The following is a 144,179-nucleotide window of genomic DNA, read 5'->3' as shown; positions in this document are numbered from 1 at the left end:
ACTCGTGGGCTGTGTCCAGGGTGTTTTTCCCCCGTAAGGAGACAGATTGCTGCATTCTGTACAATTTAGAATTCTTGTATTGCTACCTTCTCCTTCATCCCAAGCTACATTGAGAGATAGGAATTCTCTCTGGAGCTGACAAGTACGTGGATCTCTGTTATTAGCATCTCCTCTGGCAGTAAGGGGCTGAGTCTCCAGGCAAGCTGGAAGCAGAATAAGGCATTTTAAACCACATTTATTACCTGGGTATCCACCATCAGCTATGAGTGAGAACTTCACACCATGCTAATGAATAATGGGCAGATGCCCTCAATGGAGGAACAGGTCAGCATCTTGGCTAGCTCTGTGGTGTTTTCCCTTCCCTCTGGCATTGCCTCAGTCTCACTTGGGTTCAGTTTGAACCAGTGCTGATCTGTTGCAGGCGTTGTGCTATCTTTGACAAAGCTGATGGCGTCTTTTGAGCAGGAGATGCAAAGCTGGGTTTGGTCAGCCTGTTTTTGGGATAAGTTGTCCAGTGTGCCTCCCAGACTTTCCACATGGTCTCATGTAGGGATTGGAGAGAAGGAGGGAACAATACTGATCCCTGTGGAATTCAACAAGGGAGGGCTTTCAGGCAGTGCTAGCTACTGAGGCCATCATGCCTAACTCCAAGTCCTATCTAAGAGGAATGCTTGAAGTCACGGTAATACTTTGCCATCCATTTCAGATAAGTCTTGTTAACAGTAATTGATCAACTCTGTTGAAGGCTGCTCTCACCCAAGCCCCTATCTCCTCCACATGCTGGAGATCAAAGATAGCATTCCACCCGGATTTGATAAAAGAGAGCAATACCTGAACAGCTTACTTACCTTAGAGCTGCCAAAGCTGAGCTGAAGGAATAGAATCCTGTGGAACCATATCTGCCCCTCGGGAAAAATGAGCAATTACTGCCTACCACTCTCTGGGCTCTTTCTGGAACAGAACAGAAACACGCAAAGGCAATCCTGTCCACTAATTGAGAGTCCACAGCCAATTCAACAAAATCTGGTAGTCAGTGGTATCAAAGCCTGTTTATAGATTTAAAGAAATCAGTATGGGCATCTGTCCTTCACGAAATAAACAAGGCTAAATTTCATTTTCACTCTTAGTGTATCTATCTAAATTAGCAGCATGAGTTAATATCCAAGTTACATAGTGATATATCACAGCTTATTCTGAGGACCAATCACACAGTAACACCACTGTAATTCGGTATATTCAGACAATCCTTGGAGACAAGTCTGAGCCATAGAACACAGATCTCAACACCAATCCAGATTCAAACTTCTGTGAAGTTCCAGGATTTTTGGCGTGCTCTGTCTCTGTATGACGTGGTCGTGTTGCTTATGTAGTTAAGGTTCATACACTAGATAATTATATCCATTGGCTTTCACACTGATCTTTGTTTCAGAAGATTTATAACAGTTGTGATGCTTTTTGTCTCACGACATAAGGAGGCTGCTTATGTGTTAGAATAAGCAAGATGTTCTATGCAAATAGTAGTTCCCTTCTGTCAAGAACAGCCGTCACTTGTGACAGACAAAGCAAAGAAATGGAAAGTGCTGCACACAACCTTTATTCATAAAAACTTTGACGCTGCACTAACATGTAAGCCTCCAGTTCAGTATGTACTGAGCACAGGGATAGATGCTGAATTGTTGCCTCAGTGAGGGGCAAAAATGGTTTGTTTACATTCAGAGTATCTATGGCTTTCACTGTGGTTGAAGGCACTAACTCATTTTAACTGCTACTTTCCAGAATTATCTTCTGCTTCTTGAATATGATGAAGTTTCCAGGGGTCTGTGTTGGTTTTTTCAACAGTGGCTATATTTTGATTAAACAGGTACGTGTTTAGGGCTCTGCTTGTCAGGGAAAATGTTACATGTGGGGAGGGGCCCATAACAACCCATTCAATCAAAAAATATGCAAAATCCTAAACTTCTCCCATGGTTGAGAAAGGCCCTTAACATGTCAGAACTGCTGTGGTACTGGAGAGTGTGCACAGAATTCTGTACCGAGTGTGCCAAATTGACTTTATAGAAATGTGGAGGGGGATTTGAGGTCTGAATTGAGCAAGGAAGTAGTGAAAACATGCTATTGTAACTGCAACCACATGGATCCACAGGCCCATGCACCCACGCATGCACACAGCAAAAGGGGAATGCAGGGGATACAGATACCACTTCAGCCCCAAGGCTGAAGCAGCAGCCATGAAATGTCTCCCAAAAGTATCATGGCCCAGGGAAGGATTCGGTGCCCCCCCATTCCCAGGCTATGGATGAGCCTGCTTACTTATGTGTTGTATGGCATTTAAGGATTTGGCCCACAAAGAGAGAACAGGGCAGCCTTCCACATAGTTCTGCTGAACACCATTTAGCTTAAATCATTTTAGAGAGGGCTCAGTCCTTGGAGAAAAACAAAGCCTGAGGGGAAGGGCTGTGCTGGAACAAAACTATAACCTAATTCAGAAGAGATGGAGCATGCAATCCTGAATATGGCAGAAAGGTGAAGCCTGGCCTGCTGCTGGCTACTGCTGGAGTGGAAGTAGTGGACTCTGCCAACCCCGTGCTCTTCTGGTTTATGCAAACATGTGCTGTGAACAGACCCCTCCTGGCTATGTCACTATTTATGTGTGGCACATCCCCTTCCTTCCTTCTGCATTCCTTTGTAGGAACCCACTTCAGAGGTCCCATCCATGGAGACATTGAGGGTGTAGTTCCCTGGCACAGGTTCTTTACCTGTGTCTAGATCCAAAGTTTAAAGGGTTCTGATTCAATATTTGATTCAGATCTGCTTGGGAAAGATGGTTCCAAGCTGCCCTGAAGTTTAGATAAAAACTCCTTGAGCATTCAGTGGGCATATGGAAATTGGATCCTGTCTTCCCAGTCAGGGCCTTCTGTCTCCACAATCTTATTTTATTAACGTACAAGTGTATTGTTAGTGCTTAATGAAAGATTTGTCTGGATACCATCCACAATCTAAAGAAGAATGAACAAACAAATAGTAGCAGTAGTAAAATGATCTACAGATTTCATGCTGTAATAGCAATCACATGTTTTCAAATCATACAGTTCCTTAGCCACCGTTGACCTTTGATCACTTTCCCCAAAACGACACATTGGTATCAAATTCATTGAAACTAGGTCAGGATGAAGAGTTTATATTTTTTGTGCTGTCCTTCTTTCAGAAAGAATGAGAAAACAATGATAACTCGTATATGTAAAAAAGTCTTTAACAATGGTTGTTTATTTTTTCTCATCACATGTTTTCTCCCAGGACGTTAATACAATAGCGAGGATATTTTTTAATGCTCCTCTGTTATACACAAAAGAAACATTGTCACAAGCACAGAGGCTTTCTGGAGGAAGGTCTTACTTGTCTTTATCTGTACTTTCTATCAAGTAACTAAAAATGAAACAAAGATTTCAGACAGAGGTACATCTTTAAGAGAATTTGCTCACTCTTAACTTTGTTTGAATGAGTAAACCTTCTCACTGTTTGCCCAGAAAGCTATTCTAACAGAGAGCTGTTTTATCAACACTGGCTGCTTAGTAAAGGGAGGCATTTCCTCCACCTTCAGCATAGTTTTCTATGACACTGCTGGGGGGTGGGAAGTTGACCTTACGTGGACCCTTAAGACAAAACCAGAGTCCTTAGGCAGCGAAGAATAGGCAAACACTAACCAGCAGTTGCCATATACAGAGTACACTGTTCAAAAATCCTAAAAATTTCACTGATAGAACATTACATAGTAACTGGATAGAGGTCCTCCTCTTGTAACTTATACACATGTCAATAGTAGGTTACAGCTATAAGTACAGACTCTCAGCTAACTCACTCATAATGTTTATTGTGGAGAAAAGTAACATAAGTACTGTGGGTATAATCCTCCATGTCGCTGTGTTCTGAATCGACCCTGAAGGAATTCAAACCAATTAAACTGCTTCTTTAGTAAAAAAAAAAACAACAAAAAACCAAAACCCCATACGATTGGTCAAAAAACCTCTAGTGTTCTTAAAAATACCTTTTGACAGGATAGTTGTACTGAGAATATTAATATTATGAAAATTAGAGATGGGCTTGCTACAGATCTGTACTTTGAAGCTCTTTTGTTTATCACTGGGTGGTTCAAAATCCCCACATCTGAATACCTTTGAATTTCACAGAAGATCAGATCCAGATCTGAACTTTTCAGCTCAGGTCCATGTCTCAGGGCTATTCCACGTGAGAAAGGTGCACCAGTACAACTGAAGATGTGAATTCAAACTGTAGACTTAAGCTGACACCAAAGACCACATGGGCACTCTTATTTAGGAACAGATTTCAGCTAACCTGAAATATACCACTCGTGAACTGAAATAAGAGAGTCCACACAGTTTTTTGCAATGGTTTAACGGCATCAGCTTAAAAAACAATTTAAGTTAACCTGGTGCAACCTCCCTGTACAGACAAGGTGTAATTAAAATATTTATCTGTCTTCCAAAGGATGGTCTTTTGCCTAATGGGACTCAGAAGATCTGGCTTTGCCACAGACATTCTCTATGACCTTTGGTAGGTCACTTAACCACTCTGTGCCCTTGTTCCCCATCTGTAAAATGAGAATAATACTCCCCTGCCTTATAGGAATGTTGCAAGGATAAAACTTTTCATATATGTGCAGTACTCAGATACCACAAGTGCCATGGAAAAGTCTGTAGAAACAGCCGACTGAAGTGTTTCTGAAGACTAGTTGATTTAATTCAGAAAGCACAAAGATACAGTCATTGCACTCTGTCCTGTTGGCAACTACAGAGCTTGGAATCAATTTTACCCTGCTAAAGGGAGGAACCTGCATAGAATATTCTCACCATCCAAATGTTATAGATGGTGACAGAGAGACCATGAAAGTCACAGTGTTTGGATTCTGTTCTGGGGGGCACAGATGTTTATCCCACGTTGATATAAACTATCCAAACCTCCCTAGTTTTCAGAAATTGTCTGGAAATCTTGTGAACACATGATTTCTCCAGCAAATCCACATCCCAAACATCACAGCATAGCACTAGGGCATGAGAACTAGAAAGTGAAACTCACTTCAATCAGCCTGGACAATGTGAAGAGCTGATCAGCTTCACTGCTACATTACAACACATTATTAATGGTGAAAAGCAAATGTGTTATAAAGGAGTCACCCGGAATAACACAAGGTGCTATCGGTAACAAAGACTTAACATTTTAAAATGATTTTTAAAAATATATGATCTTTAACCTGTTAGGAAAAATTGGGTTCTCAGTGGGTTCAGATGACAGTGGTTGTTATTTTATATGATCTGGTTCACTTGCTGCTGATTACAGCTTTGTAAGTGTGTTTCTAAAGGGAAAAGTAGGAAGAGCAGCATTTAAATGTGAAGTATCCTGAATCAGTCATGTTTCCTATGCATATAAATATTGTATTATTGAGGTACCTTGTAGAGAAACAATGAACAAAATACTTTAAAATCTGTTAAAAATTCCATACTATTAAGGATAGCCATACAACAGTCTCATAAACTAAGGGCCTGATCCAAGATGATTCAAAGTGAATAGAAGTCTTTTCATTGACTTTAATGGAGTTTGGATCACACCCTAAGCCAGTCATGGTTTGGCCTATACCTGCATGGAAGACTTCCAAGGAAAACCAAGATGTTGAAGGTGATACTTTGGGTAATTCAGGAGGCAGCCAAAGCAGGGACCTCTGGACACTTAGAGAACTTTTTCCAGTTTTGACTGGCCTTTCTGTGCCTGTACTGATTGGCTGCTTGCACCAACCCTCTCCCTCCCCATCCTTCACAATCTCTTCATCTCAGATTCATGCCACACCTGTCCTCCTACCCTCTTCTCCCCTGCCCTGTCCCCCTCACCCTCTTCCCATCCTTTTCTTTCCATTCAGCTGATCACCTCCTAAGTAAACCCACCCCCAACCAAATAAATAAACAAACAAATCTTGACACTAACATGCCATTTGCTGCCATCACATTGTTCACTCTGCTCGTGTGTTCTATCCTTTCCCACACGCTGTGTATGTCTTGTCTCTTTAGATTATAAGCTCTTTGGGGCAGAGGCCCTCTACAGTACCTAGCATGATGGGTCCCATTCGAGATTGATCTTTAGGCACTATTGTAATAAACATGGTTAATAATAAGAAGGAAGCAGCTTGTTATGAGTCAGTAGTGAACCAATATGTCATTGTTTTTGATGGTTAATACCACCAAGATGCTGATGAACTGTGCTCTGAAAGATGCCGTTCTGTAATAGCGTGTTGGAGGAATTCTCATCTGTAAAATTATATTCCACACATCTAAAATGCTCTTTGCATTTTCAGCTAGAGAACCTATTCTGCACGTCGCCTCTGTGGATGGGTGCTGGTTCAGATGGTTGCTGTGTGCTACCCAGAAGTGAGTGACGTGATCCCTGTAAACAGGGTCGAGGCCTGCTTCCACTGCAGTCATTGGGAGGTTCTGACACTGACTCCAGTGGGAACCGGTCCATAGTATGTAGAGTAATATGAATCCTTTTACATTTTCGTAGCCCCTTTCATTCTGAAAAATCCAAAAGTGTCTTACAAATAATATACATGAAAAGCCATTGAAGTGCAGCCAATGGCATGAAATACACACTATAACTTAGTTTGTGATGGGAATTTTTCTGCCTTGGTCACTGGGAAAAACTTCTGCTCTTACAAAAAGTGCCATGGGATCATCACTGACCATACAGAGCAAACAGGACCTCAGTTCTTAAGGAGTCATCAGAAAGACCCCACCACATACACACACAAACACAGAGTGAATTACATAATTTGACAAGAGCTTCTGGATTCTTCTCTACCAACGTAAAACCTTAGTAATGGGATGCCGTCAATTTAAAAAGCATATCTTGTAAACTTATTACTAGTGCCTCTCTTGATTATTAAACGTGAAATAATTCAAAATAGCTAATGTTCATGCCACTACTTATGTGTGCTGTTTACTTTTCTCATTTTGTTCAGCCTGGGAAATGAAATCAGCTACTTTTTTGTTTACAGTCAATTTTGCTTTTGGGTTCCTAGAGCGACAGGAGTGGATTTCAAATATATATATGTGTGTGTGTGTGTGTGTGTATATAAAACCTGTCATGTCTATTGGTTTTATATAAATGTTGGGCCAAAATTAAGTTGACAGCGTCTTTAATATTGGACTACAGAAAATTCTGTTGGTTTTGAATGTAACTCCATTGAACAAAATGTCCTTTGAAGAACAAAGGGTGCTAATGATTACAATAGTGTATGTTTATAAATGGGTAATAACCTTTACATCAGCAGAGTCCTTCACAAATGACATCATGTAAATGGCAGCGATATTTACAATACTTCTTTTTGAAGAGCTGACACCTTAAGCGGAGTGGGACTCCTTTAGAATAGGCAATCTAAAATGGCAATTTGTGACCTTCTAATCTGGACAATGAAGGATTTTCATTTTCCAGTGATTTTTTTTTTGGCCACCCGTCTGTCATCAGTTTTGCCATGTTGCTCAGTGACCTTCAGCCACTTGACAATTTTTAGAATGAAGGAAAATGTTAATCGAGAACAATATAAATTCTTAATGCCAGCTTTCCTCAATACCCTTCTTTTGTATCTGTACAATTCAAAACCTGTAGGAGTTTGATATATAATATTGCAACAAGTAGGCCTTCAAACCAGCCATTGAAAATTCAAATATTTTGATGAGATAGCACATAAAACAGTGAATGGCATGAGGCCACAATCAGATTGTGAGTGTTCATGTTTGTTGGCAAAAACTAGTCTTCTGTGACCCCCAAAAGTCACCTCTCCAGATTTCTCTCTCTGCCTCATCAGTAGCATTTTTGTTACAAAGTGTGCAAGCTCACAGCTATGAGCTTTTCTCTTTCCCCTCTGCTGGCTGAGTGCCTCTTCTGAGCAACAAAGTTTCCGGAATTGCCACTGAATATTGCCTGTGACACTTGCCCTGCTTCTGCTTGCATTGCTTACAGAGAGATTGCAAGAGAGTGAGCAAAAACTCACCCACTTGCAACATTATAAAGTCAGCCAGTTGTTGGAATGTCATGCAGTCTACAAAAATGCTATGAATTCATGGCATATAAGGCCTACAAATTCAGCTCTGATAGAATTAGCTAAGCTAGTTGCCTTTAAATGACGAACAGAGAATTCTGATACCCAAAGCAGAGGGGTGCCATAATGACTGGGTTTGTGGGAGATGGCTGTGAGCATCTATTCCCATGCTAATGGTATGGGACTTTTGCTTAAAAGATAGGCTGTGATTATGGGGCAAATTCAGCTCAGCACTTTAGCCTTAGTAGCTGACTGGGCTTTGGGTGGGTGGGTTGCTATGTAGCCGCTGCTGTTCCCTCTCCTTTCACCATAGGGTGAGGATAGGAACATCCACACAGTGGAAATTACCCTGGCTCCTAACCTACACATGCCCAGCCTCTCATGTGTGATGCCCTGTTAGGGTCTCCCACAGAGCTGAGCTCTGCAATGCATAGGGTTTGTGCCGCAGGGAGTTCAGTCTCCACATTCATTCCATCCTTGGCCTCCCATAAAACTGCCCACAGAGGTGCCAGTTAGTGTCCACTGTAGTGGTTGTTTTCTGAAGTTAACAAAATGGCACAGAGATCACTTAATCCACCTACAGCACCTGGATCAGAACACCTCAGACTTTGAAGGAAGTTCACACTGCACCCAAACTCATCCATTCAGCTTTTTATAGAGGCATTTAGCAATGCGCTATTGGTGTTCCTGACCTGAACTTTGCTATCGGAGTCTATTTCTAATGGACCAAATCAAAATCTTGGATCTCCCCCTTCCCCTGGACACGGGAACATTTCAGTTCTGGCTGCTCTCTAATTTTACAGTTTTTTTAAAAAAGTGTTTTATATTCTAATTGCCTGTTCACCTGGGGTATGTTATTATATTTGACAGGCCAGTGAAATTTCCATCCTGGTAAAGGGACAGCATAGAGAACTAGTGCCTTGGATGGTAAATTTTCACAAGCATTTTGCAAGACTGGTGTAATTCTAGTCAGAATGTGAACTCCTTCCTCCCTACTACGTCTCTAATAAGAATGACTCTTCCAGCAAAATGAACTAACCCTCCAACCCACAGGTCCCCTGGTGATAGCTTACACTCCTGTGCAGAGTTTCAGTTTAATGACTTGGAATGAGTAGCAGATATTAATGGTCTGCACATCTGTCACACTACAGCTGTAGGGTGTGAATGGTGGGCTGTGGACTAGTTTCATTCAGTGGGGGAAAGAAGGACAGAAATAGGTTAGAGGTTCATTATGTGTCCAACACCAGGGTAACCTTTTTATTTAGTTAGATTGCTATTATCCCTTCCAAAACCCCACCTTTATTAATGAGCAGAGCTCCCATCTCTACTGAGGGCTAGTCTGAACTGGTCTCCATTGACACTGGAGACCTGTGTCTTTGTTCCTTGGCTTTACCTCCATTCAGCTTCAATCAGTAACTCCAACCACTTTTAATGCTCTCTTCCACCTCCCCTTTTATTTTGTTTTAACCATTAAAAAACGCCACCTTGGCTTTTGCAGTCCAGGAGGCAGTAAGGGACCACCAAAATCAACCTTGAATGACAATGATGACAAACCAACAGACTACTGTAACTAATCACTTGCACTTTTCCCAGTCACCTCAATGGAAACCTGCCATGCTACATTTCTGCCACCTTAGGGTGCTGTTCCAGGTCCTAAACCAGCAGCACTTAGCTGGTCTAAGATGGTGTCCTCCAGCAAGTACTGCTGGTTTCTACTGCATCTAGAGAGAAACCAGAATGGTAAAAAAATGCTCCCTTGAGAAAAAAGCCCCTGGGCTCTTTGTAGTATAAAGTCAGCGGGAACGAAGAAACCAGTTCTGCGGTATACATCCTGCGGCTGATTCTTCCTTCTCTATCCTTTTTAGGGCGTTAAGATTTCAGTGAAGAGTTTTGATATTTATAACATTTGGATGACCCTCTCTTATTAACTTTTTAATAGCTGTCTGCCTGGGAATGTGACCTCCTCAGTGGTAGATTGTTCCATAGCAGCTTCTGTCGTAACAGTATTGTCAAAATGTAGACAGAAGTTGAAAATGCAAAACTGGGATCTTGATTTCTGGCACTCCAAAGTCTAGGAGTGTTTGTGCCTGTTTCTATCAAGATGGGACTTCTAAAAGACTGGCATCATCCCCTGTATTTTGTATTTGTTTGTTTTTTTATAACCCTCGCAGTTCTTGAATGTTGTTCACTCTTTTTCTCATAGGGCATACTGACTTCAGAGTGGTTCCATTAAACATACAGCCTGTGGATGTCTTGCTAAAGGAATACATTAGAGGACAACATTCTGCCTAATTGCCCCTTCTGACCTGTCTCTTGCAGTGGTAAGATTACCCATTAGTTTGTGAATCAGATACAAAACCAAGCAATAAAGCATTAAAGTTATTGCTAACCTACCCAATTCACAGTTGTCCTTACTTTCTGTGTTTTTCTTAGAGATGGAAAGATCAGTCTGGATAAAATTATGAACCAACATGAGCCTCTGGCTAAAACTGTAACTAAGGTTTTGTTTCTTTTAGAGAATCAAAATGATTTTCTCTCTTTGCACATTTAACACTTTCTGGTTTTTAGCTGAGAGTGGAATTGCTGAACACCTGAACAGGATCATCTCTAAGAATTTTTGATTTGGATAGTGTTGTAATGTTGCATAAGCAAAGAGCAAACACATATATTAAATCAGAAAGGCTTTTATTTTAAATATTGAGAACAAGGAAAAACAAAAGTAAAATCTCCATGAGAGGGCGGGGGTGTTTGCTCTATGACAATTTTCACTGAAATGGAAAAAAATTGCTCCCAAGGAAGTCAATGAATACCAATTAAGGTCAATGGGAGTCAAAGATTGACTAGAGGTGGGGTCTGAGCAGCTATCTGGGTCTGAACCTGAACTCAAAGTTCCAGGGTGTTCTGTCCTAAGGTTCTGGTGTGGACCCTTCCATGGGAGGGCAACAACATTTTCTTTCTTCTTTGTTAAAAATGGCACCTGTTGCTTTACTTTTCAGAAAGGACAAAAATAGGCTTTGTGCAAAAATTCAGAAATTGGAAGAAAGGAACTTGCAAATGAAAGTATTTTGCTGGAGAAAAAATCATAATACTGATCTCCTTTGTTAAGAATTTTGAAATCTACTGATGAAAAGGGCTATATAAGAACTAGCTAGTATTAGTAGCAGTGTACATTAAATGGCTTTAAACTGAACACCCAATTTATGAATTGTTTCGCTACTGCCAATGGATTGACATAAGTTGTTTCTTTAGAACATTTTGTCTTTCTCTATTTTGTCTGCTCTTTCCCTTAGTGCAAATTTGTAATTAACAGTGCTATGTTGAATTAGTTTGTAGAGACTGTTTGATAACGACAGGCCATGCTGAATTTTGTGTGTGGTTTTTTTCTTCTAGCTATGAGTCCTGAAATCTAATCAAGATGGGACAGAGATCACCCTTCTATATCAAACTAGGCATTTGACAGTCATTCACAATTTCAGAATTGAAAGGCTAGTGAATTAAGGCTGATCCTGCTACCACTCATGACAATAGGAGTTCTACCATTGATTTTTTCAGTGGAAGCAGGATCAGACCATTATTTAGTAAGTTACTGACACAAGTATCACAGTTGATAATATTGGCCAAACAGCAGATGGAGTGCTTCAATTATCTAGGGTCCATGATGAATGAGCTCTATTGACAGCTGTGGCAAAATCCACAGCAGACTGCATATTGCACAGACTATTATGATATCACTGGTAAACATATGGCAGGATTGGGTCTTATAAAAAAAAAAACAAGCTTAGGCTCTCTGTTGGTCTTAGGTTTGGTCCATAGCCAAGTTCAAGGTTGAAATTCAGCCACACATAATTTCAAAAATTAAGTGCAAAAGTAGTTGTATTCTCTTTGCATAGTAAACGGGTTTGTTAGGACATCTGCATTTGGAGATCATTCCACTTTTCTTGAATACTATAATTGAAATTCAGAGGATATTACTTGGTGTTATGAAAAAATATTCATTTTCCCACAAAAGCTCTCAAAAAACCATTTGCACGTTCATGCCAAGCAATTTTACTTTACCGAATGTTGGACCTATGGCCCCATCATGCTGGTGTTCCAGTGCCTTTCACCAACTGGTTTGTGAAATGGTCCAGTTTGCACTAGAAGAAACAAACATTTGAATTTTTATACATTTGAGTGCTTTGTCTTTCATATTTTTGATCTTCATCTGACTAAAATCTCAGAATTCTAACCATTGACTGTTTTGCTCAAAAATAACATTTCAAAATGGCCCAAGTTTTTGCAGGAAAAGTGGCCACATTTCAGCTTTTCTTTCTCTCTCTCTGTCTCTCTTATTTTTTTACGAATGCAGACAGCTTTTGTAAGCTTGAAATGAACTGGGAAAATGAACCCCCTGGTTTTGCGGTTTGTGCCGTTTGCCCATTTCGTTACTGAAAAGAAGTGTGATGTTGTGAGTGGTCATGGGCAGGAGGCCTAAGCCCTTCCATTCACCAGGCAGAGGGAAAGGCACGTGGACCCTCTCCCTCCATAGTGGCTGTGCAAGAACAGACTGTCCCCCAGCAGAGTTAGCGTGGTTCCCCTGAAGGGAAGTAGTCACTCCAATAGGACGAAGGGAGAATCAGACATTTCCTTTCCTTCTGTATTGGCTAAGTTCAGGGGCAAAGAATATCCCTAAGTCTTAGGGAGTTACCAGGACTTAGCATTGCAGCCAGTGCTGTGGAAGTAGAGTTTTTACTTTACCTGCTGCCCTCTGGCAGTAGGGAAAGGTCAGGTTGCTTCTTGCTCACCTGTGTCACGAAGATCCGAAGGATCTGGGGGAGAGCAGTGTCCCGGCCTGGTGATGTCCCCAGAAAAGGAGATGGAGGGGACCATTTAGCACCCATGAAGACCTAGAGAGTGAGCCATTTGAGGGGGCAGGAGGTCATCCACCCCATCCATCTGAATGGGTAAGGAGTGATCCTCAGGACCTGTTCTGGTAGGGTGACCAGATGCCCTGATACTAGGGACTTTGTCTTACATAGACACCTATACCCTCCCGACCCCTGAAAAAAAAGTGTCCCAATTTTTCATATTTGCTATCTGGTCACCCTATGTTCTGGTGGAAGGAGGAAAGCAGGTGAGGCAGAGAGGTGTGACAGCTTCCCAGTGTATGCAAAAATATGGGTATCTTCCTATGCCATTTATCCCTAAATGCATGTTTTGAGCCAAATTCTGCCCTCAGTTACATCTGTGCAAATCTACTCCAATGCTCACCGTAGCCTTCTGGGATTACAGCTCCCGTTGACTTCAGTGGGAGCTCTGGCTGCTCAGCATCTCTAGACATCAGGACCCTGGTGGGGATGCATGTGCATGCAGGCACCTCCACCTGGACCCACTTCAACCCCAGAACTGATTCCGGGTGTGCATGTGAAGATGTAGCTGAGGGCAAAATATGCTCTAGTGAGTCTGACCCCGCCCCTCCCAATATGAGCTTTTTAAAACCCAAACCCCAAAATTAATATGTAAAACCAATTTTTTTTTCTTCAAGAAAACGGTCTTTCAGCTGCTTTGCTATATTTGTTGGCTATGTCCTCATTTGGCAGCATTAGCTACATTACGTAATCAACAAACAGATGCAGCAAGATGTGTGTGGGACATAGCATAATAAATGTCACATCAGCCTAGGAAATTCAAAAAGCTTGAATAAATGTTTTTTTCTTTTATTTGCTAAGTGAACATTTTAAAAATGATCTCACTACAGAGAGCCAAATTCTGAACTCCAGTTTTACGCCAGCGCAATTGAGAGCAGAATTTAACCCCAACATATAGCTTATACCTCTAATCATGTCATCATTGAATTTGTCTCTGTGAAACTTACTGAGTTTTGTTCTTGCTTGTATTGTGCTTAATGCTCATTATCTCTTCACCAGCTGCCAAAAATGTGGGATCAAAGATTCTTGCATGTGTGAAATCCACGACTCTGAAGTACCAGAAAATATAGTGAGAACTACATTATCCAGTAGGCTACTGTTTGGGGCCTTCTAGATAGACCTTTGCTTTTTGAGATGCATCTCAGTACAGTCTGGAATATTTTTTGCTTAGAGCTGTGCAAATAACTGATTTTTCAGTTTGGAGGCTGGACTGGAAAAGTAAAACAAAAAACATTGTTTTGGGTTGAACAGCTTGTTTTATGCTTTTGGGTTTTTTTGCTACCTTTTTAATTGAACTAAAATTTTAAATGAAATTTAAAAAGTGTTACAGCACAGATTCCTGCAGATAGATTTTTTTTTTAATTGAATCATCATTAGTAGAGAACCAGCTTGAAATGACAGAAAATAAATTACTTGTAAATACAATTCTGGTAACTGCAAAATAACAGGTTAATGAAATTTCAATCCATTTGGTTCGCACTCAGCCCTCAAAACCCCCAAAACCATCACCCGTCCCGCTTGGGGCAACCTTTGAAGCAGTGGTTCTCAACCAGGGGTACACGTACCCCTGGGGGTATGCAGTGATCTTCCAGGGGATACATCAACTCATCCAGATATTTGTCTAGTTTTACAACAGGCTACATAAAAAGCACTAACAAAGACAGTACAAACTGAAATTTCATATAGACAATGACTTGTTTATACTGCTCTATATGCTATAGCGTAAGTACAATATTTATATTCCAATCAATTTATTTTATAATTATATGGTAAAACTGAGAAAGTCAGCAATTGTACAGTAATAGTGTGCTGTGACACTTTTGTATTTTTATGTCTGATTTTGTAAGCAAGTAGTTTTTAAGTGAGTTGAAACTTGGGGGTACACAAGACAAATCAGACTCCTGAAAGGGGTACAATAGTCTGGAAAGGTTGAGAGCCACAGCTCTGAAGTACATAATCTTCTCCCAGTGACATCTCATATGTCCCATCACATGTGAATTCATTTGTTATTGGCCTGTTTGATTTAGCTTCCCCAGCTCACGTCTCTCAAGTGGTGGTGAGCCCTGAACCACTCCCACCAAACATAAGAGTTGTGAGAGCTCCCCCTAATCCAGGGTATTGTAGAAAGAGAGAGAGAGAGAAGGAAGTCAGCCTGATTGTTAGGCCTAAATTCTGTGCTTGTATGGTGCACATTAAAGCAGAATTTAGGCTACCCTAGGGTTTTTTTTCTAAAAGAATTATTAAAAGCAATGGATAAATCTGAAAAATAAAGAAAAATTTTAAAACTTGTGAATTAATTACTAATAATTCACCTGACCCCCAAAATAAGATAGATGAACCCAACTGAAAACTAACAGCGTGAATGCAGACATCAATTGAAATAGAAGTACTGAGAAAGCCAATCCACTGTCATTTTACAATACGGCACTAGTGTTAGCAAAGTCCTAATTACCTCTTATTCTTTGCATTGTGCAACATTTTAAATGTTGCTAGTGGGGTGCATTATTTTTATGATGCATGTGTTTTGTTTTCAAAATAAGAGTTTGGACTTTTAGGTACTTGCTAAAGTACATTGCAATCTGGTGTAAAATGCGTTCTGTTCCATCTGGGGTCAGATTGCATTTTTTATTATTTAAATTAAAGTGAGCCTAGAGAAGATATAAAACCCAGATATTCTAGGAACTGACACAGCCCCAGGTCTGACTTTGAACAATTTATCGCAGAGACTAGAGTTGTCAGGGGATAAGTCATAGCCTGTAGCTGAAAAGTCAGTAGTTTATGAGAAGAAGCAATCCAAATATATGGGGAAAAAGGAAAAAAATCTGCTGAGATATTTTCCACTTTTCTGTAAACATAAAATTCCGGTACTTATAAAAGTTTTTACATTTGATGAGAATGAGCCAGAAAAATATCTACGAGATACCTTAAAATAACAGGTAAGAAGGAGTAGTGTATTTTGCTGCAAAAGGACAAGCTGGATCTTGTCCTGGTTTTGTGGACTTTTGTGCATGGACACTCACAGTCCTGACTAATGCTGTATCCACTTGACACTTAAAATGCATTTTAATGATGGAGGCTGTTTTTGCTACCTGTTTAAATAGTATTTTTCACTTAAATGGTCATAAATGGGCTCTATGGATAATATTCCCCACTAAGATACATGAAAGAAGTTCAGACCTCTGCTGGATTAATTTTTTTAGCTTTCTGGCTGTAGATTCAACAAGGCTCCAGTGCATTGATTTGCAGAGAAAAAGCTATCTGGGTAACCAGAAAAAATAGGCACTTCATGACATGTCCTCCTCTGCATATCCATCCACAATTCCCATTAACTTTAGTAGAAGCTTAGTGCTAACATCTTAAGAAGGATAATAGACAAGTTAACTTTAATTTATTTTTTAAATAGTTGTAGAAAAGGCTAATGAGATACCTTATATCTTTGAACCCAAGATTTCCCCATGCCAGCTGATTTGGATTGGTTGCTGCAGTAGGAAAACAGTCTATGAACAGCTGTTTAAGATCCAAACTGTGTCTTACTCAGCACAGGTATGCTGGGGAAGGAGAAAGCAGAGGCTGAGAGCTCTTGCTCCCTATCACACCCACACTGGAGAGGACAAGAGTGCTGAAGCTCATGCCCCCAGTGTAGGTCGCAAGGGGACTGGTTCTCAGAGTCTACAGCGTTATAGACCCAAAAGGTTGTGTGTCTTGGAGTTGAGAATGTGACCTGACTCAACCCTTCCTGCACATTTGTCAATAAAAGATGCAGGCTGGTGATGGTAGGTGCACATGCTACACCTGTTAAATAATATAGTGACTCCGTTTCTGAGTGTGCTCCCACTGTGACATTCTGCATTCCCTGTCCCACGACCCCAATCCAGCAAAGCACTTAGACATATGCTCATTTTTAAGCACATGAGGGGGCCCATTGAAGTCAAGGAGGTCGCTCATGTGTTTAAAATTAAGATCATGCTTACGTGTTTTGTTGGATTGTGTCTGAGTGGCCAGGACTCATTGTTACAGCTGCTTGGGTGTTGTCACTGTGTGCTTTCCTTAGACCTCTGACTGTAAAACCTATAACTTAGCCCGAGACATCCATTATATTAATGAGCTTCAGTGTCATAATAAAAGTGCTGTGGGAGGTGGCCAGCTAGAAACCTCTCCTGCACCATGATCAGAGAATTCTGTCTGCTGTGAGCACAAATGATTTAGGGCCAGTTTCTGATACCCTGACTCATGTTGAAGGCAATGGATCACTCATGGAGTAAGATGCTATTCAACACGAGTGTGTCAGAATCTGGCCCTGGCTGTTATGTCTCCTGAAGAACAAATATGCTTTTGTAATTCACTACAGTGACTTTAACTGGATCAGATTAATGTCATAGTGTTAATTTCTGTGGACTCTTCTAGCAGCATTTAATGTACATTTTAAACATCATCAGTGCCACTCTGTGACTTGTTGATTGATTCCTGCATGCTGGGGGGAAAATAACCACAAAAAACATAAAGATCCCAAAATGAATCAAACTGGGGCTCCTCATTTACCCACTCAGTGTGCTATGGGCTTCTCTTTCTCATATCTAAACACAAATGCAATCACGGGAAAAAAAGTTAGATGGGAGAGTGAACAAGAGATAGTGGTTGTATCTTTGTCTTTAAGTGTATGTAGAATTACAGGTCAAGCACTGGAGAAGCATAATATTAATAAAGGAGGAATCATAGAAGAGTAGGACAGGAAGGGACCTCAAGAGGTCTTCTAGTCCAGTCCCCTGCACTCAATGCAGGACTAACTAGTATCTAGACCAGTGGTTCTCAACTGTGGTCCACCATTTGTTCCGGGAAAGCCCCTGGCCCGCCGGGCCAGTTTGTTTACCTGCCGCGTTTGCAGGTTCAGCCAATCGTGGCTCCCACTGGCCACGGTTTGCCGCTCCAGGCCAATGGGGGCTGCAGGAAGGGCAGCCAGCACACCCCTCAGCCCGCGTCGCTTTCTGCAGCCCCCATTGGCCTGGAGCGGCGAATCGCGGTCAGTGGGAGCCGTGATTGACCGAACCTGCGGACGCGGCAGGTAAACAAACCGGCCCGGCGCGCCAGGGGCTTTCCCTGAACAAATGGTGGACCACAGTTGAGAACCACTGATCTAGATGATTCCCTGGTACCTGTTTGTCTAATCTGCTCTTAAAAATCTCTAATGATGGAGATTCCACAACCTCTCTAGGTAATTTTATATTCCAGTGCTTAACTACCTTGCCAGTTAGGAACTTTTTCCTATTGTCCAACATAAACCTCCCTTGGTGCAATTTAAGCCCATTGCTTCTTGTTCTATCCTCAGAGGTTAAGGAGAACATTTTTTCTCCCTCCTCCTTGTAACAACAACCTCTTATGTACTTGAAAACGGTTATGTCCCCCGTTCAGTCTTCTCTTCTCCAGATTAAACAGTTTTTTCAGTCTTCCCTCATAGGTCATGTTTGCTAGACCTTTAATCATTTTTGTTGCTCTCCTCTGGACTTTCTCCAGTTTGTCAACCTCTTCCCTGAAATGTGCTGCCCAGAACTGGACACAATACTCCTGCTCTGCTCTACGCTGAAAAGGCCTCACTGAAGAATTACTTCTTGTGTCTTGCTTACAACACTCCTTATACATCCCAGAATTATGTTTGCTTTTTTTGCAACAGTATTACACTGTTGACTCATATGTACCTTGTAATCCACTATAACCCCCAGACTTCTTTCTGCAGTCCTCCTTCCTAAGCAGTCATTTCCCATTTTGTATATGTGCAATTGATTGTTTCTTCCTAAGTGGAGTACTTTGCATTTGTCCGTATTGAATTTCATTCTATTTACTTCAGACCATTTCTCCAGTGTTTCAAGACAATTTGAATTTTAATCCTCTCCTCCTTGCAATCCCTCCCAGTTTGGTATTGTCTGCAAATTTTTTAAGTGTACTTTCTATGCCATTATCTAAATCAGTGGTGGGCAACCTGTGGCCCATGGGCTGCATGTGGCCCGTCAGGGTAATCTGCTGGCAGGCCGTGAGACAGTTTGTTTACATTGACTGTCTGCAGGAATGGCTGCCCAGAGCTCCCAATGGCCGCGGTTTGCTGTTCCCATTGCCAGGAATGGTGAACCGGGGCCATTGGGAGCTGCGGGCCGCTGTGCCTGTGGACGGTCAATGTAAACAAACTGTCTCACGGCCCACCAGAGGATTACCCTGATGGGCCGCATGCAGCCCATGGGCTGCAGGTTTCCCACCACTGATCTGAATCATTGATGAAGATATTGAACAGAACTAGACCCAGAATTGATCCCTGCAGGAACTCACTTGATAAGTCTTTCTAGCTTGACTGTGAACCACTGATAACTACTCACCGGGAGCCATGTTCCGACCAGTTTTGCACCCACCTTATAGTAGCTCCATCTAGGTTGCATTTCCCTAGTTTGTTTTTGAGAAAATCATGCAAGACAGTATCAAAAGCCTTACTAAAATCAAAATATACCACATCTACCGCTTCCCCCATATCCATAAGGCTTGTTACCCTGTCAAAGAAAGCTATTAGATTGGTTTTACACAATTTGTTCATGACAAATCCATGCTGTTATTTATCACCTTATTATCTTCTAGGTGTTTGCAAATTAATTGCTTGATTATTTACACCATTATCTTTCCAGGTACTGAAGTTAAGATGACTGGTCTGTAATTCCCTGGGTTGTCTTTATTTCCCTTTTTATAGATGGGTACTATATTTGCCCTTTTCCAATCCTCTGGAATTTCTTCTGTCTTCCATAAGTTTTCAAAGATAATCACTAATGGCTCAGATATCTCCTCTGTCAGCTCCTTGAGTATTCTAGGATGTATTTCATCAGGCCCTGGTTACTTAAAGATATCTAACTTGTCTAAGTAATTTTGAACTTGTTCTTTCCTTATTTTAGCCTCAGATCCTACCTCATTTCCACTGGTATTCAGTGTCTTAGTCGTCCAATCACAGCTAACTTTTTTGGTGAAAACTAAAACAAAAAACTTGTTTAGCACTTGTGCCATTTCCACATTTTCTGTTATTGTTTTTTCCCCCTCATTGGGTAATGGGCCTACCCTATCCTTGGTCTTACTCCTGTGTCTAATGTATGTAGAATGTTTTCTTATTACCTTTTATGTCTCTAGCTAGTTTAAGCTCATTATGTATGTGCCTTGCCCTTTTTAATTTTGTCCCTACATGCTTGTATTGTTTGTTTATATTCATCCTTTGTAATTTGGTCTAGTTTCCACTTTTTGACTCTTTTTTGAGTTTCAAATAATTGAAGATCTCCTGGTTAAGCCAGGGTGGTCTCTTGCCATTCTGCCTGTCTTTCCTAAGATGTAGGATAGTTTGCTCTTGTGCCCTTAATAATGTCTCTTTGAAAAACTGCCCACTCTGTTGAACAGTTTTTCCCCTTCAACTTGCTTCTGATGGGATCTTACCTACCAATTCCCTGAGTGTGCTAAAGTCTGCCTTCTTGAAATCCATTGTCTTTATTTTGCTGTTCTCCCTCCTACCATTCCTTGGGTGATCACTTGCACCCAAGCTGCCTTCCACTTTCAAATTCTCAACCAGTTCCTGTCTATTTGGCAAAATCAAATCTAGAACAGCCTCTCCCCTAGTAGCTTTCTCCAACGTCTGGATAAAATATTGTCTCCAATACCTTCCAAGAACTTGTTGGATAATCTGTGTCCTGCTGTGTTATTTTCCCAACAAACATCTTGGCAGCTGAAGTCCCACATCACCATAAAGCCCTGTGCTTTGGGTGATTTTGCTAGTTGTTTAAAAAAAGCATCATCCACCTCCTCTTCCTGGTTAGATGGTCTGTAGTAGACCCTACCATGACATCACCCTGGTTTTTACCCCTTTTATCCTTACCCAGACACTTTCAACAAGTCTGGCTTTCAATCTCAACCTCAGTCCAAGTGTATACATCTTTGATATATAAGGCAACACCTTCTCCCTTTTATCCCCTGCCTGTCCTTCCTGAGCAAGCTGTACCCTTCCATATCAATATTTCAGTCATGTATATTATCCCACCAAGTGTGTGTGATGCCAAGTTTGTCATATTTGTGTTTATTCACTAGCATTTCTAGTTCTTCCTGCTTATTCCCCGTACTTCTCACATTAGTATAGAGATATCTAATATACTGATTTTATTTCCCCTCTATGTTCCCTCTTGCCTCTCCCTGGTCCCTGCTATAATGGCCCATGCTTCCCCCAGATTCTGACCTTTCTCCCAGGTCTCCATGTTTTTGATTTAAGGAAGCTCTGGGTTAAGGTGGAAATATGCCTTTGGTTCCTCAAAAGTTTATTTTTCTTTCCAGTCCAAACCCATTTAAAATTTTCTGTAACAACAAAGACACTGAGTTTGTTTTTGCCTATTATGGAAGATAATAATCTCCACTTTGAAACGTTTTGGGTACCAATACATTTTTCAATGTATTGCCTCTTTATTTTTTTAAGGACTGTGTTTAATTTGTATCTTTGCTATGGCCTAAATAAACATCTTGGTTCTGGAAGGCACCATTATTATTATTTTTTTGAATTTTAAACCCATATTTTTACAACGTTTTCAGAACCCATTCTAGATTTCTCAAGTGTCCTCTAAAAAGGAGACAATAAAATAGAAATCTGGGCAAAACAGATGCATTAGTCTTTGGGATATGGCAGGGGCACTAGCTACACTGAATGGGTGCCTTTCATACCTATCAAGCTTTATATATATGTTTAATCTTAGATTTTATTTGATTTTTTACGAATCTGGCTATCTGGCCACTTGTAAATGCTAGGAACAGATCAGGTTCCATAAACTTCACCCCCCTGCCTGTTAGGAAATAAATTATGTGGTTTTGGAATTGGATGGATAGTGATCCATTTAGATTCTTGTACTGTGCCTATCACTTTGGTATCCGAACACTTCCGACCAAGGTTAAGGTGACTATATATAAAGTTCCCCCAAATCCTCACACTACCATTGGGTTTAGTAACACACAAAATTAAACTAAAGTCTACAGGTCATTATTATCCCCTGTTTCTGCAATCTTCTAATTTGCCTTTTTTTGTGTTCTAGCAAAGCATAAGGCACAGGAGGAGCATTAAGAAATGTAGGAATGGCATTTTTAACTGCATACATATTTGTTGTTATGCCTTTCACTAAGCCATATATCGAAAAAGCGTTTGTTTTAACTTCACTAGCTATCTAATGCATGGTTCCTAGAATTGCAATGCAAGTCAGCCTTGTTCAGATGTTTTGTGAAGGACAATCTCTTTATGTAACAGTCAGTGCTAACAGCAAACAGATACCTTTTTACTTTACGCTCACCTGCAGCCATCATAACTTTTATCTCCTAATGACTCTTATTCAATACTGTACTTGTTTCTCTTAATTTGACTCATGTACAGTTTTTCAGGAATTACAGATATTGCAACACCTGTATCGATTTTCATTTGTGGAGTTCCTTTATTGGTACTTATATAACCTTATATGTAGCATTTGAATCCTGCTTATTTTGTGCGATAAGCGGTTCTAAGAAGTGATATAAATGACCAGCCATCTCATTATGATGAGGAGCAGATTATGTAATTAGCTCCTAGATACTCACATAACTAGGTGATTTTCCATATCTTTAATGAGAACAGCTTCCTTTTATTTAATTCCTTTCTCCAGTGATGTACATGACTAACGAGACCCGAATACCCTCCCTTGGCACAGTTCCCATACTACTGCGTAATTGCTCTGACTGATGTGATGTTTCCAAGCAATGAAAATGTGGATCCTTCCAACTTGCTGGTCTCCTCCAGGGTGTAGCAACTCATGTCCACTTCCTTGTCTCAGGTCTGGTCTTTCCTTCTTCAATATGAAATGCAAGCAGAGGTGTTCTCTCAAAGTGTAGTATGTTTCTTTTGGTGGATTCCAACACCAGCATGATAACCATTGCTCCTTTCAGGTTTACTTGTTTCTGTGAACAATTCTTGGCAGCCCCTCTCCCTTTTGGATCTCTGGTGTCTGAGGGCTTCTCAGAGATGATTACTAAAAAGAAGGTCAGGGACTGATTTTTAAGAGTTGCTAGAACATCAGATGTGCTTTCCCCTTCTCTGTGGTTTTCTAAATGAAATTTGTATCTCTGTCTTCTGTGAAGTTTGTTTGGGATTCATAGAACTTTTTAAGCACTTCAATCAAACCCTTATAGTCTATCTTGCCATGTTCTTGAGGAAATCCTAAGCCTTCCAGAGCTGCACATTCCTGTTCCCTAACTAGGAATAGGAAAATGGATCTCTTCCTGAGCCTCACTTCATTGTTGTTGTTGTCATAAAAATACGGCGGCACCCTCTCTGCTTACACTTCAAAATCCTTTTCACATTTTTTGTCAAAATTGAAACCATCAGTTTTTACCATACACGGCCATTTTTACCTTTCCTTTTTCCCAATTAATCAGAGACCTCTTCATCACTGCTGGATCACCCGTTTCAAACGGATATTATCCTCATTGCCAATGACTTTTCTTATGTCATCCAAGAGCTAATAAGTGAAAAAAGCCTTTTAAAATTAACTTCAGTTATTTTGATTGGATTAGAATAAATACCACAAGAAAAATAAAGCAACAACAAAAATGAACCCAGTTAGCATAGTGACGGGGTTTTTTATCTACAAACTACAACCAGGCTACTTCATACTTAGGTTCAATCTCCAGTCTGAATTCCAGATGCATCTGACTGGAAATGAACAAGTTGTTCTGAATTCTGCCAGATAAAATATTCCAGACTTCAATGGTACAATAACCACATAGTCACAACAGTTCTCAAAACTCCATATGACTTACTGGGATGCTGGAAAAAAGTTTGGCTAAAAATATAATTTCTGTGGTTCTGGGTTTTGCCTCCTCTTCATTGGTTCACAGGCAGGCCAATCAACATCAAGATTCTCTGCTCATTTTCCTGCCTTGTTTCAGCTTGCAGTACAGGTAGTCAGCTCCAGTGACTTTGCAGCAGCCAGCATCTTGATCTGGCATCTAAAAGTGCATGTTTGCAGATCCCTCATGACACTGCATTTTACACTGGACAGTGCCTTTCCAATGTTGCTTTCTGTTCTTTGGCCTTGCATCTGCTCCATGGACTTTCACCAAAATAATGGCAGTAACAGTTGTCAGGTAACAGGGAATCTGTGTCTAGCTCTCCTGCACCATTCCAAAGAAGAATCTTAAAGAGCAGTCTTCCAGAATCTAGGGCTTGTAGTTAGAGAGGAGCAACTGGTGATCTCAGTCATTAAGATGACTGAGGAGGATCTGGAGAGGAAAGGTCAGCTTTACAAAATTCACTCTCTGCTGTCGTGCTGTAGGATTTTCCTGACAGGCTATAGGAATGAGGTGCCTAGACCATGGTCTTGAAAAGAGGAATCTTCATATAAATATTTTTGAATGAAAAGCAGCACAACTAGCTCTTGTTGCTCTAAGGGCCACAGCATAGGACACCATGGATCATGATAGACAACACAGCTATGAGTGCATATGTAAAATACACGCTCTAGGTCAGATGCACTCTTCATCCTCTTCGGAGGTTCCAGGAAATTGCTAAAGGCCAGCATTGAAAATCTGAGGCATTGTCCCATTTGGTCAATGGCTCAACATCAGAGAAGATGGTGGGTGCCCAAGTGGTAAAAATTATGTACATCAGCTTTTGGAGTATCTAATCCTGCTTTTGAAATTTGGATTCCATGTATAGAAACCAGCCTCTTTTTTGGCTTTAACTCTAAAATCAACTTGATGTCATATGTGTTGAGCACCTACAGTTTCTAACAAATGGTCCTCTGAAGCATCTTTCTTAGGCCCACTCACAGGAGTCATATCTCCTACCTCTGCTAGGTCTTCATTGTGTCACTGGTCATGTCACAAGTCTGAATCACCTCTTTAACTTCCCACCAGGCTGTCAGCAGCATGGACACTTATGTGGCACTTACCAGCCAGATGAGGAGACCACCTCAGATACACTGCACTCATGGTGGTGCAGGCTGGGTCTGTCAGCTAGGCCCTCATGCAAGGGAATGTGTGTGTTCAGTAGACAGGCCACTGCTGGGAGAATGAGAGAGGTGGGAGGGCAGAGAGGTAGAAGCTCCATGTAGAGGCCCCTCCCAAGGCAGCTAAAGACCTGAAGTGAATAGTGGGTCCCTGAAATGTTGTCCCTGAAATGAAGAGGATGCTAGGAAGGTGACCCCTGTCTTTCTAGCAGAGTGTTCTGGTGGCCCTGTCTCCCTCTGAGAGCTGCCACTATCATTGTCAGGCTGCATGATTTACCCAACAGCCACCTGGGTCAGAAAATTTTGGATGGTTGTAATGATCCCTTCTGGATTTGGAGTCTGTGATTCTATGGCTACATCTACACTATGAGCGAGGAGTGTGATTCACTTGCTTGTGTACATCTACTAGTGCTAGCTCTCATCAAGCTAGCGCGAGTGTTAATAGCACTCTAGCCGCGGTATCATTGGTGGCAGAAGTGGAGGCTTAGCTCAGCTGTGCCGAGTATGTGCCCGCTAGATTCAGGTGGGTTTGTACTTGGCACAACTAAACCGTGCTTCAGCTGCCACTGCTTGTGGTACCCCAGTTACACTGCTTTCATAGAATCCTAGACTATCAGGATTGGAAGGGACCTCAGGAGATCATCTAGTCCAACCCCCTGCTCAAAGCAGGACCAATCCCCAATTTTTGCCCCAGATCCCTAAATGGCCCTCTCAAGGACTGAACTCACAACCCTGGGTTTAGCAGGCTAATATTAAAACCACTGAGCTATCCATCCCCCTTCATAGATTCCAAGGCCAGAATAGACTGTTGTAATAATCTAGTTTTACCTTCAGTATAATAGACCATGCAACTTTCCCCAAGATAATTACTGGAGCAGATCTTTTAGAAGAAACATCCAATCTTGATTTAAAAATGGTCTGTGATGGAGAATCCACTATGACCCTAGGTAAATTGTTCCAGTGGTTAATTATTCTCACAAATAAAAATGTACGCCTTATTTCTGGTTTGAATTTGTCTAGCTTCAACTTCCAGCCATTGAATTGTGTTATACTTTTCTCTGCTAAATTGAAGACCCCATTATTAAATATTTGTTCTCTATGTAGATATTTTCAGACTGTAATCAATTCATCCCTTAATCTTCTCTTTGTTAAACTAAATGGATTAAGCTCCTTGACTCTTTCACTGTATGCATGTTTTATGATCCTCCAATCATTCTTGTGGCTCTTTTCTGAATCATCTCCAATTTATCAACATCCTTCTTGAATTGTTGGCACCAGAACTGGAACAATAGTCCAGCAGTGGTCACACCAGTGCCAAATACAGAGGTAAAATAACGTATCTACGCCTACTTGAGATTTCCCTGTTTTCATCTCAGGATTGCATTAGCTCTTTTGGCCATAATGTCACACTGGGAGTACATGTTCACCTGGTTATCAGTCACAACTCCCAAACCTTTTTCAGAGTCTCAGCTTCCTAGCATAGAGTCCCCCATCCTGTAAGCTTTGTTCCTACATTTATACATTTTCATTTAGCCATATTAAAATGCATATTGTTTGCTTGCACCCAGTTTACCAAGTGATCCAGGTCACTCTGAATCAGTGACCTGTTCATTTCATTATTTATCACTCCCCCAATTTTTGTGTCATCTGCAAACTTTATCAGTGATGATTTTATGTTTTCTTCCAGGTCACTGATAAAAATGTTAAATAGCAAAGGGCCAAGAACTGATCACTGTGGGACCTCACTGCAACACAGCCACTTGATTCTCAGTTTACATTTACATTTTGAGACCTGTCAGTTAGCCAGTTTTTATTCCATTTAATGTGTGTCAAGTAAATTTTGTATCTTTTTTGAAAAATGGTACATTAGCTTTCTTCCAATCTTCTGGAACTTCCTCAGTGCTCCTAGACTTATTGAAAACCAACATTAACAGTTCAGTGAGCTCCTCAGTCAGATCTTTTAAAAATCTAATATGCAAATTATCTGGATCTGCTGATTTAAAAATATTGGACTTTAATAGCTTCTGTTTAACATCCTACAGAGATACTAGTGGAATGGAAAGAGTATTATCATCACCACATGATGAGACTACATCATCTGTTTTTCCCCAAATCCAGAAGAGAAATATTTATTGAACGCTTCTGGCTTTTCTGCATTGTTATTGATAGTTCAACCATTTCCATCTAGTAATGGACCACTACATTGTCAGGATTCTTTTTGTTACTAATGTATTTGAAAAGCTTGTTATTATCCTTACCTCTGCTGGCCACAGATTTCTCCTTGTGTCCCTTGTCTTCCCTTATCAATTTTCTACAATTCCTAACTTCTGATTTATATTCATTACTATCAACTTCCACTTTCTTCCATTTGTTATATGTTTTGGGTTTGTTTGTTTTTTTAATTTTTCACATCTGCCTTCACTTCCCCTGTAAACCAAGTCAGTTTTTTAACCAGTATGGCCTTCTTCAGCTCTGGAATTGTGGCTTTTGGGGCATCTAGTAAAGTTTTCGTAAATGATTTCCAATTAACATTCATATTTTTCTAATTATATTCTTTCTCCCAGCTGATTTGGCTCATAATGATTCTCAGCTTTGTGAAATTGGCCCTATTAAAGCACCAAGTGTATCTATTATTGCTCTGGACAAGTCCCTGCCTGGGCCCTTACCCTTAACTGAGAGGATGGACAGGAACACAGTCTGTGCCCCTGACTCCTTTATGCTTGCTGCCAGATCTCTGTAATCACTGCTGATTTGCTCAGGGTCATACCTAGCAGTAAAATGAGCGCCCACATGGATGAGCATTTATTGGAGTAATGAGGTGAAAATTAATGGCCTGTGACATAGGAGGTCAGATTAGCAAGTCTAATGGTCCCTTCTGGCCCTAAACTCTATGAAACTATGAAATAAGAACTTAGAACATTTGGCTCATATTAAGTGGAAGACAAGGGTTGTTGCTGTGGTTCAGCGGAAGACCGGATGAAGATGGATATAGTAGGCCTTTGAGAACTTTAGGATTTACAGTTGAAACAGACCATAAAATAATAATGTGTAAGCAGAGTTAGGCTTCAGCTGCAAAGCGTGGAGAGTATTTCGATCAAAGTTTATGGTTTGTGCCCATTTCAAGATACAAGACCAAATTCTCTGCTGGTTATAAATTGGAGCAGCTCCATTAAAGTCAATGAAGCTGTAACAATTTAGAACCAGCAGAGAATTTGGCCCTTAATCTACAAATCTGTAAAGGTGCAACAAAGGTGCTAAACATGTAAGAACATAAGAACATAAAAATGGCCATACTGGGTCAGACCAAAGGTCCATCCAGCCCAGTATCCTGTCTACCAACAGTGGCCAATGCCAGGTTCCCCAGAGGGCGTGAACCTAACAGGTAATGATCAAGTGATCTCTCTCCTGCCATCCATCTGCTCCCTCTGACAAACAGAGGCTTGGGACACCATTCCTTATCCATCCTGGCTAATAGCCATTAATGGACTTAACTTCCATGAATGTATCCAGTTCTCTTTTAAACCCTGTTATAGTCCTAGCCTTCACAACCTCCTCAGGCAAGGAGTTCCACAGGTTGATGGTGTGCTGAGTGAAGAAGAACTTCCTTTTATTTGTTTTAAACCTGCTACCCATTAATTTCATTTGGTAGCCCCTAGTTCTTATATTATGGGAACAAGTAAATAACTTTTCCTTATTCACTTTCTCCACACCACTCATGATTTTATATACCTCTATCATATCCCCCCTTAGTTTCCTCTTTTCCAAGCTGAAAAGTCCTAGCCTCTTTAATCTCTCCTCATATGGGCCCCTTCCAAACCCCTAATCATTTTAGTTGCCCTTTTCTGAACCTTTTCTAATGCCAGTATATCTTTTTTGAGATGAGGGGACCACATCTGTATGCAGTATTCAAAATGTGGGCGTACCATGGATTTATATAAGGGCAATAAGATATCCTCCGCCTTATTCTCTATCCCCTTTTTTAATGATTCCTAACATCCCGTTTGCTTTTTTGACTGCCACTGCATACTGCATGGACGTCTTCAGAGAACTATCCACGATGACTCCAAGATCTTTCTCCTGATTAGTTGTAGCTAAATTAGCCCCCATCATATTGTATGTATAGTTGGGGTTATTTTTTCCATTGTGCATTACTTTACATTTATCCACATTAAATTTCATTTGCCATTTTGTTGCCCAATCACTTAGTTTTGTGAGATCTTTTTGAAGTTCTTCACAGTCTGCTTTGGTCTTAACTATCTTGAGAAGTTTAGTATCATCTTCAAACTTTGCCATCTCACTGTTTACCCCTTTCTCCAGATCATTTATAAATAAGTTGAATAGGATTGGTCCTAGGACTGACACTTGGGGAACACCACTAGTTACCCCTGTCCATTCTGAAAATTTACCATTTATTCCTACCCTTTGTTCCCTGTCTTTTAACCAGTTCTCAGTCCATGAAAGGGTCTTCCCTCTTATCCCATGACAACTTAATTTACATAAGAGCCTTTGGTGAGGGACCTTGTCAAAGGCTTTCTTGAAATCTAAGGACACTATGTCCACTGGATCCCTCTTGTCCATGTTTGTTCACCCCCTCAAAGAACTCTAATAGATTAGTAAGGCATGATCTCCCTTTACAGAAACCATGTTGACTTTTGCACAACAATTTATGTTCTTCTATGTGTCTGACAATTTTATTCTTTTCTATTGTTTCAACTTATTTGCCCGGTACTGACGTTAGATGTACCAGTCTGTAATGGCCAGGATCACCTCTAGAGCCCTTCTTAAATATTGGCATTACATTAACTATTTTCCAGTCATTGGGTACTGTAGCTGATTTAAAGGAGAGGTTACAAACCATAGTTAATAGTTCCGCAATTTCACATTTGAGTTCTTTCAGAACTCTTGGGTGAATGCCATCTGGTCCCGGTGACTTGTTACTGTTAAGTTTCTCAATTAATTCCAAAACTTCCTCTAGTGACACTTCAATCTGTGACAATTCCTCAGATTTGTCACCTACAAAAGACGGCTCAGTTTTGGGAATCTCCCTAGGATCCTCAGCCATGAAGACTGAAGCAAAGAATTCATTTAGTTTCTCTGTGATGACTTTATCGTCTTTAAGTGCTCCTTTTGTATCTCGATCAGCCCCACTGGTTGTTTAGCAGGCTTCCTGCTTCTGATGTACTTAAAAAACATTTTGTTATTACCTTTTGAGTTTTTGGCTAGCTGTTCTTCAAACTCCTTTTTGGCTTTTCTTATTACATTTTTACATTTAATTTGGCAGTGTTTATACTCCTTTCTATTTACCTCACTAGGATTTGACTGCCACTTTTTAAAAGATGCCTTTTTATCTCTCACTGCTTCTTTCACATGGTTGTTAAACCACAGTGGCTCTTTTTTAGTTCTTTTACTGTGTTTTTTAATTTGGGATATACATTTAAGTTGAGCCTCTGTTATGGTGTCTTTGAAAAGTGTCCATGCAGCTTGCAGGGATTTCACTCTAGTCACTGTACCTTTTAATTTCTGTTTAATTAACCTCCTCATTTTTGCATAGTTCTCCTTTCTGAAATTAAATGCCACAGTGTGGGACTGTTGAGGTGTTCTTCCCACCACAGGAATGTTAAATGTTATTACATTATGGGCACTATTTCCAAGTGGTCCTGTTATATAGTTACCTCTTGGACCAGATCCTGCACTCCACTCAGGACTAGATCGAGAGTTGCCTCTCCCCTTGTGGGTTCCTGTACCAGCTGCTCCAAGAAGCAGTCATTTAAAGTATCGAGAAATTTTGTCTCTGCAAATATCCCAAAGGGTCATAATAGGGGAAAATACGTAAAGGTGCTAAGTTCAACAAGCCTCTACGAGGTGTTAATAGAAAAGGGAGAAGATGGTGTGCAGAGCACATTGACAAATGGAAGGAAATTAAAAAACAAAACACAAAACAAATCCTACTGGCATGGCGGTTAATTGGCTTGTTTCTGACCTTCTATTTGACATTAGTAGCTCAAAGTCCATGTGTTGCACAGGTATGCAAGTTGGGCCAAGTAATCCACCATCTGTGCATTCTCCCTCATACAACCAATGAAATTTCTGCATGCAGATTACCTGTAGAGTAAGTGTGGTGATTGGTTGAGTTACCTCTGATATCAGAATGGTCTGGACTCGCTTGTCAAAGTCTATGATATGACAGATGACTAAGGCTACGATTTAGTCATGGGTATTTTTAGGAAAAGTCATGGACAGGTCAAGGGAAATAAACAAAACATCACAGCCAGTGACTTGTCCATGACTTTTACTAAAAATACCCATAAATAAATCTTAGGGGCTGGGTGAGGGGGGGCCGCTGCAGTGGATGCTGCTGCTCTGGGGGTGGTGCTCCAGCGGTTGCTGCTGCTCCTGAAGGGGGGGCAGCTCGGGAGCCCTGCTGCTGCTCTGGTCAGGGGGTGGCCCAGGGCCCCGTTACCTCCTCTGCTGCTCCTGGCGGGGTATGGACTGGAGCCACGCCACTGCTGCTGCTGGGAGGAGCGGCCCTGTATCCCACTGCCGCTATTCCTCTGGGCAGGGGGTGGCCCGGAGCCCTGCGGCTGCCTTGACATCCATGAAAGACTTGCAGCCTTATGCTTGACTACCACATAGTGCAGCTCATCTGAGCTCTTCTGGAGAACAGACATTTTGCGTACATAGGTGTGCAAGAAATGGAGCTGCTGGAGACGACAACAAAATGGCCTCCCCCAGGGCAGTGTGTTAGCACTAATCCTCTTCAACATATATACCAATGATCATCCCATACAGAGCAATACGAGGAACTTTTTGTATTCTGATGATCTATGCATCACGTCACAGGAGAAGGACTTTGCCACTGTCGAGAATAGACTGACGTGCACTGAGCAACCTCTCAATTTATTACAATAAGAACCAACTTCATGCCAACCTGACCCAGACACAGGTGACAGCCTTTCACCTATGCCATAGAGAAGCCAAGCAGAAATTAATCATCACCAGGGATGGAATCCTACTGGCTAATCACCCAAACCCTGTCTACCTGGGGGTGACATTAGATCGGACACTTTCCTTCAAAGCACATGTAGAGAAGATGAAAGGGAAAGTTAGCACCTGTTACAACATCCTCTGAGAGTTGATTAACTCAAAGCGGGGAGCCAATCCAGTTATTTGCGAACCACTGCTATTGCCTTGTGCTACCTCAAAACAAAGTATACATGTCCAGTGTGGGAATGATCCATCCAGGCTAAGAAATTAGACCCTCTTCTAAACAACAGTTGTCATGGAATAACAGGATGACTCAAGCCAACACCAAAGGATAGCCTGTACTTACTGGCTGGCATTGCACACCTGATGTCAGGAGGAAGGTAGCAAGCCAAATGGAAAGATCACGGCAGATGGAAGATCCAAGCATTCATTATATGGTCACACAGAAGTAACCAAATGCCTTAAATAGTGAACATTTTATAATCAGTGTTGTGCCTTTGGGTATGACAGCTGGCGAGGCATGACTGAGGTTATGGGATGAAAGCTGTGTGCAGTCAGAAGCACTGAAATAGATCTGGAACCCCAGGAGAACCTTCCTGGAGGGGCTGACACAGACTGGCCAACATGGTGAAGTCTGAACCGCCTGTGCACGTAAACTGACAGATCACAGACTAATATGATCAAATGGGGCTATTCTAATGGCATGAATATATATGAGTGTGGTGAGTTGCAGACCCTGGAGCACCTGCTCACTTGCTGACTCTTTGGGGAGACCTGTATGAAGGAGGACCTCACTGCATTGACAGAAAGAGCCATTGTTTATGCACGGTTCTGCAAAAACATCTAGTTTGTGACAAGGACATGAGAAGGAGAAGAAGACTGGACTGTTGGCATAACATAGGTACATACCTTCTGTCTCCTGAGTGTAATTTGATTTGTAACACCAAAATGGCTGACAACTTAAAAATTGGAGGGTAGCAGACCACGTATCCCAGTAATGATTGAACCTGGTAATATTCTCAACAAAAAGATTTCTCAACCATGCTAGTAGCTGTTTCCATCACTTCGTATTGACTCAACAGACATTCTAGGCTTCAGAGTGACAAACAGAGTGACAATTCTGGAATCTTTTATATAGATAATAAGAATTCAGTCCCAAGTCACTCTTATAAAAATGGCTACTAAAATATTCAACTCCTGTGCAGGATTTAACACAATCAGGAGCATCCCTCCACATTAAACATGATACTTTGTTTAAAGTATATTCCACCACTCTCTGGGAAGGATAAATCTAAGCTAATGGTGGAGATGAGAAGGCAGCAGGTTTATGATCCAAATACATTGCATTGTCTAGGAATATAATCTTTTTTTGTCAGTTACATTGGAAAGAAATAAATTACTCATCAGTCAACCCATTATTATTATAATAAGAGCAAGGCACTGCTTAATTGCATCAGTTAAGTGGATATGACTTTGCCAATGCTCATAAATACCATTACATCAATCCTCAGAAATGGACCTGTTGATTTATTAAATGATGATGGACAAAGAAGATGTTGCAATCTCTTTTATAATTTAACCTGTGCTTGAAATGTGTAGGTGTTTAAGGCCAACTCTACACAGTTATTTATGTAAATTACCACAAAGAAGAAAGTGAAGAAGCAACTGCAAACCGTAATTTAGTGTATCAAGTAAGTCTCTCTTTTGGTACATGTACTAATTTTGAACATGCATATTGTTTATTTAACACACTTGATGGTACTTTTTAGGCTACTCTGCTCTATCATGTATTTTAAATCCATATTTAATCAAAGGAGCTGTTGTATACTCTTGGCTAATGAAAATTCCTCTATAAAGGATGTCACTCAAAATTGTGACTGGTGAGTAGTAAAGGTGCTAGAGGATTGAAGAACCTCTGATGACCTTGCAGTGGTAAAATCCTATCGAATAATCACATTTTCAGGATCATCACTGGTGGGTCATTGACTCAGTGTCTCTTTCTATTTTTTTTAACAACAAAATACTGTTCTCCAATAACAGGCCAAACCTCTACAGTTCACAACAGTGGTACCACAGGGCTTGAGGTCGTCACTATAGACGACTGTAGTAATTGTTTTAACACCTGCAATAGCATTTTTACAGTATTATGTTCTCCATTAATTTGATGTTACAAAATGTATAATAGACTCTATGCATGCAGAATAAAATAACAAAAACTAAGATAAGAAATAACACAAAGAACAATCTTTCCACCCAGTATTTTAGCAAGCTGCTTATATTTGAGCACATTCATCCCTCTATTGTATGGTTTGTGACAGAGTGCTGGGTAATGCCCGCCTGCATCTGAAGGTGCCTGCCGCAGTCTAAGGGGAAGATCCACTGAACCCAGGGATCAAGTAAATCCAGTGGACAGCAAATGAGAAAACAGGGACAGGAGTGAGGGTCAAAGGGTCAAAAGCAGGAAATCAGAGGGAAACACCAAGCAGAGAACCCTGGAGAGTGCCCACTGCTCCTCGAAGACGTCCAGGGAACCAGTGGATGCAGCCCAGAAGAACTCTACCCGGATATGTGACCTAAGTGAGGATCAGACATAGGCCCCACAGTTGTGCAGAAACTCTCCAGCCAGCATCCTCCCCTTGGTATAGTGGATCGCCACCTTGGTCAATGCCGTGAGGAGGTTGACGTGGAGGTCCTGTGACTTTGTGGGGCCACAGGTGGGGTGTGCAAATATCAGGAGGTCTGGGGAAAAGTGCAGCCAGAACTTAAAGAGAAGGTTCTGGAGGGGCCAGAAAAAGGGCTGCAACCTGGTGCACTCGAGGTAAATGTGCGGCAAGGTCTCCTCATGCCATTTCAGGGAGGGGGGTGAACCACACTAAGTACACGCCCATGCTCACAGCTCTATGAAGGAGCCACCAACTAATATCCCTAGCAGGCTGGAAGAGTAGGGTGAATTACAGACTGGCCCACCAGGGCTCCTCACCGGCCACAGGTGGTCAAAGGTCCTGCCACTTGGTGTCGGAGCAGGACACGAGGGTGAGGAAATAAAGGGTATGGAGCATGAGCACATACAGATGTTTCCTAGGCACGGTTTGGAAATGAACCAGCTGCAGGTCCCACAACTGATTCGGATGATGCAGGGGAGTAGCCAGAGGTACACGCAGGGCAAGGGCCTGATGGCACAGGCTAGAGGGCCAGAGGTGAGGGGTGGGCTGGGAGCACCCGACAACAGGAACTGCTTGAGGGAAGCCCAACAAGGCTGCCCTCACCGCATGGAATATGCACCGGAGGACATGAGGGGTGGAGAGCCCCATGCACCAGCTAGCGCCAGAGGATCCATCCAGTCCCCTTGGTCATAGTCCAGGAGGTCTCTGATCTTCATGTATCTGCCAGGACCAATCTCCAGTGCACCGAGGAAGACTCTGCCATCTGCACACTGAGCTGTTTAGCAAGGGCTCTGTGAGGAGATCTTCCCCCTCGGCAGTCACTGAGACCAGCTTCCAGGTACAGAGGAGGTTCTGTTAGAAGACTGGCACGTCAGACAAGTCTGGCAGAAGATCCCCTCAGATGGAGGGGAAAAAGCGGTCGGGTGTATCAGAGCCCTTGGAGGCGGTGAAGGGAGGTATGTGCCAGCATACTCCACACCGGACTGCCTGCACCATGAAGGAGTCTCTGCAGGCCCTGGAGGTGGAAGACATGGACCTGACTGCTAAGGCAGAGCAGGCCCCGTCCACCCCTCCTCCAGGGGAAGACTCAAAACCCCTGCAGAGACCCAGTGCAGCCCTGGCCAGAAGTAACCCAGAATTAGGAGGTGGGCCAGAGTACTTGGGGTCAGGCTCAGGTTATTGCACCGGTGCCAGAGCACGTACAGGACCAGCTGGTTAAGCACCAGTGCCCTCCCCTGCAGGGAAATGCACCAGAGCAGTCCTGTCCACCTCTGCAGATGCTCAGCCACCCTGCCTTCCAAATTGTGTCAGTTCTCCAGCAGGGAGGTATGGGCGGTGGAATGGAAGTCATCCAGATAGAGCAGCGGACCTGCACTCCACTGAATGGCCTGGAGCATGGGTGGGCGGAAGCTCACTTGACACCTGTCCCCGATCATCAGTCCAGAGCTCTTGACCCAGTTGACCCAGGCAGAGGAGGCCATTGAGTAGATGGCTTGGCAGGCCTCCACCTACACCAAGTCACCTGGGTCCTGGACCATGAGGAGAATGTCATGGGCATACGCTGACAGGCACCACCCAGGAATCTGACTCGCGGAGCACCAATCCTGTGAACCTCCTGCAGAGGAGACAGAGGAAGGGTTTGATGGCCAGAGTGTACAGTTGGTTGGACAGGGGCAGCCTTGATGCACCCCTCGCCCGAAGCTGATGGGTTCTTTCAGGGTTCATTTGAGCTTGACCGAACACAGCACCTGGAGAAAGCCTATGAAGTGGGACCTGAAACCGAATGTCCACAGAGTGCCCAAGAGATACCTGTGGTTCACCCTGTCAAATGCCTTCTCCTGGTACAGGGACAGAGAGTCAATGACAGACCATCTGTAACCCTTCTGCCAGTCAGAGTTGGCAGAAACAGGGGCCGGATTCAGTATCTAGGGGATCCTTTTCAACAATACAATGGAAAACCGGCTCAAGCCCCCACCCAGTGACCTACACCACCCCCTGGGTGCCTCTAAGAGGCAATACTTCCCCTCTTGCAAGCACAGAGTCTAAGTGTAGCAAAAAACTTTTATTAAAAGGAGGGAAATAATGTGGCATTAATTTGGGGAAACGCTGCAAACACGGTGTGACAGGGTCAGGCCAGATGGCTACAGGAGAGTGATAAAAGGCAGATATATTAGCCCCAGGTTAAGTAGGTCCCTTTTCCCTGGGTAAGGTAACAGGGAAGGTTCCAGAACAATCAGGAACCTTCTGGAAACAAGACAGGCAGGCTGATTAGAACACCTGCAGCCAATCAAGAAGCTGCTAGAATCAATTAAGGCAGGCTAATCAGGGCACCTGGATTTAAAAAGGAGCTTACTTCAGTTTGTGGTGCATGTGTGAGGAGCTGGGAGCAAGAGGAGCTAGGAGCTGAGAGTGAGAAGGAGAAAGAGAACGAGCACGCGTACTGTTGGAGGACTGAGGAGTACAAGCATTATCAGACACCAGGAGGAAGGTGTTGGGAGGATGCCATGGGGAAGTAGCCCAGGGAGTTGTAGCTGTCGCACAGCTGTTCCAGGAGGCACTCTAGACAGCTGCATTCCACAGGGCCCTGGGCTGGAACCCGCAGTAGAGGGCGGGCCCGGGTTCCCCCCAAACCTCCCAACTCCTGGTCAGACACAGGAGGAGTTGACCTGGACTGTGGGTTCATGAAAACGGGCAAACTGAGGGCTGCCATGAATCTCCGAGGTGAGCAAATCCGCCAATAAGCACAAGACCCACCAAGGTAGAGGAGGAACTTTGTCACAACAGTTTATAAACAAAAACCATGAGCAAAAGACCCACCACCAAGTAAGTTGGGCAGTGTCCTTTTCCCCTCAGGTTCTTACTCAAAAGTCCCTTTAACGTGCCCATCCCTTCTCTCCACCCCACTCACAGTTGCTGTCCTTGGACAATGCAGACCCAGAGTTCAGAGGTGCATCTGCAGAGTTCACCTCCCACCCCGGGTGAAGGGTGGGGGGTAAGGAGGCACCTTACTCGCTCTGCTGCTCAGGCACTCACTCGCCACCCGTCTCTGCGGGGCTCTGCTCTAGCACCCTCTGCCAGCTGCCTTGCTGCCCGCTTGCTGCGCCTCTTCGCCAGCCACGCCTCTCCACCAGACACCCGGCTGGCCGCTTGCAACGACGTCTTCAGGGTCCCGCACTTAACACAGCTCTCAGTGATTTCAGCTGTTAGCGGGGGAGCCTCACTGCTGGTGCTCACTGGGCAGTCTTTTGTATCAGAGACACTGTCTTAAAGCTGGTCTAATACTTAGACCTAGGTATCAGTGATTTCAGCTCTGGGGTTTGTAACAAGACTCTCAATTGAGTCTAAATTAGCTGTGTTCTTTCACAGTGCAGAGAAAAAGGGTCAAATGGTGGCTGGAGCCCTTAGGCAAGGCCCACACCACTAGATATAAATACCTGTCCCCACTCTCTTTCAACTCACTGGGCTTTGGAACCCATGTCCAGGACCATCCTTACCCATATGCAAACTACACAGCTGCATAGAGCACCAGGAAATTTGCCCCAAATTGTCCCAAATTTCCTGGTGCCCTATGCAGCTGCGTGCTGCTCCAGCAGCCAGCCCGATCCCCCAGCTGGCTAAGCTGGCCAGGAAAGCTGCCCCCACCCCAGCTCTGCCCCAGCCCCACCCCCACTCCACCCCTTCCCCCGAGCTACATCCCAGGGGACTGCAGCAGGGGTTGGGCGCACCCTGCACTCACTGGGCGGCAGGAAGTGGAGCGACCAGGCCCCAGCCTGCTCCGCTCTGCTGGCTTCCAGCCATGCTGCCAGTGAGTGCTGGGGGGCGGTTCCCCCTTGCCCCCCAAGTCCCAAGGCTGGGAGCCAGGGGAGCAGAGCGGAGCGGGCTGGGGCTGGGTCACTCCACTTCCCGCCGCCCTGTGAGTGCGGGGTTGGGCCTGCCCTGCAATCACTGGGCGGCAGGAATTGGAGCAACCCGGCCCCAACCTGCTCCACTCCGTTGGCTCGTGCTGGGGGACGGGTTTCCCCCTGCCCCCCAAGCCTGCTCCTGCCCCCTGCAGAGGCCTGGGGATGCTCCCCCCCACGGGGGGGCTGCATAGGGCACCAAAATGTCTAGGGACGGCCCTGCCCATGTCCCTTGCCTAGTGAATGCCATTTAGTTGAGAGTGAGTCCCTCAATCTGGAAATGCCAAGTACAGTTCTGCTGGGGAGACTGGGGATCCCACACCAGCCCATTGGGGATGGGCAAGCATGGGGTGGAGCCCGCCATGCAGCCTGCCTCGATCCCCAGCACAAGGGGCGGTGGTGGAGGGAGAGCAGCAGCCTTGACTGGGCCGGGAGAGGGAAATACAAAAAATGCCTCCTGGGGGTTGTTAGCAGGGAAGGGAAAGAAGACAACCCCAGGGGCAGCAGTAGCATGGGAAATGGAGTGGAAAAGGGAAGAAGTGGGAGGAACAAGAACGGGATCAAGACTAGGGGCAGAACTGGGATCAGGGCCCCCGGCGGCTAGGTCACCAGGGTGCGGCACCACTCAACTGGGCACGGAGATCAAGGGAACGGGTGTGGAAAGAGAGCCCTCAATGATGCTGGGACTGAGCGCCACAATGGGCTTGGCACCCACAGCCACAGCAACAGATTGCCTAAGACCGGCCCCCCCAGATTGTTGAGGGGATAGCCACCCTGCCTTGGAGAGGGGTGCACACAAAGGCTCAGGGTCTGGCCACTGGGCACTGACCTTTGCCACAGTGGGCTCGCCTGGCAGAGGAAGCACCAAGCCTCCCCCAAGGAATAGTGCACCTGGTACTGGGCCCCCTTATAGGGCACAAGGAAGGATCCCTCTAGGACCTCCCCATCACAGGCCACCAGCGGTAGCTGGAGCTCTACCTGCTGGTGGAATGAGAGGATGTGGAGGAAGGTGGGGTCCTTGCATCCCAACAGGAGAGGTCTTGAAGTAAAAGGAGAATTTTATTAACAGCCTGATCAGAAAAATCCAATATGGATCATTTTCAGTGTTTTAGCAATAATCATAGGTGCTGGAACTAGGGCTGCTGGGGGGTTCTGCAACACCCCCTGGCTTGAAGTGGTTTCCATTATATACAGGGTTTACAGTTTGGTTCAATGGTTCTCAGCACCCGTACTATGCAAATTGTTCCAGCACCCTGGCGATGACATTAAATGTCTGCCGTGCCATGGGTGTATATTTCCCTTCCTGTCTTTTGTACATGCTTTGGGGCAGGCACTGTGTCTTCCTTTGTGTTTGGACAGCACCCTGCTTGCTATGGGCACTACCATAATCTACATAATATGGGCAGATTTTCAGAATGCCCCATATCAACAGTTGAGCCCAGGTTTTCAAAAATGCTCCCATTGAGAACACCATTGAGAACAACAGAAACTGCTGGTTGCTAAGGTCTTAGGAAAATCTGGCCATAAATGTTTGTCATCTTTCTTTCTCAATTCCTTACTTTCTGCAACTCAGTGGGAAACTCTATGTATATTTTAAAGCACATAAGAAACTTCAAGTAGTGAAAAGAAATGAAAAATAGATTAAAATATAATTCATTTCAATTTATTAAATATTGAGATTTTATATTATTTTAGGTTTCTCAATAAGTCTCCTAATTCTAATGAATCATACAAAGTCTAGAAGGTAACTATCTTATTAAAAATAAAAATAGAAACTTCTGAATAATACTGAACCCAACAGCGTCAGAGTAGCTGTCATGTCTTCGTTATAAGGAGGCAGATTCCGATGCACTTGGTTCAGATGGAATAGCACCTTTCTTCATGACTAGTCTCCTTGAAATCATAGGGAGTGCTTGTGTAGTAAGTGGGCATGGCAGGTATCAGAATCTGGCCCCAAATAAGGAAAGAAGTTTAGACTGTATTTGCAATGCAGCTAAAAGAAGAATGCTTACATTTTGGAATTTAGAATTTTTTATATCTATAATTCTGAACTAAAAATTAACCACTTTGTATTTTTGAACTAATCATTGTAACATTTATACCCTTTCTCCACTCTGCATAATATGGCCTTCAGTAGACAACTGTGTGAAACAGTCTTATTAAACGCATGAAAACATTAAGTCAAACTGGCATTGATTCTTTGACCTGAGATTCAATATTGCTATAAAACATTCCCCTCCCATTTTGTTTTTTAACCAAATTTAGTAATTTTAAAAATAATTTGACTTGAAGTAAAAGTATAATTTTATTCACAGCCTGATCTGCAAATCCAGTATGCATCATTTTCAATGTCTTAACGACAATGATATTAAATGTATATAGCACCTTTCACCCCAAACACTGACTCTACAAACTATGGCCCTGATCCTGCAAAAAGTGAAGCACATGCATAAGTGTATTCATGTGGGTGGCCCCATTGAAATCAATATGCAGTTATGCATGTTTGCAAGATCGGGGTTATATGTATAGTATTTGCAGATTACATTGCCTGCCCACTATTAGGGTGAAGACAATTTTGTAGAAAAATGCCACTGTTGTTTAACAGTGCACAGCAGCCTCACACAGCAGTTTAGGGCAGGAAGTGAAGAATGCCATTTCCAATAGTACACATAGGGAGAAAAGAATGGGGCATGTCAAGGCCATATGGTATGTGGCAGTCTCTTATTACCATGGAAGTGGGCTGTGCAATCCTGAGCAGGTCAGGTCTAGTGTGGAAGGATGGTAGAAACTCCCAGCCTTGCTCTGTGCTTTGACATGCAAGAGCTGCTTGCAGGAGCTTGGAGCTCATGCAGACAAGCTCTGTTCCTACACCTGAGAAGCCTGTCAGATTATGCGCCTCTCTTTTGCACAGCCCTTGAGCCATATAGCTCCAGCAGGGTGGAAACATAAAGTGCCCCAAGCAGCAAAAATATACATAAAATTGAAGAGAGTGGCGTGTGGGGCTCACTGAGTCATGTATAGAAGAAGCAGAACGGTTGGGTCATATTCCGGACCATTTTGGAGCTCCCTGTTCTGGCCACACAACCAGTTCGGCCTTTCCAACACTGACTGCCAAGCAGGGGAGAGAGATCCACTCCTTCCAAGAGGCACTGCCTCTCTGACAGCTTCCCTCAGCAGCTGACTGCCATACATGACAGCCATGGGGCAGGGAAGAACCAGACTCATGATCTGTAGCCCTGGGGAGAAAAGGCTTGGCAGTCACCTAGGATCTAACACAGTCATCTCAGGGAGTTGTGGGGCTTCAGTTTTCTTGTTAGTCTCGATGACTTTTGTGGTGCTTATTGTGGAACACTGAGGCCCCAAGGATCTCCATGTCATGCAAGGATTTGGCACTAAGTGAACTATCCCAGGTGAAGTTTGCCCAGGCTACTGGTTAACGTGCAGGAGTTTGTTTTGTTAATGTTTCAAGGATGGTTTTGAGGGGTCTTGTAAAAGGATTTCAGAGAACACAAACCAAGTGGTGCAAACCTGTTCATGATTAAGAGGTGCTTAGTTCCAATGTAGGTTAAAAGTTGCTGTAGCATACCATCCAACTAGTACATCGACTTCAGTGGTGTAACTTAGCAAAGGATTTGGCCCATTATTTCTTGGGAAAATTAATGAGTTGGAAGAAAAATATCTGACCATCATTTGACTTATCAAAGGCATTGTGAGTCCTTCCCTAAATAGTATTGAGATGAATCATGTATTTTTTGAGAATTGAGAGTCACGGTAGTGAATCGAAGCCAAGTTAGGAATGGAGCACGCCATTACCAGCTCGACAGGATTGAACAGGAATTGGAATCTGGGGTTTTGCCTTGACAATACCACACTGTTTGGAATCTTATTTGTTTTATATTTTATTTTATCTTATTTTTTACAAACCTACCAACTCAAACTAATATCACGTGCAAAAAAATTACTGTAATAGGTGTCCTATATATGTGGAATTTATAGCCAGTGGGCCACAGGCTGATGTCATTTACACCAGGGTAAATAGAGAGTGGTTGTACTGAAGTCAGAGTAGAAAATTCTTATTTTTCTTTGCAAATACAGCCATTTGAATCTTATTTTAATGAGATTGCACATGCAGGTAGATCTTGGCATTAACAAGGGGAATGTATTTTGTAGAACTTTGTTACTTCACACATTTTGTTTTCTTAAGGGACTTTCCCCCTCCTCTTCATTCTCTTCAGTTCTGTTGCACTAATGAAAAAATATGGTAACCCTCTGGTGTCCAAAATAATACCTGCAAATCCCATTCAACATTAACCACCTCCACTGTGTAATTTAGTGACAAATTCAAGTCCTGTTAGGAAGCACTTTATTAATGCACTTCATAACTGGCCCCCCATGCCAAATGAATCATTTAGGTTCAATTACAACCATTCCCAAACACCCTGCATTTAATGAAACTGTATAAACAACACTACTTTTGTTGTTGTTGTTGATCTGTTTGTTTAATTGCCTGTGAGGCTTCCAGACTCTGTTGCAATGGGTGCATTCAACACAAATAATGAAAGAAGCTGAACACATTATATAAGGTAAGTACTGATTGTCATGTTGTTTCCTCTGCAGGCTGATCTTGGTAGGAACATACTTTGTTTGAACTGTACAGCCTTTATCTTCAAAACATTACTAACTCTTAGTCATTCTCAAAAATATTTCTTTTGAATTAATAGGAAAAATGTGAGCCCTCTGGTGGCTAGAATAATACTTTTAAAGTGCCATGGATAAGGACTATGGGCCTTGTTCTGCTTTTACTTATGACGGTTGTACACTTATGGGACTCGACTGACTTCCATGCAGTCACTTCTCATTTACACCCGTGTCAGTGACAAAAGGCCTTCTGTTGTTACGAGATAAAGGGTCTGAACCTCCACTGCCTTGTGCTGTCATTCACATATGTTCTAAAAGTGCAAAGCTAGTGTGTCTCACCATCCCTCTAATGTCACCATCTGTCTATTTTACAGTTGCTTTGCACAGGTGTAAATGATTACACAAGGGCCAAGGGTCTGGAGAATTCAGCTCCACATATTGCTTTGTCAGAAAGGTATTGAGACAAATTCTACACTCATTTGCTGGTGTAAATACACGTTTACTGGTCGCTTATGGCAGTAAATTTGGCCCGCTGAATTCAAATCTGGTCACAGGTGTATATGAAGATCTCTATTAATAATTAATTTCTCCTCACCAATGTGGTAATTATAGATTAGCTAATGATTAGCACTTCCCAAAAGCAAAAATAAATACATTGAATATCATACAGCCATTTAATATTTAGTATAAAAATGTTAGGAAAAGTACAGTGCAATCAGATAAACGTGTGATAGCTATAAAAACAATCAGAGGAGAAAAGGAACAGCTCTTAGATTGTAAGCTTTTGGGGCAAGGACATCTCTTTTGACATGTGTTTGTACAGCGCATAGCACAATGAGATTCTAGTGCATGACTGGGGCCTGTAGGCACTACCATAGTACAAATAATAATTAAGGGCCTGATTTTGCATCCATTTTGTTTGCAGAACTTCTAATGATGTCAATGGAAGTTTCATGCACAGAGCAGTGGCAAATTCAGGATGAATATTGAGTTATTCAGGACACAATTAGAGTTAACTGGGTTCCTTCTTCTGAGCTCTCATGGGTTGGTTTGAACTATAGGAAGGGTAATCAACTTGGCCTTGTGTTGATTGACCTGTCTGTTTAAATAGCTAACCCCTTAACTTGGACCCTGTCCCAACGACCTTACTATCTAAGCCCCGGTCTATGCCTAAAATGTAGGTCGGCCTAGCTACATTACTCAGGGCTGTGAAAAATTTCATGACCTGTGTGATGTAGTTAGGCCAGCCTGCCCCCAGTGTAGATGCAAGCTAGATCAATGGAAGAAGTCTTCTGTTGAAATAGCTACCGCCCCTTAAGTGGGTGGATTTGCTACAGTGATGGAAAAATCCCCTCTGTTGCTTTCATAAGTGTTCATAGAATCATAGAATAGAAGGGTGGAAGAGACCTCAGGAGGTCATCTAGTCTATTTGGCTCAAAGCAGGACCAACACTAACTACAGCGGTGTTGCTGGAGTGCTGCACTTGTAGGGTAGACATACCTGGAAAAACATGCTTACTTAGGGTATCAGATCTTTCTAGGAATGCAGTGTTCTTTTTCTGATTTTTGTTTTGTAAAATGTCTGGGCTTAGGTCTAGTACATGATAATTGTAAGGCTCTGGTCTTCTAAAGATTTACACACCTGCTTACCTTTATGCATGCGACTAGTCCCACTGCACTCAGTGGGAGTACTGTTAAGTTTAATGTTAAGCATGTGCATTGATCTTTGCAGCATTGAACCCCAAATGGTCTGCTGTGGCTTTAAAAGCAATTATTTATGCTGTGCCTCTTATTTGATGATAACCTGAGAATTATGACTGTATTTTTTCTAGGCAAACACCAGGAGCTAAACCAAATAATAGCAGTATTATACATGGTGTAGATAAATCAAATCAACAGATGCTTACTGCCATGTGGACATGACACTGTTACTGTGTCAGGTAAGGTCAAATGAAGTCAACTTCTTCAAAGTGAGCTCAAGAAAGCTTTAGCTATTAGATTCCAAAGGAACTGTGGAAAGCTAGACCAGTAGACCAGTTAATCCATTGCTGGCAGATGAGGGTAGAAAAAAATCAGCTAGAGATGACTAGGGAACAAAATCCTTCTCTTTACTAAAGGAAAGGAATACTTTGTTAGTAAAGATAAATGCATTTTATTGCTGTATATCTATCTAAAGGGCTGTTCTAGTCTGAAAAGTGAGTGTCCAAATCATACCTTCTCACACAGATACGCACGTGGGTTTACTCAGTTACAGCTAATCGCTTTATAAACCAAAATATTGTTTACTGTGATTTATTCCTATTCATCCCGGAAAGCCAACACAGCTAGGAGAGCATGAGCTGGATTCTCTTCCTCCTCATGCATCAACAGAATTTTTCACTCAGGTCCAATCAGTTACACTTAGTCAAACCCACTGAAGACAGTAGGGTTGGGCAAGTATTCCTGATGGCATACTTCGAATACAGTGGGGTTGAAGGCAGAATGTGGTTTGCAGACTCCTCATTACTGTTGGTGATACACCATAAGGAAATAACCCAGCTCTACTTTCAGATCCCAGGTTGAGTTAAAAGAGTTAGAAAAACACCTTTACATGCAAACTGAGCACACTTAATCTGGAGTCTTTTAAATAAAATAAATACGAACCCCGTGAAGCCATCTTTAGTAATCTCTAGGAGCTGAATTGTGCTTAAAATTATCTTTCAAGCAGCTAAGAGAAATACAATGTTGTGGGGAAACCCATCTCCTCCCCAAAGCAGTCAAAAGGGGAAATAGTTCCTCCATTTCCCTAGAGCCTGTAGCAGCTTCATGGAGTTATGATTTCGTGGCTTGTGGGAGGCAAAGTGCAGGTGCTGGAGGGAATAAGGGTAGGAAACAGCACTCTGGTCAGCATGTGTCTCCGCTTTTTATTTAAGCAGATGTTAATGCTGCTAGAAGGTGATTAATTCCTGATCTATGATGTCCTCCTCTTGTAAGAAGAGAGTAGGTTGGAGATGTGATGGGTCATGTTCACAGCAGTCCCGCTCCTCAGGGAACTGTGCTGCCAGTGATAACGCAGGCTGTCTCTATAAGTGAAGGTTCCTGGATCTATTGGGCAGGCATTTCCCAGATCTGTGAGGTTCAGAGGTCACATATTTTGTCTTCTTCACAACTGCCTAGTCCTCAGGAATTACCCTGTAAGCCTTGTCTCAAGGTTCCCTCTGTCCCTCTCTGTAGGTTTTACTGCTGGAGGATCATAACATGGCTCTCAACTAGCAGGACTCAAATGCTGTGGTTGAACAGTTGAAGAGCCACTGAAACTGTAGCAACTGAAATTTTATTTCAGTTTACCTGTGAAATGTCATAATAAAGGTCTGAGCTAGTCTTATCTGCTTAATAGGTTGGTAGAAAGTGTTCAGTTTGTTACACAAATAAATATTTGCTTCAAATGTGGTTTCCCAAAGTCAGGTTACCTTGCATGCATCTGCTTCCAAAAATGCATCTGCTTTACAACAAAGTAATAATTATCCCCTCCTCGGGGGTTTTTCAGTTCGAACCTCCTGTATATAGACTGCTGGAGAAGTTTTTAATTTTGGTTTATGGTGTTTTGTAGTTTTTTGAGGCACAGGATCAAACATTTGAAAAACAGTGTTCATCTGATACTATATACTAACCCCAAACAGAGATATAGTTTGTTTGGTGATTTTTTTCTTCCTAGTGTTGAAGAAAAATGTATTTTCATGTATATTTTATCCTGAGAATATAAGTCAGTTGAGTGGATAGATATAGAAAGTAACTTCATTTTGTTGGTAAAATACCTGAGTAACACAATAGCATTATCATCCTCTTTACTGGTTCTTCTTTTAATTTGTATGTCATAATAATGTCATTAAAGGGTGACTTCATCTTTTTAGCAGGCTCTTTTTGCGGTGCTTAATGTCTGTTTGATCTTTCGTTCAGATATCTATTACCATACGTATCTATTTTAAGTGGAAAGGTTTTTAGTCTGACAGCAGAACATTGGAGGGGAAGAAATGTCAGCTTCATTAAACTTTGCAGTTGGGAGATAAGTCACTTAATCAGCACATTTTTGAAGACATACACGAAGAAGATCCTATCCTCTGAAAATGTGTGATTTGTTTTTATTCATTTATTCTGCCCCTCCCCCCACTACTTCTTTGAACCCACTTGTGAAGCAGTTTGTTTTGTGGGTGCTCGGTCTTGGGATTCTCTCAAAAGAGTGCAATGAAAGAAGCAGCTTCGCAAATTAAAAAAGAAGAAAATACATCAGGCAAGATTCTGTCATGAATAGAAGAAGTAGGGCGGTAGAATCTGGGTTGAGCGCCTAGACCCATTGAAGTCAATGGTAAACTCCTCTTGATTTCAGTGGAGACAGGATTTAATCCATAATAGAGTTAAATTACTGCAGGTAAATTTAGGCACTGATTCAGCATGACGATGCATGACTTTAAGCATGTGAGTAGTCAGTAGGACTACCTTTGTGCTTAAAGCTATAGACATGCTTGCTGAAGTACCTTGCTGAATCAGGACCACGAGGAAAATATGTAGATAGATAATAGAGATCTCCTTTGTCCCATGCTGCGTATGTATTAAAATCAACCTGGGAAATCCTAGCAACAGAAGTGAGAAAGACAGTTTGGGCTTGATACAGCAGAAGCTATGAGAGTTCTGCTGGAGCAAGGACACCCTGCTGTGCACACTGCAGAAAGCAATATCCTCCTCCCACATGTGGAAGCATTGCTGGGTAGACTGGGGAGGAGGGCTCACAATGGTGTACAGGGTTAGTAATCACTGACTTCAATGGCTGTTATTAAAATATGAGGCCACAATTCGGTGCTTGCCCCTCTGAGACACATGATGGACAGGGATAGGGGTGTAATGAGGTTGATTTAGAGTCCAGTGACTATGCAGTCATTATGTAGACAGGAATGACAACATGTCTGTGGAGGCCCTGCTTCTTCAGTTCCCTGCGTAACACTAACATCGGTCCGTCCTTCAGTTGGCTTGCAGAGACATGCGCAGTTGTGTCTGAGGTGCCTTGACTGAAAGGATGTACTGTATGTTTTAGCAGAATCTCTTTTGCTTCAAATCTATCAGAGATGCCACTGATGATTTTGTTATTGTTGCCATTTGTAGACTTTGCAGAACTAACAACTGTGGTATGTAACCTAGCTCTTAAATCAGTCTCTGTACCAAATGACTGGTGGATAGCTAATTTGATGCCGATTTTTGAAAAAGACTCCGGAAGTGATCCTGTCAATTAGAGGCCAATAAGCCTAACTTTGGTACCATGCAAATTGGTTGCAACTATAGTAAAGAAAAGAATTATCACTCAGACACACAGATGAATATAGTAGGTTGCGGATGAATCAACACACCTTTTGTGAAGGGAAATCATGCCTTACCAATCTGTTAGAATTGAGGGGATCAACAAACATGTGGACAAGGGTGATACAGTGGCTATAGTGTACTCAGACTTTTAGAAAGCCTTTGATAAGGTCCCACACCAAAGGCTCTTAAGCAAAGTAAGCAGTCATGGGATAAGAGGGAAGGTTCCCTCATGGATCACTAGCTGGTTAAAAGATAGGAAACAGAGGGTAGGAATAAATGGCCAGTTTCCACAATGGAGAGAGGTAGATAGCGGGGTCCCCCAAGGATTTGTACTATGGCTGTGCTGATCAACATATTCATGACTGAGATGGAAAAGCCGGTAAATGCTGAGGTGGCAAAATTTGCAGATGATAGAAAATTACTCATGAAAGTTAAGCCCAAAACTAACTTCAAAGAATTACTAAGGGATCTCGCTAAACTGGATGACTGGGTACCAAAATGGCAGATGAAATTCAAGGTTGATAAGTACAAAGTAACACATTGAAAAACATTTTCTCAATTATACATATAAAATGTTGGGGTCCAAATTAGCTATTACCACTTAAGAAAGAGATCTTGGAGTTATTGCAGATAGTTCTTTGAAAACATCCACTCAATGTGCAGCAGATGTCAAAAAAGCTAACAGAATGTTAGGAACCATTAGGAAAGGGATAGATAATAAGACAGAAAATACCATAATGCCACTATATAAATCCATGGTACGCCCACACCTTGAACACTGCACACAATTCCAGTTGCTCGATCTCAAAAAAGATATATTAGAATTGGAAAAAGTACAGAGGACAACAAAAATGATTACGGGAACAGCTTCTATATGAGGAGAGATTAAAAAGACTAGGACTGATCAGCTTGGAAAAGAGATGACTAAATGGGGATATGGTAGAGGTCTATAAAATCAGAAGTAGGGCTCACCCAATGAAATTAATAGGCAGCAGGTTTAAAACAAACAAAAGGAAGTGCTTCTTCACACAGTGCAGAGTCAATCTGTGGAACACGTTGCCAGGGGATGAAGGCCAAAACTATAACTGGGTTCAACAAAGAATTAGACAAGTTCATGGAGGACAGGTTCATCAATGGCCATCAGTCAAGATGGTTAGGGACACAACACCATGCTTTGGGTGTCCCCCAACCTCTTTGTGCCAGCACTTGGGACTGGATGACTTGATGGATCACTTAATATTTGACCTGTTTTGTCCATTCTCTTTTATGCATCTGGCACATACTGGGATATATGCACCATTTGTCTGATACATTATGGCCATTTTTATGTTCTGCAACAGCAGTTCACATTCTTGAAGCTGAAAGCTTTTTTTTCTTGACCACAGAGAAACACTACACCCTTTTGGAGTTTGCTTGAATTCCAAGATAGCACCAGTAACAGAGGACATTCAGGGATCTACAGCTCCCAGATCAGCAGTACAATGTCAATGCAGTGCAGCAATAGATGCATTATCAGTTTAAGAAATACTCCCTAGAAGAGCTTTTCTTTTGTTGATGAGTATGGCAGCCATTTTCTTACTGGGTCCTGGCGTCCAGTGGGTTATGTGACAGACCCAGACCAGTGGGGTACAGGAGTTTGGAAGAAGGCAAATATACTGGCCACTGGATGAATAGTTTTCTGTTCTCTGAGTGACCAGAGCAGAGGCTGCACTAGAGCAACCAGGAACCTGCTAGAACCAATTAAGACAGGCAAGCTAATTAAGATTCCTGCAGCCAATTACGAACATACTAGCATCAATTATGGCAGGAGAGACTAATCAGGACACCTGGTTTAAGAAGGACCTCCCATCGGTTAGTGCAGGGCGTACAAGGAGCAAGGAGTGAGAAGGCGTGCTGCTGGAGGACTGAGGAGTACAAGCGTGACCAGGCTTCAGGAGGAAGATCCTGTGGTGAGGATAAAGAAGGTGCTGGGGGGAGGCCCTGGGGAAGTAGCCCAGGGAGTTGTAGCTGTCACGCAGCTGATACAGGAGACATTGTAGACAGCTGCTATCCACAGGGCCCTGGGCTGGAACCCGGTGTAGAGGGTGGGCCCGGGTTCTCCCCAACCCCCCAACTCCTGATCGGACACAGGAGGAGTTGACCTGGTCTGTGAGCAACACCAGAAGGGAAGCTCTAATTTGGAAAGGGATCTGGCCTGTCCCTGGCCCACTAGGTGGGCAACAGAGATTGTTCTCCGTTTCCCCCATGCTGGCCAGTGATGAGGTTAGCTGAGTGAATGGCAGGTTTGAGCCTCTAGCAGAAGCGGCCAAACTGAGGGCTGCCGTGAACCTCTGAGGCGAGCAAAATCTGCCAGAAAGTGCAGGACCCACCAAGGCAGAGGAGGAATTTGTCACAATATATATATATGGATTTCAATTAAACATCGTTGCAGCCCAAACTTGACTGACTTGGACATCCAAAACTCACATTGAATTCAGTGGGAGTCTTAGATGCACAAGGCATTCAGGATTGGGCCTTATGATTGTGTGCTTGTGTCTTTGCCTTTTTGGGTGACAAGTAAGCGGCAAGATAAAACAATTCATGAAGTGCTTAGTAACATGCTAAATTCTTCCAGGAACACTTTACACATTGGAACAACATTGAAAGGGCAGATTAAAAGACATAAACTCTGTGTACCACAAACTGGACTAAATTCTGACTTCCGTTACATTTGTGCTATCCTGTTGAGTGCGGTTTCATGGTTGTAACTAAGGTCAGAATTTGGCCAATTGTAACATAGCCAATTCAAAAAAAGAACAGGAGTACTTGTGGCACCTTAGCGACTACCACATTTATTAGAGCATAAGCTTTCATGAGCTACAGCTCACTTCATCGGATGCATAGAATGGAACATATAGTACGATATATATACACACATACAGATAAGTTGGAAGTTGCCATACAAACTGTGAGAGGCTAATTAGTTAAGATGAGCTATTATCAGCAGGAGGAAAAAACTTTTGTAGTGATAATCAAGATGGCCCATTTAGACAGTTGACAAGAAGGTGTGGGCATACTTAACTTAAGGAAATAGATTCAATATGTGTAATGACCCAGCCACTCCCAGTCTCTATTCAAACCCAAGTTAATGGTCTCTAGTTTGCATATTTATTCAAGCTCAGCAGTGTCTCCTTAGAGTCTGTTTTTGAAGCTTTTCTGTTGCAAAATTGCCAATTCAGATAATTCAAATGCAAAAGGTGAGTTTAGGGCTGCATCGCCATTATTTTAATCTATTGTAGCATTTTTTTTTCTGGTGTGTAGAGCCTGAGATGTTCAGTATAAAAAGACAACGCACACTCTGTTCAAAGAGTTGTTGTCAACACTGACCATTTTTTTCAAAATGCATGTGCACAAATTTCAACAGCACCCAGTGGAACAACACTTCAGTTACAGCATGGAAGTACTGTTGTCTCAATTTGTAATAATATGTGTCAAACCTCCTCAACACCATAACAATCCATCCCATCATTAGAAATCGAATAACTACTTTTCAAATTGAAAAGGAGTACTTGTGGCACCTTAGAAACTAACCAATTTATTTGAGCATAAGTTTTCGTGAGCTACAGCTCACTTCATCGGATGCATACTGTGGAAAGTACAGAAGATCTTTTTATACACACAAAGCATGAAAAAATGGGTGTTTACCACTACAAAAGGTTTTCTCTTCCTCCACCCCACTCTCCTGCTGGTAATAGCTTATCTAAAGTGATCACTCTCCTTACAATGTGTATGATAATCAAGTTGGGCCATTTCCAACACAAATCCGGGTTTTCTCCACTCCACTCCCCTCCCCCACACAAACGTGTTCTGTATCTAATTTTTTTTAAAGATTTTTCTATAAAAGAGAAAATATATGTATAGTGAGCTGTAGCCCTAACTCTACTGTTCTGTTAAATTAAGTCTGTTGGCAAGCATAACACCAAAATATTTTAATTTCTAAGAGTTTTAGTCAAATAGTACAGTTTAATCAAAAACAGCAGCAAAGATCTCTGTATTCCTTTAGAACAGCAGGGTGCGAAGAGGTGAGCCTGCGCTCTGATCACTGAGTTATCAATTAGTTCTCCCTGCCTCCCAGAAAGCTGACAGAGTTAATTAAACAACGAGGCTGGACAGATGGAATAAGGAGCCAGTTAGACCATCATCCCAAGGCTGATAAAGAGGCAGGAGGGAAGTGTCAAAGGGAGAGAGAGGGGACCAGGGCGAGTTGAGTCCAATTCTAGAGGCCTCAAGGGAGGGAGACGTCTGTTCCCCTCAGGTCCTGGGGAGAGGGCCAAAACCTGGTGCTGCAAATAGGCTGTTGTGTGGGGACTGTTGGGAAAATGGTGGTGGAGACTTCAAATAAAAGGATACAGTGAGGACATAACGGCTGGAGACCATGCTGTTTCTGTGGGGAGAAGGTCAGAGAAGAGCCACGCCCTGTGACGCTGTGCACAGGTTGATGACGCCAAATCATCATTTAAAAGAGTTCTGTATCAAGCCTTATGTGTGTTCTGGGCTTACTGCCTATTTGCATGTTAAGTAATTAATGGACTTTTTTGTTCCCCCTTCATGTAAATGACACATCCTAACTAGCATTATCAGCGCTTTTAAAAAATATCCTCACATTCCCTCAGACATCTCTTCCTCGCACATTCACCTCCCTCTAAGGTGTTAGCTTCCTAGGGCGAGGGGAGCAGCCAGGCCTCTGAAGATTTTCCCACATTCCCTGCTGCCGACCAGGGGGCAGGTTTGAGTCCAGCGGGTGCAACTGGACAGAGAGTTCACTGATCAAACATAAAATGTACACTCCAATGTATGTGAGGTCTGGGGTTGCAAAGGTACCACCAGCATTTGCTCCTAACCTAACCATCCACTCAGTTACACTCACCCATCCACCAATGAGTCAACTAACACCATAAAGTAGGCCACAGAATCTGATGCTGATGATGTCACTGGGGCAAATGGGGCTGTTGGGTCTGGAGAAGGCATTGCTGCTGGCGCTATTTGGCTCTTCAGGAGATTTGGGGCAAAAAGTATTGTGGGCATCTCCTACTGCAGCTGAATCCCTCCTTCCTGGAGTATGCTGGGGCCTTGTAAAAGGGCCACTTCCCCATAGAAATTGAATGTAGGGCTGAAAAAAGTCTCTTTAAGAGAATGCTAACTTCAGATAAAACGTACATGGCTTCTGAATGCTGAAAGCACATTTGTGGAGCAGGGAAGCTGTTGAGAGTCAGTGGGAAGGTGATTTAGAGTTAGTGTATCTTTGTTTTCACGTAAACGAGAATAATTATCGCATTTGTGTTGCATTTTCTTGTTATTTGTTTCACTTAAATTGTTGTTATAAAATGATTGCTACAATACCTAGCAAGATTTTATGAGTTATGTTGCTGTACTCTGCGGCAATTTAGGAGCTTACTGAACTCCATGATAAGGTCATGTGATTTCCATAGTGTTAATTAGTCTGGGTGAAAATGCCAGCACCTGAACATGTTTGGAGGGTGAGTGGCAAGAAAGTAATTCTGTGTGAAGCAGTTCCAAAAGCCAGACAGTTTGAATTTGTGGTTCTGACTCCTTGATAATCTACCAGCTATGCATCTGGCACTTAAGTTTTCACATTCAGAACCTGTCTTATGCTGTCTCATGTATCCCAACAAAGAAACACAGGGCTAATTCATCGTTGTCCAACGCCTTGTGTACACATTCACAGAAGAAGAAAGTGGGTATAGAACACAAGCATACCAGAATGATAGCATTTACACCCACTTTGCACTGGTGTCAATGACTACACGGTGCAAGACAATGATTTGGGCACCAGAAATGCAATTCCTAAAGGCACGTGTATTTAGTCTGGTGGCTAACGCACAGATGTTTTCCCCATGGGTGCCTGGTTTCAGAGCCAAAGTTAAGGCCCAAATGAAAAGGAGTGGTTTAGTCTCAGGCTAGTGCTTAGTGGACACTTGCAGGTATCACAATATCCCGTTATAATTTGGCCTACATGAGAGAATCTGCTCAGGATTGAAAGACAGAGTAGAAGAGAGAGTGTAGGTCAGGAGTTGCATGTGTTAGAGGTGCGCAATGACTCTCTTTTTATGGAGGTGAGAGGCACTGTAAATGAAGTTTACAGTGGGCCCAGCATGAGCCACTGGGCCACTGCTCATTTGTCCACTGGTCTGGCAGGCACTAGGGACCATAAAGTCAGTTAGTCCTCTAAATAGGAATATGCCTCGGCCTCAACTTGTAACTAAGTTGATATATGGTTTAGCAGGTAGCCTTGTCAGCTCTGGGGCTGTAGGTTATATGTTTGAGTACCATGCTGCTTGTTTTATTCAGTATAGTCATTTGAGGGTGTTGGACTCATTGATATTGGATATTGGCATTATGAAAAAAGTCCAACCTGCAAAAATACATAATCAGTTTCATGAAGACACCAAACCTATTGTATGTGCCTTGAACTGCAGGCTGGCTTAAGATATGCAGCTTTGCTGTACTAAGAAAAGGAGGACTTGTGGCACCTTAGAGACTAACCAATTTATTTGAGCATAAGCTTTCGTGAGCTACAGCTCACTTCATCGGCTGCATAAAGTGGAAAATACAGTGAGGATGTTTTTATACACACAGACCATGAAAAAATGGTTGTTTATCACTACAAAAGGTTTTCTCTCCCACCACCCCACTCTCCTGCTGGTAATAGCTTATCTAAAGTGGCAGCTGTTCCAGGAAGGGGTACTAGATTCTACAGTCTTCTGGCCTGGAGGTAAAATTGCTTTCAGATAAGATGCATTCATATTAGCAGTCTAGTTATATACTCATGGTGGGACTTGGTGGGCTTCTGTTCCATAGGAAAGCATAAATTCAAGTTAACTCCACAAAATATCTAGCATTTTCACAATATCACATTGTCTTCTGCTCTATTCACTGATGGTCATAATGGTAGAAATTAAACAAAAGATGTTCAAGTGAACCAATATGAAATGAAAAAGTTGAGTTTTGCACATCCCTTGTAGTAGTAATTTCTTTGTAATTTCAAAGTGAAATCTAGTTATATGAGTTAGAAACTTGCAATCCTCTTGTGCTTGAGATATAAAAGGTAAAATGGATTTAACTCAAGGTCCATATACTTTTACATGCAGTGGGCTAAATTGTGCCTTCATTTACACCCATATAATCCCATAATGCCACCACAGTGTAACTAAGGATAGGATTTGATCTAGTATGATGTCAAAAATAGCACTGTGGAAAAAGGATAGTCGAAGTAAATGTGGAAGAAGTAAGTAAACAGAACAATATAACCAAGGATGTAGAACTGCAAGTTTGGGCCATGATGCCATCAAGGTCAACTCAGCATATGAAGATTTTGCCTGGGGAAAACAAGATGTTCCTGATGTGTTCCAAAGCATGCATATATAAAAACACATGTTTAGAAGTGGCTGGTAATGAGAGATGAACATTCTAGGGAGCTCTGGAAAGACAGCAGCTTTTCAGGGTATGGAACTGAAGAGAAAATAAGAGAATGTCCTTTTCAATCACCTTGCAGATATGATAATTGTGGTTCAAATTCAGAAGTGTAAGGTAAAAATTCACAGCAGGAATGAAACTAAAACATTTATTTCAGGAAAACTGGAATAATGTTTAAAGAGCTTCCTGTGGCTTAGCTGCTATGTCACATTAGGAATAACCTTTCTTTTCTGGGTCAGGAAGTATTGTGTTTCATACTTGCTAAATGACCTGCATTTCACAGGTCAGATGTAAAATTTATCCAAGAGAGTGTTGATCTGCTTGTTCACACTTATCCCTCAGCAAATAAAAGGTTCATTAAAACAGGATGGCTAGAATGGGGTCTCAGGCTTATTCATAGTGATGTCCATGTCCCAGATCTGCTACAAGTTAATAGTGATAGCTAAATAGGACATAGAAGATAACATCTGACAGAGATACTGCTGTTCATCTTGTATTTAGTGGTACTGTACTATTTATACTGGTATCTATTAAATTATTTCAGCGAGGTCTGTTGGGATCGGGGAACCTGAAAAAGTTCAGGGTCTTCTTTTAACTAGACAGTTGTGAAAATTCACACCTATCACAATCTCCACATTAGATTTTTGTTAAACTGTTTATGTACAATATTCTAAGCTATTTGCATTAGGGACCCTATGTAAAACAGAGTAATTGAACTGTCATTCGCAAGAGATTGCATTGAGGACCCTAACTTGAGTATCTCAGATCCAGCACTGTGGCTTCTAATTCCTCATAATGTTTCAGGATATTGGAGCCCAGTTTAAACCAACCAAATACAATTCCAAATCATGGAGTTTGAACAGAGTGTTTCTTCTGGATCCCATCCTCATACAAGTAATCTGCTACTGTATGGTTAGGCTTGGAAAGATTAGATTTTTATTGGAAAATATTCATATGTCAATTTCACCATACATGCACAAACTGTCTAATAAAAATATTCCATCAATGATGATAAAAATGTACATATCGGCAAAGTCAGAAAAATGCTGCTTGAGAACTTAAGAGTTTGATTTAAGGCTAAATTTTGACATATGATGTTGACCGAATGTTTTAACAGTTATAAAGATTTAAATAATTATTGTCTGATCCCCCATAATTTCCTACAACTGTGAAAATTTAAATTGATAAAAAATAGAAAAAATGCTGAAAAATAAACAGTAGTATCAATAAAAATCAAATTCTACCAAGCCAGAGTGGATTACTTGATTTCCAGTCTGGAAACTCTGTGAGGAACAAAGTGTTGGTGCTTTGCCAGTCTTTCCTCCTTTCCAGGTGCATAATTATTTTTATAAGGTCATAATAATAATAATTATATATAATATACATATATATATATATAATTATATCTCTGTGTGTGTAAAGTCTGTAAAAAAAGAAAACAATAAAAATAAAGTTAAAATAGAGAAACATTTAGAATATTATGGGGGTGCACAAAGTCATTTGCCAGAAAATGAGCAGGCAATAATAAGACTATGGGGTAGAAGTAGGTCACTCCCTATCCTGGTACCAATAAAACATTGAAGAGAAGTAATCCTGCAGGCCTTCTAGTTAGTCTAAATAAATGAAGAAAATATTTAAAAACAGAAGACCACCTGGAGTAGCCTTTATACTTACACTGAAAAGACAAACTGATTTCAATATAAGACCATGGAATGCACCCTATCTTAGGTACGTCTATGGCTCCCATTACTGTAGTACTGAGTACCTGACAGTTGATTACATATTTGTTAACATTTGTTGGAAAAAATCTTTGATAGAACCATTTTTCTGTCAGAAAATGTAGTGCTGTCGAAATTGAAATGCTTCATAAAATTGTTTCAATTTAGCCAAAAATTTGTTTAGGAGAAAAACTAGAGGGAAAGAATTTTCACCTCTATTGAAATGCCCGTTTCAACATTTTTCAGAAGGAAACTTTTGGATTTTTCATTAAAATACTTTTGGATGAGAATTCTTGTATTTTGTATTCTCTACTGTAATATAAAATGAAATAAATGGAAACTGAAGATAAATATTTAAATTTTTGTCAAAGTGAAGCGTTTCTGATTTTCAGAACTATTTTTCTTTCAGAATTTTCCTTTACAGGGAATTTGGAAATGTTTGGGTTTCATTCTGATTCAAAACTAAGCCAAATTTTGAAATCTTTGTAAATTGGAATGGTCATTCTCCAGCTGGCTCTAGTATATACCCTCACAATCAGAGGCACTGACTTTTGTTTTTCCTGGTGGGTGCTCCACCCTCGCTCTACCCTGAGGTCCTGCTCCTGCTTGGTCTCTTCTCCTGAAGGCCCACCCCCACTCTGCCTCTTCCCACTCTGCTCCGCCCCCTCCCATGGGGCTCCCCCACCTGCCCACCATTCGCTCCTCTCTACCCCTTCCCCTGAGCGCCTCCCACTTACTCCTCTCCCCCGAGGCTCTCTCCACCCTCCCGCCGCTTGCTCCTCTTGTCCCCATCCCTGAGCACCTCCCACCCACCACTCGCTCCTTTGTGCCCCCTCCTGCCTTAAGGATAAGTGATTGGGGGAGGGAACAGAGAGGAGCAAGTGATGGGTGCCTCAGGGGCAGAGGTGGAGTGGGAGCAGGAAGAGGACCAGTACAGGCAGGGCCACAGGGGAAGAGACGGAGCGCGGGTGGGGTGTCAGGGTAGAGCATGGGTGGGGCCACGGTCCATGAATGGTGAGCACTCCCTATTTTTTTCCCCATGGGCGATTGAACCCCTGAGCACCACTGAGTCAACACCTATGCTCACAATACTCCTGTGAGATGAGGCACTGCTATTATCCCCATTATACAGAGGCAAAACTGAGTCTGAGAGAGACTAAATGTCAGATTTTTAAAGCATTTTAGGTGCCTAAAGATGCAGATAAGCATATAGAGGAATTTTTAAAACCATATAAACACCTAATTGCTAATATAGCTATTCCTTGATGAGAAGGGGAATTAGCTACCCTGGTATAAGGCACCAACGTCATTACATCCACACTAGGGGAGTTGTACTACTTTAATCATTCTGGTGAAAGATCATCCCTCAGCATATTAGTTCTACCACTGCAAAATCTGTGCGTAGGCCAGGCCTAAAGGAGATCAGCATATAGCCCATTGTAAGTCAGTGAGAGCTGGGCATCTGACTTTTGAAAATTCCAACATACAACTAACTACTTGTGGCCTCTTTATAAAGCTCAGCCATAGAGAGTTTTGTTGTTTTTAAGCTGCTTTCTCTTTTTCATCTTAAAAGATGCAAGGAAATAACTTTCACTATCTGAAATATTATAAAAAGTCATTTATTATTGAGAACATATGCCACTTTCGTGTATTAAACTTTGGAAATGGGTTTTCTTAGGAATGACTGAAAATGCATCCACTAATTTCTGCTCCGGTATGTTTCTGACAGAAGCTCAGCACACTGTTAGAATTCTGCTTTAATTCAGTTAAATGGAAGGCATTAACTCTCAGACCTTTTCTGACCGTCATGAATTTTCTCTCTCTCTGTAGCTTTATAGAATTGAAGGTATTGTCTTTCCTGGTAACCTAAGGTACTTGGAGATAGGATAACTTTCATTTCAAAAAGCCACACAATACTATTCTGAAATACAAACCTACTAGCAACTACTGTCTCAGACTATTTTGCAGGAATATGTGTAGTCCAGGAGTTAGAACAGGGGATTAGGAGCCAAAATGGCTAACTTTGGCCAGGAGTCACTGGGCAGCAGTGACCAAGTCACTTATGCTGGATTCCATCAACTAGCATTCAGACCAATGAGAACTCAGAGTGTTTAGCACCTCCTAAGATTTGAGCCTAATAATACTCGTGCCTCAGTTTACCCATTTGTAAAATGGGTATAATTGTCTGCCTATCTCATGGTGGAGTTGTGAGTATTATCATTTGTACAGCATTGTTAAATCACTGGATGAAATATAATGCTTAAATGAATGGTGGTAGTGTTTAAAACTATGCATCTTCCAGAAATGTAACTCTGGCAAAAGGCCCATATAAGACCAATAATCATAGATACTGTGAATGAATTAACAGTTGCGTTGACAGTATTTCATAATCTAAATCTGTTACATATGCAACCTTTGGGGCCAATTCTCATCACCCTTCTCCAGGCTTAGGAATTGGAGCGTCAGCTGTGATGAACAAGCTATTTGCAGTTTCTCATTAGCTAGTTGTCTTTGGACCTTGTCCGGCACTACTTACCATTTTGCCTGAGTAAGGAATTCAGGATATGGCCTACTGAAGCCTGTTGACTTAGCAAGTTGACTTACCTGTTATAGGGTGGTTACCTTTAATGTTTTGTTATGGGCTCTTCACAGTGGTCTTTGTAAGAACCAATATGAAAGTTGTGCTGTTGTGATAGTGTTTCATTAAATGTCTTCTCTGATCATTTGTTCCTAAGGTCCAGCAAAGCGTGGTCATTTTTTTCCCCCTTTCATTGTACAAATAAGTGCAGTGATAACTTCTTGTCACGGTGCCAAGATATCACTTGCTACATAGAGAAACAGTTTAAAGCTGCTTGACTAACAGGTTCCTCTGTCAAATCTGACATTAGAGTTATGATTCTTTTTTCTCTCTTCACTTTGATGACAGGCTTATCTAAGGTTGAGAGAAAAAGAGTGGAGTTGATTCAACCTATCATGCTGTACAGGTGAGAGTGTTTGAGATCAAGTACGCCTATTCAAAAGGCAAGTCCTGGTGCTGACTGACAGCTGCTTTCATCAAGAGCATGGCTTGGTTTTTTGACAATGCCAAGAAATTTGACTGAGGCTGAAGGAATGTATAAGCTTACACATCAAAATGTGGTTGGTTATGTGATAATGTCAGTCTGAGCAATTGGCTCCCTTTGATATTCTTCGAATCATCTCAGCAGACCAGATCTTCCTCACACAGAATCAAATGCTAATGGCCAACTCTTGTAAGTGAGGAGTGAGTCTGTTTATTAAATCTGCGTGTGGAGCTGGGAAGACACTCTATTACAGTTACTGTAGTACCAAATAACTATTTAAAGCTTAAATTTTGTTGCAAGAAAACATTTATAAAATGCTGAATGTTACACTTCTTTGATGGTAATTGCCAGGATCACTCTTTCCTCTTTTTTTGAAGATCACCACTGCATTTGCTTCACATCATCACAAACACCTGCTACCTCTACACCATAACTTCTTGTCATAGTGCGAGACTCACCCCCGCAGCACCTCCTGCTGGTCTCTCAGGGAATTGGTTCCTCCAGAGCACCCTCTGCAGGCCAGTATCCTGCTTGCCACTGGGTCCCCAAGTCCCTCCTGGACCCTGGTGCCCCTTTTACCCAGGATGCTGCCTGGCAGTACCCCCACAGTCTCTGGGTCTCCCCTCCCTAGGGAACCCTCACCCACTATTCCCACCTCACCTCAGTCTTTGGCTACTGCCAGTCACCATTGGGGCAGACTGCAGTGTATAAGCCAATCATCACAGGCAAAGGGGGTTTGGACCTGCTGCCTCTGCCTACCTGTGGGCTGCCCTGTTGCAACCCCAGTACCCTGTCTTAGGCTGTCTGCTAGGCCTGCAGCCTGGGACTTTTCCAGTCTGGAGCCTCCCAGCTCCTCTGGCCTTCCCCAGCCCTGCTCTACCTTAGGTACCTAGGTACACTCCCCAGCAGCCAGGCCCTTCTCCCTCTAAAGGCAGGGTGAGGGAGAGTCTATGCCTGGCCCACTGCCCTCTCATAAGGGCCAGCTGAGCTCTGATTGGGGCGTGACCACAGCTGAGCCTGCTTCCCCCAATAAGCCTTGCTCCCAGCCACAGCCCTCTCCTGGGCTGTTTTAAGCCCTTTAAGGCCAGAGCGGGTGACCACCCTGCTACACCTCTCAAAATAATCATTAGTGATTTGATAAGATCATTAGCTAACTCTCTGAAAACCCTAGGATGATGCATGGTATCTGACCATTTTGACATGAATATATTCTATTTTTATGAATATTCCTATATCCAGATTTTCAAAGCAGATACAGTGTGATTGCAAAAAAGTGTACAGCCATTGTGCATGTGTGAGCATGCAGATGGGTACATACAACCATAAGAAATCATCTGTGCCTGCAGTTACCTGATAGTGTGTGCCAGGGTAGCATTTTGTACATGCATGAATAGGGAGGCAGGTAGAGTGCTAGACAGGGACTCAGAACAGTTGGGTTCTGTACCCAGCTCTGCCACTTGCCTGCTTGGTGACCTTAGGCAAGTTATTTTGCCTCTCTGTGCCTCAGTTTCCCCATCTGTAAAATGGAGATAATGATCCTGGCCGTCTTTGTAAAGCACTTTGAGATCTACTGAGGGAAAGTTCTGTATGACAGCTAGGTATTATTATTTGCAGGCACATGTTGCTTTGGCCTTAAATTCATTTGGTTCTTTTTTTCTTCTCCATATCCAGAAAAGGATATTTTTACCCTCAGGTCTTTGAGCAACGCCTGAGGGAATTACATTGGTTTTCTTGTATTTTTCTTTTCTCAGAATAATTGTGGTTGTGTCACAAATACAGTGTCCTTTAGGATTGTCCAGCTTACTTCCACCCTCATGGATTTAACATTTCCTCTTTGTATGTAATGGAGCCTTAATGCCCCTAAATTTCTTTTCTTGCAATTTAATACCCTGACATTGCTATGGTCTGTGGATCCATTCCATAATACCTTGAAATCAGATAGGTTGTGCTTAATGATACCAGACTTTCCTATTTTAGGCATGGTCAGTTAGTGCCTCCTAGAAGTATTTTCAGGGTGGTTTTCCCTCAGATGGGAGGCTTTGCTTTTTGCCCCTACAAAATTTAGGAGTCTCTGAGGTTATTAGTGTTTATCTGTATATGTTATTTCATAGGTGTCAGGGCAAGTGCAGTTCTCAATGAGCAAATTATCCTGCAGTTTTAACTCCTTATTCAAGTGCTCTTTGTTAGATGTTCTCAACTTGGGAATGAGCTATGGGAGGAGATAACACAAGGTTAAAACTTTAGGTGACACTTCAAGACGCATCTAACTGCCAGACTCCCAACAGAAGACTAAAACACTAAGGGGAGCTATGGGGAAGAGGGGAATCAAAAAGCCAGAAATCCTGGAACTTGGGAAAAGAGAAGGCAAAAGTCTGTGGCAGATCTAAATGACCTGTTTGAACCACCTGGACAAAGATTCCCATTCAAGTCAATGGGAGCTGGACTGGGCATTTTGATAACACAGTGAGGGCTGCTATAGTAAACATGTTATATGTATAGGTAAAAATGTTGGCTTAGGAATTCTTTTACTCATTCTCCTCCAGTCCTGTGGACCTCCAGAAGATTGCTAGTGTTTCTCATTCCTTGTCTTTGCAATCATCTTCATAACTGCAGTGACACACACAGAAGTACCCAGAAAATCTACAGTGAGAATTGAATTTCCCTCTGTACTGGTAACACTGGAAATAAGAAAGTGCTGTGTATGTCTTAATTTACAGTAGTTGTGAGAATACAAATTTGCAAGAAGCTGGATACAGTGTTTTGCAGCTACTGACTGGTGTTTAACAAATCCCAAGGAGAAAGTATTAATATTAATATCAGTGAAGGACCAAAACAGCATCTGGACAGGCACAATAAAATCAAGGAACATGGAAATGGTGCAAGTGCAAATATTTTACTGAAAATCGACTGTATTATAGGGAAATGAAAAAATGCCGATAAGTCTACATCTGTAATGGCAGGTTTGGAAGGATTAGATTATTATTAGTAAATGTTGGTAAACATCGATTTCATTGTACACACACGAAGCAACAAAAACATATTTCCATCAATAATCAAATTTACAGATAGGCAAGGTAAGAAAAGTGCTGTCTGAGAACTTCTTAGAATCTGATTTAAATATAGTTACTTTGTATATTTTGACATGTGATGTTGACAATTTATTCCGTACTGGTTATAAAGCTTTAAGTTTATGAACCTCAACATCTTCTGTCATTAAATAATTGTTTGACTGCTTATGATTTCCAGCAATTGTAAAAATTTAAATAGATAAAAAAATAGCTTAAAATTCATAATTTTTGCAACTGTGAAAATTTAAATCAATATTTTTTTTAAAAAATGCTTAAAAATAAACATTGATATCTGTTGAAATTATAAAAAAAAAAATTGAATTCTTCCAAGTCTGCCTATAACATTAGCATGCTACTGAATATAAGAGGGAACATATAAGTAAACAATGACTGTAAGACTATTAATGCACATGAGCAGAATGCTGTTAAACTGAACCCTGTTCTGCAAAAACAGGTGATGTGGAAGCCAATTCATTCTATTAAACCCTGTACATTTCTCCAGCTATGCTAGAAGAAGGACAGGAGACACTGGATGTGATTTAATTAGGCCGCAACTTTATTCTTAAATGTCTGGGAGTACCCAGCAGATAAAAGTGTATAGTGCAGGTGATTCCATAAGCAGTTCAATATATACCTGGGGGTCTTCCATCACCCCTTCCCCTTACCTATCCTGGTCCCCAGCCAACCCACTGCTGGGACCTCACCATCCCCTCTCCCGCAAATGAAGGTTATGGGAAGGTTATAAAGAATAGGGGGTTAGCTCCCTGCTGTACCAGTCATAGGAGTCCCCAAATCCACTCCTTTAAAGAATACCACCTTTAAATAATTTCCCAATACATTTTATCAGATCACTGCATCCCTTCCCTATGGAGTACCTCACTGGACATCTGCCCCGCATTTACATAATGAGTTGTGACATCATAGCCCAACTCCTTTTTCATGTTTGCTCGAACTAAGCCCCCCATAACTTGCTGTGGGGAAGGCAACCCCCCCCCACCCCCCAACACACACACTTCACATGGGCCAATTTGGCGGTGAGGGAAAAATTCCCAGCCCCGGAAGAAAGGAGTGACTAGTATAATGCCCACAGTGTATCCTGACAAAACCCAGTATTTCAACACTTCCACGCATAGGTGGGTGCTGCTCGGTCTGGTCCAGGTAAAAGAGGGCTTTTCCTCCACCAGCATGGACATAGATCATCCAAATGGTTGAACTTAATTTAAAAAAGAGACCACTGGAGTGTAAATTAAAGAAAAGAACTCACTGGGCCAGAGTTTTAAAAATATTTAGTCACTTATGGTGGAGATTGGCACCTAACGGGCTTTCAAAGGTGCCTAGTGCCTAAATCTAATTCCCATGGAAGATCTGGGCCGGGTGCCTCACTCCCATTGATTTCAGTGGGTGTTAGGTGTCTAGACAGAGTTGAAAATCCCACTAGGTGCCTGTCTACATCTTTAGGAGGCTTAATATCTTTAAAAATCTGGCCCATTTTCTCTCCTTTTCCACAAAGACCTCAGTGAGGTCCACTCACCATGACCACTGTAAAGGTGATGAATTGCTATTGCAGTGCTTATTCATCATGGCAAAAATCAGCAACGACAAATAATAAAAATGTAATAATTGGAGCAATTGACTGTGTATTGAATCATTTGCCCAAGAGCACAGTGCAAATAGCATAATTCCAGCAATACTACAGAGACCGGAAGATTAAAAACTTAAATGAGCACAGAAAACGTCTGTCATGTCAGATACATCAATTCTGTCAGTCCAATACATACTCTTAATTAAAATGGAGCAACCATCTGTCCAAGAGGGTGCATGGGAAAACTGTAATTGATCGCCTTCATTTTTCTGTGTGATAAGTGAACAGGACTAAAAGCTAACTCTCCTGGAACAGAATTAGGAGTTAGAAAACTGATGACCAGGGAATTTATGATTTTAAAAAATTATAGACTTTGCCATTTTGAACCTCCATCGTTTGTCTCTAGAACCTTTATACATGGGGCAAATCAAAACACAGGCCAGGTTCACTGTGGTGAGGACATGCAAATAAATTACACCTCTCTGTGATAGCTTGGCCCCAGGGGGTATTTGCTGCAAAGAAGGGTAAGTGTTTTTACTGCTGATACTCTTCCTGAAGATACTGCTGTTGAAGGGGGACTAGCTTTCATTTACAAATAGGGGTCTATAAGAGCTCAGTGAGTGGAAGCAGGTGGGAAGCACATCCCCTCCAGCCCTGGCCATATTTCCCTGTCCACTTCCTGATCAGCTCTGGTCCCAGGCCCCCCACTCTCTAAGATGGTGCGGTTAGGTTGTGGCTTTACTATGCTACTGCATCCTCTGTCACTGGTGGACTTTCCAATGCTGGGGCCCTATTTCAGCTCCTGCTATCATAGACCCACCCACATAATATAGACTGCATGGGCAGGTGTCCCATTCCAGAATTATTTATGGGTCTGCACTTAGTTATAATTAAATCTATGATCATTTGCAAAAATCTAAATTGAACTAAAACTGGCCCAACACTTAAATGAATACTTTGCCACAGTTTTTAATAAGGGTAATGAGGAGCTTTGGGGTAGTGGCAGGCTGGCTAATGGAAATAAGGATATGGAAGTAGAAATTACCACATCCAAGGTGGAAGTCAAACTCAAACAGCTTAATGGGACTATATCAAGGGGCTCATATAATCTCCAAGAATATTTAAGGTTTCAGAGTAACAGCCGTGTTAGTCTGTATTCGCAAAAAGAAAAGGAGCACTTGTGGCACCTTAGAGACTAACGCTCAAATAAATTGGTTAGTCTCTAAGGTGCCACAAGTACTCCTTTTCTTTTTAAGAATATTTAAGGAATTGGCATATGAAATACAAACCCAATAGCAAGAATTTTTAATGAATCTGTAAAGGCGGGGCTCATACCCTATGACTGGAGCATTGCTAATATAGTACCTATTTTAAGAATGGGCAAACATGATCTGGGAAACTACGGGCCTGTTAGTTTGACCTCAGTTGTATGCAGATCTGCAACTGCTAGTAGCAAATATCCCCAATGAAAGTGATGGGGCACTAGATGAGGAGGGCTCTGAGTTACTACAGAGAATTCTTTCCCAGGTGTATGGCTGCTGGATCTTGCCAAAATGCTCAGGGTCCAGCTGACTGCCATATTAGGGGTTGAGAGGGAATTTTCCCCTGGTTTAGATTGACAAAGACCCTGGGTGTTTGGGTTTTTTTTTACCTTCCTCTGCAGCGGGGGCATGGGTCACTTGCAGGTTTAAACTTGTGTAAATGGTGGATTCTCTAAAACCTGAAGCCTTTAAACCATGATTTGAGGTCTTCAGTAACTCAGCCAGAGGTTCTGGGTCTATTACAGGAGTGGGTGGGTGAGGTTCTGTAGCCTGCAATATGCAGGAGGTCAGACTAGATGCCCACAATGGTCCCTTCTGGCCTTAATGTCTATGACTCTGTGATCTCAGAACATTAGAGATGGGCCTGGAAGTGGATTATTTTATCTCATTGACATCTATGCCAACATTTGACCTTAATATTTATTGGAGCATCATCTAGTTCTGCCTTTGGAAATGCTAATCACGTAGGGTTAGAAGAAGCAAGAATCTGTCTGACGTATTGGTTCAAATCCGTGTGAGTGCTCACAGCCTCAGCTCTCTGCAATGAAATGTGCAACAGACATTAGAGATCAGATTCACCTTCACCAGTGTAGCAAGGTCCAGTGAGCTCTGGGCACTATTTGCCCTGGAAGAGGGTCTTTCCCCTGCACCCCTCTCTGAAGTCATGCTGGGGGAGGGCAGCGTTAGGCAGATGTTGCTGTGGGGATGCGTTGAATCAGCATGTCTCTGGGAGCTCTGTCCACACACACACAGCCCATGCTATATCTGGTTCTCTATGGCCTCTCCACAGAGGGAGTGGGGCTGTCTGAGCGTATAAGGTGCATGTGACTGCATGTTTGTGGGTGGGTGAGGACAATCAGCATTGGGAGATGGGGCAGTGAGTGTGGACATGCAGGGGTGGGTGTGTGTGTGTGTGTGTAGGTAGGAGGAACCAGTGACTGAAGGAAGGTGTGTGCATGTGTATTGGTTGAAACATTTTGGATGCAACAGTTTTCCATAGAAAAATTTATTCAAAATCTAAACATTTAGCAGGAACATGTCAATTTTGAGGCAATTTTGGATGGGAAAAAGTCAAAACAAATTGTTTCAGCTTCCTTGTTTTGTTTTGAAAATGTCCAGACTTATCATTCTGACTATATTGTTTTAGCTCCTTTTGTTATGACTTATCTTAAAACATTTACTATTACATATCATAATATGATATATCATATATATTAAATATTGTATATAGTATTAAAATATTACATGTACTATGTATTATATTAAATATTCCACAGAATGGAAACTGCTCTAGTTGGGAGCAGTGTGGGGGGGGGGTAGAGGACACTGAATGGTTTGGTGTGTTGGGTACCTGGGTGTGGGAAGGGGGCAGTGCGGGCAGAAGGGTGTGCGGATTTTATGTTGAAGGGAAGCCCAATGACTTACTATGTGTATGAGTTTATGGAGGAGGACCTGATGAGTGGGTGGATGGGTTTTTTCGGGGTGGGGGGGGAATGGGTTCCTGGGTGTACTTGTGCGGAGCGGGGAGAAAGTGGGTGAATAGATGTGTGGCGTCTGCAGGGACCTGTGGGTGCATGAGTATGTATAGCAGCAATGAGTGGGTGCATTCATGCTCTGCTGTCTGACCCAGTTCCCTATTGAATATTCCCCATTCAGTCCCATTTGAGATCTCTGTTTTGATATTCAAAGCTCTCCAAGGGACTGGCCCTAGCTGTTTAACAGCTGCCTTCCACTGGAGACAGGACATGAGTTGACCACCAGTGGGGGCTTGTGAGCATGGGAAACAGAACTTCTCACAGGAGCTGGATCCAAACTGCACAAGTGGCTCAGAGAAGAATGACCATGAGCCTTGTGGTGTTCAGAAGTTCTTTTCTTCACCGTAGCTTTCTCTCAGTAAGCTTTTCACACAGAGAGATAAATTACAAACCAAAACAAACCCTACAAATGAATCCAGCTGTTTACCTTGCAGTCTGGGAAAAGGAGAGAGATTATTATTGTTCCTTTCCTTTTAAATGCTTTTGAGGAACTCAGGTACTATAGTGGAGGAAGCCACTGAAAAAGCTAGATAGATATTGTATGAAAAGTCCAGGAAATGCTGGGTCGATATGTATGGTGTGAAAGGTGAAGCTCAGTGAGTGAAGTAGTTCCTGAATGTGTGGGGCTGGTCTGAGTGAATATTCGGGAGACATTTTCCTCGGCCACAACCTCCACTGGTGGACTTTCTCCTTGCTGAGACATACTGTTTGTTTGGGGTCAGAGAAGCAGTTGCTTGTCTTTTAGCCATCTCTAGCTTGATGTATTACTCAGTGGGATATTGTCTTTGTCTGAAATTAATTTACAAATTAGACTAACCTGAATAAAATCAGCCAGCCATTTAATTTCTTGAATCTGAGCAGTCATACGATTTGTTTGAAAGTTCCTATATCCACTGGCTGCAACTGTCCAGAAGGTTGATGTCTCTATTGCTGATTTTAACTTTAAGCCATTGGGAGGTTCAATATATTTTGCTTGTTGTAAAATAGACTCTTGTACTTTCCTAACTAATTCAAGTTGTGTTGTGTAATCAGCATTATGCTCATGTCTAAATTGATTGTAGAGTCAGTTTAGTAGCCTTTGGAGGATCAACATTCTGACTCAAGCCATGGTCAGGAGTAATAATTGAATAATTAATTCCCTTACTGATTATTATCTGAATGTGAGTTGGGTTTAAAATAATTAGGTAATGAACACAGTTACACTGCAGTAAAACTAGAGTAGCACACTGCTGAAACTGGCACAGGTCTGTAAAGATTTCAGTCCAGTACATTCCTTGCCAATTTGAACAGGGGAGACTCCCAACCTCACACGCCCCCCCCCCCCCCCCCCCATCCTTGTGTCTGTAAAGGAAAAAGCACTGCTCTTTGATACAGGAGGAAGATTCTGCTAAGGGGAGATGGACGGTCCTACAAAACTTGAAGATCTCCTGGATGCCATACTTATATAAGTGTGCAGATATTGTGATATATATATATATATATATATATATATATATATATATATATATATATATATATACACGTGGATAGATATAAGGCTGTGGACTAAGGCTATCATCCAGCAATACACTGAGCACTGGGAGACCAAGCCAGCAAAGCACTTCAGCATATGCGTAACTTTAAGTACATAAGTAGTCCCACTGATTAGTCAGTGTTTAAGTGTTTTGCTGGGTTGGAGCCAGAGTTCTCAAGACTGTGTAGGAATGAGCTCTAAGTATATGGGTACTGGATGCATTTTACGTTCTGAATGTACTGACTCTCTTATGGTTTATTCCAGTGTTACACTTTTTTTTTGCTGACTATTTGTAAATTGAGGAGAGCTTTTAAAAAGACATATTATTCTTACCATTTAAAATTTACCACAAGAAGGATTATTTATGTAACAATTGTAACAACTGGATTTTTGCATAATATTTGTATCATCGAGGTTCTAATTTATAACCAATCCTAAACCCTATTCGCCTCAATTCTAATGATAAATTATGCAGAATGGTGATATTTCAACAACTTTCAAGAGTGTGTGAGCTCAGTTATCCAAATATCATAAGGGATAGGTTGGATAATCAAGGTTTCTGCCCATTTGGAGACTTGTCATTGTAACTACTAGGCAACAGGGGAGCTGACCCTGTTTGAGGTCAGAGGGAATTGTGGGTATCCATAGTTTGAATAATTTAAGTTGCACTGTAAACCTAGTTGGATTCCCATTGATCTCTGTAGTTAAAAAGTAAATAACAAACCAGATCTGGAACTTCTCATCAATTGTTTCAGAAACACGATCAAATTAGTACTGAGGAAAAAGATTCCACCTGTTACCCAGTCCTGCAAATTTATCAACTCAAGATCAAAATTTCTTTGTCCATCCTTACCATGATGTTTACAATAATGAAAAAAAATATGTGGTATATAATTTCATAAGTCAAAACAATCACTATTCCCTTGGTGAATGGACTAGCAGAATTTTGAAAGGCGGTTTAACACTTTTTATCTGAGTTAATTAGCAGGGTATGAATACATACCAATTCTTTGTGAGGGTGAAGGGATTCTGCACTTGTTAGAGTCACAGTCATCTTTAGGTTCTTTCTGAGTCAAGCTAGGCAGTGGGACCTGCTGGGAAGATCCTGAGCAAGGTTTATTCCACTGTGAAGTAGTTTCAGAATTTCCATAGTAATCCAAGATGTAAATTTTTGAAGTTGGAATTGGACCATTGACCTTACTTCTGCCAAAGGAGGTTGAGAAAATTGGGCTTTTAGATTCATCTTACTCTTATTGAAGTTTATAAGCCACTTGCATCACTGGGAAAAGGCTCTTAGTCTAACATGACTGGCACACTTAAAGGAACAAGTTAGGGACGGAAATGGGTGAAGAAAATTTTGAGTAAGAGTGGGATTTTCAAAGCACCTTAGGAGCACAAATCCCAGTGAAAGTCAAAGGAACTTATGCTCCCAATTCACCTAGTCACTTTTGAAAATCCCACCTTAAATTCTTAAGATGAAAACATTCTTCTTCAGTATCAATACGTTAACAAACTGCAATATCCCATTTACAGTAAAAAGCCTCTGAATGTAGCACCCTAGAAGGTTTGCTGAAGGAGCATGAATTTCAAGAGGAAATATGAGACATCCCGAGGGAGCAAGTTCAGAAGGACTTAGATCTGTAAACATGTGACCTCAGAGACTATCCTACCAAATCGAAAAAATACTTATTATCCTGAGAAGTCAGTATGTGTAATAAATGGCTTATAGTGGGTGAAATGGAATATACTGTGAGTACAGTGTGGAGTAATAAGCAGTAGAGAGGAATTGCACTGTGTTTTGCAAGAAATGTGGGAAATGAAGATAATTACTCTTGAACCCTGCCTTCAAGTTCTTATCTAAATTAGTTTAAAATTGCAATTGATTAGCAGAGGGTTTCTCTGATTTCTTAGAATAGGGTTCAGAAGTCAAGAAGGGCAGTATATCTATAGTACTGTCAGAAGAGAGCACCCTTGCCATCCTTGGAATTACTTGTACAATACAGGAAGGAATCTGAGTTTGCATTTTGTACCACTACAGTGTTAGGAATATGGAGAGAGGTGATAAGCAAGACTTGTTGCCTCCTGATTGATTTTGGGTCTGCAGTATTTTGTAAGCTAAGTGGCTTAACCTTAACCTTGATCCCATTGCTACTTGGTGTGACTATAGTATGAGAGCTCTTAAATGCTTTTCTTGTCAGAAGCATCTTAAATCAAGCACAACTTAATCAAATTATTAAAAAATAAAGTTTTCCTCTCCTGCTTAGTCTATTTTCCAAACTCCAGTAACTGAGGTCTAGTAGTATGAGTCAATCACATTAAACAGAGATTGGCCTCCTGCCTTCAGCTGCCTCATCAAATCAATTTATCTTCTTTGTGCTCCTTCTGAGTCTGGCTCTACTAGGTGGATCACTGGAGAAAGCTAATAGAGGTACATGAAGTGTTAGGTCAATTCTGGGCAGCGGTGCCAAATCATATCACTATATCAGCTAATATGAACCTTGGCTAGATAGTGGGAATGGTTAGAAGATCACCATAGGATAATCAAATAGGAATTCTGCTTTCCTTTAGGTGCCTGGGAGTAAACAGCCTCCTCTCATCTGTGCTACTTCTAAGTCTGTCTCCCCATGTTTTGACCTACTCCTTTGATTTGTATATTGTTTTTCTCCTAGTGTGTAACCTACACTATACATTGACATGGACCCAGAAGCAATGTGAGACATGTGCGAGAGTACAGTTAAATGTGGAGGCTACAACTTTATTAGATTATTGGCCAGTTGGGAACCTCTCCTGATCTGCCCACAGGGCTGTACCAGTGCAGAATTTAAGTGAGCACCAGTGGCCCTGAGCGCTACAAATCTGAGGATGGGTATGAGGGCAAGTCCCCTCTACATCCCAGGCCTGCTCAGGGACCCTGGTAAGAATCCACAGTTCCAGCCCATTTCCCCTTCTCCACGGTGGAAGTAGGAGAGATGAGAGGAAGGTAGTTCCACGCTGTGCGGGACCTGGAGACGCATTCCCACACTGTGCAATGTTGTACTCAGGGCTTATTGCCCAAGCAGTCTATTGGATTACTGGGAACTCACATCAGACCCTTTCTTAGCACGCCAGCTGCATTGGAACCTGCCAAAGTTGCGACAAACATAATTAAATCCTTAAACCAGACCTTCAGGATGCAAGATGGATGGTGAAAAGACCCACACAATCTTTGCCAGTTTGTCATATGGGAAAAAATCCCTTCCAGAGCCCAAATAAAATTTGGTGATCAACATAGCCCCAAGCATCCTAAGAGATCTAAGTAAGGGTGGGACTGGAGCAAGCCAAAATGGCCACAAGCTAGCATTGGGCAGAAACAGCCCCACCTTTCTCCTCCCTGCCTCTGCAGGTGGCCGCCAATCATTTAGTCTGCCCTGATCCCAATCATTCAGTGACAGCAGGCGTGGGTGGGACCCTCACACAGGGTAAGGATAACTCCTTCTGACTTTACGACAACTAATGTATCCGAGAACCTCAATTCTTTTGTTCAGGATCAAACTGAGTTTCTTTGGGCCAGATTCACTGCTTTTCCATTCTGGCCCTCTGTGTCCCAGTGTGGTCTAATTAGGAAAGCCAGCTCTTTCAGAATAGACTGCCTCTCCATAGCTTCTTACTCTGATTACGTAAAACCCTCTTCCCTTCCTGATTGCCTTGTGACCCTGGAACAATGTTAATGTATACTAAAGAATAAGGAAGTCCTATTTCAGGCCTAAGGTGTATTTTGCCCACGTAACATACAGACTGCCATGTATAGCACTTATTGAAAAGGGGGAATATGGCTTATGAATATATATGTGCTAGTGTAGGTTGATTCGCTAAGATACTTGTAGTAAAATCTCCTCCTTAAGGAAACTTCTTCCATCATACATTTACAAGTATGGCATCAACAGAGAATAATGTGCCCCAGATTATCCATGGCACACAGAAAATGCATAGGTCTATCTTAAAATGGTCATCATTTTGGTTGCCAGTTTCCCAGACTTGTTAAATTATGGAATGATTTTCTCTACTAGGATATTGGTTTGCTAACCACCCTAGGTTTTCTTGAGAATTGTTTTTCCTTCAGATGAGAACACTGCTGCATTTCCCCCTCAACATATAAACTATGTGCTACCTGTTTAGAAAATGATATCAAGTGTAAATCTAGCCCTGATAAGTGGCCTTGACAAGGAAGTAACTTAGAATTCACTGTTCGTAGGAGGGGGAGAGAAAAAGAGGAAGAAGATAAAATCTCAACTGAAATCAGTACAGTGTGCCCCTTTAGGACCGGTTCTAGAGCAGATAAGATTGCCATTCCTCTATCAACAGGTCACCGAGTCTCAACATCAAAACGATATTTACCAAAGTTTTCTGTCATTTAGTGAATTGATCACACATATAGTAAACAGACCTTGGTAAATATGAAACTAGATTAGCATTTTCAAGTTTTTCAAATGCAGCATTCTCTTTAAAATGGTTGAGACATTTTTCTTAGACATTTAAATCCTATGCAAATAGTTACGGCAAATATATGAATCAGAAAAATGCACTTTCAGCAGCAGTCACCACGCCTTTCTGTATCTCCTTTTATTTGAAAATAGGCAAACACAGTTATTTCTATTTGCCTTTTCTGTTGAATATTTTAATGGTTTGTTCTGTCTGAGAGAAAAACTGATGTTTAGTTAAAGTTGACACAACCCACAAGTGGACATGTCAAAACAAGCCATAGAAAGTTACTTTTGATGTGTTTTATTGAGATATCTATGGTACTTTCCAATTACTTTATGCCCAAAAAGGCAGCTCTTCTCAAAAATTATTTCTTCTGAAAACCACAAATACAACTTGTGAGACCTTTAAATAATAATATATTGCAAGGGAAACTTCTTAAAGTTACAAATGTCTGCTCCTGGCCAAAGGGAAAGAAGTATGATACACTATATTCAGTTCAATAATTTGTACATAAAATACATATTTTCATTAAGGTGGTAATATCAGGTCACAGGGTTGTGGTTTTTTCCTCTTTTTTTTCCCCAGTAGCTGCTTTTGCAGGAGTTAAAAAGTAACTACTTGTATAAGGAGCAAAGTTATTGGCTTTGTGATTGTTTGCTCTGAGCCATAGCTATTTATAGGTTATGACACTTAGCTCTCCTTTGTCTTGGGGTTCTTCCTGGTAGTCAAAAAAAGTAGTCTGACTTTAAATATACCCAGGTTTTTTAACACTACTTTATAACTTCTCCACAGAAAAAAATAATTGAAATCTTGTTCTTTTCTACACCACTACTTTTCCCCTACTTTAAATGATTTAAGGTCCAAAGCAGGCTCAGCTTCCAGAGTGGTTGTAAAGGTCTGTCCTTTAGCCAAGGAATCAGGGATAAATCTGGTTCTGAGGAGCTAGCAGCATAGCTGGGCAGTGGAGGTAGGTTTCTCAGTGGAAAGTTATGCACTGGCTGGGGCCTTGGTGTTGATCAAGGGGGAATGCTGCTCTTTGAGAGGTGCAACCTGAGAATCCGAAACTGAGGAGTTGCTCTTTATAGGGGGACCCACATGATTCAGTTTTGGGGGAGCAGCTCTTTGCAGTTGGCCTTGTGCCTCAAATCACAAGAATCAGCTCCAATGCCGGAAATAGTGCTTGCACCTCCCAGGCGCCTGTTGTCTCCAGGTGAGGGGGGGACAGCAGGTCCCCGTCAGCCTCTTCAAGAAAGCTGGTGACTACTGCTGGGCAAAAAAATAGTCATGGTGAAAGTTAGAGTTCATGGGACTTCTGCCAGATCAAAGCAAAAGAGGCCCGTGAAATGTTGGCTAAGAGGAGTCAGGGTGAATTATTAAGGATGCCTATAAAAATTCAACTAGGAAGAGCCTACCTAGAGGCAGCATAGCCTAAGAGTTTGAGCCCAGGGCACAGAGATCTGAACTCCTGAATTACGTTTTTTACCTCTGCCACAACCTGGCATTACAATTGCTTTATCATTGTTATTGTTACACTAGTGCTTGGGGTCAACAGAGAATGAGGCCCTTTTGTGCTAGGTACTGGACAAATATAAAATAAAGGACAGTCCATTCCCCAGAGAGCTTACTACCATATTAGACAAAATAGACCCAGGGTGGGGGAAAGACCTATAACATACAGAGTGAACAGTGGTGGCTTGCAAATGTCCTGGTGGTTCCATGCATTTTTATACTCCTTTGCAAACATTTAGTTAGGCCTCACAATGCTCCTATCAAATAACGTAGTTATCATTATTTTACAGACAGGGAAACTGCATCACAGGGAGGTTAAGTGACTTGCTCATGGTCACACAACACATCGGTGTTTAAGCCTAACTAGAACCCATGTTTTCTGACTTCCAGGCACCTGGGACCATGCAGGCAAGCTAATTAACCTTTCTAATTTTTCCCAATTTTCTTTAGCTATAAAATTATATTCACTGTAAGTAAAAATCTGAAAATATACAGGTTTCAGAATAGCAGCCATGTTAGTCTGTATTCACAAAAAGAAAAGGAGTACTTGTGGAACCTTAGAGACTAACCAATTTATTTGAGCATAAGCTTTCGTGAGCTACAGCTCACTTCATCGGATGCATTCCGATGTGAAGTGAGCTGTAGCTCATGAAAGCTTATGCTCAAATAAATTTGTTAGTCTCTAAGGTGCCACAAGTACTCTTCTTTTTTTGAAAATATACAGGCGTTCAGATTGTCCATTGCCACATGCAGGTGTTACAGTGATAAGACTAAGGTTTTGTCATGGCTATTTTTAGTAAAAGTCATGGACAGGACATGGGCTACAAACAGTATATCACAGAAGCTGGAGCCCCGCTGCCCAGGGCTGATAGCTGGAGCCCCCCAACCCAGGCTGACAGCTGGAGCCCTGCCTCTGTGCTGATCACCAGAGCTCTGCCGCCCAGGGCCGAAGTCGTGGAGTTCACGTAAAGTCACGGAATCTGTGACCTTTGTGACCGACTCGTAGCCTTAGTGATGAATGCTTCAGAAATGGCTATAAGTAAATAAGACATTTAATCACATTTTAACAGGAGGGTGGAGAAGGAAAATAAATGTAGAAAAAGTCAAAATCACATTAATTGGTGACAGATTTTTCCCATGTTTCATGAAAGCTTTTTACCAGTTTCTTCAACTTGTCTGGTTATTTTTACCACTTTTGGGCACCATAGTGTTCTCATTTGTACAGTCTTCCTCACATTTTACTATTGTATGATCTTCTTTGTGTTCTATCCTTTGTTAGAGGTTGGTACATGTATAACTGATATAAATTTCAGCTGGCTGTAACATAAATCTGGCTTTTAAAAAGTTATAGCTAGAGATATGATAGGATTGGGAGCATTCTTTTTTCCTTAACACAATCATTCATTAAAATATTTTTGCATAGCATTATAATGTATATGTCTCTGAATGCTATCATTTATTATTTTGGTATTTGCAGCTTAAGTCCTTATTGACTATGTTAGCAAAATATATTCATGAAAAATGGGTTCTGATGGGTGGTATTATAAAAATGGTATTAGAAGAGTACAAATTTCCCTGGAAAAATAAGATAAACCTTGCTAAACATTTTCCATATGCTGCATTGAATATAAGCATTATGAAAAGGGGAGCAAAACAATTTTGATTCAGAAAAAAGCAGCAGACCAGTTATCAATAATTGGAAAAAGCAGGGTCTGGGTGCAGTATGAATTAGTCCCATTGACTTCTGTTAGTAGTAAAGGCAACCCCAGGTAGTAAATAGAATATCAGGGTTAGAAGGGACCTCAGGAGGTCATCTAGTCCAACCCCCTGCTCAAAGAAGGGCCAACCCCAATTTTTGGCCCAGATCCCTAAATGGCCCCCAAGGATTAAACTCACAACCCTGGATTTAGCAGGCCAATGCTCAAACGACTGAGCTATCCTTTCCCCCAATGGACCCTCTACGATGTGGCCTTCAGAGTGGAAAAGGTATGTTCACTGCAAGGCACTTGTTGCTTAAAAAGCATTAAACCTTCCAGCATATGGATGAGAGTTAGCTGTCCTACTCAGCATGGAACGCAACTATCAGCAGAGGACATTACTGTTTTCTGATGTAGAAGGATCAGGTTTTACCTTGAATGCATGCTGACAGTGCACTGGCCACAAGACGAGTATTCCTGCAGTGAGCAAATAGGCTGAACAAGATGAAGTGTGTGCTTGATCTTTCAGGAATCCTGTTACTGGCATCGTTTTTGAAAATATCAGATCATATTGGTGAAAATGTTAGTCACAAGGCATTGGCCACATTAATATCAGTGTGAGGTTGTCAGCCCAGAGCTAGTCTAACTTGTGTGCCTGACTTCTTTGAAAGTGTTTGGTTTCTGGTTTAAAATCATCATTGTTCACCTGTTTGTTAACTGAATGCAGTTATCCTCCTGTGTCTTTTTCAGTTTGCTTCCCTCCCTGCTAATGTGCAGCCTCAAGTACAGTAGAACTACAAAATAGTTTCAGTGGCTTTCCTTCCCTAAAACTGCCACAGTTCAGGTTGTATTAGGGTTTCACATAGCTGAGGTTGCATTCCATTTCCATGCCAACCCCCTGTTTTCATTGTAAGCGTTGGTCTCTGCCTGCTAGTGGGGTTTTTGTTGTTGAAAGTGAAGTTGGAAAGATTTCAGCCACTTGTAAACACAAGAAGAAAGGGAAAAATATAAGTTATATCTGGGGAGCCTTTGTCTCCTCCCAATCCTCCTTGTTCCCTCTACCTGATTGTCCTGCTGAAGGTCTATTGATCCGCTGAACACAGCAGATCACACTAAACTCCAGTTCCCTATGCAAACGTATCTGCTGCTGCTTGTTGTTCTCACAGAATTCATTTTCTATAAAGTTTTTTTTCTTAGTACTTCAGTATTGTCAAACTTGACCATTCAAAAATCATGAGATTTAAAAATAACAATAATAAAAAATAAATGGTGGGTTCTTTTTATTTGCTGTCCGATTTCAGTAGCTTTAGGTGCATGGGGATCATGTTTTTCAGCTTTTCCCCTCAACTCATGAGACCTAGAAACAGATTTAAAAAGAAAAGAACGCTGAGATTCTCATAAAGACTCCGAACTCCAGCAACTGAGGATTTACACGAAATGTTGTGGGACTCACAATAAAATGATGAATGTTGTCAACTCTGGTACTTGCAAAAAAATTTACTGAGCTTTGAATCAGCATAGCAGTACCCTATCTGTGCCAATAAGGCTGAATCTTTTATGTTAAAGCTTGAGATTAGTGCTGGCTGAAAAACTTCAACTATTTTTCCTCAGGAAATTTTTAAAAATGTTCTTTTTATTCCAAAATTTCACCCCAGATTTATCAATTTTTCAACAAAAAACAAAGGTGGGGTTTTTTTGTGTTGTTTTGGTTTCATTTTCAAACCAAATCCCAGTTTTTTTAAAAACCAAAAAACTAAAACAAAAAAAAAAGTTAAATTTCAACCAAAATGAAAAAAATTCACAAAAGTGATTTTGGTTGAAAATCCATTTTTGGTTGAAAAAAATGTTTCCATGGAGCTCTTCTTGATAGACTAACCAGCCAAAACAGCCATGTTTTTACTATTCACGCTGTGGATAACTATTCCTATTAGACCCAACGTGTTGTCTGGACAAATTATAAGCACACTTGTGTATGCAATCTTTCTGCACACTGGACAGAAGTAGTTGTGAAGTGTTGCTGAAAATTAGGCATAAAGCAGATAATGAAGAATGCTTCTAATTAGAGTAATTCAGGCTGTAATGGTGCTGTATACTTAAGGCTGTTTATGCTTTCATTATAAATCCCTATTTAAGGCTTTAATATTTTAGTCATTTTCATTTACAACAGGATGAAAACTGCACATGTGAACGTTCTGCCTGCATTTTACTCTGTAACAAAAAGCTTTTTAACTCTGTCAAGATTATTATTATTTTTTTTTAGTTCTACGGTATATGACTAGACTTAAGAAAAGAATCATTTAGTATCAAATCTGTTTTTTAAAATAATTTGTAACCTTTTTCTTCTTCCGGTGAACCACCTGCCCAAAACACAGAAGGCGCATCTGGAACAGCCATAATGCTGCTCAACACAAAAGCCTGCACAGCTGTCACATGGCCTTATTGACAGGAATTACACTTGTACACAAAGAGCACCCTACGTGTGGAAAAGAAACTCAGCCACTAAACGCCTTTTCTTTGTAGGAGTCCACTCCACCCCAGTAACTCAATTTAGTATAAACGGTACAAGGGTAAATAGGAGTTTATATGGTATATTGTTTAAAATAAAACATTTATAAGAGAGGAGTTGAACAGCTTCGGTAAAGACCAGAGGAAGCAGAAAGTTGTGTCAATGCAGTGCAAGATCAAATGATAGAGATGAGACTGTGTCCATGTCCTCATCAGTATAGTAATCGCGCTGTCGTCGCTTCCTTGCCCGGTTTTGCAGGAACTGCACATACTGCTGGATAATGCGCGAGGTATTTACAGTCGTCAAAACTGCAGCGGAGATCTGATCGGGCTCCATGGCTATGGTGCCTGCATGGGTAATCCTGGAAAAAAGGTGCGAAACATAGGAGAGCAGAGTGGCAGTGGAAACTGTGCTCTTTGGTTCAAAGGCAGAAAATGGTTGTCTTTTGTGGCTTTCATGGAGGTGGGAGCCCAGGACAGACAACACGGAGAAGCTCGGAAGCGTCGCAATAGCGGGAGAACAGAATTGGTGGCGGAAGCTGTGCTGTTCGGTTCACGGTAGCCGAGCAGAGTTGGCAGCAAAAGTGTTCGATGAGGAAGAGAAAGAGTAGATAGTAGAGATTACATAGGAAGATGAGAGGAAATGAGAGGTGGATTCATAGTAGCAGGAGAGCAGCGGTGCACCATCTGCTGAAAGCAGTATGGCGTCTGCACGCCAAAAAGGGGCGAAACAATTGTCTGCCGTAGCTTTCGGACGACACACACCCAGAAACACCCGCGAGAATGTTTTTGCCCCATCCTGCACTGGGAGCTTAACTCAGAATTCCAATGGGCAGTGGGGACTGCAGGAACTGTGGGATAGCTACCCACAGTGCACCGCTCCGATATTCGATGCTAGCCTTGGTACTGTGGATGCAGTCCGCTGAATTCACGCACTTTAGTGGGGACACAGAAGACCGAATATATAAAATAGCTTCCAAAAATTCGAATAGAAAATTTTTTCAAAATAATTTCATACTGTAGACGTACCCTTAGGGCCAGGCTGTGGCGTGCCGACTACCACTTGCAAGATTCTATTGACCTCAGTAGGAGTGGAGGGTTCTCAGATCCTTACAGGCTCAGACTGGTAAGTCAGAAGGCCTGGGAACTTGGCCCTGATGGTTGTATGCTGATTTTGATGGGGGGACAGTGACACAAAGACCTCTTGGCAAATGACCCCCTGTTCTTTGCAAACAATTCTTGTCTCAGTCTTGACAAATTCACTATATCAAAAACATTGCTTACGGGGTATTTGTCCATGAAAAGTCATTTGTAAGGTCTCCTCTGAAAGCTTGCAACTTATTGATGTCAATAATCATGGTGTGATGTGAGTACGGGTAATATTTAAGGAAATAACATAACTATATTGCAATTATGTCCTTATGGTCCTAAGGTTAAAGGGAGTCACTGGGGAGTAATATTACTCGGTGATGGCCTATTTATGCAAGAGGAAGTTGCTACTCCTCTCTGGTTAGCCAGCAAAGGTAATGCAAGATTCAGTTGTCTACAATTGCCCCATCACAGAGCAGTCAATGGAAAACCATCAAAGACGACTGTAAACAAGGAACATTATAACAGTCCAGCGATTGCCTTGTCTATGAATAAATACTGTTTTCAGTATAACAGAGAGTGGGGAGAGACACTCTGGATCCATTCATTGAGGAGTCATCTTGTTGAATGGGGTTGTTTTTCATGAAAGATTGGATCCTAGGAAAGCCAGCCAGCTCTGCAATGGACTGAATATTGTGAGGGAAATTTACTTTATTAGATAGGAAAGGTTACCATTAATAAGCGTAGGCCCTAGTTTATATTTTATTATTCTGTTTTGTACTGTAACCTTTTGTTTCTGTCACTCTCATTTCTAGTGGACTCTCTATTCTTTCTTAAATAAACCTTTTTATTTTGTTACAAGTGCTGTATGTTATACAGAAATGGTGGTTTACTGGTAAACTGGGGTACACCTGGGAGCCAAGAATCTGGGGTTTCTGTGAGTAGCCAGTGTCAGGGGCTGGATGTCACAGGGGAATGCTTCAAAGGGACCTGGGGACAGGGATGCACCTCTCGTTAACCTGAAAGGCAAAGACAGCCTGGAGGAGAGTGTTTCAGCGGCTTAAAGGCTGGTGGTGTTCGGGAGCTAACATCCAGCCACCATAGGCAAGACTTTCTCTCACTGGAGCAGGGGGTATCAAGGTGACTCACAGTCCTGGGTACCCCAAGGTCCATCACAGGGACCTCTGAAAACTGTGCAAGATCTAACTAGCTGTATGAGACTTTTTCTCAGCCCTGCTAGAACACTGTTATTCTGCTTCTTCTGAATTGGAATGGGCCCTTGTTTCAACCTCTCCCCAAGAGAGAGAATATGCCCTTCATTATGATCATGGCACTCCTTGAGGTTTAAGGAGATAAAAATGCATCCTCCAGCAAGCAGGAAAGAAGGGGGAGAGGATTCACTATAAAAACACTCACTCTTCCCTCATTCTGTGCACATACTTGCCATTGATATTAATGGGAGCTGTGTACACAGAGCAAAGCTGTAATAGACCCCTTCGTGTGAGGACCCCAAAACAGAAGATTATTTGGAGAAAACACATATAAAGGCTAGCGGGAGCTGGGGATAGACACTGGTAGGGTGTAGCTAGAAGATTGAGAGAGGACTTTAAAAATAGAATCCTTTTTCCAGTCTCTGGGAAATTAGGATGCTCTGAAAGGAATCATCATCAGGATCTGCCTGAACTATAAATATGCTAACTTTGGTGAGAAAGACAGCACACATGAAAATATAACTTTAAAATGCTTAACAGCATAGTGTTGGGTACACTTAATGGGGGGAAAGACTATAGTAATCTGTTTGAATTGCTAATTGGGGATTTAGCTGGCTAGATTGAGGGTTATAAGATTAAGGCCTTTATTCTGTGTTTTTGTTCTTTTCCAAAGGTAAGAATCCTCTATAGATCTTCACTCTTGGGAATCTCACAACTAACCAGCAAGCTTATAAAGCATTCCATGCAGATACTGTAATGGGTATATTCTGTGTCTCTGTCTGTATTTTTCTCATTCTACCTGTCTGTCTTCTTCCAATCACACTTGGGGGTGGGGAGGGGGAAGACTCTTTCCTTTATGTAACTGAAAGATCTCTCTCTTATTTTCTCTTGCCTTGTGTTTTAAGATTTCTGTTTTGTTTAATGTTGCTTGCTATTACTGCGATGGGGAGTAGGGGAAAACACGCTCTCACGCCTCTTCATGTCTCTTTGCAGCCCCAGTGAGAGCCGGGCTTATGCTCCTCTAAGAGCAAGGGGGTGGAGCCACAGTCGTCCCACCCTGATGTGGTAGCCAGCAGAAACAGCAGGTTGCAAGGAGGAGGAGTATACCACAGCCTTCCACAGAATGAAGTGAGTTTCTCCCTTCTGTGCTTTCCCCAACACAACAGAGGAGCACAAGGATCGTGCCTCTCTATAGCACAGCGCCACCCCCCCAGGGTCCTTACTAAAAGCCAAATGCTGCAAGCACAGTTTAGTCCCCAAAACATTTGTAGTGACCCCTTTAATTAATGAATTTAGTCTCTTTTTTTGTGAGTTTCTTAAATGTATTAATTACTCAATTTCATTCAACAATTTTATTTTTTAATGTTGTGGCTATTCAAAATTGGGACTGAGTTGCTTAGTTGTGAATGAGCAGATAAGTGACCTGGTATGTTTTCTGTTCCCTAATTGGATGGATGCTCAAGAATTTCCAGAGCAAATACATACCTGTACAGTTTTAAAATTGGTTTTCCATTATTCTCAAGAAACCAAAACAAACTGATCTCATTTGGGGGGGTCTTTCGACACTTGTCATTATATAATCTCAAAAATTATAATAAGGGAGGCAGAGCAACAGAGAACGTCTGTATTTTGCCATTGTTCAGAACAACTGTTTATTGTAAGGCTAGCTTATTTTAGTGAAAAAGAAAGCTGGCCACATCTTCAGGTTACATGATTTTCCTAAACCTGGCCAGCTTCTGGTAGAGAGCAATGCCATTTGCTTGTTACTAGAAATAATGGATGTAAATTAGTTTTAAAATAAGTAGTTCAACTAATACTTTCCATGGGCAAATATAGCAAAAGTTTATGGACAACAACTGCTTCCAGTTCTACAGGATATGTAAACATAACTCTCAGAAAGCTTATGGTAATATTTATCTATATTTTCCCAAGCCTCAGGTAAAGACATTGTAAGCTCAGTATCTGCAGAAAATGTTTGTAGCTGAAAATGCCAGTGCTTGACGAACAGACTTTCTTTTTAGCTGAAATAGAATACCCTATAAATTATGTTGGCCCATCACAAAGTAAGACTGTCTATGAGCCCACAGTCTGGAAGAAAACTCAATACTGAGAATACTTCCATACTTACTACTTAGCCATCATTATGCCCAATACTGAGTTACTCTTGCCCTCCTCTGGGAGTCATGACCGCTCTGTTGTCCTGGGGATGTTCCTGGAATAGAAAAGATTGAGAATTGATGGCTACATCTACACTGCAGCTGGGAGGACAAATTCCCAGCTCGCATTGAGCTTAGGTCCAAGATCCTAGATACATACTGAGGTGGCTAGCTCAAGCCCTGCCCGAGCCATTGTGGCCATACAGCTATTTTTAGCCTATTAGCTTGATCAAAGCTAGTTCATTTCTGTGTAGCCAAATTGGGCATTACACCTCCTAGCCACAGTGTATATGTACCCATGTGGTTCTCAACCATTTCTATACAAGGACCATACCCATATCTCCCAGGTTAGGTAACAGTAATTGTTGGTAACATTTTACACCCACTTTGCACTGGTGTAAATGACTATGCAAGATGTAGGGTAATGGGGAGTTGAATTTAAAGTGTTGGGCCCTATACCTGTCTATTTTGGCTCTGATCCTGCACTCTGATCTGCAGGATCTTGCACCTGCACAGAGTCCTAATGAAGTCAGTGAGACCTGGCACATCCACAGGAGTCCACCTGTACTACTCAGATTGCAAGATCGGGGTTATATCTCAGTGGGCCATGTCATGCCCTCAGTTTGTAATTGCATCTAAATGGAACTCTCCAATGAAATTGGTGGGAGATTCTTCTTAAAATTCTATGGCAAGATAGGGCCCAATATGTGTTTAATGAAGTACCTTGCATAATGAAATTCGTGCTTAAAAGTGTGAAGAACCAAAATGTGGCTCAAGATTGCTATTAAAGAAGATAACAGAGAACCCGTCTGTGTATTTCATATTTTGACAATGCAATTAGAAAATCATTCTGCAAGAATTTGGAAGGTTTCTATGAGAAATTGTTCTAAAAATATAGATTGTGATGAGGTGCCACCTCATCGTGGGTTGGAAAGGGGTTAGTAATCATTTACAGTACAGGTGCAATAGATGTACCTAATTTGTTGCTTCCCAGCCAGAAGGCGAGACTGGAAGGCATCAGGGCTAAGGGAGAAGACTCTGGAGTGGCAGAAGAAGGAGATTCAAGATGGAACACAGGAAAGGGTAGATTTGATAGACACTTACTAATAGTTTGGGCTATTGTTGCCCTGAAAGGAGTCGGTCTTAGACTCTTCTCATCCAGATGACTGAATTACGCACAGAGACAGATGACCTCCAGGTGGTGCAAGAGATGCCAATTTCTGCAACATATCCTGATGCAAGGGGGTGCTCTAATGGTGAGTGTACCATAACATAGACATTACAGTACTAGAAGAAAACATAGACGGGCTTATAGCACAAGTAGTAACATGTACCTTGAGTTGGTAAAGAATTCTAGAACTGGAAACTATAAAGGAAATCTGCATAATAAAGGGATTGAGATGGTTTGAGATTCCATTTGTTGTTTAGACATTTTGGATGTGGGTGCTGTAATGTTAAAATGTGGATAGCCTCCCATTGTAGTGTGTGCCTCTCTCTACCACCTCCCCCTGGCCTGGAATTTTTATGTGCTTTTTGATTACTAAAAGGCAACAGAAGAGTTGTCACATTTATGTTCAGGCAAATAGTGCTGCTCTGGGGAGAATAAAAATTCTGTTCCTTGATGACACTTGTCTTCACTGATCCAAATTTTAAGGAGTCTTTTAGAATTCACTCATCACTCCTACATCTGTCCCCTTGTCAGCTGAGCTTGATCACTATTTCTTGGTTCCTTTGTAGAGATTTAAAAGCTTCCCATTCTTCCTTTGAAATGTGGGAATAAATCACATATTGGGTTTTGCAAAGTGAGTGAACGGCCCTTTCAGCTAGTCAGCAAAAAGTTTCAATAGAGGAATTAAGGCAGGATGGAGGAGGAAATGTGATTCTGGGCTTAAGTTGTTTTTTGGTGCAGACTTCTAGAAACTCAGTGCATACACTTATTGTGTGAGTAACAATGGAAAAGAAATGTCTTAAACAAATACCTTTTGTAGGATAAATTTAATACCACAATGATATTACTGAAGAGGTAGGAACACAAATGATGATAAACCTTTCCCGACAACACTAATCATAGTAATCATAATCTGAGAGGAACTCAATAGGAATAATAGTATCTGAAATATTGTATCCACTGAAATACTGTATCCTTCTCCTCTCCCTGGAGCAGTGTATGTGTGATGTCTTCTTCCCTTCAGGCAAATGACACAAGTTGAATTACAACTACAACATAACAATTAGAGATGGAAAAATCTATTGGGCCATCTAATGTATTTCACTGCCAATAGAGGATTATTCCTCAAGTATATTCTTCAGTGCTGCATCCAGTTTTCAATGTCTCAAGGGATGATAAGATTTCTACCATTTTCATAGAAAGATTATCTTTTGGATGAGACCTTAAAAACACAGCTCCTAACTGCCCTGCATGAATATTAAGAGCTTGATTATCCAAAGTTAGGCACACATACTTTTGTGCATGTACCTTTCTTTGAAAATCTTGCCCTAAAAACATCATGCCAATTTTTGCCAGAGGAGTAGTTTTCCTTGCTATCTTTTCACTAAAATTTACCTCTTTCCATTCCACTTTTATGTCACATGCTGTGAGACAGTTGGATAATTTCTAGTCCAGATATAAATGCACTTCATTGGTACTTTCTGTATGAATTGGTGAAGAACTTTGGACTCTTTCAAGATGAAAGGCTCTGTGCAACATAAATACATGTAAAATATGATCATCCATTAATTTGACCAAAACTAGCAATCAAGTTCATTTGGCATGGTGTATTCTTTTTAACTCTTTGTCTTGTATAAACTCATGCTATTTATTTATAATGTTTCTATTATCCTCCATGTGCGCTCAAATTTTTTTTCTCTGAACATTTGTTCTATTATTTTATTAGGGATTGAAGTCTTACATACTAAACTATAATGGCCAGGTTATATCTCAATTATTTTAAGTGGAGATCGGTAGCACATTTTGTTTTCCTCTAATGTATTCCTAGTTCTCCAGTGTTATTAATTATCGTTACTACTCATTTATTTATCTGAGCAGATGTGTATGTACATGTAGTGCCAACAATGCACTAGCTTCTTTGCAGATTTTTATAAAGACAACGTCCCGACCTTCAAGAGTTTATACTGCAAGACTCCAGTCCTGCAAGCAGGTACGTCATCCCACTGACTTAAAGTGTTTGTATTTGCAGGATCAGGACCTAAGATGGGAGAGGGGATGTGATAAAAATATAAAGTGATTGAACAGTGGAATTTAGTATGACTCTTATTAGTTTTATAATTGTTCTTCACAGACCTTTCCCCCCACCTCTCCAGATTATGTAGACTCTAATTTGTTCACACTTATTTGAGAGGAGAACTAGACTTTTTAGGTCCTATGGTAAAAATGTGTTTGGAAGAGGAACTTGATGGAGGATGATGGTGCAGGTCAGGGAGCAGGTTTTAGGTACGGGTCTACCATAAAAGAAGGCTATGCAGTGGGCATGGGAGAAGGTTCTGAAGGGGGCTGGATGGTCTTGCCACTTGGGCAGAGTGAAGGGGGAAAAAAGGATATAAGCAGAACGGTTTACATGAGCTAGGATGTGTACGTGATTCCATTTGCTATGGAAGGCAAGAGAAAACTAGGGAAGAGGTTTAAAGAGAGGATGGGCATGTTCTAAGCGTCAGGTAAAGGAAATAGTCTATGTCCAGACCTGTCCTCCTATGGCACATTTGTCAGTGGTTCAGTAGGATGATTAGTGAATTCCCTTAACCCCATAGAATACATATTAACTGCACCTGCTGATTTGACTATCTCCAAATTTCCAAGTAAATCCTTAGTTATTCTTTATCATTAATCTGACCTGGAAGATCTTCATTACTTGTCAATTGTCTACACTGCTTTTTTGGATTTTCCTTGTTAAATGTTTGTTTACCTAAAGGGTAAAAATAATTGTGTGAACTTGTATAAGGATTGTTTTAGAAAATGGTTTAGGCTGTGATGTGCAATGTCATAGATATTTTCAAAAGGTCTAATTCTCTTCTCACATCACATAATGCTAGTATAATTACCTAAAATTCAATGGAACAATGTACAAAAGGTGTAAACCAGGAGTAAGAGGAGAGTCAATCTCAAAACAATGAATGGTATTGATAAAACTGATAAGGATTTCTTTTCATCCTGGCAGGGGATCTAAAAACTTGTGGATATATGACCTAATTCTGCCTTCAGCTAAATGCAGGTAACCCTATTGATTTGCACAGGAGTAAAAAGGCAGAATTTGGTCTGTTAACTCTGAGTGCTTACCCGCTGTGTGAAACATCTCTAACAAATATATTGGAAGAAATTACTTGGTAAAACAAGTGAAGTAAAGTGTGCAAATAGATGCAAGAGACACTATTATTTATTTGTGGTATATGAGGTGAATAAGAAGGAAACGAAAACAAAAATCTGCACACAATGTGTTCCAGACAACCTTTTTCTGTTCCTAAATTGCTTTATGTCTCTATCATTAGAAAGTGTTCCAGAGAACACTGAAATTTCTCACTGTTCTGCAAGATAATGCATGGCAGGTCTGATTAAGCCAGGGATAAACTTGGTTATACCCATAGTCAATTTGATCTCTCCTGCATTTTTTGTTTGGTAATTGTAATTGCTGTATTTATTTTATTGTTTCTTCAATTGCTCCAAAGTTTCTTTTAATTTAGTGGAATCTAACTTACCTTGCAGTGTGTTTTGGTTCTAAGCAATTTCAGTGTTAAGCATAGTTAATTCCCTTTTGAGATCCACCATCACTAACAACATAAGATCAAATAACCAACTAATTAAAATTTATGTCCATCTTCTATTGAAGTCATCATTCATATCCCCCTGAGTAAGTGATTTCTGACTGCATTATCCCCTGGGAATATTTTTATGTCTACAGTAATGCGTGAGTGTGGAAATGTGAAGTTTATACTGTTTCCTTTCTGATTAAATGGAAAAGGTTTCTGTTAAAGGTTTAGTTTGATCTTTCCTACAATTCTCAGATATCTGTACAGTTATGTTCCAAGGACCCTTACTAAATCTGCCTCACTGTAAGAAAGGAATGTAAAATTATACAATATGTAATTTTTTCATTCAAAAAGCATATTGTGTGTAAAAAAAAAAAGTGAATTGTAAGTGCCAAATTTTCAGCTATCCAAACTTTGTATGCACAACTATTTGCATCCATAAATTGGGTGTGAACTCTTTGTCCATGCACTATCCACTTGCATGTGCAAATTGGAGTAGCTGGTCACTGAACTCCTGTTTTGCAGGTGCAAACATACTTTCAGCTGCACAAAAGGTTAAATCATTCCCAAATGCACAGCCCAAGTACCAGAATTGTGCACTAGGAGTGGCAGGGTAAGAGGCTGAATCCTGCTTTCAAAGGCCTGAGAATGGTAGCAAAGCTGCCTTGTGGCTTCTACTATATCTCTTTGGCTGCAGCACCTCTCCCTGTTCTGGCTTCTCCTTTCCATTTTGAACAATGACCAATGGATCCACACAGTAGGAAGTGCACACCCAAACACACACCCTTTCCCGTATGAGTACCCCAAATCTATAGCCCCAGAGCTGCAGAATTTCACTAGTTTGCCTGTTGGTGAGGATCCCTGTGCCCAGGGGGGAGGGAGGCTGGGGCAGGGTTTGGTCTGAAATATGTGGGTGCCATCAATTGTGCATGCAAAAGTGGCAAAGAGCAACATGAGGTTGACTAGAAATTTGACCCTCACCATTCATTTTAACCTTTTTTTGGATCCTTTTATCTGATGGCATTATTGTTTATGTCACTTTGGTGCTTCCTTCAGTTTTATTTAGATGTTTGCAATGATTTTCATGCAAATTTGTGCTGAGTCATGCCCATTTCTTAGTTTCCCCAGTTGCTTTGAAATATTTCAGGATGCCATTACCAGAACATTTCCTCAGTACACAATGTACTGAGATCTGCCTCGTGGAGAGAGAGAATCAATAATTGCAACAATAGGATTTTGGAGCTCCTGGAGGTAGCATTTAACATCAGTTAAATATTATTAAGCCCTGCTCTGTGTTCTCCACTCTTCACATATCATATACATTGCTTGTATCTGAATTCGTAACTTTGCCGTGAAAGGTAGCACCTCATATCCCCAATCTTCTGATCCTGTCCCTCCACATATTATTTTATGTTTCAGTCCTTCAGTCCATATATACCAAAATTCCTACTGATGATAGCAGGAATTTTGCCTGAGTAGGGATTGCAGGCATAACCCTACCGCTGAAGAATGGAAACAGGTAATGGATGAATCTTCAAAGATATGGAGAAGATATGGAGATATGGAGAATGTTCTGACACCTACCAGAAGTTTCTGATTCACTGTACATTATGTATAGTGATTGGAGCACCAATCAGTGGGAGGAATTGCACCCTCTTAGCAAGCCCTCTGATGGAGGGGGGAAAAAGGGGGCAATTGCCCAGGGTCCCGAGTGATTTAAAAGGGCTCGGGGGGCTCCCAACCGCTGCCACTACCATGTAGCAGCAGTTGGGAGCCCCAGGCCCTTTTAAATTGCCCGGGCAGGCCACAGTGCTCCTAGGCATGCGTGACCACCCCAGGGTCCACACTTTGGGGGGCCCTGCGGGCCAGGGTGATTGGCTAGCGCGGTCAGTTCCGGAAGTGACGGATTCATCACTTCCGCCCTGGGCCCCTCTCCCCTTAGGGACCGTCCTGGCCAGGGGCCCCGGAACTGCTGTCGGCGGGCCTGCCTCTTATTGTCAGTAGTTATAAAAAGTAACTTATATCTGTACCTGTGTTCATTAGATATGGAGGAATATAATCACCACCTCAAAGGATCCCACCCTTACTTAACATTTAAGGTAATGATGCATGAGTACAAGGGGAGTGATTGAATTGAGGATATGACTGAATACTTCCAACAAGAGGTAGGAAAAAGCTGCCAGGAAACACCCTGTAAAATTCCATGCGCTGTTGGTGTGACCTATAATTAGAGAACCGAATTTATCATTATCACTTGATTTATTTCAGCTAGTTCTTGCTTCCAAGTCTAATAGATTTCTCTCATTATTAGATAATCCTCTCAATGTCTGCAAGAGAGATAATGGTTTTGTGCCCCTGCCCCAGAGCTTTAATTTTCAGAAGGGCACTTAAAAAATTGCAGGGAATGAGTTGTGGTGATATTAGTCTCAACTGCATCTCCGTTAAATAGTTCAGCCACTTTCTTAGTTACTAGAATGATCTGCTGTGAGTCTTCCTTGTTTAACTGCCATAGAATGAGCTTACTAGCTTAATTGTGCCATTTCCATGGCTTAGTCCTGCACGGTTTCAATGTCTTTTTGGCCTGAGATATTCAAAGCTCCGCTTCAACAAAGCATTTCAGCTTGTGTTTAAATCCCACAGACATCAATGGAATTTAAGCATGTGCTTAAGTGCTTTTCTGAGTAAGGATGATCTTAAGCTCATGCTTAAATTTAAGCACTGGGTTAAGTGCCTTTGCTGAATTTGGGCCTAAGTCTCCTCAGAAATTGAACATCTGTGGGTCCTCAGCAGAGCCTTTTTCTCTAATGGAATAATAATCTTGCTTTTGAAATATTATATTATTTGTGTAGCACGTTCCATTTTGAAGCAGTCTGTCAAATTATCTAGCTGCTTAAGGGCCTGATCCTACAAGGTGCTGAGTGCCCTTGCTTCCTACTGGAGAAGTCACTGCGAGGCTAAGGGTATCCGCACCTCGTGGGAGACATTCAGCATCTTACAGAATCAGGCTCTTAAAAGAGGCTTTTACTGCATCCTGTAATATGAAAGTGGAGAAGTCTGAGGTTTTTATTTAGCTCCATAAAATATTTAACCTCAACTATGACAGAGTTGATAAAAATCTGTATTTTGTAAAAAGCTTTGGTTTCAAGGCTATCTTTTTTTTTTTTTTTTTTTTTTTTAATGGTTAGCGTGTACATTATCAGAAAAAGCCATATCTATTCTTACCAGAGAATGATCCCATAAATGTCTTGGCTGCATCGCCCAAACTTCTGCACAGGACCCTAATGAGGAAAAATCAATGTGAGAGTAGTTCTTGTAGACCAGGAAAAAGTATGTACATTTTTTGTTGGCCAAATATAGTATTCTCCATCCATTAGCTCCCCAGCTCAAACACACCAAGTGTGCTGTATCCGATTGGGATGCTGATCAAATCATTCTTCTGTATGAGATTTCTCCAGAAATATACGTGGCACATACACCACTCAACAGGAAGATTTATAATAGCAGATCCTCAAAAACACTCATATTTTCAGATAGAATCATAGGGTTAGAAGGGACCACAAGAGTCATCTAATCTAACCCCCTGCCAAGATGCAGGATTTGTTGTGTCAAACCATCCAAGACAGGCAGCTATCCAGCCTCCTTTTGAAAACCTCCAGTGAAAAAGTTTCCACAACCTCCTGAGGTAGTCTGTTCCATTGTCCTACTGTTCTTACAGTTAGGAAGTTTTTCCTGAGATTTAAACAAAATCTGCTATGCGGTAGTTTGAACCCATTGCCTGTTGTCCTGCTGTTTGTGGCAAAAGAGAACAACTTTTCTCCATCTTTTTTATGGCAGCCTTTCGAGTATCTGAAGATTGCTATCATATCCCCCCTTAATCTCCTCTTTTCCAAATTAAATATACCCAGTTCCTTCAGCCTTTCTCATATGGCTTGCATTCCATCCTTTTGATCATCTTTGTCACTCACCTCTGGATCCTTTCCAGCGTCTCTACATCCCTTCTATACATTGGTAACCAAAACTGGACATAGTGCTCCAGTACCAACTAGAGTGGTACTATCGTATGACTTGAATGCTATGCCTCTGTTAATGCAACCTAAAATTGCATTTGCTTTTTTTGCAACAACATCACATTGCTGACTCACATTGAGGTTGTGATCCACCATAACTCCCCGATCCTTCTCAGCAGTGCTGCTGCCAAGCCAGTTTTCCCCCATTCTGTATTTGTGCATTTGTTTTTTCTTCCCTAATTATAGAACTTTACATTTATCTTTGTTGAATTTCATTTTGTTGTCTGTAGCCCAGTTCCCCAATTTATCAAGATCCCTCTGAATTTTGGCTTTCTTCTCCAAAGTATTGGCAACCCCCTCTAGCTTTGTGTCATCTGAAAATTTGATCAGTATGTTCTCTATTCCTACATCCAGGTCACTAATAAAGATATTAAACAACACTGGACCCAGAACAGATCCCTGTGGAACCCCACTTGTGACCTCCCTCCAATCCGACATCATTCCATTAATAGTTATTCTGTTTGCGGTTGTTTAACCAATTATGTACCACTTAATGGTAGTTCTGTCGAGCCCACATTTCTCCAGCTTACTTATCAGAATGTCATGTGGGACTATGCAAAAGCCTTGCTGAAGTACAGGTATATTATGTCCACTACATTCCCCCTATCCACCAAATCAGTTACCCTGTCAAAGAAGGAAATCAAGCTAGTTTGGCATGATTTGTTCTTGGTAAATCCATGCTGATTGCTAGGGATTACCCCTTCGTCCTCCAGGTATTCACAAATTGAATGTTTTATACATTGCTCTATTAGCTTCCCAGGTATCAGTGGAGCTTATTGACCTACAGTTCCCCAGCTCTTCCTTTCCACCCTTTTTAAAGATAGGCACTAGGAGTCTAGTGAAGACCCACTAAATCGACTGCAGATCGCTCTCCGGTCGACTCCTATACTCCACCTGAACGAGAAGCTCAAGGGGAGTTGATGGGAGAACGTCTCCCGTCAACATTGCGTAGTGTGGACCCCATGGTAAGTAGATCTAAGTACGTCGACTTCAGCTATGTTATTCACATAGCTGAAGTTGCATAACTTAGATCGATCTCCCCCTTAGTGTAGACAAAATCTATGTTAACTCTTCTCCAGTCTTCTCGGACCTCTGTTGTCATCCATGAGTTTGTAAATATTATTGCCAGTGGCTCCGAGATTTCATCAGCTAATTCATTCAGTACCCTCAGGTGAATAGCATCAGACCCTGCTGATTTGAATTCATTCAAATTGGTCAGAAGATCTCTGACGTGTTCTTTACTTATCCCAGTCTGCATCCCTTCCCGTTTATTGTCTATGGTAACTTTGCTAGTCGTCCTGTCACATGTTATTTTTTGTGAGAAGACTGAAGCAAAGCAGGCACTGAGCAGCTCTGCCTTCATATCATCTTCCATTACCAGCTCATCTTCTCCATTGAGCAGCGGACCCACACCGTCCTTGATCTTTCTTTTTTGTCTGACATATTTGAAGAACCCCTTCTAGTTCTTTCTAATATTTCTTGCCAGCTGTAACTCATTCTTTGCCTTGGCTTTCCTGATTTTGTCCCTACGCACTCCCGATATTCCCATGTATACTTCCCTGGTGACATGCCCCTCCTTCCATTTCCCATATGGATTTCTTTGCATTTTTAGATAGCTAAAAAACTCCCTGAGCAGCCACATTGGACTCCTGTGGCTCTTCTTATCTTTCCTCTGCATCAGAATAGCTTGATGTTGAGCCTCTAGTATTACATCTTTTAGGAACTGCCAGCCCCCCTTCGACTCCTTTTCTTCCTCATTGGTCTTTCCATGGGACCTTGCCAACTCTTTCTCTGAGTCATTTTAAATCCACCTTTCTGAACTCCAGCGTCCTTCAGAGAGAGAGAGCTTGCTGAATTTTACCTGAATCTCTTGAGCCTCCAAAACTGTAATGAAATGTCATGAGAACAACAGACTTTTACTAAAGGCTATAGACAGTAATTTTATCCAAATAGATTTATCCTTTTCTATCATGGATCAGAAAAAAATATAGAGAGTTGTCCCTGAAGCTGGGACTGAAGTATGAAAAAGCCTTCCACATCCAGGAGTACGATAGAGGACTATTTGCTTAGAAAAAGGCAGGAGCAGGACACTTCAGGTATTCTGCTTTCCCAATCTTACATCAAGAGGATTATAACCAAGAAAATGTAACATAGCTAGTGACTGATTCCTGATTTTATGGAGCATGAACTCCTGATCATGTCCTAATGTGATCACTTATTAAAAAATTAATTGGAATTTTTATACAGTGTGTCTTTAAAATAAAATTAACATACTCCAAAATTTTATGCTGTAGTGGCCACCTTAGTTTTCTATTCATTTTATTTGTGGGAGTAGTCCCAGTGAGTAAGGCAAGAACGGCTTAATCTTAAATGTGAGCCAGGGAACAGTGTCCTATCCCATTATTGTCTGGTATTGTAACGACCTACAACTTGGCTTTTTCTGGGAGAAAATATGCTAATATATTTCAGAAACATTTTCATTCACTATGGGTGAAATTCAGTCCATGAAGAGGGCCAGCACAAGGCCTATGCAGCCCTTAAGGGTTTGTCTTCACTGCAGATTTAACTTGCTGCTCCTCTTGCATTAGCCTAGCTTAAGGGAGAGTGGCCACACTGCAAAATAACACGTGAGTGGCTGTGTCCACACTGGCATTGTACTCACTCATGTATGGCACTAAGATATATCATGATTCTTTGCACTCCAGGAAGTTCAGCCACCCTGTGCTTTGTTTCCCCACTGAATTGTGGGATAATTTGTCTGTTCTTTCTGGGTACGTGAGGGGAATTGTGGGAAGGCTTTGAGGACTAGCAGCACTCAAGTTGAGCTAGCCTGCATCCTGTCACAATGTGGTTGTGTTAGTAGCTGACAAGTTGTGCTAATTCGAGCTGTAGCCTGTGCCCTCTGACAGGCCAGCCAACTTGTGTTAAAAAAGAACCACCGGAGTTAAGGGATTTTGTGTGCTGACAGGACTTGAGTTAGGGACAACGCTTGAGCTATAACTCAAGTGAACTTTGCAGTGAAGACAAGCCCTAAGTCCCACTTTGGCCTAGTTTGAGGCTAGGCAGGTGTCCTGACAGTGAATCATTAATGGATAGAACTAACTTTTCAGTGTGTGCCCTGCATCTGTTTTCCCCTCCCTCTCTCCACGTTAGGCTTTAGAGAATGAGTTTCCCATTAGGATACTCTTCTTCCCTTGAACTCTTGGCTTCTTCAGTAGCATATTGCCACATCACACAATCCCTGCACTATTTAGTGTCTGCATAGATAAGGGAGGCACCAAGATGGCTGCTTCCATCCATATCCGAGAAGCTGATCTTGTTGCTTAGCATCAGGTAGGCTCATTCCTATGCTTGGATGCTTAAGATTTTTTGCCAGAATAAACAATTTTAAAAATATGAAAGACTGTCACAAGTTGTGAATTGGCCGCCATAAGAATTTCTTTAAATTCTGTTAAATCTTATTTTTTTCTTAGCTGGTTACATGAAGTTTTGGAAAAGTCCTTTCTGTCATTTTACAACACTATAAATCATCTGCTGTCCAACCTGGAAATAGCTTAAAACATGTAATCCTCTGAACTATTGGGATGCAAGGTTGTTGATTGCTAACAATTTGTGCAAGATCAAAGTCATGGCTGCCTTCCAAAATCTCTGGTGCTTCACATCCAAATTCACAATGATAACTATCTCAATTTGCCTTTTCAGCATTTGGATTTGACTTCATTATGATAACTTTTGAACCAGCTTGTTCAGCCTCCATTTGTGAGAGCTAATTAGCATGGCAAATTCAGAACCCAGCAGAGAGTCACTGATTTTGAATTTGTCCTGGTATTTGTATGTCGGTTTAGAAAAGTGAACTTCATGAGCAGCACTATAAATATCCTTTTGATAAATACTGTGGGTATCTTTCAATCCATGCTGATCCTTGCAATCACAGTTGCATTGTTCCAGTCATGTCATTGAAAATGCTTTTGACAGAACAAATGATGATCACCTGTGCTCTGGTTTTTAAAAAGCCCTAAGATCCAATCTGCTTTTTCATCAGGAAAAAACAACATTGAGTTCATTTCTTTATCTCTTTCATGTGTGATGCTTTTCACTGGGACACACTGCTTTAAGTTATTCACTAGCAGCTTTCTTTTTTTATCTCCAAGAGCCTGGCAAAGCAAATATCTGGCAGGGACTTCATAAAGGAATTGCTTTTACTTGCTTCAGGTGCTGACGGCCTGATGTGGCTTGTGGTGTTTAAAGAAAAAAGCTAAAGGGACTGGACTTTACCTAAAAATGAGTCCACATGCATTTGTAAATACTGAAATCCCCGTATCTATCCAGAGGAAGGGATTCAAGCTTTTAAAGTGTCCGAAGCTAGGATACTCACAGAATATTAGTCTTAAATACGTCTATGTTTGACTTATTTAAGCTAGAGTTGTAACTTTAGATTGCCATGTGCCTTTATGTTATTGGAGTTTAAAGAAATTCCTTTCAAAGCCTAATGTTTGGCTCATGATGAAAGAAAATCAAACAGCTTATTCTGAGTAACATTTAATAATCACACAAGTAACCCCTCATGTACTAGATATGCAAATAAAGTGCTGTTGTTAATCTAGTGAAGATTTAGGCCCAAATTCTGTCCTCAGTGATGCATGTGCAGGTTCCTCTGAAGTAATGTGAGAGCAAAAATTGCCTCATAGTGAACAGGTTTTGATGTGCTAAAATCCAAGTTTATGTACTGCAAAAAAAGTTACTAATAGGGGACTTGATTCTGCAGCCTTTCTGCACCCAAAATTATCATTGTAGAAACTGGGAGCTCAGCTGAGCTGTAAGGGCTGCAGGATTGGTCCAAGATCTTACATATTTATATGGTTAGCTGAGAAAATCTTTTTTTTTTTTTTTCATTTTATTTCAGTGGCCAAATTGAAAAAATAAAAAAATATAGAATTTTGGTTCAACTCAAAACAAAAATGATTTGTTTTTTCTCACTGAAACAAAAAAAATGTATTGGGGGGTGGTGGTGTCAAACAAAACATTTTGTTCAACCCAAAATGAAATGTTTTTTTCTTGTTTAGATTCCAGGTATTTTTATCCTTTTAAAGATTGTTTTAAATACATCCAGTTAAATTTCAAAACAAAACATTTTAAAATGAAAAGTTGAAATGTTTCACTTCACAAATATCGAACCAATCTTTTGGCTTTTTAAAAAAATATCATTTTTTAGCTGAAACTATTTGCTAAATTTGTAAATTGTTTTGGTTGACCTGAACTGCGTTTTTCATCAAATAAAGGATTCATCCAAAAATGCTGACCACCTTTAGTTATGTGACCCCCTTTTACTGTAGTATCTGAGCATCTCCCAGTGTTCAATGTATTCCCCTTGTGAGGTAGGGAAGTGCTATTAACACCATGTTACAGCTGGGAACCTGAGGAACAGAGAGACTAAGTAACTTGCCCAAAATAACACAGGACGTATATGATGGTGCAGGGAATTGAACCCCGGTCTCTCAAGGTTAGTGCGCTAGCCTTCTTAAAATTTGTCATTTCATTAAAAAGACACAAGGAAGATTGAAACAATAGAGGGACAAACTTCCAAAGCCAGTATGGCTAATAACCCAAGTTTGGATGATAAACTGAATCTTTTCCACTACAAAACATAGCCCCAAAATGGCAGGAAAACAGGTTTTCTCATCACAACTTCATAGAATATCAGGGTTGGAAGAGACCTCAGGAGGTCATTTAGTCCAACCCCCTGCTCAAAGCAGGACCATCCGCAATTAAATCATCCCAGCCAGGGCTTTGTCAAGCCACACCTTAAAAACTTCAGTGCTTCCAGGACTAGAAACAACAGCAGGTCTTACGATATTTTTCACTTCTTCAGTGCCCTGAACTGACGCACAGCTTGTGCAGAAACATGCCAACATATGAACTAATAAAGAGCCCTGGGGACAGTTAAACAAATTTTCTCTAACCTCTAATAAGACTCTGTTTGAGTTCTGGGGTAAGATTCAGGTTGACTTTATTTATTTGATCTGAATTGGTTTGCTCATACAAAGCCTTCAGTCCTTACTCTGGAAAAACTCATTGTCTTCAGTTTGGTTTGCATAAATCCATGTTTATGTACATATAGATGAAGTGCAAAAACTGCCTTCAATGAGAATTTTGTCAGAATGACAACTACAGACTTTGGCCCCTATATCCTGCATCAGCTATGGATAGGCAAAAATGAGTTCAGATCAAATGAATAAAGAGGGTTTGGCCCTAAATTAACTTTAAGCACTTAAAAGTGCCAGCATCCATTTACATATTTTTCCTATATTTAAAACATTTAGAAAATGAATGCAAAAGGTAGAGAGAATTGTGCTTTTGGTCCACAAACACTGTAAGAGCAAGAAATGGAAAAAAAAATTTTTAGGAGCTTGTTATCACATCACTCTTTTGTTTACTTCATACAAATGTGACCATCACTCAGTTTTGTTGTTCACTTTCTAAATATTTTAAAAACAGGAATAAACCATGCTGTTTTCTGACAGTTCTGTTACATGCAAGGACACTTACAGTTTGTTTATTGCATCCCAAAAGCATTCTGTTCATGAAACTTTTCAAGTCTAATGAACCAAAACTTTACACCAAACAGACAGTGGCAGCAAATGGAGCTTTCTCGTCTGCTTTTGTCAGACTTCACGTTTCAGCTGTGCCTTTTGGCTCCGCCCCCGCAACAGCAGAGAAAACATTATTAGATTGACAAGTCAAGTTCGTGAGATTAGTGTTCTCTGATAAAGCTTCAACAAATCACAACATTAACTCTTTGACATGAATAGGGTCACACCTTTTAGAGCACGTCGTATATTACTGATGGATCAGAATGGTGCACCACATCCACAGGTCATTCAAGTGCTACTTCATTTGATATGGTCAATATATAGCTTATGTTCTGGACTCCCAGACTTTAAGGTCAGAAGAAACCATTAGGATCATTTAGTCTGACCTCTGGCACATTGCAGGTCACAGAACCTCACCCCTCGCACTGTTGTGTTAGACCCCTAACCTATGGCTGAGTTATTGAAGTCCTCAAATCATGATTTAAAGGCTTAAGTTACAGAGAATCCACTATCTACACCTGTTTAGTGACCCCATGCCCCATGCTGCAGAGGAAGGTGAAACCCTCCCCCACAGGGTCTCTGCCAATGTGACCTGGGGGAAAATTCCTTCCCACCCCGAATATGGTGAACATTTAGACCCTGAGCATGTGGGCAAGAGCCTCCAACCAGACACCTGGGAAAAAATTCACTGTAGTAACTCAGAGCCTTCGCAGCTAGTGTTGGACAGAGTAAAGGTGAATTACATGTAACAATGGTGCCCTCATGGCCAAGATGGAGTCTGCTTTGGGAGGCAGCTCTGGCCAAGAAAAGGCATGCACAGGAAAGCAGCAAGGAAACTCTCTTCCACCACAGGGGCACCTATTCCAAATCTCCTGGAGTAAACAGACACACACACACAGGAATAGTACAATGGATATAGGACAGGAAAATATTTATTTACAGAGGGCTGAATGGAGAAAAACAACAGGGGGATATGATGGGGGAGCGGTAAAACAGGATAACATCCAACATGAGGTTACATCCATGGGCCTAGAGGTACCATAATACGAAAGGATAGATGCTGAGCACTGCATCTACACTCAGAGTACAGGAATCCTGGGCAGAGTTTCTGTCCAGCAGTGGGTCTAGGGTGCTCCTCGTCATTTTTGGCACCAGTAAATTTTCCCCAACAATTCCCTCTGGTGCCCTCTTCTGCCGCTCTCCACAAACCCACACAGAAAGACTAACTCTCCACTTAACTAGCTATAGCCTCCATCCTTATTCCCTATGCAAAGTCACAAGCCCTGGTACTCACGGCCCCACACAGCTTTGGGCATTGGTGATCCTGGGTCCACTTCCAGTTTGTCCTTTTCGGGCAATTCCTCCCTGCATGGTGTTCCTCCTGGCTCCAGTCCTGGGGCTTCCCTGGTCAGCCACTCTGTGCCTCCTGGGCTTTGGGCTGGTTCTCGGCTGCTTTGCTAGGTGAGGGTCTGCTCACTGTAGGCCCTCTTCTCTGGAGCTACAGATACCCACATGCCCCCGTTGCTCTCCATATCTTCACTCCCATCCCTCTGGAACAACCATCACTTCCTCTGCCTCAGGATGAGGTTTTAAAAGGGCCATGCTCTGTAAACCTCGAGGGGTTTCATACATTTACAAACAGAAATTTGTCTGTGTACAATGTGCACTAATGACTCTGGATCCATAATAGCGAAGTTTGAACTGGATGAATGTTAGCTAACCTAGCAATGCTGATATTACTTCCAAGCCTTTGGATATATTTTTAAGAAACCGGTTCAATCCTTCTGATAGTCACTGGGTTAGATGTATCTTATGTCTCCGTACAGCATCTGGCACAAGGGAGCCCAGCTGTGTTGACACAAATCAGGTTTAAGTGTGAGGTGTAGACCTCCACATTGAGCAACAGTAAGTCTCAAGTCTTCTTCCTTTCATGCAAGTGCACTGGGTAAACAGGTTTGGGCATGAGCATAGAATGGGCCTCTGTGAAGTGAGAATGGCTTGTGCTGAATCCCCATCTTGCTCATGAAGCATTCTGCTATATGGTCCCCTCACCTGTTATTAGGCAGGAGTGACTTGGTAATTGTGGAGCAGTGCTCTCATTAATATAGGACTGTGTTCCCCTGCATGCCTGTTCCTGTTCATCACTTTTAACGTGCTTATACATGTAATGCTCCTCACCTGTGCTAGGCTCAAGACCTGGATGATGACAAGAAAATACACATGGCACGGCATAAACAATAATAATGACTTATTTTTGATCATTGCAGGGCTGAGAGTGGACTATAGGGCTGCATAAATAGGCTAGTATTTGGATTCAGTTGAAGCTGGAATTTGGCAGTCCTAATATTTTTAACACAAATCTGAATATCAGCAGAACTGCTGCTCCAGAAAGGGGGTGTGGTCACGTGGCCAATATCCTTGAAGATGCTTCTGTGGATAGGGCTGTCTATGACAACAGATTTTGTTACTAGCTTGTGAGAGGATTGGAGATGGGAGAGGATGAGACTAGCTGGCTTTCCACAAAATATGTTGGAGGAGGTGTTGCACATGGTTGAGAGGCTACTCTGGACTTCTAGAAGAGAGCTAAAGATAAGAGATGGTGGGGAAGAAAGACCTGACAGTGGGAACCTCGTTCCAGGAGACAGCCAAATATTACCCAAAATTAATTTCTAATGGCACCATTACTCATAGTGTTCAGCAAAGGTATTATTCAGTAAGTGCATCCCTATGTGAGAGGCTCTGTATTCTATTGCCAGTCTTCCAAATGTGAATTTAATATTTATGAATAATATATATGCATATTCTTTGCCCAGTAAACCACTGCAGTTATTTCTATAAACAGGTACCTAGTTAAAAAACAAAAGAAAAAGAAAGCGAAAACCTTCATGCAATATTTTGAAAAATAATAGCAGAATATGTGCAATAGGCACTCTTTATATTTTAATATCAATCGATGCTCTTTAGGGCAGGGTTATCACCAACCTGGTTTTGAACAGGAAATTATCATCTCTACCTGCTGCAGTGAACAAGCTTCATATAGAAATAAAAAGCTAAGCACTTTACCTACGTTTTCTGTTAGGGACATCGTTAAGTGTGGTAGTGAAATTCTGTGATGTCTGTGGACTGAAATATAGTGGTGTCCTTTATTCTTTTGTAAATGTGGCTTGAAAGTAGCAGTGGGTGAATCGGAACATGTGACAATAAATATAAATAAATGTCATCTGTTCACATTGAACCTCCCTTGTTCAATAACTCCACTTTTCCTCCAATAAAATGTAAAGCGCAGTTAATATAGAGTATTTGCAGGTGGGATTTTAATCTTTTATACCAGCAGTGGTTACGAATGGCATCGATATGAAATGAAAGTGGAAAGAGGCCAAATTGAAATGTTGGGATGTCAGTGAAGGACTGTGGAGATGTTGTTATGCCAACTGGGAACATAGGCTCACTTGCATATAGCAAAAGCCCGTAATGACAACATCTAGAGAGAACCCTCCGCAATGTTGCACCCAGATTCTGGCCAGTAGGTACCTAACATAGAAAATAAATGCTGGAGCCCATGTTCTAAAATACCGTTTCCCCATCTAGCTAGTGCACCATACACCAAGTTCTTTGTCCTTGACACAGAGACTGTTCCAAGAGGTCACTCCTGGCAATGCAGGGGCCACTTTATAGATTGCTCCCACCATGGCAGTGAGAGTAGAAATTACCCGAGCGTGAGCCCTCCCTATAACTTCCTTGCTCATTAGCAACCTGTTTCTCTCCTGGTTACCATCTCTACCATATTACTTCTGTATGAGGCTGTAGAAACCCCTTGCCATCTACAGGTGCTCAGAACCCTAGATGTATAATAGCCTTCTCTGGGTTTTCATGCTTTGGAATGGTCACATAGGCTTTAATTTTCAAAAGTGACTAGTCATTTTAGGTGTCTCCATTTTTGGTGTGTCCAACTTAAGATTCCTTAAAGTGGCCTGATTTTCAGAAAGTGCTGAGCACCCACTCTCTGCAAATCAAGCCTGTTAAAGGTGGCTCAGATTGGGCTCCTGGTCACTTTTGAAAGTTTAAGCCAATGTAGTAGCCATAGAGAGAGGTGTAGCAAATCGCTTTACCATACACAACATTTGGTTATTACCAAATTGATTATAATTTTGAAAAAACATTTCTCTTATGTGCTCAGAGATGTGTTTGAAAAATTGCTAACATATTTCATGTGTGTTCTATATTTGATAAACTTAATCTTGAAATTCTTAGTATTTTAAAGTCATGTTAGGAGGAGTATGGGTTCAGCCTCAGGCATCATACTATAAGCTCTTTTCGCAGCTAGATGACAAAATCAAACAAGCTACAATATGTTCTATCATTTCCAAACACTTATTCTCAAAAGCCAAATAACAGATGAAAGCAAGATATGCAATAATTTTTCAATACAAATATTGTGAGAAACCAACAGAGTGCACATTTTATGTCTAAGAGAACAGTACCCACTTAAATTAAATCAGAGAGTCAATTAACTGAAGCAAATAGAGTTGACATTTGTTTGAAATGTGAAAGACACTTTACATATTCTAATTTTGATATAATATTCTGCAGTGTAATGTGAGTCCATAATTATCTGTCAAAGCCCCAGAGTCAAATTTTTTACAAAAACTACACCATAACAAAGTGCTACTGTCATAATAGCTATTCTAATGTTCCCTCTGAAGCTTTTTCCACTTCAGAGTATAATAGGCATTGAATATAATACTATAGAATCAGCTCTTGTAAGTCTAAAAACAGATGTTTAACTGAAGAAGAATAATGTTTAAAAAGGATTAAAAATTGAAACAGGAAGTATTATGTGCCAAAAATATTGTACTTAATGTTGCTCATGCTGTTGACAATACACTGAAATTGATGTTTCAGACAAAGATTTACTTTCGTTTGTTTGGGATGGTTTCTATACATTATCATCCTTGCAAATACCTACATAGAAATGCTTAGAAACCGAGGTTAAATAGATAGATGTACCCATTATTTTGTCAATTTTGTGGAAACTGACACCTGGACAAACATTTGAGCAGTCTAATCTGTCATCTGTAGCAGAAGCCAATTGGAAAGGTCAAATATGCCATAGACAATTGTAATACTTCATTTTAATAACATGGGTTTAACTCCTTCTTCTCTATTATAACTCTTTCCTCTTACTGACAGATGTTGCCTATGTGTATGTGTGTCTATATTGTGTGGAGGTTGTGAGGAGAATTGGTCGGAAAGATTCCCTCAGAGCAGTGTTTCATGGGGATTTTCCAAATTGGTTAAATTGAAAAGTTCTGCAGAGATGGTTCAATTTTGCCCAAAGTTCCTAGAGATATCTGTTTGGTTTCCTGCTAGTTCGCCCACCTGGCTCCTTGGCAGTCCTCCTGGTGGGTTTCTGGGGAGCCCAGACATCCAGGGTCTGTGGCTCATGGGCAGCCTGCCAGGGAGACGGAACCCAGACCCAGAGCTCCATTACCTCTTGCAGAGAACATCAAAATATTTGGTTTTCATTCCGACTGCAAACTAAGCCAGATTTCAAAATATCAACATCCTCTGAGAAATGGAATAACCTTTTCCTGCCCAAGACTACTTGTGGGTTCTGTTTTCAAAAAGGCCTCACAGATAACTAGAAAATGCTGTAGACACCATTTCAGTCTTAAGGTACAACAGACCTATGGATGCAGAGGGTGAGATTCAGTAAAGGAAAGTGGGGGAGCTTGGTAGCTTTAAACCCCGTTCGAGCCCTCCTGAACCTGAGCTGCGCCAGGGCTGGAGAGAACCTCCCCTCCTATCGTAACTTAGACAGCCTTCCTGTTATACCAGCCTCCCTTGTATTGCTCTATGGCCCCAGCACTGCCTAGAATCTTTACAGTGCTATATGCTGGGGCCCCATCCCTGACATGCTGCTCCCAGCCTGATGCACCCCCTATGCCGCAGGCTCTGAGGGGGTCCTTGAGAGGCAGCCTTACAGCTGTCATCTGCATTGCCAGTACTGGAGGAATCCTCCTTCTCCAGCTGGATATGGGGCTTTTAGGGCCCCTTTAGGCTTCTCCAGCTGTTTTACTTGATGTAAAGGGACTGGAGCGGAGGTGAGGCTCTTACCCAGTATGTTGTTGTGTACGTTGCTTTAAATACATAGCTATATTGGGCCAAATCCTGCTCAGTTTACTCACCCAGGCCTAAATTCTGCCCTTTTCATGGTCCAAAGCCCCTTATTCCATAGGTAGTCAACTTGGTCTCAATGGGACTACACATGGAGTAAGTAACTTTTCAGCATGAGAAAGGGTGGGACAATCTCGCCTACAATTATTAGCACACAGTAACTACAAAAGAAATACTTGTGTGAGGGGAACAGTATTCTGAAGTCCTTAGCCTCCTTTGATAGAACACAAAAAGCGTGATGACTTATTAGAAATTAGGGGAAACAATGATTTGTTTTAAAGCAGATGCAGTCTGGTTATAAATGTTCTTCATGTAGATCAAGGCTGGTTTTTGCATATCAAAATGGCCTACAGTATGTTACACTTTTTTTTAAAAAAAATGGACGATAGAGGCAATTTACAAGTGTGTTGCAAACATTTCTATCTCAGTGGTTAAAGTTACCAAAATTATACCTGTATTTCACATGTTAAGAAAATGAGCATTGTGCCTCCAAATGGACATCTCATTAGAGGTGCAATTCCATTTGCACACATTAAGTTTTCAACTGGTGGCACTAAAGGGCCAATAAATTATTCTGCTCCATGACTTCAGCACACAAACTCCTGGGCAGGCATTTGGATGTGTGTTTATCTATTTAAATATGGAATTACACTTTCAACATAATTAGCCATCTAACAGCATTGCAAGACCACATCCATTGAAGACATTTGCGTGTATAATTAATTAAGATTTATTTAAAAGCACTCTCTTTGTTCTCCATTTCCTGCAAATCAAATTACTTGTGGACGGATTAGATACTGAAATCATTTTGAAACTGTTATCAAGTTCTGTTCTAGAAGAAAAATTGAGAGATATTTTTAACCTTGCTAAGCAGCATGAAGTAATTTTCTTTCTTTCTTTTTGCTGTATTAGTCTGGTGTGCAAAGCCCTTCTGCTTTTGCACACAACAGGTTTTGGCCTACTTCTTGTGCAAATTTCACCTTATGACACGCACACTCCTGACATGTGCTCTCCATGCTCAAATTTTGCCTTGGCATGTAAAGGAGAGAAAAGAGCATGGTTATAGAAGTCTGTACCTCCAAATTCAAGTAAATATCCCAATTTTGTGGCAAAACCAGTTACCACTCATGCAGTTGAAAGTTAACTGGAAATACATACTCTGAGCCAGATAGCGGTGTATAAGATGGTGGGTGTAATGTGATGTGTGGAACTGGATAAAGATCAGGTTTCAGGAGGGACCTGTGTTGGTGAAGCACCAAACTACACTGTCCACTGAGAGACAGCTTGTTTAATAAAGGTCTGTTTCTTACAGCTCCACATGCTAGCTGCATTACTTATTGCTAATGGAAGAGGAAGTAGGTCTGAAGTGACTCTTTTTTTCTGCCATTCCTCCCTCATCTCCCATTTTCAACCAGTGAATGATGCACACTGAGTCTTTAGAAGGAACAAGTGCAGTCAAAGAATAGCTTTGAAAAGCCACTTGTGGCACTTGTGAGAAGTTAAAAATAAAGCTATGCAAAACTCAGTCATTTTGGTTTCTAACAGAGCTTCTTAAAAATATGTCCTCAGTGGTTTGCACTGATACGCCCTCTGATGTGGTGTATAAGTCCCACACTTGCATGGAAGAGGTTAAGGAGCTGCTTTGGGCAGGAGTAGCATTGCCCCACTGCAGCTGCAAGTTATGCCAGGAATGGAGCAGTAGTTTAAAAGGAAGAAGCACCTCTCTTTAGTGGGCAGCCCTGTGAAGGGGGCTATTGCTCCTCCCGCTGAAAGGGAACAGATCCCCTGTGCTAAAAAGGGGGCAGAGAATGTATCCTGTAACCTGTGCTGGAGACCCACTGGACTGTAGCCTGGCCCATCCAGGGCCCCTATGAAAACAGAGGCTAAATATTCTGGGTAGAACTGACAGGCTTTCCCCACTGCCTCTTCTTGAGTTTAAGCCCTTGCTGACCTTGGACTCTTTGTTTCACTTAGAACTCTGAAGATGGGAGACATAGAAAGGAGACGTTGGCTGGTGGGCTGAAAGCCTGTCGTTGTTGGACTGACACTGAATGCTCCTGCTGGAAGGACAGGACTTGTATGAGTGCATTTTCCATGTAACATCCAAAAGAGGTGCTCTGATGGGGACAAATCCCTGACACTCCCCGACAAGCATTTTTGTTTAAATGGTTAAACAGAGGTTCAGTAGTCCCTTGTACTGATCCTTTTCGGCAGTGTGCATATGCACATACAGACACCTGGTAAGTAGGTTTTATCTCAGATTAAGGAGGAAGGGATTTTTCTGTGCAGCTCTTATCAAAATATAGTAGCACATCACTGGATGTAATTTCATGTTTGTAACAAATTGTGAAGCCAGTGGAGTCTTATGTGATATGGGATCTTCTGCTGTTCTACTTTTAAAAGAAGGGAAAATATCCATGTTTAACATAACTAACATCTCTATCCTGACATCTGTAAAATGTGACGGTTGGTTGGGAGGTTGTGATTAACTAAAAACCCAACGCTATTAACCCAAGCAACCTTAACTGTGCCCTGTAGCAATGTTATACAATAACTATATGCTTATGATTGAGACGTTTTAATATTTGTGGTCCAGGATTAGATGGAACTGATTTTTTAAGGACATATTAGATTTTATTTTTAATATTTTTTCCTCTCATTGTGTCACTAAAGAGCAGAATTAAGGTTATTTTGGTGCCTTACCTGTGTATATTTCTTACCTTAACATGTTTGGGTTCTTGTAAGTGTAACCTTAATTCTGAATTTCCTGGGTTTGTAATGTTTGGTTTGGGCTAATTATAACATCCCTATATTTTTTAACCCTTAATTTACAGATATATACTATCAAACTTAACTTTATCTTAACAGATTTTAGTCTGGGAACTCTTGAGGTTTTAAAAATTATTAAAATTTCATATCCAAATGCTAAACAAGAAACTCAAAAACAATGTGATCACGTGGTATTTTGAATGTTTTTAAGGTATGTAGGCTCAACCTTAAATAACTCTTTTAAAAGCTGAACTTTTAAAGGACAGATTCATTGGTGCACCAAAGCACACTGTCTGGTTAAAATGGGTTTAGAGCTGCTTTGCCTCTCCGGAGCAGTGTATAGCAGCTGAAGAGTACTGGTAAATCTGGTCCTTAACTTTCAATTGATATATCAAGTCAGAGAGCTGTGTTAATGAGACTAGAGCTCTGTGAAGAGGATTAGGGAGAGTCCAGTCTGTGGCTCCCAATGTCCCTCACTGTGACGTAAGCTATCCCCCTGTGCTTCTGGCTCAGTTCCCCTGGCAGTACTGCCTCAGTGGGCAGTGGAGCCAAGGCAACAGTGCTATGAGGAACCGTTCAACACTGATACCCAAGGTAGTGGTACTATGCAGCCATGGAATCTGTAAAGAGCAGTGACAGTTTCACCAAGTAATCTACCAATGAGAACTCTTGATACATGTCTTCCTCAGACCAAAAAATCATTAGAAGAAATAGAACGGTTGCATGCAAATTAGCTGTAAAGGAAGGGTGGTGATTGGTTGAATGACATTTGGTGTCACAATGGCCCAACTTAAGAGTTATGTGAACCATTGACCTGAGCCTTCCAGTGACCCATATAACCATAACAGTTAGATAGAACAGTAATTGATAAGCTTAATTAAACCTAATTTCTACTCAGATGGCTATGCACAAGATTTCAGTTAATTTTGACTATGTGGAATGTTAGAAGAGTCTGTGTTTATTCCATTGTTAAGCTCATTCAATGCAAAGACTAACTTAGACACTAAATTTCTTAAAGAATCCAGTTTTTAACTTAGTTTTAACTCATAAAGTAATGTTCCTGGGAATTCTCAGAAAATGCTTTCTGTGTTCAAGGAGTAAGTGCTGCAAATTTAGGGAGGATATTCTGTATTTTACATACAGCAAAGAAGTTGAATCCCTGCTTCAGTGCAAAACAGAACTGAGTATTGAGTCACTACCTACATAATTTAAATATAGGTATTGGAAAGAGTCTTTTAAACTCAAAACAAACCTGACACAGGCATGTCAGTGGGAATTTATATAGAATTTGGATCTTATTCTCACACTCCCAAACAGAGTAACCAAAGTGAAAGAAAATGCCATGAAGGACAAAACCCATATGAGATCCCAGTGAAAGGTAACAAGCGATAGCCAGCCATGAAAGCAGATAGACAAGACAGACAGGTCCTATGCCAAGGCACAGATGTCAATGGGAACTGTCCCCTCATCAACTAAGTATGTAGCCTTTGTGCCTTTCAGTGACCAAGAAAGAGTTAGATGGGTCTGTCTTATCTTAACACGTTTGGATTTCTTTTAAGTGTAACCTTAATTCTGAAATGGTTTTGATCACAATTAGTTTATTTGAAATCTAAAGCCCCTGTCTGGGCTTGGGCCTCATTATGCTAGGTGCTGTACACAACTAAAATAGAAGCAGGGGCTGTGGAACGCCATTAAAGAGGGTCAGGCATAGATTTGCCCCACTACACCTGACCCTCTTTCCGTCTAAGGCATGGCCTCCCCCCAACACCGCAGCCTGATCCCCTCTGGCCCATAACTCCCTACACCCAACCCTCCAAATCTGAGTGAGTGGCATTGTGACCTGGCCAAAAAGTAGTCAGGCCTGGATAGCCCCCCTTCCCCTGGCTCCACAGCCCATGAGAAGACAGCCCCTTCCCCAAAGAGCTTGTAGTGTAACTATACAAGACAAGCAAAGAGAAACAGACTAACAACTAATAACCTTCTCAACAGAACTTGTAAATTACTGTTTTTCTCCATTTTCCCCCTTCTGAATCACTTAGCTGCACTGCTCTCTGCTGACTGCCCCAGCCAACCCCCTGCACAGTGCTTGCTTGCTTCACAAGGCAGCCTCCTTCTAGCCAGTTACTTTGAAAAACCATCCTCAGAGAAGGGGGAAGAGGAAGCAGCTCTTTTCTAGGGCGCTGTTTGCCTTTACAGCTTATGTCTGTGTTTTGATCTATGTTAGTCTGGGTACAGTCCCCTCCTGAAAACCTTTTGGGAAGGTTGTAGGGCAGAGGAAAACGGTACCATAATGGGGCATGTTGGGAAGAGAACTCTAAAGAATTAAGGAGAGCACCAGCATGATAACATCAAAGGGAGAAACCAGTTATGAGAGTGAGCCAAAGTGGCCTGAACCATCTCCAGCATTCAAATGGCTTTTCCCTTGTGTGTAGATCTTTGAAATAGCCTTATGTAAAAGCACCTATGGCTTTGAACCTGTTTCTTTTAAGTAAGTTGTCTTGTCTCATGTCTCAAATGAGCTGTTTTAATCTGTGGTTTCTCAGTGGGCTTTTTGTTCTGTAAATGGCTTCTCTGGGAAAAACATGTTCGGGTTTTAAATGGTTTCCCCTTGAAAACCTTCTCCCCCCGCCCCCTCTTTTTTCTTCAAATCCCTTTCCCATTTAAAATCCTCTTCTCTCTTCTTGTTTGTAATTTTATCACTTCTTTTTCTTTTGAAAAAAGCCCTCCCTTTTCAAACTTCTCGTCCTTCTAAAATGCCAGAAAAGTAAATAGTGGCTCACTGGAGGATGCACTAGCAAGACAATGATGTCTCCTGCAAGTGTTTCTAAGCTAAGTGCTTCTTTCAATGTAGCAGTTTCTATAGTCCTTATAAAATTCAGCATGATTGCTGATACCTGCACTTCAGAGATTGATGGGAGAATCTACTGTCTCAAGGGAGTGGATGTTTACATACCAGAATGATTAAGACAAATAGTGGGGTTAGTTTTCTTTTTTCTGAATTCACTCTCATAATTTGGAATGTATTGGATGGAGAAGCATTTCAAAGATATCTAATGTTCTGATACAGCAGTCCATCCCTACTCAGCAAACCATGTACTCAACCTTACTCAGGCACTAAACTTTAAGCACATAGTAAAATGTTTGCTGACCAGAGATGGATTTCAGCATATGTTAAATTACTTTGCTGAATTAGGAACTGAAGAACTACATTAGAGTAGGCCATACTGGGTCAGACCAATGGTCCATCTAACCCAGTATCCTGTCTTCCAACAATGGCCAGTGCCAGATGCTTAAGAGGCAATAAACAGAATGGGGCAATTATTGAGTGTTCCATCTCCCGTTGTCCAGTTCCAGTTTCTGGCAGTCAGAGGTTTATGGACACCCAGAGCATGGCGTTTCATCCCTGACCATCTTAGCTAACAGCCCTCGATGGACCTATCCTCGATGAATTTATCTAATTCTCTTTTGAGCCCAGTTATAATTTTGGCCTTCACAACATCCACTGGCAGTGAGTCCACAGGTTGTCTGTGCATTGTGTCAAAAATACTTCCTTATGTGTGTTTTAAAACTGCTGCCTATTAATTTCTGTTTCTTGTGTTATGTGAAGGGGTGCTTCCTTATTCACTTTCTCCATACCATTTATGATTTTATAGACCTTTACCATATCCCCACTTAGTCATCTCTTTTCCAAGGTGAACAGTCCAAGACTTTATAATCTCTCCTCATATGGAAGCTGTTCCATACCTGTAACCATTTTTGTTGCCCTTCTTTGTACTTTTTCCAATTCTAATATATCTTTTTTGAGATGGAGCAACTGGAACAGTATCCAGTATTCAAAGTGTGGACGTACCTTAGATTTATATAGTGACATTATAGTATTTTCTGTCTTATTATCTATTCCCTTCCTAATGGTTCCTAACATTCTGTTAGCTTTTTTTGATTGCTGCTGCACACTGAGTGATGTTTTCAGAGAATGATCGGTAATAACTCCAAGATCTCTTTCTTGAGTGGTAACAGCTCATTTAGATCCCATCATGTTTTATGTATAGTTGGGATTATGTTTTCCAATATGCATTACTTTGCATTTATCAGCATTGAATTTCCTCTGCCCAGTCACCCAGTTTAGTGAACTCCCTTTGTAACTTTTTGCAGTCAGCTTTAAACATAGGTATCTTGAGTAATTTTGTGCCATCTGCAATTTTTGCCACCTCACCATTTACCCCCTTTTCCAGATCATTTGTGGATATTTTGAACAGCATAGGTCCCAGTGCAGATCCTTGAGGGACCCTGCGATTTCCCCCTCTCCATTGTGAAAACTGACCATTTATTCCTATCCTTTGTGTCCTATCTTTTAACCAGTTACTGATCCACGAGAGAACCTTCCCTCTTATCCCATGACTGCTTACTTTGCATAAGAGTCTTTAGTGTGGAATCTTGTCAAAGGTTTTCTGAAATTCAAAGTACATTGTATCCATTAGATCACCCTTGTCCACATGCTTGTTGAATCCTTAAAGAACTCTAAAGAACTGGTGAGGCACAATTTCCCTTTACAAAAGCCTTGCTGACTCTTCCCCAACAAATCATGTTCATCTATGTGTCTGATAATTCTGTTCTTTATTATAGTTGCAACCAATTTGCCTCATTCTGAAGTTAAGTGCACTGACCTGTAATTGTCAAGATTGCCTCTGGGTCCTTTTTAAAAAATTGGTATTAACTTTAGCCATCCTCGAGACATCTGGAAAAGAGGCTGATTTAAGCAATATGTTGCATGTCACAGTTAAGAGTTGTGCAATTTCATATTTGAGTTCCTTTAGAACTCTTGGGTGAATACCATCTGGTCCATGTCTTACTTCTGTTTAATTTATCAGTTTGTTCCAAAATCTCCTCTTTTGAGACCTCAATCTGGGACAGTTCCTCTGATTCGTCACCTAAAATGAATGGCTCAGGTGTGGGGATCTCCCTTACATCTTTGTACATATATAGATAGTTCAGTAATGACAACTGATGGAGAATATGGTATCTGCCTGCAAGTTCTGTAACTGAAGGATCTATTCACCAAGGCGAATACAGATAGGTAGAACAAAAGGGCAAAACTGGGCATAGAGAGACTGTCCCTTTCTTAGTTTGCCATCATTTTCCTTTGATTGGATTGAATTTCATTGTTTAGGTCATTTAAGACTAGACTAGCCGTGACACCATAAAGTGCACTACAGGGACTATCCTGCAATATCAGGCTCAGAGACAGATGTCCCAACAAGCTGTTCCATCTCAACTCTCTGTAACTGTCTGATAAGTGTGGTGACCTTTATACATTGAGATGCAGCTATTTTCTTTCTCATTTAACTTGATCCAGCAGTTTTCAGCAGATACTTTTTTGTAAAGACTACAAATACACCTTCATGTATATCCATTGTGAGCTTCATTTTCCTGCCAGACAATGATAGCAATGTATATGTTGTGTTTGTTACTTTATAAAATCTGCTTTTAACTTGCCACATCCAGTAATAATTGCAGCAATGTCAATTAAATATAATGTACATTATGTATTCTTTAGGCATTCTGTCAAGGCATGAAAAACCTGAAATGAGCTACCATGTTTCAACAACTTGCTGAAACATTGACTGAAACAGGAAACTAGAATTCCTTCAATTAATAAATGCTTGAGAGACTGTGTATTAGCACGAAACAAGGAAACTCTGTATAGACACCTAAAAGAAAGGCAAAGGAAGATATTACATTGACCTTAATTCAGGAATAAACAGACTCCTGGCTTGCTAACTGATAAAGGGGCTAATGCTCTGTTAGCTGAGGGAGAGGATATGACATTAAAAATTGCTTGAGACAAATGAGGAGAATTTATTTTGGCAACAATTCTTTATCTATATTTTAAAAGGCAACTAAAAGCCATAATTCCACCAGGTGCAGACACTCTTGACTGGGAACAAGAGAGATTCCTGGAAATAGAATGAGACAGAAAACAGAGATGAGGAGAGGGGAAAAGCAGTGGTGTCTTTATCAAAATCTAATTAGAAGCATGCATCTTTTCCTTTACTCTGGAAAGAGCAACAAATATCTGTGAAATATATGAATTCTTATAATTGTTTGGCATCTTCAAAGAAATGAATTAGTTAATATTTAGAAAGTGCTTTGAGGGTGAAAAATGATATGGAAAGTACTAAGTATTATTCACTGGACAAAAGTGTCAGCTGATGGTGTCTGTGTATAATATTGGGTGAACACTTGTGAAATTACGGTTTTTAAACCCCCCCACAATCTTTCCTGACTGACTTACTAGGTAAAGTGTGTCTAGTTACTAGCTGTAGTGAGACATGACATCTTTGTGCCTAACAGATCTGAAACTGAGCATTCATCCTGAACACTATTTCACTGCTTCAGGGAGGCATCATTAGTAACAACCCTTTACTTAGTGGCCAGTATTCTGCCCTGACTTACACTCTGTATAACTCTGTTGCAATCAGTGGAGTTTCACAGAGTTAAAGTTAAAGCAGAATCTGGTTCAGTGATGACAACTTTAGAGTTATATCTGCATTCTTAAAAAGATCTTAGATCTTCCTGAACTGTAAGATATCCTCACTTCCCCACTTTGGTAGGGTGCTGCTACAGAAGCCCTTAATCAGCTCCTGCCACTCCAGCCCCAATCATGGAGAATGGATTGGGGCTGGGTGAACCGTCCTGTGTTTGCCTGGTAACTTGATGACACGTGCCAGCCTCATTAGCAAGAGCTATAAGGCTGGAAGGAAGTGAGAGAAAGTGGGGTTGAGACTAAGAGCGGGAGGTCAGGTTCAGACGGAGTAGGAGTCTCCTCCTCGTCTGTTGCTGGCCAGGCCTATGGTAGGCCAAGCAGTTCTAAAGCCTTTATATAGCTGGAAACTGGTGGTGGGAAACTGATCAGAAATAAAGAACACGGGTGTTGCACCCGACTCAAGTGTCCCTGATTCATGGAGGAGAGGGGCCAACGGGCCAAATCCAGAAGGGTGCAGTGGTTATCCTGTTACACTCCTCCCATACCCTTTCCCAAAACTACATAATGGGAGTCGCAATATTGTTATGCCAAATCTTTATATTTAATTAATTTGGCAAGCTCTAGTGCTGTGAAGGATTGACATTTCTAACTAACAAGATATTGCTATTGCTAACTAGCAGGTGCGAAGCAGACATCCCTGTACAGCACTGCAAATTCCCTTCAATCCTTTCTTCTTATAATTTGTATTACCATAGCACCTAGGAGCCCTAATCATGGACCAAGACACAGTGGTAGGCACTGTCCTCTGGTTGCACCAGACCTGGACTTTTACTAGCTAAGAACTAGATTGCCAGTTTTGCCAAGTTTCATGGTGTGTTCTGACTTAATAAAACTTTATTTCATTTGGGATCTACCAGGTCACCCTTCAAATTTTTTAGATTCCTTACTATTTTCGGTATTAATTTTGAGTTAGACACCTGTTGTGGAAAACTTCTAACCAAGGAGGATAACAGGTACATAATTTGCAACAGTGAAGTACACTAAGGCAGGATCCTTTGAAAGGACACCATCAGTCAGTGAGCAGGAAGAACTCAGCACATAATTGATGGCTGCCTACCAGCCACTTGCTGACAGCATAGGCCCAGAGGAGGAGGAGAGGTACCAGGGTTCTCCTAAGGTCTAACCTGAGGAAAGTGGGGACAGATAGCTGCTGGGAATGATAAGACTCCAACTTGCACACGCTGCCAGTAGTCCAGGGTGAGAGCACCTGAATGACAGCAGGTCTGTGCCCAGTGTAGCCTGGATGGATGTGTTAGTGTGTCCGTATTTAGTTGTGTTCACCCTGACTTCATCCAAATCGGTTCGCAAACCTGGTAGTTTATATTTTGAACAAATAGTTCACCGGATTAATAATTTAACACTACATTACAATCGTTCAGATACATTATGTGCAGACAAAGGGTTTTTTGGTTTTTCTCTCTTTAAAAGCATTGACTTTCCAGGTCTGGTTGTGTTAGTTGTGGCAGTTCTGTATAAAGATAGTGTGATAACAGAATACCACTACAAAGTAAACTGCCTTGAAATTTGACTGGAATAATACCATATACTGCTACTTGCCAGTCATGTCCAAAGTCATGCTTTAGGGCCAATAAAAGCAAAAAATCTTAAATCAAAAGGCCATGTCAGTGAGTGAAAGGCCAGGGGTTACAGAAAGCATCTAGAGACAAGGTGGCAGAGGGACTATCGTGTACTGGGCTAACTTCTGCTGGTGAAAGAGGCAAACTTTGAGTGCCACAGAGCTCTTCGTCACATCACCTGAAGAAGAACTCTGTGTAAACTTGTCTCTTTCACTGAGAGAAGTTGGTCTAATAAAAGATATTGCCCCGCCCTCCTTGTGTCTCTCATATCCTGGGACCAGCGCCCGACACTACAACATTGCAACCAAAGAAAGAATTTACCCCAGGAAAGAAATACTGCTATAGGAGACTATGCCAAAATCCTGATCACAATTAATTTGTTAGATAGAGGAAAAACAAGGTTATGATGACAGATCTGAAACACAATGAGTGTTGAGCTCCTCTCCTTTCTAGAATGGCTAAAATAATTAGCATTTGGGGCTCAAATGACAGATTGATGTGGGGGGGGGCAGGAGAAGAGGAAATAGATACTGCAAATGGTAGAGCCACCCTGTGTTATTCTGCCCCTACTGGTTGTGTACAAGTCTCACAGGGTACTGAACCCAGAGGAATATAGGCTGATCTACCATTTGTCATAGCCCAAGGATGAGTCAGTCTATGACTTAACTGATCTGGCACTGTGCACGGAGTACTGTGCCAAGTTTGATCAGACTATTTCAGTGGTTCAGCATTATAGAGAAGAGGCACTAAAGACTGAAAGTGATGTTGACTCAGCCGTTTGGCTCCTGCCAATGAACATTAGTGATTTTTGAACTCCTTAGAGTTCCACTTCTAATGAAAATCCATTTAGACAAAGTAATTTACATGCACTGTTCATTTTCTTCTGGGGTTGGTTTGAAGCCTTCCCCACACTGCTATGAGGATGCAGTTCTGCAATCTTTTCTCTGCCGTCATATGCTGCAGGAATCATTTTGTTTGTCTCATCATTGCTTGATATGAGCAATTGGTAGATATCTTTTGTCATGTGTCAAAATGTAATGGGTTCCCTGAAGGGGAGGCGGGGGGAGGAGGGGGGGCGAGAACAGAAAATTCTATTAGGCAGGAGGGTTTTTTCTTTGACTTGGTTAAAAATTTTAGCTGGAGCATGAAGAATATTTTGACTCCCCAGCTAACTCTAAAATTACCCAACGATAGATAGTAATAATTCTGCAAGTGCTTAGAATAGGAGTAAAGAGTTAGAATGAAATCCTGGCTCTATTGAAGTCAGTGGTAAAACACCCATTGACTCAAATGGGGTCAGGATATCACCCTTAAAGAGCAGTACCAACTACATGGGTAATTTGGGATTTACATTTAGACTGTAAGCTTCTTAGGGAATGTGTCTTAATATGGTCAAGACTGTGTAAGAACTCAGCTGCACTTAACAAAAAATAATAAGCAGCCCTGACTGGCCATTGGAATTGAAGTCTGTAGGTTATATTCTGAGTCCCCACCATCAGCTTTAACTAGAGCATCATTTTACTTTTACGCCCTTCTATCGGTGAGTGTGCAAAAGATCTCGGTAAGAAGGTCCTTTTTGACAAGGAGAGCCTATGACATGGTGGAACAAACAATAGCCAGGCATGGAATGGGCACTAGCTCTTTATGCTGGTCCTCCATATTGCAGAGGAAATATGCACTGCCTCTGCTTTGCCTTTCCTGTCAATAAATACAGGCCTCAGTTTATCCTGGCACCATTCTGGGGCTCTACATTTGAAAAAAGAACTGGTCTGTGGTTGTACCCTTTCAGCAAGTTCTTTAAACTCCAACACTGTACGGACTGAGGGCCTGATCTTACGATGTGCTGAGAGCTCAGTAGACTATAAAGGCACCCATCAATCCCACAGGAGATGCTTAAACACCTTCATGACAAGGCTGTATATTGTTTTATCACATTATAATAATGAATTGATGCTGTTTGGTATCTTGTCATTTTAAAGGGTTAATTAATTGAATTACTGAAAGCTGCAAAGTAATTTTTTTTTCTTTTTTACATTTTACAGCTTCAGCAGTTCTCCTGTAGGTGATGGTGTTATTTCTTTCCCCTCCTGCAGTCTTGGATCAATAGCAGTGAAATGACATGGCCAAATTTAGCTAACTTCAGTTTGAGCTGAATTTTAAAATCGTGGTCTCCAGTGGTGAAATTGCTGTTCATCATTATTCCACATCATAGGACTTCAACAGAAATCAAAGGTATGAATAAAGAAATTTGAGCATGTGAGAGGCAAAAATTCAGGCACATGGATTTGAATGTAGCATCTAACTACTGCATCCTCCTTCCTGCCTACCCCCCTCAAAAAAGCAGAGCTTTTTGAGTCACAAGGTCCAAGTGGGCTGTGTAGATTTTTGAGACTTTTTTGCAACATCCATTTTAGGGCATTAGTGACTCTGACATTTTTCAGTTCATTAAATAATTGATCAAAAAAGGGGACATTGGAAATCAAATTTAGAAAGGAAAATAGCCTTCTAAACACATGCAGGAAGAAAACAGGTATCTTGAGAAGTGGAACCTCAAATAATTAACCAGCCCTACTACCAATTCCATTTACAACACAATACTGAGAGAGAACTCCTGACCCTCTGATACCAGAGTTCCTTTGCAGGGGCAGCTCTTACATACCTAAGGGCTGCATTTGATTGTTGATTTTGCCATTTTATCTTGGACCCATATTTATAATCAGGAGTTTATTAATATACTGAAATTACAAATGAGATTATCCAACCCTCCCCCTCCCCAGATCAGAATTTTCCAAAGCTGGGTAGTGTTCAGACGTGGATGCAAAATTTGTGGCTCATCCCCTGTCTCTGCAGTGGGTTGAGCCAGAACCACTGATCCAAACATGTCAAAATTTAGGAAATTTTGGATCTTGATATGGATCTGAACTTCTCAGCTTGGGTCCATCTCTTAATATAGTGTGATAGGTACAACAAGCACAGAAAGGTTATACTACTTGGCACTTCTAAAGAATGATTAATCAGAAAATTATTCTGCGGTAATCCACACTTCTTTGTCAGAGGGGTATCTTTTATAGTCCTCTTACAAATGAGAAAACTGGTACAGACAGATAAGGTGATCTGCCTATTAAGGTTAACACTTAATTAGACACAAATAAATTAAAACACACCAGTTTCAGGTCAAACTTTCAACAGGGAGATAGACTTAACATGGCTGTTTCCATCCCATAATTTTAAAATAGACTACTAAATCAGATTAGTCCTTTTGTGCCATTATACAAAGACCCGTGACAAGCCTAAAAGCACTGGAGAGATCTATAATACATTTCCGTTGCATCATGAAAGGGAATGCACACTGCTAGACAAAGACCCAGATTTTAAAAGCTGTTTTGGCATTACTCTGCTCAGCATTGCAAGTTTTAAGTGACGTAGGACCCTATGTCATCACTGAGTGGAGTAAGACCTAAATACCTTTCAAAATCTGGACCAAAGTAATTAAAAATTGTCAAGCATACTGTGATTGACACAAATTGTCCAAACTACATCTACCATGATGCATTGCAGCAGCTCAGAAGGAAACATTAATGTTGACTGACCAAAAATGAAACATTACATTTTGACATTTCCAAACTGATTTTTTTTTCAGAACTTTGCACTCTGAGAAATGGTGATATTTTGACATTTGTCCCAATTCTGGATGATGACAAATGTAATATAGATATAGATATTATTATTCCATATTGATGACAAATGTAATATATATATATGGACTTTCCCACAGGATAGAAATTATAATATTCAACCAGCACTGTTCTTTAGAGTCAACGCTGCACTCTGTTCTTGTTGTCTTGGCAAATTCACTGTGTACCTTCACATAGAACATTCAAAAAGTGGCTGCCGGCTCAGACAACCTAAGTCCAGCATGCTCAGAGGAAGGTTCACTTTAGGCTCTTTAAATCACCTAACAGAGCTGCTGCTAATGAATTATACAAGTTCGAGTCTGACTGTTAACTATGTGGACATCTAGGATATCCCCAGCTACCAGGTAATTTATTAATTGGTAAAGTCTCTTGTATAGTGTCTGGATGCCAGTTGGGGAAACAAACTTTTGGAGACTAGGATGGGATAAGCTCCTGTGTGAAACTCCTAATGAGAAGGAGATTGTACGGGCTATATTCCATTTAATATAATTGCCAATCATCTGAACCCTCAAGCACCCAAGCTCCTTTGACTACTTCAGTCTAATTTAGCTTTAAAAAATACTTAATTTGTCCAAAATGTTTGGTCTCGACTTTAATAGCCGTTAAATCCTGTCAATTAGGGTTTATAATAGCAAAAATCTGCTAATAGTGAAATGAATCCCCTTGCATTTTCAAAGTGTGCAGTAAGTCTTCTTACCCAATTGTTGTAATAAAATTTGTAGCAGCATACTTTTTGGGATCAATACACCAGGCCACTGTCAATCAAAGAATTTTCTACTTACTTAAAAGTTAGCAGACTTTTAGCTTCTTTGTGTAGGACTAAGGACAGTCTGAGTTACCACAAAGATTAAATCTTTAATTTTACATTATTTCTAGCCATCTCTATAGAACAAAGTGGGCTTTACCTGTTGAATATGAGGCTTATGTGAGCTGAAGTGCTCTTGAGACATTAAGAGGCAGTCTTGAACAGTCTCTGAGATTTAAGCTGAGGCGAATTCTAAAGGGATTACTGCAGCATTTTACATAAAACGAGAAATAAAAACAGACTTGAGCAATGCATGATCATAAATGCATTCCTGCTGTGATCAAGAGTCCTGTTCCCATTGCTGTTCTAAGACTGAAGCAGGAAGAACTGTCAAAGGGCAACCATACTTGTAAGGATTTGTACAAGTCCAATTTATAATGAAATTAGGGTCTGAGTAGTTTTGAAAGATTTGTTTTTTGAAAAAGGAGCTACTTGTAGTAGTTTTTCCAGTCCAAAGGTGATTATTTTAATACCATTTTTAAAAAAAGCTTTTTACTTTCTATGAACGGACCTTGATAGTAACTCATATGTGAATAAGTAATTCGAACAAATATAATTGCTGAAGATATTATAACTACTGACTAGTCACATTTTATCAAAAATATTATCAGCAAACTATACTGAAATAGCCCACATATAAAGCAAATCCTTAGTGACAAGCGAGTTATAATTGAGCAACCTGTTGTATAAGAAAATGTTTAATACAGTGTAGATGGTCTGTATAGAAAAATAAATATCTCATAATATAAAAAATCCCATGACCACATATATAATATGGTTTTTACAATATGGGTTTGATTCTCATTTACACTAAGACCCCTTTACACTCGAAATGAGAATCGAGCCCTATATATTGATAGAGAACTGTATTTGTTTGTATGTATGTAACGCCCTGCCCCGCCCCGCATGCACTGACAATATTGGCACCGAACAGTTAAGGATCTCTCAAGACTATGGGCCAAACCTAGCCCTGTTCGCTAGCCAGCAGTCCTACTCACATCAATGAGACTACTGCCCTGGGGAAAGGATCATTATTTGACTGGTATGAAATGCAAAAGCTACAATATAAGAAAATAAAGCTTCATTTTGGCCCCTCTGATTTCTTACTGCTAGATTGTGAATTAACAATCTTCTTGGAGTAAGGGGCAGCATGTTACGCTGCCCCTGGAGCTGTTAGCGATGCAGTCTCCCCCTTCAGTCAGCCTGTTGCCCCAGGGAGGGAGTAAACTGCACCAGGTCTATGCTGTGGGCAGTGTATGCTCTGCAATGGGCTCTGATGCAGTTACAGCACTGGATGGGGAGCAGAGTCAAGGCTCCACCCAGTCCTTCCCCTTCTACTCACCTGCATGACAGAGCAGCTATGCACAGCCTGCTTCCTCTCATGCCACGACCCGTGATTTGTGTAGCTGGAGCAAGGAGGTGCCTTATGGCCGTTTTCTTCCTTGCAGTGCTGTTCAGATTGAGTCTTGATTTGGCCTTTAGGAGAATGGATCTTCAGTCTATGGACCTGATCCTGCTAGAATTATTCAATTGTCATAGTTCTAAGGAAGTCAATTAAATAATGTGCCTAAATAAAAACTATTCAGTTAAAACTGCAGTTTTGGCTTCTACAGTAATTGATAACAAAAGGGAGGCTTCCTAATTATTTTTAAGTTGGTAAAATATGAAGTACATGTTGGGCACTGAGTAAAAAGATCAGTCCTCACGTTTGACTAGACTCATTTGATGGACCAAACTGTCATGACTGTAAATTAGAGACCCTAGAAAAACTACTTAAAATGATAGAGGCATATGAAATTCAGCTTTGAAATTTATCTGAATGAAAATATAAGCTGCCCGTTATTAAGCAGCATGATCACTAAAGCTCAGCAAATATTTACATGGGGAAGTATCACAGGGAGATTTCCAGCTCCATTTATACAGCTAAATAATAGAAATCCTTCTTTAGGTCTCTTCTGTTCAGTTCTAAGAGGCATGAAAGGAAACAGATCATAAAAAGGTAGTGCAGTATTTGGTAATTGTCATAAAAGAAAATATGGAACATGAATGGAGGTCAAACGCGCATTGTAAACCATGCTCATAATTACAATAAACTTTTATTCCAAGTCTTGTTTTATCTTGTGGTCTCATCATATAAAACACAGATCAGCTTGAATTAGAGAAACCCTAAAAACAGATGGGACATTTTTTGATTCAGTCGCTCCACTACATGGCTCAGCACATGGAGGCCTAGCTACTGAATTACAGTGGAGATGTGGCAGTTATCCTTTATAGTAATAATGTACTGTAAGCGTTTCTGGTGTAAGCGGAATGTTGAAGAGGTGGAGAAAGTTTCCATTTTTAAAGTGAGGCAAATAGGGGAGAGAAAAGCAGAATGTATGGATTATTTGTGTTGCGACTTAGAGAGAGCTCCTCTTGTGAGCTGTCTAGTCAAACTAAGAGTCAATTACTCTCCCAAAAATGTACAATCCAGGGTCAGGTTGTAATACCCTTCATAACGTTGAGTATTACCTTACTCCTCAAGTAGTCCCACTGAAATCAGAAAATAAGGAGTAAGGTACTACTCAGTATGAGTAAGGGTCAGTTTGGGATATCTTAAATAGACCAGGCAGCCAAAGGGTAGCTGAGAGTGAATCTCTTTTTATTGATGGGGAACTGAAACACAGATGGACACCAGTTCAGCAAAGCACATAAGTATGTGCTTCTTTCAACCTCCTTGAAGTCAATTAAGCACATGCTTAAAGTCAGGCACACGCCTAACTGAGGCCTAAGTGATTTGCCCAAAAGTCACAAAGGAAAGCTGGGGCAGAACTGGGAATTTAATCCAGACCTGCTGATTCCCTTTCTGGTGATTTAATGACAAGACCAACCTTCCTCAGTTAAAAAGACTTGTTGGAATTAAGCCACAAGAGAATTATACATGTCATCCCAAATGAATGCCAATAAAACCTTTCTACTACATCATTATTATGGGTTCTCTATGTGCCACATATATTACAAAGAAAGCAATTGCAGAAATTTTTGAGTTTTTAAAAATATATTGGTGCTATTTTTTTGCATCCCTCCATTTGCAAGACTAGGTGCATTAGTGCTATGATTGCATAGTGATTCCATGGTGACTGTCTGGAAGGAGACAAAATGAATGTTCTGACTGTACTGAAGTAGCTTTTCTTAAGATAATACTGCAGTTTTAAAGTCTGATTGCCCACGATCCAATATCTTACTTGAAAAACAATGGAATTCCTGGCTTTTTAGCTGTACAGAGCTTTTGTTTATATCCCTAAGGAGTCACAAGATAGTGAATAATAAGCCTGCCAGTTAGCTGAGATTAAATATGGTCTATCCTGGGTGTAATTTTTATGTAGGTTGATTGATTTTACTTTTTTAAGGATAGTTGTTTAGAGCTGCTTAGAAATTTGGAATCTTAGAAATAGTCCCAGCAGCAACGGATTAGGGGTTGAGTGCAGGTGAAACACAAGAAGATGCACAATAAATGCCATGTCACATGGTTCTGCAGCTGATTACATAGATATCATCACCACAGAAGCCTGGTATAAAGATCTTGATTACACATCAGATTTATGGACCTTAGTAGAGAGTTATGTTTAAGCTGACAAAACATCATGGAGAGGTCTATTAAGGCCTAAAGGACTGAACAGAGTCCTCGAAAGGCTCCAGGACTGAATTTCATAAGCAAGATCATATAGCTCCTAGTGTCCAGTTCTGCAACCCTTCCTCATGCAACTACTGCTTACTGAAGTGTTTTATATACATATAGTGAGGCAGAGTGGCCTCCCTCAGAGCCTGAAGGGGGGGACCACCCTATGCCCTCTGGTGGGCAGAGAGGGGAAGCAGAGGGTTGGGACAGGAAATATAAGAGGCGGACCCTCCAGCTCAGTTGGGCTGGAGCCAGAGAAGGAGAGAGATGTTTCTGCCTCGCTGAAAAACTCCAGACCAGAGACCAAGCTCTGCAGCGCCCTGCCCCTGAAGGAGGCTGGCTAGGAAGAGGAGTTGCTGGGGCTGCCTCCTCCATTTACCCCAAGAAGACTGAGGACCCACGGACTATGGAGCCATGCCAAGGACGAGCGGTAGGAAGTAGCCCGGAAGAATGAGACATTAATCTGGTTGTGTTTCCAGGAAATGAGTCAGTGTGTTTCGGTGGCTTCTCTGCTGACCCCGTGATGGGGCCACCCACCACTGTTAGGGCAATGGGCTGGTACTTGGTGGAGTAGGGTGGACCCTGGTCCCCCTATCTCCTGCCATCAACCCCACCCCTGAGGTGGTGTCCTATTCAGTCTAGGCCAATTATGTCAGCATAATTTATGTTGCTCAGGGGTGTGAATAAGCCACCATCCTGAGTGACATAAGTTACACCGACGTAAGTGCTGGTGTGGACAGCACCATGTCATTGGGAGATCGTCTCCCGCTGACATAGCTACTGTCACTCATTGCGGTTGGTTACTGTAGGGGGGTTTGTGGTGCTGCTACACTCACTTCTTCGCTGCTGCCAGCGGGGCACTGCCTTCAGAGCTGGGCACCCAGCTAAAGCTGCCGCTGTCCGGCCACCCAGCTCTGAAGGCAGCACCGAAGTAAGGGTGGCAATACTGTGACCCCCCTAAAATAACTTTGTGTCCCCCCTTGTGGATCAGGATCCCCAACTTGAGAAACACTGGTCTCCCCTGTGAAATCTGTATAGTACACGGTAAAAACACAAAAAAGACCAGATTTCATGGTCCGTGATGTGTTTTTCATGGCCATGAATTTGGTCGGGCCCTATTTATAGAGAGCAATCCACCCTTGGATACAATGGAAAAGGAAATATGTCTAGGAGCTTCTACCCCAGCCGTGATAGACAAGTCAATTAGCAAACGCTCAAGATAAATTGGGAAGGCTGATTTCTTTTTTTGACTGGCCTTGAGCTCGTGGCATTGCTTCTTCTGTAAAGAGTAGAGAGATGGGCCAAACCAGAACAATGAATCCATTCCATCCCCAAACCTGGGAGAAGTTTAGAGTCTGTTCCAGTCCAGAACTCTGCTGCTTGGACTGATCTCAGTAGAAAAGTGAGTGTTTAACCCTTTCATGCCCCAAATATACAAATTAGTGTGCTAAATGTAGATAGTATCAAGGCAGATATATGGAACACCACTTGCAGCACTGGATGTTTACAGTACACTTCCATAGGAGTCTCCTCTTGCTTAAGTTCTGCCCCTCCCCCAGACTACCTGTCTTCGTAACCTTGATAAAATGAGGGAAATTGTGAATGGGTGCTAAGGAAGAGTGTTGAGTAACTGTTACCTTTGATTAATTGCTAACAAGGACTTTATTTCCTTCTTCTGGGTCCTATCATGTTTCAGAAAGTACAAACATTTTCCCCAGAGGAAATACAAACATAAATATTTACCATCTATAAATATTTAAAATGAAACTGGGATAGTGTACAAAAGTGGTGAAAACATGCCTTAAGCATGTAAGGTGTGTCACTGGTGATACTGACAACCTAATCTTCAGCTCACACTGGGATGACTTTACAGTAGATAGCCCAGTCTGGACTATGTTTATTTTGTTGTGTTGAAAAAGATCTTAGTTAATTAAAATAGTTTTTATAGATTAAAGACATTTTTGTCATTTTTTAATGACTTACTACTCACACTTTATAAAAAGTATTTGAGATCATGTTGACATATGCTTTAAAACAAGAAAAGCTCAAGTGGTATTTAATGGATAACTTATTACAAAGAAGGAATTCTCTAGACATGCTTTGCCTTTAATTCACATTGTTTGGATGGAGCAAATTTTCACACGATAAAGTACTGTGTGTACAGATACGAAGTAGTGATGGGTTTGGCCAGAGTACTAGGCAAAGTCATGCTTCTGCAAACAGGAGTGGGATCCAGTGCTACTATGCATTCAAAAGAGGACTCAGAAATAGTAAGCTGTGTCCCGGCATTGATTGTTAAACAGAACTCTCTATTGAACTCATTGGGGAGCTCTGAGAATACTGATGCTACAACATGGACCATGAACAGTTATTGTTTTATTAATTCATGCATTTTTATAAATGAAGCACTTAGAGGCCCCTATTGAGGTCAGGGGCCCATTGGGTTAACATCCTGTACATCCACACAGTCAGAAACAGTCCCTGCCTCTAAGAAGTTATAGTATAACTAGACAGGACAGACAAAGGGTGGCAAAGAAACAGTCATTTTATTCCCATTTTACAGATGAAGCACAGAGAGATTCAGTGACTTGCCCAAGGTTACACAGGAAGGTTGCGGAGGAGTTGGGAATTGAATTCAGATCTCTTGAATTCCAGGAGTTTTATTTGGTGCATAGATACCAAGGTCAAAGGTGCAATAGAAATAGCTCAGTAAGAGCAGCTCATGGTATTTCAATGCCAATGAACCCCAATCAAGCACTAATTCATCTGCAAGCCCTCACTTACACTGAATTCATCCCTGGATCATAAAGCTGATTTTTTGGTCTTTTCCTTGTCTTTATGTCCGTTCTGTTCTTTGCTGTTCCTGAGATGACCTAGTTATGACGGTGGTGGCTTTGGGGTTTGGATGTGACTAGGCTATCAGCTCTTTTCCAACACAGTATACCAGAAAGAGATGTCAAAGAAAAATGACTTTCAACCACAACTGACCTCGGCCACATTTAAAATGGTAACCCAGAGCTTGCAGGCTTTGTGGATCCTATTACCAGTCCCCTGAACCATTCAATCCTGAAGCATTCTTTAAAATATATCTTAGCCATATTATTGTGAATTCTCTGTCACTGCAAAAAGTATCAGAGATGTGGCTTCTAGTGTTGATGAGGTTAACACTTCTATTACCATATAACTTTCACTTGGATGATACAAAAATAACTACAGGAAGAACTTTAAAAGAATAGTTTTTAAGTTAATGGGAACTGGGCATTAATTTGACCAAACAAACTAGGACAGAGGGGACAGTGCAAAACACTTTGATTAAACCTTAGTTCAGCCTTTAGGCACAGCTCTGAGTAAGGCATGCCCTTGAGTCATAAGACTGCCCCTGCTTGTTCCCTGCTCCATTCTTCCTGCTTCTTCCCTGCTACAGGGCAAAGTAAACCACCAGAAGTAATTCACTACCCCTCCTCCCACCATCCTGTACAGGCTCAGCTGTGCTGGCCAGTCAAAAGAAAGTGGAGTCAAGGTTCTGTCCATGTCCTGGCTTTCCTTGCCTCGCCTTACCCATTGTTCTGGGGAGGAGGTTAGCGACAGCTAGGGCTGTCAGGAAAGTTCTGACTCTGATGCTATCCTGCATAGCCAGAGGTCATAAGTAACAGTCTAGACCTAAAGATGCACAGCCCCCGAACTGAATGATACACAGCTAACCTTGGAAATATTATACAGCAGGAATTGTTTTTCTTCAAAAATTAATATCACATGCTTTATCTATCAGAATTATTTAATTACCCACCAAAAAGAATGTTTTGGCCAGGCGGTTCCAGCAATAATTAGGTTAATGGCTGGGAAACATAAGTCATTATTTAAAAACTTAAAGGACTTTAGTCATCTATACCTTGTGTGCCATTTACATGGGATTTTTGTCATTTGCTAGGAAAGAGCACAGTGGAGCCTCTTCTGAGTCAATTATCCGACAACTGCATTTTTCTCAATGGCTTACTCAGCATATAACAAGGGAGATAATCAGCATGAGGGGGCCTGAGCCAAAAGGAACTAGCAAGAGTGTGCAAGCTCTACCAATTCATGAAGATAAAATTCTGAAGAAGGACAGTTCCTTTGACTGCAGAACTCCCATTTAAAGCTTTGCTTGAATATGGGCTATCAGAGCTGGCCTGAAAAGTCTCAGTATGTTCAGAATTCTCCAGTGTGGCTAATATTACAACAGCTGTTCAAAATATAATTGGCCTGCAGGTGCTTAGAATTAATAAATGAGGAACATTAGTGACATGGGCTGTACATTGCCATCATGTACTAATAATATTTAGCACTTACTATATTGCCTTACATTTTCAATGCACCCTACAGACATTTTTCAGAGTAGCAGCCGTGTTAGTCTGTATCCGCAAAAAGAAAAAGAGGACCTGTGGCACCTTAGAGACTAACAAATTTATTTGAGCATAAGCTTTCATGAGCTACAGCTCACTTCATTGGATGCATGCAGTGGAAAATTCAGTGAGGAGATTTATATACACAGAGAACATGAAACAATGGGTGTAGATCCTTGATGATACGCTGGAAGGGTTTTAGTTGGGGGCTGAAGGTTGAAGGCTGAAGCCCCCAGCTAAAGCCTCTCCAGTGCATCATCAAGGATCTACAACCTATCCTGAAGGACGACCCATCACTCTGACAGATCTTGGGAGACAGGCCAGTCCTTGCTTACAGACAGCCTCCCAACCGGAAGCAAATACCAGCAACCACACACCACACAACAAAAACACTAACCCTGGAACTATCCTTGCAACAAAGCCCGTTGCCAACTGTGTCCACATATCTATTCAGGGGCACCATCATAGAGCCTAATCACATCAGCCACACTATCAGAAGCTCGTTCACCTGCACATCTACCAATGTGATATATGCCATCATGTGCCAGCAATGCTCCTCTGCCATGTACATTGGCCAAACGGGACAGTCTCTATGTAAAAGAATAAATGGACACAAATCAGACGTCAGGAATTATAACATTTAAAAATCAGTCAGAGAACACGTCAATCTCTCTGGTCACTCGATTACAGACCTAAAAGTTGCAATTCTTCAAAAAAAACCTTCAAAAACAGACTCCAACAAGAGACTGCTGGATTGGAATTAATTTGCAAACTGGACACCATTACAGTAGACTTGAATAAAGACTGGGAGTGGATGTGTCATTACACAAAGTAAAACTATTTCCCCATGTTTATTTCCCCCCATACTGTTCCTCACACATTCTTGTCAACTGCTGGAAATGGCCCACCTTGATTATTACTACAAAAGGTTGTTTTTTTTTCTCTCCTGCTGGTGATAGCTCACCTTACCTGATCACTCTCATTACAATGTGTATGATAACACCCATTGTTTCATGTTCTCTGTGTATATAAAATCTCCCCACTGTATTTCCACTGCATGCATCCAATGAAGTAAGCTGTAGCTCACAAAAGCTTATGCTCAAATAAATTTGTTAGTCTCTAAGGTGCCACAAGTACTCCTTTTCTTCCTACAGACATTAATCTTCACAATACCTTTGCAAGGTATGTAAATATTACTCTCCTCATTTTATGGCTGGGGGAGCTAAAGGAGAGAGGCCTTGGAGAAGAGTTGTACTGGTTTAACTAAACTGATTTTAACTTGATCTAGTTAAACTGCTGCAAACGCCTAATATAGATTTAAACCTATTTAACCCTTGTGTAATTGGATTAATAAATAATTATAATGAGCAGAATCAGACTGCCAAGTGTTCATACTCAAAACAATTTGAGATAAAAACTTCAAGAGTCCCTGAGTGATATAGGAGCCTAAGTTTTCAAAGGCACAAAGAGCAGTGAGGTGCCCGATCTCAATGGGACTTAAGTGCCTACCCTACTTAGTGAATCCCATTAAGAACATAAGAACAGCCATACTAGGTCAGACCAAAGGTCTATCAAGCCCAGTATCCTGTCCTCTAACAGTGGCCAATGGCAGGTGCCCCAAGGGGAATGAACAGACAGGTTATCATCAAGTGATCCATGCCTAGCGTCATCTTTAGGCGCCTAAATACCATTGTAAATCTGATCCCAAGTCACTTTTGAAAATGGAATTAAAGGACTCTTGAAAATTTTACCCTTTACCTTTTCTCTTGACATTCTTGACTCTAGGTTGTTTACTAAACATTTCATTTGGTCCCTTTCTAATTGCTATGCACAATGCTAACCCTGTCACTCCACCTCTAGACTTATTTAAGAATCTTCTGAATTTAGGTTGTATCCTTGCCATTGATGACACAGCTTCAGTACAAATATTGTCTTTTATGGGGAGACTTTCAAAGGGAGTTGGGAATTCACTTGCCTTTGAAAATTCTTCCCCAAAGTTATTTGTCATATTGAGGCCTCTCAATACAATCATTTGATTCCCGGTCACAGTCTGTCCATTTACATCACCATAAATGAGGAATCGCTTACATTTTGCACTTGCATTATGCTTAAAATGTTTGTGTTCAAGAAAAAGCCACTCCTGAGGGTCCATGTTTAAATGTGCATGCAGCACTATGCAAATATTTGCATGCTGTAATTCAGCTTGTCATAACTCAGGAGTCCTGTCAATGAATTGTGGCTTAATTTGTGCATCAGAGCACACAAGAGAAAGACCCAAAATAGCTGTGTGATTTTTTTTTTTCATGAACCAACCCAAAGTATTATATAACTAACCTACTTCAATTGTGGTTAACTGGCCTGAAAGATTAACAGTAGAAGCCAAAACTGCTTGGTTTTTCCACTCCTCACCCCTCATGAACTCATGAAGTAGAAAGGTTGGGAAAAACAAAATATTAAGCTTCACCAGCCCCAGAGATTTTGGTCCATTTGAGGCATTAACTATGGAGGAGTTATGCCTATTTACACCAAAGGTGAATTTGCCCCTGAATCCCCAGTTTTAAAAAAGAAAAGGAATGGTAAACAGCAACAGCATTGGACTCGAAGTTTGTGCCAGTCTTTGAGCTTTTTGTCTAAACTGAACAAACTGTAGGCCCAGTTATCCAACTTGGGTGACCTTTAGGTAATTCTGCACTGGATATTCAAATTTGCATGATACTGGAAGCTCAATCTAGGCTTCCATATACTTTTATACTTTTATCTTATATTTAAGAAGGGCTCTAGAGGTGATCCTGGCAATTACAGACCGGTAAGTCTAACATCAGTACTGGGCAAATTAGTTGAAACAATAGTAAAGAATAAAATTGTCAGACACCTAGAAGAACATAAATTGTGGTGCAAAAGTCAACATGGCTTCTGTAAAGACAAATCATGTCTTACTAATCTATTAGAGTTCTTTGAGGGGGTCAACAAACATGTGGACAAGGGGGATCCAGTGGACATAGTGTCCTTAGATTTCCAGAAAGCCTTTGACAAGGTCCCTCACCAAAGGCTCTTATGTAAATTAAGTTGTCATGGGATAAGAGGGAAGACCCTTTCATGGACTGAGAACTGGTTAAAAGACAGGGAACAAAGGGTAGGAATAAATGGTAAATTTTCAGAATGGAGAGGGGTAACTAAAGGTGTTCCCCAAGGGTCAATCCTAGGACCAATCCTATTCAACTTATTCATAAATGATCTGGAGAAAGGGGTAAACAGTGAGGTGGCAAAGTTTGCAGATGATACTAAACTTTTCAAGATAGTTAAGACCATAAATGAAATTTAATGTGGCTAAATGTAAAGTAATGCACACTGGAAAAAATAACCCCAACTATACATACAATATGATGGGGGCTAATTTAGCTACAACTAATCAGGAGAAAGATCTTGGAGTCATTGTGGATAGTTCTCTGAAGATGTCCACGCAGTATGCAGTGGCAGTCAAAAAAGCAAACAGGATGTTAGGAATCATTAAAAAAGGGATAGAGAATAAGACGGAGAATATCTTATTGCCCTTATATAAATCCATGGTACACCCACATCTTGAATACTGCGTACAGATGTGGTCCCCTCGTTTCAAAAAAGATATACTGGCATTAGAAAAGGTTCAGAAAAGGGCAACTAAAATGATTAGGGGTTTAGAACAGGTCCCATATGAGGAGAGATTAAAGAGGCTAGGACTTTTCAGCTTGGAAAAGAGGAGACTAAGGGGGATATGATAGAGGTATATAAAATCATGAGTGGTGTGGAGAAAGTGAATAAGGAAAAGTTATTTACTTGTTCCCATAATATAAGACCTAGGGCCACCAAATGAAATTAATGGGCAGCAGGTTTAAAACAAATGAAAGGAAGTTCTTCTTCACTCAGTGCAAAGTCAACCTGTGGAACTCCTTGCCTGAGGAGGTTGTGAAGGCTAGGACTATAACAGGGTTTAAAAGAGAACTAGATAAATTCATGGAGGTTAAGTCCATTAATGGCTATTAGCCAGGATGGGTAAGGAATGGTGTCCTTAGCCTCTGTTAGAGGGTGGAGATGGATGGCAGGAGAGAGATCATTTGATCATTACCAGTTAGGTTCACTCCCTGTGGGGCACCAGGCATTGGCCACTGTTGGTAGACAGGATACTGGGCAGGATGGACCTTTGGTCTGACTCACTATGGCCATTCTGATGTTTTTATGTTTCCTATCTGTGCAGCTATCCTGTGCCCAAGAAGTTGGCATTTGAGCACCTATGTGCTAAGTCTAGGCCCAGACTTCCAGCCAGTGGGCTATGGATGGGTTGGGTTGCTGTGCTGGACTCTATCATTGAACTGGGATGTGACTACCAATACTACCAACCCCTGCTAAGTTCCCTCGCTATTTAAGGATACTTTTCAAAGTGTCTCTGAATCACATTCTAGGACTCCTGGGCTATTCATATCATCTGCAGGCACTCTTCCTGAATGTCTACTGCACCTAGGAAGCCTCTTACTGGAAAGGGCACTAAACCTTCTGGAGCAGAGAGAATGCAGTAGACAGAGCAACTGCTCATGTGGATACTTCATATGGGAGATAGAATGTTATGAACGGTATATTTAACCAACTCATGTTTTTCTCTAATAACAAGCTTGCACAAGAGAAACCACATTAGGAAGCTATAGTTATACCACATGATTCCCTCATCAAGTCAGAGATGACTAAAACAGGGAAGACTTCACACCTTTGACTGTGTAATGGGGATTTTGATCACATGGAGTGTGCCCCTGCCTTTGGAGCTTAGAGACAGTGACTGGAAGGATCAAAAGACCTGTTAGGAGTTGAAGAACTGGGAAGAGGAAGCTGTGTTTCTAGAAAATGGTGGTGCAGAAGCATGGTCTTGTGGTTAAAGCACTTGATGTGGACTTGGAATCTCACTTCTCAGATTTGCCCAGATGTCCTGTAAAAACAATGAGGAGTCTGGTGGCACCTTAAAGACTAACAGATTTATTTGGGCATAAACTTTCATGGGTAAAAAACCCCACTTCTTCAGATGTCCTGTGTGACTTTGGCCAAGTTTCATAATCTCTCTCTACCTCAGTTCCCCATCTGTTTAGTGGGGATACTAATATTTCCATAAATGTCAGAGAATAAATTCATGAATGTTTGGGCAAGGCTCAGATACTACAGTGATGGGGCTATATAAGCAGATAGAAAACCAAAACGAAAGGGGAATGTGGACAGGGATGGAAAGAGGGAAAAAAGTTAAATTGCCTGGATTAGCATCAGAATTCTTGTAGCCTTTTCTGAGCTGAACCAAACTTCAAAAAAAATGGAGGCTTTTGCATTTTAAGATAAATCTCTCTATTTCCTAAAACAAATGGTTTTGTATTTTTGTGAAACTAGAAAAGTACATTATGTATTAAATTTTTTAAAAAAATAACCTATCCTTTTTCCTCCATTCATAATCACATGGTGCAGACAGACCAAAAAAAAAAAAAGTGATTTCAGGTATTGTTAGAGATACATTGCAAGTATTGAGAATAAAGTCTACAACTGAGAAAGCAATAGCAAATAGTTGCAGAATAAAAGTTGGTGATGACTTGGACTGTGAGACACTGTGTGAAAATTTTTTTGAAAGGACTAAAATGGGGGTAGATGTGGGCACATTGTTTTAAAAAATAAACATAGGTCCAAGTCCTGACCTACCATGCAAAACAGCAAAGTCAATACCTAAAACTGATTGTACGGGATACCTGCTTCGCACCCTTTATTTGAGTGATGAGAAGAGATAGGTCTTTAAAGAAAAGCTGGCAAATACTTTTTTTTTAAGATTTAGATGATAAGTTTACTCCAGGAAATGCCTCAGAAGTTTCGACATTGATTTAAACTTTTTAAGGTCTCTCTTCTCCCTGTTCACCTTTTCATTCAATTCTGTCCACCCAACAAGACATTACAACCTACAACTTTTCCATGTGTGACTTGAAGGGAGTAACTTCATGGGTGTAAAAATCTGTGCATATTTTTTCCAATGGATTTTAGGTTATTTAAGATTAAAGTCTGTGAATTTCAGATGGTTATGGTGCAAATGAGGAAGACTTAAATGGCCACATAGCATCAAGACACTGGAGTTTAGACAAGGTAGGCTTTATGGATAGCCAACTCCCTTCCTGGGTGAAATTTTGCAATTCAAAATAAATGATATTCATTTACATAAATAAGTGATGATTATCTTTTACCCTAGAATATAATACTCACTTTTAAACTAGTGGATGGGGGAAGATACATGTAGAGGAGATTGTTCAAATCACTAAGGAAGGATAAAGAAAAGGAGTACTTGTGGCACCTTAGAGACTAACCAATTTATTTGAGCATAAGCTTTCGTGAGGAATAAACAAGGGGAAATAGTTTTACTTTGTATAATGACTCAACCACTCCCAGTCTCTATTCAAACCTAAGTTAATTGTATCCAATTTGCAAATTAATTCCAATTCAGCAGTCTCTCGTTGGAGTCTGTTTTCGAAGTTTTTTTGTTGAAGAATAGTCACTTTTAGATCAGAAATCGAGTGACAGAGATTGAAGTGTTCTCCAACTGGTTTATGCATGTTATAATTCTTGACATCTGATTTGTGTCCATTTATTCTTTTACATAGAGACTGTCCAGTTTGACCAATGTACATGGCAGAGGGGCATTGCTGGCACATGATGGCATATATCACATTGGTAGATGTGCAGGTGAACGAGCCTCTGATAGTGCGGCTGATGTGATTAGGCCCTATGATGGTGTCCCCTGAATAGATATGTGGGCACAGTTGGCAACTGGCTTTGTTGCAAGGATAGGTTCCTGGGTTAGTGGTTCTGTTGTGTGGTGTGTGGTTGCTGGTGAGTATTTGCTTCAGGTTAGGGGGCTGGTCACATAAACACCACCCTATACCGGATGTTACCGGAAACCTACTGACTGCTATTCCGACCTACATGCCTCCAGCTTTCACCCAGATCACACCACACGATCCATTGTCTACAGCCAAGCTCTACGATACAACTGCATTTGCTCCAACCCCTCAGACAGAGACAAACACCTCAAAGATCTCTATCAAGCATTCTTACAACTACAATACCCACCTGCTGAAATGAAGAAACAGATTGACAGAGCCAGAAGAGTACCCAGAAGTCACCTACTACAGGACAGGCCCAACAAAGAAAATAACAGAATGCCACAAGCCGTCACCTTCAGCCCCCAACTAAAACCTCTCCAACGCGTTATCAAGGATCTACAACCTGTCCTGAAGGATGACCCATCACTCTCACAAATCTTGGGAGACAGGCCAGTCCTTGCCTACAGACAGCAGGTCTGATAAAGTAATAAAAGTTTTAAGAGAGGAAAAAAGTGGAAAAAATTGTAAATGAGAAAATGAAAATTTTTGGCAGATATAAAAAATAGAAACTGATTTTCCTTGCTATATACTGAATGTGAATAGTATAAAAGGCCACATTGCTAGGCAGAGCTATATAAAGAGTTAGATGATATGATTAGGGTAATGCAGGCTGTAATGTCTGAGAAGCACTCAAGGACAGGCCAGTTGGAGACAAGGCACAGCACTTCCATTATCGACATGAGCTCTTTGTTAAGTCTTCTGAGAACAGCCAGGGTGGGATTTTAATAAGAGCTGGATATCCACATCCCTTAGGCAGCTTTGAAAATTGGAGTCCTCTTTCACACTGGGCATGCTCAGTCTTTAACACATCTATTGATAATTGGCATAGCCAATTGCGTGTGAGTAACATGATACATATCATTATGCAGTCTATGCCAGATGGTGGATATTCACAGTAGGGTTCAGAGTATGTGCATAGTGGTAGTATGCAAAGATTCTCATCAGGATCAAGAAAAGGAGTACTTGTGGCACCTTAGAGACTAACAAATGTATTAGAGCCTAAGCTTGCGTGAGCTACAGCTCACTTCATCGGGTGCATGCAGTGGAAAATACAGTGGGGAGATTTATATACATAGAGAACACTTAAGGTGAGATATTACCAACAGGAGAGTGATAATCAAAGTGGGCCATTTCCAGCAGTTGACAAGAACGTCTGAGGAACGGTGGGGGGTGGAATAAACATGGGGAAATAGTTTTACTTTGTGTAATGACCCATCCACTCCCAGTCTCTATTCAAGCCTAAGTTAATTGTATCCAGTTTGCAAATTAATTCCAATTCAGCAGTCTGTCGTTGGAGGGACTGGTAATATCTCACCTTAAGTGATCACTCTGGTTACAGTGTATGTGGTAACACCCATTGTTTCATGTTCTCTATGCATATAAATCTCCCCACTCTATTTTCCACTGAATGCATCTGATGAAGTGAGCTGTAGCTCACGAAATCTTATGCTCCAATAAATTTGTTAGTCTCTAAGGTGCCACAAGTACTCCTTTTCTTTTTCTGAATACAGACTAACACGGCTGCTACTCTGAAACCTGTCATCAGGATCAGGAACCTCTTGTTCTAGGGATATCAACTGTTCTGCCCTGATGAGTTTACACAATGTATATTCTTAAACTGAAAGTCTGGTACAGATGTGGTTCTATGGGGCAGAGAAACAATAAAATAAGGAATATATGCAGTTAGCTACTGCAGCAAAGAGAATGTAGGGGAAAACCCAGGAAAGATTAAAGGCAATCTCAGGAAAGTGAAGTTGGCAGTACTTTGGGTAACATGGAAAATGTTAATCAAAAATGTACATGTAGGTAAAGAGGCTTGTACAAAAAATCAAACAGTCATTTTGCAGGTGCTGGCTTTGATAGCAGCTGTGGGGTCCTCAAGGAAGATGCTATGTTCCTAGACATACTAAAGGACTTTTTCCTTATATGGTTTGTTTAGCAATCAACAAGAACAGATGCTGTTTTCACTTTGTCCTAGGAAATAAGCCAGGTATGATAAATAAGTTAGGAGTTGGTAAACATCCAGGGTATACTGTTCACAGAATCATCAGAAAAACTCCTGAGGATATGTGCAAAAGTTAGCAATACAAAAATACTGGCAATGTCAGAATGTAGAATGAGGTAAAGAAAGTTGACTGAAATTGCCAGAAGAAACATCATGTAAAAGTGGAAGACATAAAAGAGAAAGTTAGAGGCGATTTCGTTTCAACAAATAAAAGGGATGTAATGTTGTACCTGCAACATAGGGAGCAAATTCTAAACAAATTGTGAAGAAAAATGTCAGTTTTCACCTGCAAGTTCTGGCTTGTTTCTGAGGATTAGGCAAACATGGCTGTACATCCAGAAATCCAGTATAGGCTTGAGGTATATGCACTCTTTCCCCCTTCCTCCCCCCACATACAATGACTGATGACAGGGTCAACAGCTGAACTTGCATAGATCTTTGCATACAACAAAATAGGCATTCATTTTTACTGCCTTCCCATAACCGGATACAGTAATTGCAAATATTATTTTATCTTACCTAATGTAATGGATTTTCTTGCTATCCATATAAATAGCCCATCCTTTCTTGAATCTTGCTAAGCTCTTGGATGCCACAAAATCTTGTGGCAATTGGTTAATCGTGCATTGTGTAAGAATTTCCTGTTTCTGGTTTTAAATTGATTTACTTACAATTTCATTGGGTGTTCCCTTGTTCCTCAGAGGGTAAATAGGCACACTCACTTTACCTCCCCAAAATCATTTATTATTTTATATACCTCTGTCAAGTCACTTCTTATTTTCTATCTTAGGCACTTAGTTTCCTCTTTAAACTGTCCCAATCTTTTCAATATAGACTTGACTAGAATTGAACAAAGTTCCAGGTGAAGGTATGCCAGAGGTGCTCAGGTGCTATGGTGCTGGAGTACTTTGTAAGAAACTACCAACTGAGAGAGTGAGACCATAAATTATATAATGGAATAATAACATGCCTATAGAGAGAGTCCAAAAAATGGGTGTTGGGGGAGGGGGGACAGGAAAATTCTTTTAAAAAAAATACCACCAAAATTTATACATGGAAAAATTTTCAGTTTTCAGCCAAAATTTTTCAGTTTTGGGGTCTTGAATTTTTCAGTGAAAAATTGAAATTTTTCAAGGAAAGCAGATACTAAACGTGACATTTTTTGTTTCTCCCATAGTGTTTTGATGTAAAACTTTCAACCTAATTCCCAGTGTTATTTTTTCAACATTCTTTTTCCATTGTAATATTTTGGCTTTGCTGTTTATTTATTTTATTTTATTTTTGTACCACCGCTGCACACTGATACCTGCACAGGTATTTTCATTGCAGCTTTCAGTATATATCCAAGTGTGCGTCCAGTGTTATAACAGTTAATTCAGGACCCAGCAACGTGTATGAATATTGTTCATATACAGTAGGACATTGAACAGCCATTACTGGCCTGGGAGATATTGACAATAGTGTCTTAGCAGTACAGTGGGCACCCTTTCCCTCTACCTTTTTTCTGTTAGGTAAGCTATTACTTGTATGAGCAGGTATTCCCGATAGAACTTAGAATGGTGAATACCATGAGTACCATTAATACCTTGCATAAGAGTAAAAAGTTAAAAGGAAACTTTTTTTAAGGGCATGCACTGGAATAGGCACCACGTCCCGTTAAGAACTGCCTCAGCCATCTGAAAAACCCCCCACATTTAATTGATGGGGTAAGAATATCATCGAATCATAGAATCTCAGGTTGGAAGGGACTTCAGGAGGTCATTTAGTCCAACCCCCTGCTCAAAGCAGGACCAATCCCCAACTAAATCATCTCAGCCAGGGCTTTGTCAAGCCTGACCTTAAAAACCTCTAAAGAAGGAGATTCCACCACCTCCCTAGGTAACCTAGGTAACCTCCCTTCACCACTCCTAGTGAAAAAGTTTTCCCTAATATCCAACATAAACCTCCCCCAATGCAACTTGAGACCATTACTCCTTGTTCTGTCATCTGGTACCACTGAGAACAATCTAGCTCCATCCTCTTTGGAACCCCCTTTCAGGTAGTTGAAAGCAGCTATCAAATCCCCCCTCATTCTTCTCTTCTGCAGACTAAATAATCCCAGTTCCCTCAGCCTCTCCTCATAAGTCATGTGCTCCAGCCCCCTAATCATTTTTGTTGCCCTCTGCTGGACTCTTTCCAATTTTTCCACATCCTTCTTGTAGTGTGGGGCCCAAAACTGGACACAGTACTCCAGATGAGGCCTCACCAATGCCGAATAGAGGGAAATGAGCACGTCCCTCAATCTGCTCGCAATGTTCCTACTTATACAGCCCAAAATGCCGTTAGCCTTCTTGGCAACAAGGGCACACTGTTGACTGATATCCAGCTTCTCGTCCACTGTGACCCCTAGGTCCTTTTCTGCAGAACTGCTGCCTAGCCACTCGGCCCTAGTCTGTAGCGGTGCATGGGATTCTTCTGTCCTAAGTGCAGGACTCTGCACTTGTCCTTGTTGAACCTCATCAGATTTCTTTTGGCCCAATCCTCTAGTTTGTCTAGGTCCCTCTGTATCCTATCCCTACCTCCAGCGTATCTACCACTCCTCCCAGATATCATACACATTCAAGCTCAGAATGCCCCTTCTACTGTAACTTTGAACAGTAGCTTGTACACTCTTTGGCAACTCACTTACACAGCCACTTGTACATCCTTTGGCTATAACAGTAACTTTGGCTGTAACAGTAGCATGTATTCCCTTTGGCAATCTGCTTATACAGAGGAGGAAAATATTTTGCAAAGAAGTGCAGCTTTTTCCAGTTAAGCCCCAATTGTACACTGCTCAAACGTTACCGCATGTAACACCATCTTTGGAAATGTGTTAAGTTCCTTAAGAGTAAAATATGCTTTAGTGTAAAGGGCCTGCATACACCACTTCTAGATTCATACTGGAGTAACTGACACCAGAATTTGGCTTACAGCTCTTAAGTGACATTTAAGTCTTGCACAAGGCTGTAAGCCACATTCTGGTGTCAGTTACTCCAGTGTGAATCTAGAATAGGTCCACCGATGTCAGTGGCATTATTCCACCTTTACACCAGAGTAACTGAGATCAGATTTTGCCTCTTTGTGTAGGTTTTCAGCACTGGGTGAATTTCACCTTTAACAACTTACCTATCTAACCTGTAGGAATCCTTGGTGTGTTGCTGTCAGTCTCGTCTTTAATGTAAATTAATTCAAACACGAGAAAAGGTTCCATGCAGCAGGTATACAAACACTGAAGTAAGATCCCCAGATTCACTGCGTAATAACCAAAAGCAGGAAAGCTCATGGGCATGCAGTTGTCAGCATACACAGACCACCACAGAGCTTTTGGAAGAACTGTCTCAGGATGTGTGATAACCAGCCCTAAAATCTATTTGAAAGTTTTCTTAAGAACTGGAGTACTTGTGGCACCTTAGAGACTAACCAATTTATTTGAGCTGTAGCTCACGAAAGCTTATGCTCAAATAAACTGGTTAGTCTCTAAGGTGCCACAAGTCCTCCTTTTCTTTTTGCCAATACAGACTAACACGGCTGTTACTCTGAAACCTGTTCTTAAGAACTGTAATTCTGGTGATGATCCTGCATCAATCACTGTGTGTGTGCATATGTGTCTACGTGTGTGTAAACCACCTTTCATTTAAAAATATGCTTATTGTAGCACAGAGCCAGCCAATGAAATGAGCTGAAGGGTAGACTCTATCTTGGCACTGTATTAGTGAATGAGGATGAGCCAAGGAAGAGCAAAGGACACTGAGAATATTCTGGCACTAGTTCCTGGCAGTCAGTGATCACTTCAGGTATTTTTCTTTCAAGCTGTGCACAGGCACATCCAGTGACTCACCTGTATTTATGTACAGAGAGCCAAGTCAGACTCTTGCCTTGGCCCTGAGCTATGCCCATATTGAAAAGCCTGCCTAGTAAACACAAAACAGGCAGTAAAATTGCCTCTTAAATCACCTGGAAAAGCTATAATTTTTTCAGCATATTGGCTACCCATAGAGTTGGGGCTAACTGATTCAGAATATTTCAAGTCACTTTGAAATGCAGAGGTAGCCACCAGCTGACACGTTGATCACTTTTTTGACTATGCAATTTACCCTCCAAGTGCACTGAGCCCTTTTGAATGATAACATATATAGCTAGGTGTGACAGGTTCCCCAAAGTAGCACCTGGAACTGGAGTACCGCTGTGCCCCCTTAACTCTGCAGCCTGGGCTGTCTCTCACAATGCTCTGCTAGTGACAAGCAGCAAATCCCTCCAGGTGCTGTTATCACTCAGCACAACACACTGTGGACCCCTACACACAGCTATCTTAAATGAATGCTCCCAAGGCCACTCACAAATCACACAAAGAAAGGCACCAGCCAATTCCACCCTTCCCCCCTTGCTCACCCCCACCCGCCCCCGCTCCCCAGCCTGACACCCCTGAGCTGTATCGTTTTGCCCTGGTAAGAAGCCTGACCAGTGTAAGCTTATTACCCAGTCTGCCCCTCCCTCAATGTAGAGAGGACATGCACCAACATGAGCTGAGGTTTCCCAAGCTCTTCAACCAAAATACACAGTTTTAGGTAAAGTATAAAACAGATTTATTAACTACAGGAAGACAGATTTTAAGTGATTATAAGTGGTAGGCATAGAAGGTCAGAGATAGTTACCAAAGAAAATAAAAGATACGCTCACAATCTAAATCTTAAACCTTATTACACTAGGCAGTATTTAGATCAGCAATTTTCTTACCCCACTGGATGTTACAGTTCATAATACACAGGTTTCCCTCTTAAACCTGGACCAGCCTCCTCAGGTGAAGTTGTCGTCTTCTCAGCGTTCTTGTTGCTTCCAGTGTAGGTGGGGGAGGAGAAAGGCCAAGGCCTGCTGCCACTGTTACCTGTTTTATATCCTTACTCCATGTGCCTAGAAGCCACTTGCCCAGACATGTCCTGGTGGGCTTTGCTGAGTCACTGGGTTGAGCAATCCCCTTCATGTGGTCTTGTGCAACTGGATCAAAGAGTTGAGCAGTCCCCATTTTGTGGTGCTTGGGCAGCCCTCATTGAATTGTAAATTCTTTGATTACAACTCCCCTGCTGATTAATGGGTCATTGGACACCCTCCTGTATGGGGATCACATCCTTTGTATGTCACTAGAAAACTTACAGGACATTTCGGTAACAACCATGCAGCAAAATCTCGTAACTTCATACACACTAATGATATACATATTTGGACAGAACAATGGGTTTCAGCCGATTATGACCTTTCATATGATATCTTACATGGCATGCTTTGTATGAAATATCACAATCATATATGAATAATGAATTTGGGAGTTACAGGGTGCTATTTTGAAGCACAGCATGTCACACTAGGCCAGTGACAAGCTGATATTACTGCTCTCTGGGGTGAGCTGTCTGGAGTGGAGACTGTCTTCATGTTAATTGTTTATACAGCATCTAGCACAATGGGGAGTTAGGAATGGAGTTGATGAATTATTCAATTTGAATTATATTAGTTATAAATGTAGCCCCCTTTAGGTTAGTGAGTCATTTGCAAACCAATCC

This window comes from Eretmochelys imbricata, chromosome 2, assembly GCF_965152235.1.
Source record: "Eretmochelys imbricata isolate rEreImb1 chromosome 2, rEreImb1.hap1, whole genome shotgun sequence".
Lineage (NCBI taxonomy): Eukaryota > Metazoa > Chordata > Testudines > Cheloniidae > Eretmochelys > Eretmochelys imbricata.
Note: the sequence above shows the minus strand (reverse complement) of the source record.